The sequence below is a fragment of the Callorhinus ursinus genome, unplaced genomic scaffold (genome assembly GCF_003265705.2).
Source record: "Callorhinus ursinus isolate GAN/ISIS: 27379988/994484 unplaced genomic scaffold, GSC_fseal_2.0 scaffold4, whole genome shotgun sequence".
Lineage (NCBI taxonomy): Eukaryota > Metazoa > Chordata > Mammalia > Carnivora > Otariidae > Callorhinus > Callorhinus ursinus.
In genome coordinates this window covers 116,303,537-116,447,715 of record NW_027397066.1, presented here as the reverse complement: position 1 = coordinate 116,447,715, position 144,179 = coordinate 116,303,537, and the positions used below count along the sequence as shown (strand labels likewise).

The window sequence follows — 144,179 nt, the reverse complement described above, 5'->3', positions numbered from 1 at the left end:
ACGTTGCACAAGGCCAGCGATTAACCCACGGCGGGGTTGGGACCTGTCATCCCAAGGCATCCTTCCTCCCTGACAGTCGTCCCCCCCCCGACCCCCGCTCACCTTGATGCGCTCCCCATCTATCTCCACCGCACGTTCTCGGAAATCCACCCCGATAGTAGCCTCGGTGCGGTCGGGGAAACGGCCGGCGCAGAAGCGGTAGGTCAGGCACGTCTTGCCCACGTTGGAGTCACCGATCACGATTATCTTGAAGATACGCGAGCGAGCCGGAGGCAGAAATACTGAAGCCCCTGACACCGCACCGCTGGACGAGAAGCTTGCCTCAAGAGACGACTCCATCTCCGTTCTCCGGACCCGCCCCAAACTGAGGCGGAGAAAAGGAGACGCGGAAAGATTGAGAGATTACGCCACCTCGAGCGAGCGCGCCCACCCTGCCCGCTCGGCTGCGCAACGTCACAGGAGCCACCGCCCTCCCAGCCCGGCAGCGCGCGTGCGCACCTTTCCGCCCCCGCGTCGCGCAGGTGTGGCGCCCGCCAGCCCGGTCTCGCTGCTCCTCCCACCTAGCCCGCGGCTCCACCCCGCCGTCACTGCTGGCGGCGCCAGTCTACCTGGAAAGGCTTGACGGCCGCGGGGCCCGGCGGGAGGTTGACGGCGGGTGCGGAGGGCTGGCCCACCGAGCGGCCCAGCAGAGCGCCCCAGGCCCGGCACCCAGGCTGGCCCGGCCTCGCCACGTCCAAGGCTCCCGCCCACCGGAGGAAGCCGCGCAATCACTCTGGGGGCGGGGAGAGAAAGACAGCTGAAAGGAAGGAGGTACCACCAGGCACTCTCTCGCGAGAGGGCCGAGGAGCCGCCTTAAACGGGGGCGTGTGCCTGGTGAGGGGCCGTAAGGTGTTCGGAAGGCTGGGATGTAGGGTTCGGCGCCGTTGTGGACGTTGGTGGGGTTTTCCCGGACTTGCAGGTGGAAGCGGGTTCTCTTGGCTTGCAGCCAGGGGCTGCGGAGTCGGCTGTGCCCCCTGCCTCCTCCGGGCCCTCTGGACCCCAGGAGCTGGGACAGCAACGAGGACTGTAGGGGGGTGGGGCGTGAGGCGCCGCCGGAAGGCGCGGGAAGCTGGTGGAGGCGAGCTCCGGGCCTCACGGAGTTCGGCAGCCTTGGTCTTGGCAGGCGCTTGGTTGACAGCAGGTGGGAGGTCGAGGCCGCCTACCGCCGTGGCACGGAGAATTTCCTAGGCGCCCCGTAGGCCATGTGAGGGTATCCGCGGGACTCTGGTGGTGCCCAGGGCTCGTCTGGCTGATGCCTCAGGCCCAAGAAGTAGAGCAGATCACATGTGGGCCACTTAGGGCCATTGAACCGAGAGTTGTTACCAGACGGCCTCTCTTGGGAGAATAAAACCCATTATGCCCTAGTTATGTCTTAATGCCTGGGTGACGATGATGTAGCCGTTCAGTATTCCTGAGCGCACGCAGAAGTTGTCTTGGCGCACTATTTAAGAAAAACATTAATAGACGAGACCACCCAACCTTAAAGAATCTTCTCTGGATTACCGTGAATTCTTCAGATGAAACCTGCCATACATTAACTCACACAAAAGGTCCAAAATGTGCAAACGTTTTGTTGTTTTGCAATAACAAGCCTGCATTCCTTTTTTCTGTTTGAGCAAATGGTTATGCTGCTTGTAAAGTCAAGGGCTGTGGAGAGGAGGACACGGTAGGCTTTAAATAGAGTGAGGGGAACAGTAGAGCACTAAAAATTCTAGGAAAGGAGATAAACTGCTTATTCCATTAGGTAAAATGAAAATGTAGTCAGAAGAAATTAGTAGTAGAACCCGAGGCTGCCCAGAATTAACACGAATTTGCGATAGCCTTAATATACAGTAACTTCTGTTGCTGTAGAAAAACTATACAGCCACTAGTATAGCAAGTTATGTTAGCCAGGGAAAAAAGTTTACTCACCTGGTTGAATGTGTATGCCAATTACACTTACTCCGTATCCTGTTAGAGAAACTAAAACATGGACTGGAAAATTCTGTTTGTGAGATTATTTCTATGAAGATTGATCATCCCAGATACTATTGGAGGGCCTTGGAATATATTCCTCTAATTTACTCTACCTATCCCATTTAAAGAAGCTGAAGATTTAGGACAAAAACCAGTTGAAAAATTCAAAGCTCTGGATAATCAGGTAATTGCAAAGGATGAGTAAAAAAAAGCATTAGCATCCTTGCACCCTAAGACCCTTTCTCTTTTGTATTCTAGCATTTTCAGTTTAGCTCTTACTAAACTGTATCAGAAATTAATTTTCTTGTCTGTTTATCCAAATCCTATTCATATTTCAAAAGTTTCACCTCTGAAGCTTTTCGTGATTACTTCAGTTCAGACTGTTCTTTGCTTTTTGGGGTATTGTTTATTTGGTCTTTGAATACTATCTTCACTGTTTAAGTTTCATAATTATGTGTTGTGTCTTACCAGCCAGATTGTCAGCTCTTGACTACTGACGGAAAGCTGTTTTTCAGCAAATGATGAATAAATTAATGAAGTGAGAAAATTTCTTGCATAAAGTTTGTCAATTTGAACTCTTTACCAATTATACACATTTCAGCACTACTTAAATAGAAGAAATACTATAGACACTTGACACTGTTATGAAGAGTTTTGTATTTTCAGCTTGCAGTTTGAGAGACTGTGTGACTGAAGTATGTCACTCTTCTTAACTGAATAATCCCAGAACCTCCAGGTTTGATACTTGGAGATTCTGCTACTGGGAAGAGTGGATGGGTTATGCAGCCCTGTTTTCTGAGAATTCATTTTGTCCTTAGAATTCTTCACTACTTGCTGTCACTACGGCTTGACCTCAGAGTATCAGCATGTTAACTTTTTCTTAATACTTTGCAACATAGCTGAGAAGAGACTGAATTTGAACTTTTAGCAATACAACTTCAACTGGAACATTATAAATGGTTTAGGGTACTTATTTAGGTTTATAGATTTATAATTTATTTAGATGTATATTTAAAAATACTTTAATAGAAAAAACTGAAGGAATATTAGAAACAAAATAAGGGTAATCTTATGTACAAAGTATAATTACTTATTTTCAGTTTTTTGGGTTTTTTTTGCTGCAGAGATGCCACTTCCCTGTGGCAGAGGCCATTTTTGAACTGATCTTACCATGGAATAGCTCCTAGGCAATTTCACTCATATGTTCAGGACTGAGCACGGAGGACAAAGGAGAGTTCTCTTGCATGCCCAAATAAAGGTTTCTCAATTTCAGCCCTGATATTTTGAGCCAGATAATTCTTTGTTGTGGGAAGCTGACCTGTGCACTGTAGGATGTTTAGCAGCATCCCTGGCTACCACCAAATATATGCCAGTAGTATTCCACTCCTAGTTTGAACAAACCTTCTGTAGACATTACCAGATACCCCTGAGGGGAAAATCTGTGCCCTGTCCCTGCTGTCATTGAAAACCACTGGTCTATATCAGGACTCTTCTCACAATTCTGGTTACCTGTCCATCCCAGGTGATAGTAGGAGTCACCTTTCCCTTAAACAGAGAACTCTTAATTCCCCAGAGAAGTACAGCATTGGTCTTATTGGCCTCCACCAGATTAACATACCACTGTGTTTAATAGTAACCCCAAATATCATAAAAGAGATATTACAGTATAAATAGCAGAGTTTTATTTTGGTACCTAAACAGTAAATTACTGTCATTTTATAAGTTAGCTTACTGAGTTTTAGAATTAAATCCAGAAATATAAAACATCAAAAAAGGAAAGAGCTGGTTCTTTGAAATGATCAATAAAATAAATAAAAATAGCAAAGATTTTTAAATCAGAGAAAAGATGTTAAGAATGAAAAAGGAGTTAAAACTCAGATTCAGAGGGATTTTTATTTTTTTTTAAGTAAGCTCTACACCCAGTGTGGGGCTTGAACTCACGACCCAGAGATCAAGAGTCACACACTCTACTCACTAAGCCAGCCAGACGCCCCCAAAGGGAATTTTATTTTTTTTTTTAAGATTTATTTGAGAGAGGGCACCTGGGTGGCTCAGTCGTTAAGCGTCTGCCTTTGGCTCAGGTCATGATGCCAGCGTCCTGGGATCGAGCCTCGCATCGGGCTCCCTGCTCAGCGGGAAGCCTGCTTCTCCCTCTCCCGCTCCCCCTGCTTGTGTTCCCTCTCCCGCTGTGTCTCTCTCTGTCAAATACATAAATAAAATCTTTAAAAAAAAAAAAAAGATTTATTTGAGAGAGCACGTGTGTGAGCACAAACAAGGGGAGAGGGAGGGACAGAGGGAGAAGCAGATTCCCAGCTGAGCAGGGAGCTCAATATGATCCCAGGACCCTGGGGTCATGACCTGAGCTGAGGACAGATGCTTAACTGACTGAGGCACCCAATATAAGAGAATACTATGTATAACTCCATGTATTCATAAAAATATTTTATTGAGCACCTACCACATGAAAAACAGGCACTGTGTGAGTTGCTAAAGATACTATGGTTAACAAACCCAATTTGTGGAACTTGTTTAACAAATACCAGAGAAAAAGGGGGTTGGCACCTCTAGCCCCTGCATCGTTTGAGCTTCTACTGTGTATCTTACATTATATGTGTTGTAGTATATTATTTGAGGGTAAACTGTGGTAAGTTAAAGATTCATATGGTAAAACTTAGAACAACAGCTACAGTAATAAAACAGAAGCATAGCTAAGCAGCCAACAGAGAAATTAAAATGGAATACTACAAATTAGTCCAAAAGAAGACAAGAGGAAAAAGAAACAAAATGTAGATTGAACAGATAGAATATATCAAAAATTAAATTAATTATAAATGGTCTAAATACTGCAATTAAAAGGAAGGCATACCTCTCTAAATAAAAAATCAAGGCCTAATTATGTCCTAATGCTTACCAAAAAAAAGAAGGCATCATCAACATAAAGACACAGGTTCAAAGTAAAATGATGGAAAAAGGTAAGCAAACAATAAAGCTGGAATATCTACTAATGTCAGACAAAGTAGACTTCAGGAAAAGGAATTTGGCCTATCTTCAGGACAAGATAAAGAGGGACATTTCATTATATAAAAAGGTCAATTCATCAAGAAGAGAGAGCAACAAAGCTTAAAATTACATGAAGTAAAAACTGAAAGAAAAAAAATAGACAAATCCAAAATTATAGCTGAGATTTCAACATCACCTCGGTATCTGATGAACAAGTAGATTTTTTTTTTAAAGATTTTATTTATTTGACAGAGATAGCAAGAGAGGGAACACAAGCAGGGGGAGTGGGAGAGGGAGAAGCAGGCTTCCTGCAAAGCAGGGAGACCTATTCAGGGCTTGATCCCAGGACCCTGGGACCATGACCTGAGCCGAAGGCAGACGCTTAACGACCGAGCCACCCAGGTACCCCGAACAAGTAGATTTTTAAAATCTGTAATGATAAAGAGGACTTTAACAATATTATCAACCCATCTGACCTAATATTCAGAGAAAATTACATCAAACAGTGGCAGAATACACATTTATTTCAAAATGCACATGGAACATTCACCAAGATAAACCACAAACTGGGAGATATTTTTCCTTTTAATTCTCTATTTTTTTAAAGATTTTATTTATTTGATAGAGAGCGAGACAGCAAGAGAGGAAACACAAGCAGGGGGAGTGGGAGAGGGAGAAGCAGGCTTCCTGCGAGCAGGGAGCCTGATGTGGGGCTCGATCCCAGTACCTGGGATCATGACCTGAGCCGAAGGCAGACGCTTAACTGACTGAGCCACCCAGGCGCCCCTTAATTCTCAATTTAAAAACAACTGAAAATTCTATCATTCAAGGTCCAGTCAGGAAATAGAAACCACATAGTAAGTTGGCTGTGTAATGTTTAATATAAACAATTATTAACTATGATGGGATTGCACTAACGAGGGATTAGCTGGTACAAAGTAAAGAAAACTCTAAATATTATAGGGATATCAGATATAAGAAGTAGTTACTACTCCTATGTGGAGATAGACTCCCCACAGCAACCCCCCTACACACACCCTGCCCCCAGCTCCAGGCTGAGATCTAGACCTTGTTACAGAGGGCAAGGCCCTGGCTTAATGACTGGTAAAGAATTTGCCCTGGTACTGTGCCAGTGAAACATGATGGTAATCCACCCTTTGGAACTTGCTGAAAGTCCACCTGTTAGGGTGCCAGAGAAACCTCTTTAGGAGTAGGTACCTTGCAGACGCCACTTTGCTACAAAACAGTCTGAAGGTGGATCTGGGGAAGCCGCTGGGTGCTGGAGAAACTGCCCATACCAGGAGCCTGGTGCTGGGGAAATGCCTTGCACTGCAGGAGCCGGGCACTAGGAAGCCAGCTGCTGGTACCTCAGGAGCCAGGCAAAGGAAAAGTTGTAGGCAGTGCAGGATAGGGGGTGCTAGAGAAGGTATGTGCTGGCAAGTGCCAGCCAAGAAAGCAAGAACTGGGAAGGAAAATTCTTTTCAGCATCCTCTACTGACAGAGCTTAACACTGTGCCAGCTGGCAAAGGACAAATATTTAAAGAGCTTAGTTCTAGTTTTAGGACAAGCAGTGAATCTAGGAGATAGAACAATTCTTAATAAAGGCTTAGAGGAGAAAAATGTGTCATCTCTACAGATGCTAAAAAGTATTTGATACAAAATTTAACATCCATGTCTAATTTAAAAATCCTTGGTAAAGTAGAAATAGAAGGATACTAATAAAGGATATCAACCGTTTTCTTCTAGAAGTATGGCTGGTAAGGTTTTTTGAGGAACCCTGCTGTCAAACAGCTATAATCTGCATGAGACATGCTCTACAGGGCATTATTGGTCCCCAAGAGACTGAGAAAGTCCTAAGGAATCTCCACTACCATCCCATACACACAAACCCTTGGCCCAGGCTGATGAGCAAGCAGACAGGAGGACATGCGTCTACAGCAGGTGCAATCCAGACACAGAACCCTAGACTAGCTGCCAGGTTGAAAAGCCATACATAGGATTTCCCCACCCTCCCATAAAGAACTGAATTAATAGGAAGTCTGTGTTGCTCCCTAGCTACAAGCAGAAACAGAAGCAAAACCTCTCTGGAAGAAAACATCCCCAGTTTAGGTCAAGAGGACTTTAAAAAAATTAAGGTCAAGCAATGAGATCACAATCAAAGAACCCCAACCACCAAGAAGCCAAACTATTATGAGTATCTGTAGGAATAACATTCAGTAGATATATAACTCCCAGGGCCATAGATAATGGAATTGACAGATACAGAGTATAGAATATCTATGTTCCAAGTGTTTCAAAAAAAGTACAAGATGTAGAGATGACTGGGTGGCTCAGTGTGTTAAGCATCTGCCATCGGCTCAGGTCATGATCCCAGGATCCTGGGATCGAGTCCTACATGGGGCTCCCTGCTCAGCGGGGAGCCTGCTTCTCCCTCTGCCAGCTGCTCTCCCTGCTTGTGCTCTCTGACAAATAAATAAAATTGAAAAAAAAAAAGTACAAGATGTAATCACAAAGATGAGCAAGAGACTACCAAGAAAGAACAGGCAGGTTGGGAGGCAGGTGAGTCTTTCTAGACATGGAAAATACAATTATTGGAATGACAAAACTCAGTGGAAATGTTAAAAAATAAATCAGATACAGATGGAGAATAAATGAGAAGATATATGTGAAGAAATTATCTAGAATATACTAGAGAAAGACAAGGAACTAAAAATATGGAAAAGATATTAAAAGATGGAGGCCAGGGGGTACCTGAGTGTCACAGTCAGTTCAAAGTCCAACTCGGTTTTGGCTCAGCTCATGATCTCGGTCGCAAGGTGGACCCCCGTGTCGGTCTCCAGGGTCAGCACAGAGTCTACTTAGGACTCCCTCTTCCTCTCCCTCTGCCCCCCACCTTGCTCACTCTCTCAAATAAACTTTTTTTTCAAGATTTTATTTATTAGAGAGAGCAAGCATGAGCAGCAGGGAGGGACAGAGGAGAGAGGATAAAGCAGACTCCCCACCAAGCAGGGAGCTCGATATGGGGCTTGATCCCAGGACCCCAAGATCATGACCTGAGCCAAGGCAGTTGCTTAATCGACTGAGCTACCCAGGCACCCCTCAAATAAATAATCTTTAAAAACAAAACAAAAAAAAGATGGAGGCTAGGATGAGAGGGTCTATCACATAATTGGAATCAAAGGAGGACAGAATAAAAGAGAAGCAATATTTTTCCTCAACATTTTGCAAAACTTTAAAGTGGAAAAAATTTTACAGCAAATATTCATATCCACCACCGAGATCCTAGAATTAACATTTTATTTCATACGCCATATCATTTATCCATTCTCCTACCCATCCATCAATGCATCATATTTTTTGATGCATTTCAGAGTACATTGCAGGCATCACCCTTAAGATGTTTATCATTAACTAGTGTCCAATATTGTTTTATAGGGTTTTTCCCTTTAGGTAAAATTTATGCACAAATCTTAAATGCATCATTCATTGAGCTTTTACAAGTGCATATACTTGTGTAACATAAACTCCTATCAAAAAATACAACATATGGGGCACCTATAGTTGGCTACTATAGTTTTCAATTCTAAAATAACCATTTGGTTTTCATTATATTTTTCATATCTTTGCTGATAATTTTTTCATTGGTTTCAAAAGTGTTTTTGATTGCTTATGAGAATTTTTAAAAATATTTTATTTATTTATTAGAGAGAGAGCATGAGTTGGGGTGGGGCAGAGGGATAAGCAGACTCCCTGCTGAGTGAGGAGTCCAGTACAGGGGCTTGATGTGGGGCTCAACTTCAGGATCCTGAGATCATGACCTGAGCCAAAGTCAGACAAGCTTAACCAACTGAGCCACCCAGGCGCCCCACTTGTAAGAGAATTTTTATAATAGTCAAGAACTTTGAAGGGCCTGAGGTTTTACCTTACATGCAAATTAATGTTGGGCTGCCCATAGTTTCATAGACAGTGGCAGAAGACTCCTGGGTCAGAAACAAAAAACAACCTATTACCCACAGCAGTAGCAGGAAACAGAGTATCAGCATTTATGCCAGTTTCCTGAGTCCCAGTTTCCACAGAGTGATGCCTTGAGGACAAGGTGATACCTGTGCATGAAGTGAGTTGCATTACAAGAGAGGAACTCTATGGGAAACTCCCCTAATAAGGGGCTAGCAAACCTATCCAACTGTGCCCTGGAGAGATTTTTTTTTTATCCTGGACAGCAAACAAATCTACTTTTCTCCTCAGAGGAAGATATTATCTGGTTTTTCAAGGATGTTTGCTATACAAGCATCCCAGAAAAGATAGTCCAAGAAAAAAGCTGTTAATGCCTTTGCCCAAAAAGACATGTGGAAATACAAGAGATCAATGGAGAATTATCTCCCAACAAATAACTGCTTTAAGGCTTTTCTCACATAATTCCATCATCTCTGTTCCCTCAATGTTGGCATCTTTCTTTTTTTCCCATGTAAATTGAAAATTTCCTGGTTCTTAGTATGCTTAACAATTGTGGATTGTATCCTAGACATTTTGAATATTCTGTTTTGAGACTCTAGGTATTGTTTAAATTTTATTGAGAATGCTGATGTTTTTGTTTTAGCAGGCAATCAACCTGGGTAGGTTTAGAGTAGCCTTCTGTGGGCGGGAAAGGGCATAGTAATATAAGTATCTAGCAAAAAAAAAAACCCAACGTTTATTACATTCCAGGATAATAAACCTACAGATGCCTTTCTCCTCTCTTCTAGAGGAAATTTTCTTGCCTTTCAAGATAATGAGTAATCTCTCCTGAGGGGGGGAATGATCCAGTAACCAGCAGCCTTGATAAAAGCTTAGACTCCTAAATTCAGATTATTCTCCTGTGATGCAACCCACTGCACATACATCTGGCCCTCATTCTGTCACCTGTGGGAACTGAGATGTGAGGAACTGACTGATGGAGATCCTGCTTCTCCCTCTCCCTCTGCTGCTCCCCCCTGCTTGTGTTCTTTCTCTCTCTCTGTCAAATAAATAAATAAAGTCTTAAAAAAAAAAAAGTGCTACGGAGGAAGCCATGTTTTCAGGAGATGGCTAGGTTTTTGGTTAGAGTAAGAAGATAAAGGGAATGTTTAGAAAAACTGTTAAAGATATAGGGCATTTGATTGACCTCAGCACAACAGAAGAATCAAGTAGATTAGAAGAAATGGGAAGTTAGGATAGATTAGAGCAAGGCATTTTTGGGGTTAAGAATCTGTAAATGGACTTGACCTGTAAAAAGAGGCAAATAGGCATATGAGATATGATGTGGTTATTTATAATTTTTTTAAAGGAAGGTCTAATTATAGCTTGAGATTGTTCTTTAAGCAGTTTATAGCCTGTAATTAATCTCTTGAGATTGTTCTCTTAGGCAGTTTATATTGGCAAAGTGGGAAGATACTGAGATCTGAGGGGTATGGATGAGCAGACTTACCAGGAGCACACTGAACTCTGTGCCTCTAAAATCTGGTTGGGATTTTGGCTAAAAGGATCTCTGAAGGTATTATGTAAATCCAGAAATATTGGGAACCCTGGAGGCTCCCTTTATAGACTAAATCTTTGGTGCTGCTGATGGACAATCTTCCAGGGATATGGAAATCTTGCTGTAGGTGAGAAAGGGTGTAATGATATAAATAGCTACCTGAAAAGCCCAAGAAAAGCAACATCATTTTAGGTTTTTTCTCTGACTTGAGCTTCTCAGAGGAGCCTTTTTTGAACACATTATCTGAAATAGTATTTTTCATGGTCACTTTTCATCCCTTACTATGCTTCCCCCAACTTCTTACCACTTATCACCCTGTCATATATTTATCTGTTTAGTATTTCCTCTCAGTAGAGTATAAAGATCTTAAGAACAGACTTTTTTACTGCTTATTTCCAGGACCCAGAACAGTGCCTGGCACACTGTAAACACTCAATAAACATTTACAGAATGAGTGAATGAATAAATTGAAGAATATTAGGACAATTAAATGAGTTCAGTAATGAGGCCAATTACAAAATCAGAAATCCTAAAATTAACAGTATTTCTATATACAGCAAAAGCCATTTGAAAAATGCAGAAAAAGATCATATTTATTAATAACAACAAAAAATATTAAGATATCCAGGAGTAAACTAAATGGAAACTAACATTCAAATTTTACTGACAGAAGAAGTGAATACAGAGAAGCATGCCATGTTGCTGAATGGAAAAGCATATTGTAAGGATGCAGATTCGCCCCAAGTTAATCTATAAATTTAACACAGTATCAGTAGAAATCCCAACTAAAGTTTTAAGGGAAAGGGAAAGGCAAAACTTGACAAAAAGATTTTAAATTTCATCAGGAAAATTAAATGCTGTAGAATAATGAATTAAATTCTGAAGAAAGGTAGTGATTAGGGACCTGCTCTACCAGACAGGAAAACATAGGAAAAGACAAATTGTATCAAAAGCTTTTTTTAAAAAAAAAAAAGCATATATCCTTTAACCCAGACATCCCACTTCTAGAAATCTTTCCCAAGAAATAGATAATATAGCAAAGCTGTTTATCAAAGTAATGTCTGTAATGCCAAAACAACAGAAACAATCCGTGTTCCAGAAGTAGAGGATGGTTCAGACAAATCATGGCTTAAAAAACAAATACCTGTGGGATACAAAGAGCCTTTGAGAATTATGTAGTGTAGAATTACATTAATGACTATGGAAGCTGTTTGCATATATTCCTATGTTAAAGAAAAAGCCGATTATAAAACAGGATATCTAATAGTATCCTCATTTATGTAAAATTTAAAAATAATTTACATATATAGGTGAGGAAATAATCTGGATGGAAGGTTATACATCAAAATGTTAACAGTAGTTCCCTTGAAATAAGAATTAAGGATGATTAAACAATTTTTTGTTTGTTTTTTGAATTTGTACACCAAAAAATTAGTGAAGTTCTCCCCAAAATGGGAGAGCAGTTAAACTCCACTGTTGCCACCTGGTGGCTACCACACAGAGGTTTCTTTCTTTTCTATCACCCGAAGAAATAATGCACACATCATAAAGTTGTAAAGAAACCTGCAGTATCACCTAGTTCCAGCCATCATTTTATAGCTGAGGAATTAAAAGCAAAAATTTGAAGCCACTTGTCTGAAGTCACGCTGCTGATGAAACTTATTAAGAGTAACAAGCATTTGTTGAGCCCTTCTTCTAAGTACTTTACATGGATTATCTCATTGTATTCTCATAGGAACTTATGAGGTAGGTCCTGTTTTTACTCTCATTTATCCCCATGAGGATCCCGAGGCACAGAGAAAGTGAGTGAGTCCCACAGCCAGGGCAGAGCCAGGCATTCTGAGGTCCACTGGAAGCTCCTCTACCCTGGGGTCTCTTCCTTCTGTGCTTTTGGTGACAGCTCTTAGTGTATCCCCAATGTCATGTTCCTCATGGATGAAAAGAAAGTATCAACATTTACTGAGAGGAATATTAGGAAACAAAGTAGCTTGACCCCCAGAACCTTGCAAAGAATCTTGTCCAGATAGGAACAGACTTCCTTTGAATTCTTCCAGGATCCAGATAGTAGAGAATCTTCTGTCAGAGATTTAGGACTATGGATAGGCTCACCTGGGTTCCCCTGTTCCATTTTTATCCATGCTATGCTCCCTGCTTAAGTTTTTGATGACCACAGCTTAGAGTTAACATCACTAGGTCGACTTGTTCATGAACTTTCCCCCTCTCTCTTTTAGCGCTTCCCCTAAATTCTCAGGGGAAACAGTCTCCAGCGCTGCATCTTTGTGCTCAAAACCAAATGGCATAAGTGCTAATAAATGCAAAAATTGTACTTAGTGATCAATCTTTTAGAAGTGAAATTTAAAGTCTAAAATAACTAGGACCATTACCCTCTGAAGCCCTATGAAAACCCAAAAAATCTTTCAGAATTGCTCCTAAAATGAATATATACCTTTGAATTATCATCTAATTAAAGCTGCTTTTTCTCAAGTATCGTCTTACTTGAAAATAAATTAAAATTTAAAATTTGTACAGTATTGTGAAAGTGTTTTATTTTTCTGCTTTATATTTTTAGAGGACAGTGTAAGTGTGAAAAGACCTTAGGTGTTAGACAGTCTGGAGTTAGACATATTAGCTGTCACTCATTAACTATGAGTAAATTATTAAATTTTAAAATTCTTATCTCTAAAATTAAGGATCATAACATCACCAAAGGTGGTAGATATGACATAAAAAACTAGGACATATGGGCATCTAGCAGATATACATTTTCTTCCCTTCTCCTTGCATTATGCACTAATCCAAATGTTCTTCATATACCTGGGTTAGGATTTATTTGAAGCAATCATTTATATCTTAGCCAATGTTCTATTTGAGGTGTTTGAGACTCTTTTTTCTTTGCTATCCCTTTTTCAATCTATCAGTGAGTCCTGTGGGCTTCACTTTCAGAACAGATCCCAAATTCAACTATTTCTTATCCCTCCATAATGACCACCCTGGTCCAAACCATCCTCCTCTCTCATCTGACTAATGCAGCAACTTCCTAACTGGACTCCCTGCTTCCATTCTTCTCCCCACCGTCTCCTCGATGTGTGCAGAAAACGTTATTCTTCCAAAAATTATATCATGTCACTTTTTAAAAAAAAAGTTTATTTTTTTATTTGACAGAGAAGAGACCGAGAAAGCACAAGCAGGGGGAAAGGCAGGCAGAGGGAGAGGGTGAAGCTGACTCCTCATTGAGCAGGGAGCCCGATGCAGGGCTCGATCCCAGGACCCTGAGATCACGACCTGAGCCCAACAAAGGCAGACACTTAACCTACTGAGCCACCCAGGTGCCCTATCATGTCACTTCATTGCTCAAAACCTTACAAGAGATCCTCATCACTCTTAGACTAAAAATCTAAAGTCCTTAGCAAAGGCTACTAGACCTCTGTGATCTGGTTCCTGCCTACCATTCTTGCGCCCTTCTTCCTTATGGTGCTCCAGCTGCACCCTTGCTGTTCTTTGCTGGTGCCAAGCACACTCCTTCCTCAGGGCCCTGTCGTCCCCACTGCCTGGAATGCTCCTCCTAGATCTATCATGCCTCACCTTCTCATTCCTCACCTCAGAGAGGCTGAACCCAGGCACCCTATTTAAACAATACTCCTCCAAAACACTCTCTCCTTATACTCATTTTCCCTCATAGCATTTACCGTACCTCGGCATTGTAAAACACACTCATATATATTTATTCTGTCTTTCTACCTGAAATTAAGTTCTAAGAAAATGAAGACTTAATTCTGTTCTCTGTATTGCTAGCATCTAGAACAATGATTGGCACATGCCAGGCATTCAAAAATATTTGTTGAATGAATACATGAAAAAAACCTTTAACTTCCTGCCATCAAACTAGCACTTCTAGAGCCCTCCTTTCCCCTCTTCTTCCCTTTAGGTAGAAGAGATTATTCTTATTTTTTTCCTGTCTGAATTTGTCTCCTGTATGTTCTGCCTCCTTAATGATCTTGACTTAGCCTTTACTTTCAAATCTCTCTGACTACAGACATTTTTCTTAGCAAGCACAAGTCTCTCCCGTTTTAAATAAAACTCAGAAGAAAAAAAAAAATCCTCTGTATGCATCTCCGGTCAGCTGCCAATCTCTTCTCTCTCCCGCTTTTCAAAAAGAAACACTTTGAAATATATATATATATATATACATATATATATATATATTTTTTTTTTCTTAAAGATCTTATTTGTCAGGGAGAGAGAGCGAGGGAGCACAAGCAGGGGGAGGGGCAGGCAGGGAGAGAAGCAGGCTCCCCACTGAGCAGGGAGCCCGATACGATGTGGGACTCGATCCCAGGACCCTAGGATGATGACCTGAGCCAAAGGCAGACGCTTAACCAACTGAGTCACCCAGGTGTCCCAAAATATTTCTTTACCCTCTTCGCATCGCCCCATCTTTCATTCATTCTAGTTTCTCCAAAAGTCCTTAGAAACAGCTCACTCTTGCTTTGTTTTTTCCCTGAGCTTTTCCAAGACATGCTTCTCTCATTGTTTTTCTCCTACTTCCCTGACTGCTATTCTTCTTGTCCTCCCCTTAAATTCTGTGTATCTCAGGTTCTGATCTGGGTTTTTTTCTTACTCTACACATTCTCCCTTGGCAATCTTTCCCATGTCCATAGCTTCAATTACCACCCAAATCTGCATGCTTAGCCCACATCTCCCTCTGTTGGGCTCACAGTTTACATGACCTAGTGCTTACTTGATCCTCACTTGGATTTCCACAAGTACCTTAAAATAAAGATGTCATCTTCCTTCTCCAAACTTATTTTTCCTCCATTGTTAACTTATTTTAGTGAATGGTACCATCACTCTCAACCAGGTGTTCATGGATTTTATCCTTGGTTTCTCCTTCTCCTTCCCCCACTCCCAGTCCAGCCAGTCATCAGGTTCCATTAATTCTATATTGGATCAAACTGCCCCCCCACACAGAGATGTCCAAGTTCTAATGTGTCTTTACAAGATAGGATCTTTACAGATGTGATTAAATTAAGGATCTCAAGATGAGATCACATGACTGGTATCCTTATATGAGAAAGAAGAGGAGGAAGGAGAGGTAAAAATGAGACCCAAAAGCAGGAGAGAAGGCCTTGTGCAGGCCCCTGAGAAGATCAGAGTCATGTTGTCAAAGGCCAAAGAGCACCAAGGACTGTCAGCTACCAACACCTTGATTTCAGACTTCTGGCCTCCAAAACTGTGAAAGAACAAAATTTCTGTTCTTACCACCAAGTTTGTGGTCATTTGTTATGTAGTCCTAGGAAAATTAATATATCTACCTTCTAAATATCTCTTGAAATCTACCCATGTTTCTCCTTCATCACTGCCCCTATCTAATTTAGGCCACAATTACAACAATCTTCTGCCTTGTCTCCCTGCTGCTAGTCTCGGCCCATCATTCTAAAATGCATGAAATTTACCCTCCTGTTTACCATCTGTGAGTGGTTTACCAATGACTCCGGGATTAAGTCTAAATGCCTGGTATCATGGTTTACAGGACTTCCACTTCGGTTTTTGCTTATTCACATAGCCTTATTTCTCATCTCTTTTCACACTCACCCTCAGTTTTATGCTCTAGGCACAGTAATAATTTCTGATATTTATTGGACACTTACTCTGTTCAGACACAGCTAAATCTCACGAAAACCCTAGAAGACAGGAACAAGCTTCTTTCAGTGTCACAGCCTTTTTTCCTCTTGTTCTGGGGCTTTGCATATGCTGTCCTCTGCCTAAAATAACCTTACTTCCTCTTCACCCATTTTCTGCCCCCTCTCATCTGGCTACTTCACACCTACACTTTAGGTCTCAGCTTATTCAGCATTCCCTCCATGAAGCATTCCTAGATCTTCCTAAATCCGGGTTATGTGTCCCACCCCAATTACTCATAGTTCCATTACACCCTGCACTTCCCCTATCATAAGATGTAATTGTCTTATATTTTTTCTTAGTCCATTTGGGCTACTATAACAAAACATCACAGTCTGGGTGGGTTGTAAACAACAGACATTTATTTCTAACAGTTCTAGCTGAAGTCTGATGTCAGGGTGCGAGCGGTGGGGGAGGACCCTCTTTTGGGTTGCAGACTTCTCATTGAAAACTCACATGGTGGAAAAGGTAAGCAAGCTCTCTCCAGGGCCTGTTTTGTAAGAGCACTAATCCCATTCATGAGGGCTCTACTCTCATGAATAATAACCTCCCAAAGGCCTCTCTCCCAAATTCTATCGCCTTGGGGATTAGGATTGCAACATATGAATGTGGGTGGAACATATTCAGACCATTGCAACTGGCCTGAATCTCACACTATTTTATGTGCCCTATGGACTGAGGCTATATCTATTGCTTACCATTGTAACCCCACCCCTAGAATCAAGCATCCTGCCTGGCACATAAGAGATGCTCAATCAATATATGTTGAAGGGGCGCCTGGGTGACTCTGTTGGTTAAGTTTCTGCCTTCGGCTCAGGTCATGATCCCAGGGTCCTGGGATCGAGTCCCGCATCGGGCTCCCTGCTCAGCGGGAAGCCTGCTTCTTCCTCTCCCACTCCCCCTGCTTATGTTCCCTCTCTCACTGTCTCACTCTCTGTCAAATAAATAAATAAAATCTTCAAAAATATATATATATGTGTTGAACAAATGAAAGAAACTTGAATAAAGGTTGCTAGTAGCATTATGTCTCTAACACCAGCTAGGATAGAAAGAGATGTATCCCCAGACTTGGTTGCCAACTGTTCCCTTCCTCAGAATTGATGCCCTAGGCCTTTGCCTTTGGTCCAGTTCTCAAATATCATTTCATAGGAATTTCCTGAGACCTGTAAGGCCCATTAGTCCTCACTTCCCTATCATACTCAGCATTTCCCCAGTGCAAGACTCTCCAGGTGGCCATCCTCTCCCATTCTGCTCTGCAATCCTCCCAAACCTTTCCTCTTCTTGCTCTTTTTTTCCCTGCGTCCTCTGGAAAGCCTGCGTATTCAAAACAAACTCACCCATTTTCTCATCCTTCCAATAAAATACTCCATCTCCCGTCTTTTACATGGAAAACGGCTTTCCCTTGAGAAGACCACCTTTTCTACTGCCACCTTGGTGGTCCTACTGGATCGATTATTTCTTTCAGAACCCTGGGATATAATTCATCTGGTCCTTGAGGTTTGAATTCAGTTCTGACCATTTCCAAGTATTGGCTATTACATAGAAGAATTAGAGTGGTCTATAAGGACTTGAAAAACAGGGCGCCTGGGTGGCTCAGTTTGTTAAGCGACTGCCTTCGGCTCAGGTCATGATCCTGGAGTCCCGGGATCGAGTCCCGCACTGGGCTCCCTGCTCGGCAGGGAGTCGGCTTCTCCCTCTGACCCTCTTCCCTCTTGTGCTATCTCTCATTCTCTCTCTCTCAAATAAATAAATAAAATCTTAAAAAAAAAAAGAAAAAAAAAAGAAAAACAGCAGTAAAGATGTTTATTTTGGAAAGATCCTGTAACCATGAATTGTTTTATAAATTTCACTGAACCTAACCAATAGCCTCTGAATTTCCCTCACAACTACCAAATTCAAAATGAAAAACAAAACAAGTGGCGCCTGTACCTTGGAGACTACAGAAACACCACATACGCTGCTGATACTGCTCCTTAGCAAACACGGGGTTTCCTCTAGGTTGTAGGATCCATGGCCCATGATATACAGCTACTATAAGTAGGGATGGAGTCTTATCAGTGAAATGTCTGGCCTAAAGCAGTACTCACATATTGATTTAGTTTCTAAAGGCCCACAATATGCTTGACTTTGTGGCAAATTCTAAAAAGTATTAGCTTTTTCTTTTATAACTTATCTAATTTCTAACCTTATGTAGACTTTCCAGCTGTTAAGCTCCAGCAGGAAAGCTCCTATAGTCCAAAATGCAAATTGAAATGATCTTTTTTGAGCACTTTCTGGTCTCTTATTCTGGTTCACTGAGCTATCTTCTGACCTATGACTTGTTTAAAGTGGATTAGTCAGGGGCGCCTGGGGGGCTCAGTCGTTAAGCATCTGCCTTTGGCTCAGGTCATGATCCCAGGACCCTGGGATCGAGCCCCACATCGGGCTCCTTGCTCCACGGGAAGCCTGCTTCTCCCTCTCCCACTACCCCTGCTGGTGTTCCCGCTCTCGCTGTGTCTCTGTCAAATAAATAAAATCTTTAAAAACAAAAACAAAAACAAAAAACAAAGTGATTAGTCACTCTGTATGATGACCTTTCTTGTGGCAAGTTAATACATTTAAGCTGGCAGTCTAATTTATTCAGATGTTTGTGTGAACTAGTCTCCCCAAGCTTTATTACCAGTAGATAAACTTTTTAAAAAGTCCCTGAACCTGTGCTTTAGCCATATATCAGGCCCGACCCTGTTGTCTAACATAATATACTACTAATTGAAGCAATCCATTAGCTGGTCATACACAAATTAACATCAAGTCATAAGGAAATATGATTCTTCTTGGTATCTTACAGGCTGATTTTGATGATGGAAATTATCTACCTTGTGCTAATCAAGTCAAGGGCATATATGAAGTGTTCATAATACATTTCCAGGTGAGATAAAACTCATTCATTTAATAAATATTCAGCAAGCATTTCCTTTGTGCAAGGCCTTATGGTCGGGGTAGTAAAGTATGTAAGAAAGAAAAATACATGGTGCCAGGTGCAAAACCCAGTTTGGTAGCAAAGGTCTCTATAAATAAAAATGCCAAGTACATTGAGAACTAAATACAAATTTGAGCTGTGACAATCAGATGTTCTCATGAGAGTAGTAAGAAAGTAGCTGAATTTCCAAGAAAGGAGCATCACTGTGGCTTAAAATGACGAGGGATGTTTCACAAAGAAAGTGAAAAATATGCTGGGCTTTGGAAAGGAATGAGCATTGCCAGGCTTTCTTTCTTGTTAAGTATTATAATTAGAAACCAAGAATATATGGGCTATCTGAACTTACCTTATACCCCAATTACAATATTATACTTTAGGTGAAAGAGTGACTCCTCTTGAGTAAAATGAGGGAAAACATTACCATTACTGAATAAACACAAATTCTGTTTGTTAGATTTTGCTATTAGAAGTCCTTCATCACTTAGTAAAATTAGTTTCCAGAGAGTGGTGGGAATTGAAGCCAAGGAACAAGTTGAACAAATGGGAGATGAGGACATAGACTCTTTCAAAATGCTTTGGAGGTAAGATGGAAAGGAGAGATAGAGGACAAAAACCAGAGGGAAATAAATGGTAAAAAGAGAGGGGTCATGGTATTTGAGAGATCTGAGCATGACTGCAATTTGAATGAAAAGGAACTTGTAGAGAAGGAAAAAGAAAACTGATGGAGCCAGGTCCCAAAGGAGACAGAAAAGGTGGGCCTTGAAAAAAACACCTTTTCTCAGAAACTAAGGGAATAAGGGAATGGTTATAAATAAATTTATAACTGTGAGAGGTTTTTTGCTAAATGGCCTCATTATTTTTTGTGAAGTAGGAAGTAACAACTGATGTTGTTGTGAAGTAGGAGGGAGTGAAAGGGGGGTTTAAAGAGAATGGAGACAGCTTGAAATAGACCACTGACTAAGACAAAAGCATTAATGGTGGTGTTAACTACCAAACAGAGTTTGGAAATTATGAAAGTATAGTGGTTTTATGATTGTTTCTAGTATCTTAGCTGAATGGCTTATAGGGCCAGGCATACTATAGGACTGATCCAGAATTGTGAGTTGGATAACAGAGGAGAAAGACAAGGAGGAAGGGAGTTGAGGGCATTGATGCCAGGCAGAATATAGCACTGTTCTAGAAATGTGCTTTGGGAGATACCAGGAAAGGAAAAATATAGACGGGGATGAAAAGCACTGGTGAGTGAGCAGGTCATGTGACCAATTAAGAGATCAAGGCCAGGTATGGAAGGAAGTGGGACCAAGAATAAACTGGAAGGCAATATTACAGGAATAGAGCTCTTGATGAGACTCTAGATCAGGCATACTGGGGGTAATATGGATGGGAGAAGGGTATTGAAATCACTCAGAACTATTCTATAACAAAGTAGGGAATATGGCCAAGGGAAATGGGTTGAAGTGGCCTTGGATGATCTGTCAAATACTGGGTATTTGACAGATCATCCACATGAATGTTGAAATCTCCTAGAAAATGATGAGATAAATTGAGATTTGAAGGGTTAACATGATCCAGGTACAAAGACAAGAAAGCCTGGCAATCTCTGATAATCAATACATCTATAACATACAACTCTTGACCACTTTACTACTGGCATCTTATCCACTAGAGTGGTTTCTTTAGCAGGACACTGTATTTCACTTGAGGGATACAGGGATGGTAGTTCTAATTTATGGAATTGGTAAATGATCTTAAACACTTATCTTCACCATCTTAAAGATGCACTTTCTCACTGCAAAAGGAAATCCAAATGCCACCATAACAGGGGCTTATAAAAAAAAAAAAGATATGTTTGAAACATAAAGCTCTGTCAGCATAAAGTATGTTGTATCTATCAAAAGGGACAAACAGATACTGTATAAAAATGCATAGTTTAGAAAATACCCGTATCTCATTTCAACAATTCTTTCTTTTCAGGGAATTCTAAATAACACAAGATTTAACTTCACTAATAGCTCTATGAGCAAAACAGTAAGATCCAGGAACACACCAGACAGTTTTGTTTGCCTTGAAACAAAAAACCTGGGTTCAAGTTCCTGCTCGAACATCGACAGGTCTGTAACCTGAACACCTAACGCAGCGCTCGCACTACCACCAGCTGGGTGCCCTCAGCAAGTCATTTAACATCTCTGAGACATGTATCTTCATCCGTAAAGAAGGGATTATACATACATATAGGTAATTACAAGGGGTAATCATGTTTCAGATATTATGGGAGCCACTTTTCCCCCTGAAAAATTATGTCACATATCCTGGTGATCTTCCCTTCATTTTCTCATTCTTGGTAAATCAGTAAAAATACCAAAGAAAAATTTGGGGCACCTGGATGGCTCAGTTAAGCATCTGACTCTTGATTTCAGCTCAGGTAATGATCTCACGGTTGTGAGACTGAGCCCCATGTCAGGCTCTGCACTGGGCATGGAGCCTGCTTAAGATTCTCTCCCGCTTTCCTTCTGCCTCTCCCCTCTAAAAAAAAAAAAAAAAAGGAAATTCTGTTTCAATTGTAGAGGCATTTTTTATCTACCATTTTTTTTAGTGGGGTATAAAAAGTAAAAGTTTTACTTAATTTTAACAAAGTATCTCGTATAGACCCAAAATTAACAAAGACATCAAAACTTAATTTTGCCACATTTAAGAATATTTTTGAAGAAATAAAAATTAAAGGTACCTATGTGCCTTTCCCTCCTATAGAGAACCTCTGTCCTGAATTTCGTATTTATAATTCCCAAACCTGTTTTTAAACCTTTATTTTTTGTTTTAGAGATTTTATTTTTAAGTAATTTCTATACCCAATGTGAGGCTCGAACTTACAACCCCAAGATCAAGAGTCACATGGTCCAGTGAATGAGCCAGCCAGCACCCCTTTTAAATGAATATATTCATAAACCACACAGTATTGTCTTACATTAATAATGTACATATAAGAAACATAATACGCCATTTAACTTGCCTTTTTTTTTTTTTAAATCACCAAATTCTTGATTCACTTAATGCTGGCTTATTCATTTTAACTGTACAGCATTCCATTAAATGAATATAGCACAACTTACCCATTTTTATGTCACAGACACTTTATTTCCAAATTTCATTATTATAAACAATAGTGTGATGAACATTCTTCCCTGTCTCTCTGGCAAATATGTAGGAATGTTTACAGGGCATCTATATGTGTATGTATATATATCCTAGTGGAATTGCTGTTTCATAGGGGTATGCACACGTTTAATTTTAGTAAATGAATATTGCTAAGTTGCCCTCATAATGATTATATCAATTTATACTCCAGAAGATGGTACCTGAGAGTTCTATGTTGTTTTTCAATATCTTCACCAACATCTGATATTCAGACCTCTAAAATGTTACCACCTTGACTGATGTAAATTATAACCTGATTTTGACCCTGTTGATCCTAATTGTTGAAGAACTTTGATTCCCTGACATTATTATCTTCTACTTCTCCTAACCTTTTGATAATAATTTCTTGGTCTCTTTTGCTAGCTTCTCTTCCTCTACCCACTTCTCTTGGCATTTGCAAGTCATCGTCTTTGTTTATTCCTTTCTGAGCAGTCTTGTCCAGGCTACACTACTCAAAACTAATTCTTCAAAATCTGTAAGTCACCTCTCTTCTAAATTTTAGACCCGTATGCCTGGCTGCCTACTAATCTTATGGGACTTACATGTCCTATAAACACCTAAAATTCATTCTGAAAAGACCTCTCTGTTCCCCTCAATTTCTTCTTCCCAGCTCTCACTGTTTAATGATACTGTCAAAGACAAAGTGTTTCATGCCTAAACCCTGGACATCATTAACTTTTACTTCTCCATGCACTGTCTTCTCCCCTCCATCAAGTCAGCTGATCTAGGTACCACCTTTTTTTTTTTTTAAGATTTTATTTATTTGAGAGACAGAGAGACTGAGAGAACAAGTGGGGGGAGGGGCAGAGGGAGAACAGACTTCCTGCAGAGCAGGGAGCCCGACATGGGACTCCATTCCAGGACCCTGGAATCATGACCTGAGCTGAAAGCAGATGCTTAACCGACTGAGCCACCCAGGCACCTGGTAGGTCCCACCTTCTTAACATCTCTTGTATCTTGCTCTCCTCCCCATACTTACTATTGTTGTCCTTACCACTTTTTGTGAGAGGTTATAGTGATCAGAAGCAAGCACTTTGGAGTTAGACACACCTGGTCTTGAATGCAGATTTTTATCACTTATAAACTGTGTCACCATAAGCAAATTATGATCCTCAAGTTTTCTGTTAAATGGGAACGATACCTATGTCATGTGGTCTCTTCAAGGATTAAATGAGCCAACAAATGCAAAGTGCTCACTACATTGCCCAGCACATAGAAAGAACTCAGTGACAGCTATTCTTCATTAGCTCAACTTGAGTGTTGTGATTAGTTTTGGTGCCTCCAATCTTTCTCCCCGCCCTCATGATCACATTGCTAGAATTCTCTCATGTACCCTTCCCTATTTCTTCAATAACTGTCCTGTTTACACAAAGCCAAATCAAGTCTTTTAGTAAGTCATCTAACACACTTTAATCTGAGCCCTAGCCTCATTTCCTAGATTCTATTCTCACTAGTTTACATAGTCCCTGAATATATGTTTCATGTATCTGTGCCTTTAGGTACATGCTACCTATTATTTAAGAAACTGGTCTTTATCTTTCCAAGCTCTAGTGAATATTCTGTCAAGCTTTCCTAGTCCATCCAAAAAGAAATGAGTACTGACTCTAGGGGTTTATAAACTGCTGCTGCACTCATTTCTTGATTCGTCTGTCTCCTTTACTAGCCTGTAAAAAATGTGAGAGCGGGCGCCTGGGTGGCTCAGTTGGTTAAGCGACTGCCTTCGGCTCAGGTCATGATCCTGGAGTCCCGGGATCGAGTCCCATGTCTGGCTCCCTGCTCAGCAGGTTGTCTGCTTCTCCCTCTGACCCTCCCCCATCTCATGTGCTCTCTCTCTCTCTCTCATTCTCGCTCTCTCAAATAAATAAAATCTTTAAAAAAAAATGTGACAGCAAGGACTATGTCATCTATTCCCAATATGAAGTACAATTCCTGGGGGGTAGTAGGCATTCATTAACTACTGGATAGATAGAAGGAAGGACACTGGGACTGGCCTAATTCCATATCTTCTAAATAACTTTAAACTGCAGCATCAAGAAATCATCAAGTTGGATAACACTAGTGAAAGTTTCCATGAATGTCAAAATGATCATTGAAGGATGGAGGTATTACAGGTGGTTTTCTCTACTGTGAGAAAAAGCAAAACAATGTAAAGTTCTCCCAAGTGTGAAGTAAAATACTAGGGAAAAAACCAAAAAAACTGAGCTGTATCTAGGAAAAGATTATAAACTATTTCCTGAATATGCTGGCCCCATGTACTGCAGTCAACAAATAAGGATAACCAAGTCGAATACTGACAAAACAGAAAAGAACATCCTTTTGCAAATATAAGTATAATGAATGCTTACCATGTGTCAGGCCTTGTGCTAATCACTTTCTACACAGTATCTATGTTACTTAATCCTTCCAACGACTATGAACTAGAAATTCTTATTATCTTCCCTAAGGGACCTGAACCAGGAGTTAAACCTAGTTCTGTCTCACCTAAAAGCTTATGTTCTCAACTACATCACACTATTGTACCAAGCCACAAAGTGGGCATTTAGTCACAAGATGAGAGAAAAGTAACTAACACATAAGGCCAGGCTTCTATGTGAAGAGACGAAAACAATTTAGATTTTCCAGTTTGCAAAGGTGAGGGAAGATCATCCATCTCTATGAACTCAAGAATGGCGACGAACAGTATTAAAACCAGACTCATTTACCAAATCCTTTAACCAGCCAAGAACAAGCTAGGCAGAATTGAGGCTTGTCTATAAAACAATTCCCTTTTTACTAAAGAAAAACACTAGACTGGATAGATTTGGGATATCTACCCAGAATATTATTTCAACAGACCTCACAAAGCAGGTTATGGTTTGATACAGGATTGTGTATTATGTAAATCTCCTTTCCTGGTTCTACACTAACAGGCCAACATTTAGCTTTGAATTCTAAGAATCATGGTTCCTTTCACACCTGAGATCTGTAATAGTAACCCACTTGTTTATATAAAATGCAGTCCTTCAAGGGCAGGTATTTGATTGGGGGTTTGGTATGTATGGATTTCCAGGGAGTACTATCTAGTACCCCTTCTTATTTAAAAGCCTATGCTTTGCTTTGGTACTCATCCACTCAAAAACTCAAGCATCTATCCATGGCAATTATGTTTTATGAGTTGCTTCGATGGAGACAAGTTACCAGGACGTCCAACCAAACTATGAAGTGATTTTTTTTTCTTCGAATGCTAGCATCTCCAGTAGTACAGTAGCAGCATGGTTAACCAGGAAAAAGCATGGACTTTGAAAATAAGCTGGAAGCTCTTGATGGAAAATTCAAACCTAAGTTCTTCCCCTTTAATGTAAGATGGGGGGAAAGTTAATCTTTTCGCACTTACATAGTTGCTTCCTTCTTCAATCTATAGAAAAAACTCAATACTATAAAATATTTTAAATTTCATCACGGACAGTGGGCCTCAACTTTGGATACACCTTAAAATCACTGGGGGTGCAGGGGAAAGGTGATGATGACCCATGCCCGGGCCTGACTCCACATCATTCAAATCAGAATCTCTGCAGGTAGGCCTAGCTATTGAGGGTTGTTTGTTTTTTAAATAGCCCCTGGGATTTTAATAAACAGGGTTAAGTTTATGACATAAAAGGATTCAACTGCCTATCCTAAATAAAGATCAATTGTGGACAACAGCTTCTGGTTGTGATTAATACTGGCTATACGTCATGTGTCTAGAAATAACCATTGCAGACCCTACCCCAGTGTCTCCTTACTTGTAATGACTGAAAGTAGAGATAGTAGGCTATAGATAACCGAGCTTTCTAGGTAGGTGGTTGGTGTGTTACCAATCCCCTCAAACTGTTGGAAAGACGAAAAGCAACTACTGAAATGACAATCTCTGTAGTGACTTAATTCCACTGGCTGTGAAGTTACCTGGGTGGCTGGTTGCTAAAGACATGAAGGATGAGTAGATTCACTGCCAAATTACGCGACAATGAACAGGCAACTGAAAAAGAGGATGGTCCTCCAGTCCTCTGCTTCCTACAAGGCCAGTCACAACCATTCCATTGACAAACTACAGGAAAAAAACACAAAAATTAGATGTGAGAAATGTATTCAACATAAGTAAAATATAATGGATCTGTGGTATTTTGAGGAAATTCCTGAAGACCAACAGAGAGGCACAAGATGATGAATGGGAATACTCTAATCAGATCTAAGCAAATTATGCTAACAGTAAACAATGCTAGCTGAATACGCTTCTGAATACCTCTATTATTGTTATTAATGCATAGTAAATTTATTAAAAGTTAATGAAGGGAAGAATTAGTATTTTGCCTTTCATAGTTCAGAACTTAAAGGAAAGGATCTGGGAGATGTTTATTGTTTACTTCTTTAAATGGCTCCCTTTTCATTTTTAAAGATATCAACCAGCAGTCTGACTACTTGAAGGCAAATAAGTACTTTGAAAGAAAGACTAAAGTGGTAGGTAATTTAATTATTCGTTATTAATGAAGAAACATAGAGTGTTGGAAGAACACTTTAGAAAACCCAGCACCTATCTCAATTGTGATGAAGCATCAAGCAGTAGGCAACAGACCTGATAAACTTGCAGATGAAGTAAACAAGTGGCAAGTTCATAAAAGCCCATTAGGAAACTAGACTGGAAAGATTATAACATAGAATGGTGTGGCTTCTTGTTTGTTAAGACAATGCACAGGAGGCAAACGTAATTATTAGCTGAAAGCAAGCGAGGGGACCCAAATCATATTCCAAAAATCTCTTTGCTCCTATGTTGTTTCTAAATGAGAAGATAATTTGTACTTACTGAGACCAAGTTCATTTAGCAACAGCAGAATCTTTATATACCACAGGAAAATTTTATCACATATTCAAGATTAGTATTTTTCAGTTAAGAATTGTACCACTTGTGTGAAATAGACTGTTAAAATAGACACAAGGCCTAATATAAAAAATATAAGAACTACATTACAGTCTTTGTTAGATTGCCAAATGTCAACTTTACTTTTGCTTTACAGGCCACCTTGAAACAGTCTGTATTGTTTTTGGCATCTAGAACTCTATATATAAAGAGCACTGAACATTAATACTGCAAGCTTAACTGTCATTGACAATTTAGTAAAAGTTCTCATTTAAACAGTACCGATTTTTTCTTCTGGCTACAATTCCAAGATGGTGTCATTTCAAAGGCAACTGGATAATCTGAGACTGGAAACCTTGAAGACCCGCTTTCTACCACCTACTGCTCCCTTTCCTCCTGCCCATCTTTATGTCATCATAGAAGGAGTAGGTCTTGATGGAGGCAGCGGTGTTAACTCAGCTGTATAACCTACAGTACATAAGAGACTCTTCTGCTTTACTGAAATGAGCATTTTCTCCAGAACCTCCTGCACACTACCAATACTTTTAACATCCATCCTGTAGGTTGCATACTAAAAAAGGTTAAAGTGCAATTCAATAAACAATAACCCTTTCCCAAAAATGTTTTATTGCTACAAGGAGTGAGATTTCTTGTCATCAAAATTGGAACAAAACTTAAGGTTTCAGCTCCCTATGGGGCAACACAGCCATTTCATGTGACTTTGTTTTTAATTTAGTTTTGGCAGTGGATTCAACAAAGTTTAGATGATCACTGGATGGCATCAAGAGACTGCCTGTAACTTAAAGTGGGGCATGAGCTAGAACAGTAAGACTACCTTCCATCTGACAGGTCAATCTTTCTTTGATTTCTTAATAAGAGTTATTTCAAAATTTAAGGCTGATAATTACTAAATATATATGTATCTTGTAAGAAAATTTAACACTTCACTTTTTACCTTTTCCCAAACAGATGCTACACATGGCAACTGGAATATTCCTAGAAATTGTGCAGGAGAGAGAATTCCCTGTATTACCACCTACCTGAAACCAGTCCCCACTTTTCTGGCCTCCTCTTAAAATCACAGCTTTCATTTCACAGCTCTAACAGCAACACACCATGGAGTACAAACATCACTGGAAAACCAGGGCCTGATAAAACCCACAGAAAAGCTATTCACTAATATTGGGACTACTTTTAGCCATGCTATTATAGATCACAATTTATTTTTGTGCATAATAAATATAGGAAAATGTTGAAAATGTAGGACTCAACTATCTAATTAAAGCTGAGTAAACTAACCTAGTCAGAATTTATTTTTTAAATGAGAAATGACAAGAGTAGTAAATATAAAGAAAAACAAAAATAGCTTTACTTTCCTATGTTAATACAGGTCAAGGGACCCTTTCTTCTGAAAAGGGTTGATAACACCAGTTCTCAGCAATAAACATAAGGCACTTGTTTAGAATACAACATCACTGCATTTTTTCCCCACTTGTTTTTCTAACCCTGTTTTCCCCCACAGTATCATTTGGAATTAATAGAGTGAATGAGGCAAATGTGAGATGACCCAGTTGATACTACTCAGAGCAAGACAGTACAGTACAATGTTTTAGGGGTGCTGTCTGGACATAAAATGAACCCTGTCAAGGTCCTCTGACACCAGACAATGTATCCACTATCAAGTAAACCTGAAAGAAAATAAAATATTTATTCAATAGTTCCAGTAAAATTGGGTTGGAGTACAATATACATGTTAGGAATTTAGCTCCTCACGGGTGGCATCTGCATCAAGAGTTCTGAGTATTTATGACTTTTCATTCTAAGACAATCTACATCATTTGAACATTATCAAGACAAATATATGAATTCCATTTCAATATACAGTAGAGTTTAAACATACTTCACACATACACCCCCCTATTATATGGCTGGCGCCTCCTCCCAACACCTCAGTAGTGGCAGAGGTAGCACTAGTGTTCTTTCCCAACAATAAGAACTTCAGTTGCCACTCATAGGAGAAGTTGAAAAAAAGTTTGTTTTTTTGCCATCTGTTAAGATGTTCCTGAGACAGGGCCGGTTAAGAAAACAGAACAAAGCACTGGAGTTCAGTTTGTACTTCTCTTTACATCACTAAATCGTTAGACTGGGACACGGAATGCAGGTCACGTACTATGAAAGGTTGAGTTTAGCACAACTGTTCAATCAGTAGAAGGATAAGGTCTCCTGAAAATTCCCTTTAGAATATACGTCCTATAAACTAAAAGTACCACAAAAAAAGGTCAATTTATATATACAATTGATTCACTTTACTTAATTTGCTTAGATCTTGCAAATGCAATGAGAATATTGAGCCTGAGGCCAGTTCTCAGTATACAGGTTTAACAGTTTAAGGCTCATTTTCTCCATCAAAATAGCAGTTTTCAGTTTTTCTTTCAAATGATGAGTTAGGAATTACATTCATAGTACCTGCCACCATCCTAGCCCTCAATGAAATCTTAATGCAGGAACGGCACTACACCTGCATTACGGAGTTCCCCTGACATCGGCACTTGGCCCACCCTGAACGCTCCCATCGGCACTAGCTATACAGCACATTACATTGCCTCTGGCTTGCACCTCTGTTTCCACCTGTGTGTTTTCACAGAAGCCCAACACAGATTAGTTGAAATATTCACACAACTGTTTTTCAAAACAATTTATTGCATCATATTTGGTACCTTATGTTTGACAACAAAAAGGAAATTACATCTGTAACTGCAGGAAAAAGAAGCTGGTCTGTTATTGAAAAAAAAAAAATCTTGGGCCCTTTAAAAATTACAAAGTCTTGGGCTTGCCTGAAACAACTGAGCAAGAAATATATTCTTAGAAATGTAGGGCTTCAAGTATTACAAACCTGTGACACTGTGGAAAAATTCCAGAGGTATCTAAACTGCAGCACTTTTTTTCTGCATATCGTGAACAAGGCCTGCTGAGGTTTTTAACTATTAGTCTCTTGATCAGTCATAGAATGGTAGTCAGGAGTTCTGCTCTTTAACTTCAAGCCATGGTAGATTTTCTTTTTTCACTCTTGGGTGAAAAAATTCATGCGTGCTAATTAGTTGGTGCCACATCACAGTGCATTTGGTTCTTGCATTACAGTTTTAACAAGTTTGGCCAAAAACAATGCTGAAAGGTTTGCATTGCTATTTTAGTTCTTCAAGTTTTAGTTAAAATTGAGATTGTTCCAACTGGTTCCTTCAGTTAAAAACTGTGGTACAAGAACACCAAACTGATCATGTACAGTGAATTTTGGAAACACAACAAGCGTATTGAACACCCTCTAGGTTTCTTATAATTCTGCTTGGTATCTATATGTCCCAGCTTCTACAACATCAAGCATCTGTTGTAGGTTTCTCTGTAAATAGTGATTCACATTGCATACTTCCTATGGTCAGAATCAACCCCGTAACAAAATCAGTCAGATGCTAAAGCCCCAACAACTCTTTGTGCTCAGTGAAAGAATCCAGTGCTAAAACAGCGTTTATGCTGTCTGAGATATAGTAAAATCTCACAAGACAAATTTTAAAGTAATATTTCTGCCACACACCTGCTTTGTTAGCTATAACAGCCTCCAGATTTTATATAAATTAGTTAAAAAACATGGGTGGGTAGGTAGGAATAGAATAAGGTATCTTTTTTTAATCCTCAATTTTAGCAGCTTTTAATTTTTTAAGAAACTGAACCTATATCCTGTAATATGTTAGATATTTTATATATACTTTTTCAGCAGGATAAAAAACGTAAAACACTATTTGAAGGCAAGAACATTTACTCTTCTCATTCTGTGTAAGTTAGAGCAATGCAGCAGGTGCGTGACAAAAATATTATACACTAGATATGGTCCAAAGTCATTCCATTTGCTTGTTTAATGATGTTCAAATTTCATTGGCCAGTTCTTCAGTTTCTGCAGAACTATCTCCATTAACTGTGATCTTCATATCCTCTTCATATCCAGGAGGCATGAAAGCCAAAGCATAAGGGAAAAGCTTATGACAATTTGCTCTATAAACTTCAGCAGCTTCTTTACAGTCTCCTAGGCTACCATCACACAAGGCTTCTAATACCTCCATACATGTCTAAAGAAAGAGAAAAGGTCATGTTATAAGCTGTCAAAAAAGAAGTTTTTACTGTGAATTCATGAGACATTTCATTATCCACAGATTTTCTAAACAAAAGGCAAACGTACGTATTTAAGATACACAAAAGCATTTTACTCCCACATATACATTCCATAAGAATTAGCTTCTTTGGAATTGCAGGGTTTACACAAAAGGATGAATTTATAAACAGGGCCAGGACTAATGCTGGGCAAGCAAAGTGGTAGGGTACTGCATTTAAAGACATACTCACTCTGAGCAAGTGCTCGACCCTAGGTTGCAACCCTGCCTCAGCCCAGGCTGGCCCTGTGTACAAATGTCAAAATTTCTATGGTAATGTCAGTTACTTAAACCTTTTACAGTTTTCTTTTGTTTTTTTTTTTTAAGAGGCTTAGAGACAGTTGGCAATATCAAACATTGCTTTGCACCCTTGTATTCAAATTGTAGGTTTCTCCACTAACTAAGCAGGAAAGGAAGTCTCAAACCAAAGGGCATATATGCAAGAAAAATTTGTTCATAAAAATTGATAACTGTTTCAACCAAACCCCTTGGTATATCTTCTTATATTTTAAAATATTTCATGTTGACTTGCATCTCCCATGTTTTATTTATCTTTTCACTTGGAAAGCATTATGTAGTTTGCAGACATATAATATCCAACACCTTTGCCAGTCTAGAAATGTTCTAATCTAAATGACTTATTAATTAGCAATCAACAAATCAAATGTTTCTTGAAGATATTTCCTTCATTTGCTATTAAAGGAATATATCAAATGCTTATTTTATCTGGCCAATTATCACAGAAAGTAGCACTATGTCCTTTGTTTTTAGTCTAAACTAGAATCTGTATTTTGCAACACACCCATATATCTTTTACTCTACTTAATCTCATGTTACATTGCAAGTTATAAATGAGTGTTTTAATTTGACCCCTGGCATATACATCTTCAATATGTCAGAATCTTCACTGAGGGGGCGCCTGTGGTGCAGTAAGTTAAGTGACTGACTCTTGGTTTCAGCTCTGGTGGTGATCTCAGGGTGGTGATATGCAGCCCTGCATGGGGCTCAGTACAAGTCTGCTAAAGAGTCTCTTCTTCCTCTGCCCCTCCCCAGCCCTCCTGCATGCACACATGTACACTCTCTCAGTAAATAAATAAATCTTAAAAAAAAAAAAACTTCATGGAGACCACTGTTTGCTCAGAAGTGCACAGATATGGGGGCGCCTACGTGGCTCAGTTGGATGGGCATCCAACTCTTGATTTTGGCTCGGTTCAGGATCTCGGGGTGGTGAGATTGAGCTGCCCTGTGTGAGGAGTCTGCTTGGGATTCTCCCTCCCCCACTCAGCATGCACGCCCTCTCTCTCACTCTATCTAAAATAAGTATTTTTTTAAAAATGCAGAGATATGAACTGAAATCTAAAATTAACTGTGGAATATATATATGATTTTACTAAAACATATTTCTAGAAAAAAATATAAGTAATAGATGTGGAACTAGTTCTTGAATGCCAAGTAGCCTGCTGTGTATGTGTGCACGCATAGACAATCATAAATAAATTCAAGATAAGGTTAGTTTCTGATATGGATTCATAACTGTTTGGTAACCAGTATCCATAAATAAGAAAAAACAATTATTTGGTGAAAATTATTCTCTTGTTTAAAGAAAAACAAAGTAGTCAGGTACTCTTAATAGAGAATTAATAATCTTAATATGAGAAACTCTTTACCTGGAGGTTTCTGTTAGTGAGGGATTCATCAAGTGTTGTTGCCAACTCTATAGCTCGCTTCTGACTAGAAGGATCTAAATAATATACCATTTTGGCAGCTAAAGGAGAAGAAAAAAGGAAATTTGTTTTTATTTAAAAGTAAAACCAGCATCTTATCCTCTATCCATTCAAATATAAATGTAACATATATGGCACTTTATTAGAAAAATGCGAACAGCCATTTGAAACACTTTAAAAAAATAAAAAACCCTGAGAGGATAGACCAAAAATAGCCTAACTAGGATTAAAGTAAAAAAAACTATGAAGAGGGCGCCTGGGTGGCTCAGTTGGTTAAGCGACTGCCTTTGGCTCAGGTCATGATCCTGGAGTCCCTGGATCGAGTCCCGCATCAGGCTCCCTGCTCAGCAGGGAGTCTGCTTCTCCCTCTGACCCTCCCCCCCTCTCATGTGCTTTCTCTCTCTCTCATTCTCTCTCTCAAATAAAATCTTTAAAAAAAAAAACTATGAAGAAATAAAATATTCTAATAATAGTTGTCTTTGTGTAGTGGGACCATGGATAGTTTTCTTCTTTCTAAAATGAACATAATTTGGGGCTGAGGGGAATACTCCACTAAATGTGGTTGGGGTGAGGATGTGGGAGGAGTGAGATACCCAACCTTGATGGTATGAGCCAAAAAGCTGAATTCAGAATTCCACAAAGGCATACAAAGCTGCTGGGCTTCTTAGCCAGGTATTCTAAAAGCATCCTACTAAAGCACTACCCACATGGTCCCATTAAGTCCAGACTTTGGACTACTAGCACAGACCCCTGCCTGTGAAATGGTTTCTGGCGCTTTGCACTGTTCAGTTTAATATCTTACATAAGCATGAGAAATAGAAGATGATGGTCACATCCAAATGAATTTTAAGAGCACGTTGAAGGGAGAAAGAAAAAAAATAGAAAGCTCCTCCCTCCTTCATTATATGTAATATACACCTAAATGCAGTATACTTGCTTTGTTGTAAAGACTATGCTGCACCAGGAAACTACTGACCTTGTTTCACAGTAATAATTTTGTCTAAGAAATTTAAAAATTTATAGGAAGCATATTTAAGCTGCCTATTTTTGTAAGACCAAAATGTGAGATGATCACAATGCCTCTTCCGTGTGAGAAATGTGTAACCTTGTCACTGATACATTAAGATAAAAACTGAAATTGTTTTAGAAGGCTAAGATAAAAAGAAAATAACGTGATTACCTGATAATCTGTGTGGCAATGAATCAGAATTCCTTTTCAGAAAAGTTTCATTAAAATTCTTTGGATTTGTTGCTCCAAAAAGACGATTCATTTCTTGTTTTAATACTGTTCTAACTGTATCAGGTAAATCTTTACTTTCACACACTGCTGAATAAATTAAAAACAAACTCAATTAGTAGATACTCTGACATAGTTTGCAGAAGTTAAAAAAATTATCTACTTGAAGAGTCCAATGAAATAAAGTAATTATATGTAAAAACTAGATGAACCTACTTATAATTCAACATTTAAAGAGCTTATTATATAAATGTAAAGAATATGTGTCAGCAGAATAATCTAATGATTTTCTACCGCATTCAAAGACAATAAATGATGCATTTTCAGGAAAAAAAAAACAAAACAGAAAGCGAAACAGATAATGAAAGATGTAATTCTGTAGCCTTCTAAGCCCCTAGGGGCTGCCCCCCTCAACTTTAAATCAAGTCTGTAAACTAGGGGCTTTGATGACACCTACCTGATAAATACTGTCACAGTAATTATGCAGTGCTGAAGAAAACAGAATTTTCCTCATCTCCATCTTCTATACCCAAGTAAGGCATTACAAAATTTATCAATTTTAAAAGAAAACATGATTGACTTCATTGACCTTTATTTACAGGGGCTATGTAAACTGAGTTATCACTATATAGTAAATTCCAAAGGACCACCGAAGTATTTTCCTATAAGGAATACATGCTAGTAATCATATTCCCAGAGCTTAGGATTTAGAGATGGAAAAGCTGACCCCCTCAAGCTCTCTGAATGAATTTTAGTATTTTTTTTTCCATTATTATTTTGGTATAGAGAGACAGTCTGAAGCTTTGAGCCAGACAGACCTGGGTATGGATCTAGGCTTGGACAAGTCACAACCTCTCTGAACTTACTTCTTGATCTGTAAAATTGAGGAAATACCCAACCTAAAATGATCACAGTAAGGAAAAGTTATATATAAAAGAGCTAATAATATAATTTGATAAATTGTTAATTATGGTTAGGAACCATGGTGGTCACTTTCAAATGCTGTACTGATGAATATGTATCCTATATATATATAACTCATTATGTGAAGGAAAAATTGCATAGAACACTAACCCTAACTTTGTGCTATGCATTCTGGTATTTTCTACTCTATTCTATTTCTACTTTACATTTTCAAATGGTAGTAATGACTCACTAAACTGCCTTCATTATCCCCCTAATGGATCACTACCCTAAGTTTAAAAAACACTGAACTCTTGAGTAGTAAACACCCATATGAAATATTCTACACATAATTATTATGTACCTGAATAAATGATTGATATGCCCTTTGTTGGTTAAATAACATTTCCTCTATCATTCTATAGAACTGAGTGGTCCAATTAAATGAGGGGTTTTTTTTCTCCAATTAAATGAGTTATTAAAGAATTTAGCTTAGGGGCGCCTAGGTGGCTCAGTCATTAAGCGTCTGCCTTCGGCTCAGGTCATGATCCCAGGGTCCTGGGATCGAGCCCCACATCGGGCTCCCTGCTCGGGGGGGAAGCCTGCTTCTCCCTCTCCCGCTGCTTGTGTTCCTGCTCTCGCTCTCTTTGTCTCTGTCAAATAAATAAATAAAATCTTTAAAAAAAACAAAAGAATTTAGTTTAACCTCCATTACAGCTGTACTTTCAACTTGGCTTTTGCAATTTATTAGTATTTGTTTTTCAGGGGAGGCAGGATTGCAGAGAGAACTGAAAGAAAAGTTGGTAAAATAGATTATAGTCAATTACAATGAATATTATGTCAAAACCACAGGTTTTCTATAAAGTATGTTATTTCCAAGAGCCTTGTTGGTTTCCATGAAGTGCTTTCCGGACACTATATGTAGATGGGAAAGTAACTGTATAGTTACATTAGAGTTGGTTATAGGTGGAAGCTAAGCTTTTCATGTTTTTTATTACCTTTATTAAATTTGTTTTCCTCAGACTAAAACAATCTCCCCAGAAAAATCAAAGCTGCTTTAAAAAAAAAAAAAAAAAGCCCACACAATTAAAAACAAATACACACACACACACACACACACACACACACACACACACACTCTCTCTCTCTCTCTCTCTCTCTCTCTCTCTCTCTCAGGATATATAAAGAGGAAATATTTATGTAACTCCTAACTTTCACTAATAGCTATTTCCAAAAACATTTCCTCACTAAATTATAAAATGTTAGAGGCTGATTCTGTTTGCTCCCCTACATTATGTAGATTGGAACTGTAATTTCTAGGAAGATACTAATTACAACAACAACAAAAAATCTGCTGCAGTGTAACTTAGGATGCTGTATGGAATTCTACAGAATGCAATTTTACCTGTGTCTTTAAGGAACGGAGCAACCTCAAATGTCACAGGTCTATTAGATAAGCTTTTATTGCTAAAGACTAGTGGGCTGTGGGATCAATCTAAAAATCCTCTGAAAGTGATTAAAACTAACAAATACTGAAGTCTCAGGAAAATAAAAAATCCCAGATTATTTATCTTCCTTGCTATCTTCTGACACAATAATGTCTTGTGATTCATGGAAAAGTAATAGTTGATTGAGGGAAGGGTAATAAAACCTTCTCTAAGAGGCTTTTGATTTGAGTCTTTTGACATCTTAAAATTAATGTTTGGTTCATGCTATTAGCTTACTGCAGGTTAAATTAGTAATCATCAGTGGTTTAAAAGTTGCATTGAAAAGGGGCTGATTCTTGGGGCGCCTGGGTGGCTCAGTCGTTAAGTGTCTGCCTTCGGCTCAGGTCATGATCCCGGGGTCCTGGGATCAAGCCCCACATCGGGCTCCCTGCTCAGCGGGAAGCCTGCTTCTCCCTCTCCCACTCCCCCTGCTTGTGTTCCCTTTCTCTCTGTGTCTCTCTCTGTCAAATAAATGGATAAAATCTTTAAAAAAAAAAAAAAAAGAAAAGAAAAGAAAAGAGAAGGGGCTGATTCTTAGCAAAAAGAATTTCCCTTATTCCTAGGCTCGCTGGCATTTTCGTTAATAATTTGGGTAGAAAATGCTCATATTTTGTGTGAGATAAAGACTACTCACTACTAGGTTAGAACCCAACCTACTAAGTGATTACCACTCAAAACAGTGAAGTAGGTAAATGAGAGTATTAATGAAGTTTTTAGGAGAGAAATGCATAAGTACAGAAGAAAAATAATCTGCAGATAAAAGAAAGGAGTTTGTACAAATGAGAGAGGAAAAGACAAAAGATTCATTGCAGAACAAGATGACCAGTGATTTTTAAAAGCATTGTAAGTGAATAATAAAACTGAATACCTAAGCTCCTGTCTTTTACTTAGCACCGAGCAGAAATGTAGTTTAAATTGCTCTAAGTCCTACAACTTAAAAAAAAGAGAGAGAGAGAGAGAGAAAGAGAATAACTTGAAAATCATCTTCATAATTAAAAGGGGGAGAGGAAGATGACCTATCTGGTAAATTACTTTATGTAGCAGATACTAATTACATTGGTAGTATAACAACATTCTGAAGATTTGGAGGGTACTCATAACCAGACTAAAATGAATGTATTTATTTAGAGAAGTTTCTATTATTAATAAAATAGGTGTCGGCGCTCCTTTTTATCCCCATACTTCCCAGAAAGGTGTTACTGTGGGAATTTCTTTGTAAAGAAGGAGTTAGTACAATATAACTTGACATAACAAATGTGTTCTTGAAAAATTACTTCAGGGGCGTCTGGGTGGCTCAGTCGTTAAGCGCCTGCCTTCAGCTCAGGTCATGGTCCCAGGGTCCTGGGATCGAGCCCCGCATCAGGCTCCCTGCTCGGCGGGAAGCCTGCTTCTCCCTCTCCCACTCCCCCTGCTTGTGTTCCCTCCCTCTCTTGCTGTCTCTGTCAAATGAACAAATAAAAATCTTAAAAAAAAAGAAAAAGAAAAATTACTTCAAAGTTAATTTTTTTAAAGTACCAAATATATTAGTTAAAGGAACCCTGTGGGGTATATCAAAGATGCCCTAACTCTGTGCTTCTGTAGTTTCACAAATAGTTTTATACAGTACACACCTGTTCTTAACAAAGGTAATTAGCAGTCTACCCAACTTCTTGAAGGCTTTTTAAAGAGACCGTGCATCTTTATCACTCCAAATTATCACTTTACTTTACTGCCTAAATTTAGTCAAAATAAGAATTACTTTGTAATTCCTGATAATGCTGTCAGCTAACCATCTGGAGCAATGTGCAAAGCTAACAGGGACACTAAATAATTCTACCTTTACATCAGGACCATCCTGCCTTTGTTCTTCTGAAGTCCATGAGCATTTTAATTCCTGAAACAACCGTTCCAAGGAAACAGTTGTATGTTCATCAATCCACACACATACTATAAGCAAATATATTTAGATATGCCACTTTTAATTCCTATTTCAAAGGGAAGTCTCCAAATCCACAGGATTTGTATGTATTATTTTACTACCTTTTAGGAAAGAGTTGATTATACAAAATAAAGTGCATATTTTAATTTTGAAAACAGCTTAAGTGCACTCCATCCTAACCAAGAATGGATTTAAGACCATTACTCCTGGCCTTCATTTTCTGACTCATGATTTCAAAAAAAATTTAATACATAAAGATGAGAAAGAAAATTAAAAAATTAAAAATTAATTTTAAAAAATTAAAAAATTTTTCTCTAAACATAGCAATTCTTTCTTCTATTTTTTATAAGGTGGTTATTTCTTTCATAATTTAAGACACTGAAAAACATCTCTATGATTCAGTATAACAGGAATCTTTTTTTGACAAGCATAAATATAATTTAAATAAGGTTTTACTTTTTCTTAGAAGTCAAAACAATGTTCTTAATCAGGACAATTTAGCATTTTTCAAAAGAATGATTGGGATGCCTGTTTTAATCGCTTTATTTAGATATGTATGGATTCATATGTGGCTGAGTATTCAGCAATGAGATAGGTAATTTAACATTATCTGCAGATTGTTCTATTAAAGATTCAATTTCCCCTCTCCGAAGAGTCACTTAAAAATCAAAAACATCACCACCACTTGACTACAGGAGTACTTTAGATTTAAAGTCTTGTAGTAGAAAGAACAATATGAAAACCTGAGCTATCATTCCTGCTTCATACTAATTATTTGTGTTACCCTAAATAAGTCATTTAACTTTTTAAGGTCCTAGATTTCTCAATTATAAAATGAAAAATAATTAGCATAAAATTCCACCTTTTACACTCTAAAATTCTGTAGTTCTACTTCACATTAAAAGTAATATATGAAAAAAAAAGTAATATATGGATCTTAGTATGAAAATATTTGAAAAGTAGTGATTGCCTTAAAGTTCTTTTAAATCTGTATTTAGTAACAAAACTTTTATGACTCCAACAATTCTGAAGACAGATAAATAAGGAGATAGTCAATTTCAGAGATTTTTCAATTTTAGAAGAATTTATTAAAAAGCTTTACACAATGAGTATGATTCAAAATTTCAATGTACATGTAACTTTTTAGAAACAGAAACAAAGGTGATTCTCAAATATTTGGACTGAACAATTCTGTATCAAAATAAAGTAACATTTCTAGCCTTAAAATAAAGACCTTCATCACAAAGAAAAGAATCCTGCTTTTCCCCTTAGCTAATTTAAAATTTAACAGCTTTAAAATGATTTGAGTTTATGAGAAACTTATATAGACCACTTATACAGTCACTATCAACTACTGTAATCAAACACTTAAGTAATGTAAAACAAAAAAACATACCAGTACTAAAGAGTCGAATCATACACTCATGAAGCCAGGGATGACTAGAATCAATAGCAAATGCCCTCTTTACTGATTGTAGCATCAAAAGAAACTTTTCTATAAAAAGAAAAAGATATATTTTGATCATTTAATAAACTGAGGTGCCCTCTTGGAGGACTAATTTAAGAGAATTACAAATAAAGAAACTAATTTAGAGTCAATCATATCTGAACTACAACATGAGTGAAGCAAATGACTTCCTCAGATTAGCACATTAGCTAATATTTTCCACACAACATTCCTTAAGAAAAAATGTTTTTAAGAAAAAAACATATGAAGTACAAAAAATTTAGATATCATTCAACAATATCTGAACTAATGCCATATAAACAAAATTTGAAGCCATTTAATTTCTTAACCTCCTTTAATAAAAATAAAGGGATTTTCTGCACTACTTATACAACTTCATTGTTTATACTTCAAACCTAGATCCTTTCTTGGATTTTGAGACATTCATGTGAAATGGTTTCCCTCCTACTTGAGTGTCCTCTCCTAATCAATCACCTGGCTCCTCTACCTCCTCAAAAGGTACAATATTCACCAAGGTTATGTTTTCAGTGATTTCTAGTATCTTTCTATATTATCCTCACACTCACACCCCCATGTTTCCCATGCTTCAATAGTTGAATGGAAATGTCACCTGATTAAGTCCCATATAAAACCACCTCTTTGTTAAGACTTCCCTAATTTGGTACCATTCTCCAAATTACAAAATTCAAAACTCCAGGCTCCTCTGACATTTCTTTTTCCCTTACTCCAACACTCAGAAAGCTAAAAATACTGCCATACTCTTTGTTACTACCCATTTCACACGACTACAGTGAATTCCAAATGCTGAAGAGCCCTTGAGAGGTTAGAACACAGCCAAGAAGCCAATTGTAAGGAATTTAGATTGCCCTTCCCCACTTTAAGCAGAACAGCTTTTTTATACTTCAGGATTTCATTTAGGAATATTTGTTGTATTGGGGCACCTGGGTGGCTCAGTCGGTTAAGTGTCTTGACTCTTGATTTTGGCTCAGGTCATGATCATTGGGCTCCACTTGTGGAGCCTGCTTAAGATTCTCTCTCCCTCACTCCCCCCAGCCCCTGCAACTGCTCCCATGCTCTCTCTAAATAAAAAGAAAGAAAAAGAAAAAGAAAAAGAAAAGAAAAGAAAAGAAAAGAAAAGAAAGAAAGAAAGAAAGAAAGAAAGAAAGAAAGAAAGAAAGAAAAAGGAAGGAAGGAAGGAAGGAAGGAAGAAAGAAAAAGGGGAGTTGTATTAACTTTTCTTCAAAAGATATTACTGGACTATTTATTAAACTTCTTTTCCAAATTATAACACAATCATTTTGGAAAACAGAAATATAATGCAAACCATTGTAATCACTCAAATCCATCAAGAGACCATCAGTTATTTTTTGATCTATTTCTTCCTGGCCCTTTTGCTATCTTATATACCCATGTAAATATCTTAATAAAAATTAAAATTAAACTATAGTTTTTGTGTCCTATTTCCAAGCAATGCTATATAGCAACCTTTACCTGACATTATTAATTACTTTGCATAAACATGATTTTTTAATGGATACTCTATAGAGGTACCATTTTATTCAATCTCTTTTAGAACAGTTACACTGCTTGGAGCAACAACCTTCTGTCAGATCTTACTAACCAATTTCTCTTCCCTTCAATATGCATATCACCTTAATGATACACCTCCCCCCCCCCAATAAACCACCTGAATTACAGCAATTCAATACCACAAAATCTTAGTATCTATATGTAGTCTAGGCATTCTAAACAAGACAACCAAGACCTTCCATTATCTTTTACCTGACTCTGGCAATATAGACAACCTCAACATTATTTATGCATACTTGTGTATTCTTAATGCATCCTCTTCTTTTCTATGCAACTTTTCTTTTAGAAATATGATCCACCTTTCAAGATACACCTTAAGCACCACACCTTCTAACAATAGCTAATAATAACCAACATTTATTCAATGCTCTCTTTGTATATCAGGCACTAATCAAACCTCTCTTATCATTAATTTTATTCACACCGGTACATGGTAACTACTATATTTGACCTTAATCTTAGTTATGTATGTATATCTATGTTGATTTTAATGTCCTAGGAGAGATAATAGTATCATTACACCTCCCCACAATATCTTGTACATGTAGCAGGTATTTCTGTGAGAAGCTGCATTGGGAAAAAATCCTACAGTGGTGAGACTATTGGATTTGGGTGACTACATCTAAGAAATACAGTGATCAATTTTATCAGGCCACTATACCCTAATTGCCTACCTTTCCTAAAGTAAATCTCAAAGGCAAAAAGATGCGTTTCTATCTTGTTCTTCACCAAGTTCTTCAACGGTGTTAAAAATTTAATAGCTTCTTCCAGTGGAGTTTCAACCTAACAAAAATAAAAGATATTATACAAGTGGAAGCAAGATTGGGGGGGGGGATGTGATCTTATTCTATTAAAAACACTTCACTTTCTGGTTTTTTTTTTTTCTTTTTGGTAAAAATCACTTACCCATTACCCAGAAATACTGTCATATTTTAACCTCCCATAATCTAAAGGAAGGGGATTTTGAACTCTACAACTCTTCACTGGTTTTTAACCATAGATATTACATTATCTCTGGATAGAAACTATCCAACAAGTGAAGAGAAAGATAAAACAGAACCAGGGAAAGACAGTGACAGGTCAGATAGCCAAGGGGTAGGGCGGGGAGAGGACAGAGAGGTTAAACAGGATGAAGAGGGGTTAAGAAAGATAGAGAATGTTTTTTAAGTTCAAAGTGAAGTATAATCAAGTTATTAAAAAAAAGCAGTACAATATCCATTCTATCTTGCTTTGTTCTAATACAAATTCTATAATATCCATATTTATTCCAATGCCATGGCATTTAAGAAGATTTATATTTATTGAACTGTCTCTACCACCCTTTATTAATTATATAGATGTGATATTAATTACATACTTGTAATAATTGCTGGGCAGGTATAATATTTACTACGTAACTGTTACCGTTACATTCCTAGACTGAGTACCTAGACAAAATTCTTCTCTGTAGACTGGGATGGGGGTGGAGAGCAATACCATATTTATCAGAAGGCACTGAACATCCATGCCTGTATTTGCCTTGTCTCATCACAGAGGTAGTAACAACTTACCCTTGATGGAATTTGGATTTGCACAGCTGTACAACATACCTCTGCTAATAGGGTAACTGTGGTTTTACCAACACAGATTCTGGCTAAGGAAATTATTTCACAGCATTAAAAAACAAAACAAAACACCTTAAGCAAAAAAGTGATGTTTAGGAGTTTTACCTTATACTAGCATGTAAAGCAGCTGGCATTATTCTGAAGAACACACGCTCTAAACAAGAAATCAATATACAGCACTGTCACTCTACTAGCTGTAGATACCAAGAGACAGAGGGGAGAGAGGGGCCCTCCTAAGGATGCCTTTCTCACACATTTGTAAATATTTTGCTTCTTATTCCCACGATTCTATGTCCTATTGAGTTGGGATTTGTGGTATACAGGGGAGAAATGTCTACTAGGGAAAGTAAAGAACTGGAAACTGAAATTGTAATGAAGCTGTATCAAGTTTCTCAAGACTCAAAGCAGACTGAAATGAGGATCGCTGTATTGACCAGGGTAATTTACTACCAGGGAGATAAGGCTGCTGTCACAAAATGGAAACAAGGAATATAGGGAAGCTAAGGAAATACAAGCATTATACTTACTGAAATCAAGTATTTAAACTTGGAAAAAGAAAAGAGAAATTCTGCCTGCAACTCTAATAAATGAGAACCTATGCCTCCACAAAAAATCTGGATCTGTTGTCCCCACATGTTTCTGTGTGTCTTGCACAGGTAAGATTTTTGTCAGGCTAAATCTAAGTGTTTAAACATATGTACATAACCACAATAAAGCTAACTACATTCTATATTCATACATACATAATGAAGTATAGAGTTATATATACAAAAGCATATCAACAGGGATGAGTTCTAAAATCAGTGCTTAAGATAAGAAAAAAAAGGAAAAAAGTATCAAGGGGTGCCTGGGTGGCTCAGTTGTTGAGCGTCTGCCTTCAGCTCGGGTCACGATCCCAGGTTCCTGGGATTGAGCCCCACATCGGGCTCCCTGCTCAGCAGGAAGCCTGCTTCTCCCTCTCCCACTCCACCTGCTTGTATTCCCTCTCTGGCTGTCTCTCTCTCTCTGTGTCAAATAAATAAAATCTTAAAAAAAAAAAAAAAGAAAGAAAGAAAAGTATCATTAAAACTACCCTTGAAAAATCCCTAAAGTTGTAAAGACAGACATATAGAAATGAATATATTTATCACTGCTTTGCATTCTGTGCATGAAAACCATATTAAGTACCAAAATGAGAATCACTGTAGCAAAATGTTCACCCTGGGAGAGGCACACAGGAACTGACATGGACTAAACAAATGGTAGTCATACTTCCTGGGTCTCATACTCAGTTGGGGTCCTGTGTTCAATGAGTGGAGTACTGATGAAACTGCCAGAATTATGCATACTCATTTCTGTCTCTCAAAAAAAAAAAAAAATTACATCTAGTCATGAAGATTTGAATTTACTTAAGTTTAAAGAGATGTAGAATGGGACTGCATTGTGTTGATGGGCAACATGAGATTTGCAAGAGCGGTTTTGATCATATGCAATTTTTAAATTTATAAACCAATGTGAAGTCTAATCCGTATTACAATATGTTGTACAGGAATATATCTCCCTATACTCCCAGAATAGCAACAGAAAGTTTAAAACTATTAAATCCTATACAGACAGAATACTAAGAACACATTGATAAGGAGGAACGTACATGTGCACAGAAGGAGAAAAATAATCCAGCTGAGATGAATACTACACCTCCTGAAGGCAAGAAGGAACATAGGATGGGTGGTACATGAGGAAACTCATAAATACCAACTACTGCCTCATGATAAGTTGGAGAAACAAAGACTTCAGGTTTGTACTCAGTTAACTGAATATTAAACTCACTAAACCTCTTATTTTCCTTTTTTCTTTAACTGGAATTACTGCTAACTTAATAATGCTTTTATTTTATATTACATATATAAAATCCTCAACTGGTGACACTAAATATATCATTTATAACATTAAGAATGATAAAATGTAAGATCATAAAAAATCAGAATCTAGAGACTGTAAATCCAGATTTGGCAGGCAGCTTTTAAAAGAGCCTATAATGCCATACTTTATTACGATGGCTTGGTGTAATCTAGTGCTGCCACCACACTGGGGATACAAGTAAGTGTGGATGCTATTAGAAGGGGGCATCCTGGGGCACCTGGGTGGCTCAGTCGTTAAGCGTCTGCCTTCGGCTCAGGTCATGATCCCAGGGTCCTGGGATCGAGCCCCGCATCGGGCTCCCTGCCCAGCAAGAGGCCTGCTTCTCCCTCTCCCACTCCCCCTGCTTGTGCTCTCCCTCTCTCGCTGTGTCTCTCTGTCAAATAAATAAATAAATAAAAATCTTTAAAAAAAAAAAAAAAAAAAAAAAGAAGGGGGCACCCTGGAGGCAGTTATCCTAGGAAGAGAAGTGTGTTATGTGCCTAACAGGTAAGAATAGTATATATTAAACAGCAGCCTATGAAAGTGGGTACCTTCCACTGGGCTCTTTCCAAATAAAGCACTTTCTGTAGGCATTGTTTTCTTCTGAGACTCTATAAACCTCTAGCTATAAATAATTAAACTATAACTTGACATCTGGCCCAAAAGCAGCTATGATAAGCTGGATACAAGGAACACCCAATAGTCTATAAGGAGGCCTGGTGTAAGAATTCTGCTCTGTGGGGGTAAGTAACCTTTATTAGACAGTGACTAATCCAAATAGATCCTCTAAGAAGTATAATGGATGATATAAAGTGTTACAAAGAAAAAAGCCATTAAGAAAAGTCATGGGCTATAGAGAAGGCATGTAGAAAGAATGGTGGTGGCAGACAGTCAGTGACAGTGGTAAAAGTGGTATTAATAAAGAAAACTGAAGCATAAGATGGACGGCCCTTAAAGCCGATATTATCCCTGAATAACTTTGCAATTCTCCATGAGGCCTAAAAGGCAATTTTCTGTGCCTCCTCACTATTCTGTATATTCTTCCAATAGACTCCCAACAATAAAAAGGTAGTATCTTTGTCCTAGAAGTTATACAATTATTTGTGAAAGGATGTCAATATAACCTTTGAAATCCAAGCTAGATTTCTCTATGGTTCTTAGCAATACTGCTATGAGGTATTATTGTCCATCTGCCCTGATATAATCCTAAAACTATTTTCCAACTCTAATTATTAGGTACTATAATTTTTCTTAGTTATAAGGCAGTTGATTTTTACTTTTTAGTTACCAGTGAGGCTAATACTGAACTCTAGTGCTTACTATATTTATTGCTTTAACATAATAAAACATGCAATTATTTTCACATGGAGTAGCTGAACACCAAGGGCCAGAAATGCATAGGTATGTTATTAATCAAAATGGTTCATCTGACAATGAATACCTTGGTTTCAGCTTAATGGTTAAAAATGGCAGATATGATTTTTGGCTTGGGGGAAAATATTTAGCGACTTTTAAAGAGATTAGGTTCAAATAGCAAAGTCCAATAAAGAAATACTGTAAACTGACACATGGGTGAAAGATATACATATACACTTACTTTTCAATAAGCTCAATTTAGTCTATAAAAAGGTGCATGTTACCACTTACAACAGATGCTACATTCTTTGCACATATAGTTCCTTTATTCCTAACATCCCTACCTAGTAGGGATTTCTTCCTAGTCCCTTTTTATACATGAGAAAACCAGCAGAGAGGTTAGACAAAGTGTCCAAGATACACAGTGAAGTAGAAGAGTTGTTGATATGTGGACCCAGATCAGAATGACTCAAAAGCCAAAACTTTCCACTATACCATACTAGATTACTCTGGATCAGGATCATTGTTCCAAGTTTTAAATGAAATATGATCAAGAAAGAAAGAGAGAGAGAGAGCAAGAAAGAGAAAGAAAGAAAATAGACTAAAAATTAAAATCTATAATCAAATTGGGTAAATAAGACAGTATAAAATGACAATAGCTGGTCATGAAATTTCACTCATTTGCGCTCAACACTATTATTAAGTACCTTGGCCAGTTTCTCAGGGATAAGTTCTTCTTTTGGCCCTCCAATTTCCTCATCATCATCATCCTTTTTCTTTTTCTGATTTCTCTGCTGCTTTTCTTTTTCTGCATTTTTTTTCTCTTCTTCTATCTGGGCTTTCTTTTGAGCTCTTCTTTGTTTATTACGTAGCTTCTTTAGCTCTTTGTCAGACATGTTTGCTGTAGGCAATATGTGTTAATTAATTAAAAGTATATCAATCAGGTTAGTAAAATCACTAACATTCTCATTAAAACTCCCATAAAAAATATTACATGTTATACATGTTCATGTGCCTATGTGTACCTAGCCATTTAATGGTTCCACATTCGATAGAGAACACTGTGATCTCTTCAAAAAAATGTTTTGAAACCAGGTGGAGACCTGGTGCCGCAACCACAGCAAAACATAAAAGCATACAAATTCCTCCAGCAATATTATACTTGCAGTTCTAGAAATATAACAAGCTGTCTCATATTTCTCGCATATTTATATGGCCTTAGACTATGCTTTTTCTTAGTTATGCCTCTCTAACCTTGTCAGTTATTCATTCTCTACTCAGTGCTGCCACTATGACATGTATTTTACTTGTCACAATACTTCGTTTATACATGTGGATCTCTTTTAGACTGTGAACGCCCTGGTGGAAGAGACCCTGTCTTACTTCTAATTTTTGTATTCTCAGGGCCTAGCAGAATATACAGAAAACACTCAAAAATTTGTTGATGGAATAATAAATAACTATATGGTAAATTAAAAGTTTGACACTGAAAATTAACAATAGCTTTTGTGGTATAAACTATGGAATGTCTCAAAAGAAAGACTGGAAATCACAAATGAGATAATAAAGTAAAAAATCTATATTGTTTAGTCTTCAAGCAATAAATCTGAAAGTTACATGTGCAACTGGTATTTATTTGGGCAATACTTATTGTAGTGAGAAATGAAAAAAGTCATTCTAAAATATACCATATCACAGTGTGATTTTCAAATATGCCCATAAACTCCTTCCTTCAAAAGGTAGAGCCTATTTCCCCTCCCCTTAATTGTGGGCTATACTTAACTCACTTCCAATGGATGGAATATGCTAGAAATCAAAGTGTATGACATCCAAGATCAGAACATAAAACCATGGTGGATTCCTGCTTGCTTTCTCTTGGGCCACTCAAAAGAAATCAACTGCCATGTTGTGAAGATACACAAACATGGAAAGACCCAAGTAGCCAAGAAGAGGGCTACAGCCATGAGAGTAAGCCATCTTGGATTCTCCAACTCAAACCAACCCTTCAGAAGCCTTTGGCTGCCATGTTCACTTCAATCTCCTGAGGGCACCCACATCTTTCAAAATCATACAGCTAAGCTAAGTGACTTCTGAATTCCTGGCCCACAGTAACTCTAATAATAATGTTTGTTACCTAAAGCTATGTTTAAGCAATCTGTTACGCAGCAACAGATAACCAAGGCAGATTTTGGTATCTGGAAGTGGGGTGCTGCTGCAATAAAAATGTAGGACTGACTTTGGTTCGAGTATGGCAAAAGGCGGAAAAACCTGGAAAAAAGCATTAGTGGAAGCTCAAAGGATCCTAAACTATTTAATAGAGATTGGATTTCTAAGAGGCTGCAAGTGACACATGTTATAGTCATGTAGAGGCAGAAAGTTTAATAACATGTATTTAATAACATCATAAAATATATCAAATGAACTAAGTGATTAGCTAAAGGGATTTCCAAGCTAAAAAAAGAGGGGGTAGTTAAGGTAACACCTGATTCCTCTTGCAGACTGTAATAAAAATGCAGAAGAAACAAATGTAACAAGGACTTGACACTTTTTGAAAATTCTCAGCCTCTTCAAAAATGGCTGCTGACCAAAGGTCAAATTTAGAGAACTGCCAAGAAAATATGTCAACAGAGAAAGCAGAGTTTGGCTTTAAAATCCTTTAAAACTCAGAACTCAGAAAGATGGTACTTCAGCAGTTACTGGTTACCCAGAAGGCTCTTTTCTCTTAAAAATTTTAAGGGTATGATTCACTGATCCTTTCAAACAACAGAGCTTCTAAGAAACTCAAGGGTGCTGTCCTCTCAGCAAAAGCTCAAGGCAGACATAGATATTTGTGCATGTGGCTTCCAATAAGATTCACAAAAGATCCATAGGTTTTAAGAGAATTCTATGGGCAGAAACAGAGCAAATTTGGACTGAAAGGAACAGAGATAGTACAATAGAACCCCCAAATTTTGGCAGACTGGAAAACTACTCAGGTGCAAACAAATGCTAACTTTTTAAAAATTAATTAATTTTTTTAGTAATCACTACACCCAATATAGGGCTTGAACACACACCCCAAGATCAAGAGTTGCAAGCTCTTCCAAATGAGCTGGCTGGGCACCCCACAAATGTTAACTTTTAAGAACAAGGAAAGAAGATGCAGAAGGTGGAGCTAAGAAACCACAGCATAGAACCAGGAACCATTAGAGAATTAGTCCTACATCATGAGTCCTAATCAAAGAACTGCTACCCTATGCCCAACTGGACTTGAGAACTGACATAACCAGTAACTCCTGTGTGTCTCCCATTTCCCCTTCACCACCCCCTTTTGATCAAGAATATTCCTCTGCAATCAATTTATATTGAACATGTACTTGGCACAGGATTTCTTTAAGATTTATTTATTTGAAAGAGACAAGAGAGAGAATGAGAGAGAGAATGAGCAGGGAGAGCGGCAGAGGGAGAAGCAGATTCCCCACTGAGCAGGGAGCGATGCAGGGCTCCATCCCAGGATGCTGGGATCATGGCCTGAGCCCACGGGAGATGCTTAACAGACTGAGCCACCCAGGTGCCCCTGGCACAGGATTTCATACCAAGAACTATACTTGAAGAGCAATACTAGCTATACTAAAGAACCATATTCAAGAAATCTCATTAGCACCAGCACCTCATACACATACAACATTCTGGACTTTGAGCTAATGCTGTAATGGAATGAGACTTTTGAAGGCCTTGGAAGGGACAAGTGTATTTTGCATGTAAGGATAATATAAATAGGGTGCCTGGGTGGCTCAGTCGGTTAAGCATCTGCCTTTGGCTCAGGTCATGATCCTGGAGTCCTGGGATCGAGCCCTGCATCACTCTCCGCTCAGTGGGGAGCCTGCTTCTCCCTCTTCTCCCTGCTCCTGCTCTCTCGCTATCTGTCTCTCTCTCTCTCCCTCTCTCTCCAATAAATAAATAAAATCTTTTTTAAAAATATTTTATTTATTTATCTGAGAGACAGAATGAGATAGAGAGAGTACATGAGAGGGGGTAGGGTCAGAGGGAGAAGCAGACTCCCTGTTCAGCAGGGAGCCCGATGCGGGACTCAATCCCGGGACTCCAGGATCATGACCTGAGCCGAAGGCAGTCGCTTAACCAACTGAGCCAGCCAGGTACCCTAAATAAATAAAATCTTAAAAAAAAAAAAAAAGAATAATGTAAATAATGTGTCCAGAATGCAGAATATGGCAGTTAAAAATATGACTACAAATTGTTTGATTCTTCTCCCACTCAAATATCGGTTAGACTTGGTGACTCACTTTTACCAAAGAGAACATGTAGGAGGTGATGGGGTGTTATGTTAAGAGAATAAAACATTAAAAGTGTTGTGGCTTCTTCCTTGCTCTCATGGCTAGCTACTATGCCTTGAGGAACTGAAGAAACCCTCTAGAGAGAATAACATATTAAGGCCACCTGCCAAAAGCCATGTGAGTGAGTCATCTGGGAAATGATCTTCTAGCCCTAGTTAAGCTTTCAGATGATTGTAGCCCCAATCAACATTTTTTTTTAAAGATTTTATTTATTTGAAAGAGAGAAAGAGAGCCCACAAGCAGGGGCAGTGGGAGAGGGAAAGGGAGAAGCGGGCTCTCTACTGAGCAGGGAGCCTGATGTGGGGCTCGATCCCAGGACCCTGATGTCATGACCTGAGCTGAGCCAAAGGGGCAGATGTTTATCCAACTGAGCCAGCCAGGTATCCCCCCAGCGCACCCCCCCAACAACCCTCAGCCAACAACTTTATAACTTTATAAGAGAGCCTGAGCTGGAACAACCTAGATGCTTCTAAATTCCTGAACTATGGAAATAGCTGTTTTAAGCTGCTAAATTTAGGGAAATTTATTACGTGTCAATATAAAACAACCTTCAAAAACAAATACACGCCGGTTTCTCTTTTTCCTAGTAAAGAAGCCCTTACTACTAAAAAAGAAATTTCAAACAAGGACCAAAAATTACATTCTGGAAGTATAAGACATTTATAAATGAATAACCACAAAAATTCTGGCCTTTTAATGACTTGTAAAATAACTGCTACCACTTGCTTCCTTACTACATACCAGATACCATGCATACATTATTTTACTTAATATCCTCAATAATCTCATTGATTAGAGTGTAATATTATTTTATATAGAGAGTATAATATTATTATATGTATGAGAAAACTGAGGTTTCAGAGGAAAAATATTAACTCAAGAGTAATAACAAAAGGCAGAACAAGGATTTAAATCCACTTCACTGACTCCAGAATCTGGGCTCTTTCTTTCCACTATGCTACACGAGGAGTCAATAATCTTTTTTTATAATGGGCCAGATACTAAATATTTTCATCTCTGTAAGCATGGGTCTCTGGTGCAACTAAACTCAGCTACTGTAGCACAAAATTCACCATAAATAATACATAAACGAATAGGCTATGTCCCAATAAAACTTCATTTATCAAATCAAACTGCAGTACGGATCTGGCCCACTGGCTATTTTGTGATCTTATTCTATATTATCTCCTACTGCCTTGAAAGGACTCACCCAGTTCATAATAATAGAGTTGCCTTACAAAAAGAGAGAAAGGAATAACCACATCAGAAGTTAATACAGAAATTAAGAATTCAAATCCTGTTTCACTTAATGTAGCACTATTTATCTGGATAAGCACGGTCTCAACTTTACATGAATTACCTTTTACTTATGTGAACATAATAGAGATCAGAATTTTTCGCTTAGAAGGAGCCAGAGAATTCTACTATGCTAGAATATTGTACTATATTAAAAATAAAAAATTGGTGTGTATATGTATGTGTACGCATGCATATATGTGTATACACAGCAAATAACACCTAAACCTAGACTACTCTATACAGCCAAATCAACATTCACATAAAAAGGCAAAATAAATCTGGCCACATTAGTAAGACTCTTTTAAGTTTACTGAAAAGATAGGGGCGCCTGGGTGGCTCAGTCGTTCAATATCTGCCTTAGGTTCAGGTCATGATCCCAGGGTCCTGGGATGGAGCCCTGCATCGGGCTCCTTGCTCCACGGGAAGCCCGCTACTCCTTCTCCCACTCCCCCTGCTTTGTGTTCCCTCTCTCACTGTGTCTCTGTCAAATAAATGAATAAAATCTTAAAAAAAAAAATTTACTGAAAAGATAAAAACCTAAGAAGCAAAAAATAACTTCTCAACCAAATAAAGGGTAACTACCAGATATTTACTACAAATAGTAAGCTTTATGGTGGACCATTAGAAACATTATGTCTAAAGATAAAAAAGGCAGCAAGTATACTACTGTTTCCATTAATTAGCAGTTTTAGCAACCTTCACCAATGCAATAAGATAAAAAAGAGGTATAAATACTGAAAGAAAACAAACTACCAATGTTTACAGATTAATGTAACAGCTTACATAGATAATTTTTTTTAAATTTTATTTATTTATTCATGAGAGACAGAGAGAGGGGGAGAGGGAGAGGGGGAGAGAGAGAGAGGCAGAGGGAGAAGCAGGCTCCCAAGGAGCAGGGAGCCCGATGCGGGACTCGATCCCAGGACTGTGGGATCATGACCTGAGCCGAAGGCAGACGCTTAACCATCTGAGCCACCCAGGCACCCCACAGACAATTTTTTAAAAATCAGCTGAAAAAACTACTAAACCTAATATCAGAGTTCAATAAGGATACCAACTTGACAAAACAAAAACTATGATAATATTCATTTAGAATACTGTAATGGAAAAAAAAGACATGTAGAGATGATGCTAGTAGTAAATTCACCAAAGCTATATTACACACTAAAACAGAAATAGGAGATACAATGCATTCTAGTACGCAAAGATTCAATATTATTTAAGATATCCCCACCCCAAATGGTAATCTGTATCTCAAATGCAATTTAAATTAAAAACTCCAAAAGAGGGGCACCTGGGTGGCTCAGTCGGTTAAGTGACTGCCTTCGGCTCAGGTCATGATCCCAGGGTCCTGGGATCTAGCCCCACATTGGGCTCCCTGCTCAGCAGAGAGCATGCCTCTCCATCTCCCACTCCCCCTGCTTGTGTTCCTGCTCTTGCTCTCTCTCTCTCTGTCAAATAAATAAATAAAAATCTTAAAAAAAACAAAACAAAACTCCAAAAGAAACTTTCTGACAAGGTAATTCTACAGTTCAAATATAAAAGCAAGTTCATATAAAAGCAAGAAAATTCTAAAGACAGAGTATTAGATTTTAAGAAGAGACAAAGAGATCATAAAAACAGAAACCTGTATACTAATGTTAATACCACAGTTTAAGGTCTTTACGGGAATTTTTGATGTATGTGGGAACCAGACATCATACCCACAACCCACTACATTGTATTTCACAGTTAAGTTCATGATAAAGGTGGCATTTTATTTTTTTATTTTTAAAGATTTTAAGATTTTAAAGATTTTAACTCACAACCCAGAGATCAAGAGTGGCATGCTCCACAGACTGAGCCAGGCAGGCGCCCCTTTTGAAATCAGTGGGGAATATGACAACATATCAAAAATACTGTTGAGGAGTCAGCCATCTATCTGGGGGTAATAAGCTACATTCTACTTCACATCATTATATAACAATTAACTCCAGATGAGGGGTGCCTGGGTGGTACAGTCAGATGAGCATCCAACTCTTGGTTTTGGCTGGGGTCATGGTCTCGGGGTCATGGGATGGAGCCCTGTGTTTGCTAGAGATTCTCACTCACCCTCTCTCTCTACCCTTCCCCCCACCCTCTCAAAATAAATAAATAAATCTTTAAAAAATTAACTCCAGATGACTGTAAACATAACAGAATATTGTAAGCGGGGGGATCGAAAGGGGAGACGAACCATGAGAGACTATGGACTCTGAGAAACAAACGGAGGGTTCTAGAGGGGAGGTGGTGGGGGGATGGGTTAGCCTGGTGACGGGTATTAAAGAGGGCACGTACTGCATGGAGCACTAGGTGTTATATGCAAACAATGAATCATGAACACATCAAAAACTATGATGTAATGTATGCTGATTAGCATAACATAAAAAATATTGTAAGGAAACAGAGAAGATAAGTATCTTCTAAAATAAATATATTTTAAATTCTGAAGTAAAAAAGCCTTTCTATGCAAGTCTTAGAGGCCACAAAAGACTATAGAAATTTTATCTCATATAAATTAATAATACTTTTCCATAATAAAATACATCTACCATAAAGACCAAAGTAAAACAGGAAGAAAATTTCTGTAATACATAAACAATTGGATTAAAGTCCTGAACATGCAGAGAACTTCTACAAACCAAGTTGAAAAATAAAATGAGAAAAAGACATGAACAGGCAATTTATACAAGAAAGCCAAAGGCCACATGAAAACATACACAGATGTTCCATTCTTAAAGATCTAGGAATTAGGGGCACCTGGGTGGCTCAGTCAGTTAAGTGTCTGCCTTCAGCTCAGGTCATGATTCCAGGGTCCTGGGATCGAGTCCCCATAATGGGCTCCCTGCTCGGCAGGGAGTCTGCTTCTCCTTCTACCCTTCTTCCTGCTTGTGCACGCTCTCTAATAAATAAAATCTTAAAAAAAAAAAAAATCTAGGAATTATAGGGGCACCTGGGTGGTGCAGCCAGTTGAGTGTCTGACTCTTGATTTCAGCTTGGGTCATGATCTTGTGGTTGTGAGATCGAGCCCTGAGTCAGGCTCTACGCTCGGCACAAAGTCTGCTTGGGACTTTCTCTCCCTCTGCCCCACCCCCCAGATGTACATGCACACACGCATTCTCTCTTTCTCTAAAAATAAATAAATAAATTTCTAAATAATCTGGGAATTATAAATCAGATATTTTCCCCAAAATAATGAAAATGTAAAAGATGGATAATTTTTTATGTTAGCAATAAAGGAAAAGATAAGCTCAATACTGTGGCAATAAAAATTGATGAACCTTTTAAGGAAGGCAATTTGACACTATTTCAAATTTTTATACTCTTTAACCCAGGAATTTCCACTTCTAACAATCCACGCTAAATAAACAAGTACAAAATGATATACAAGGACATTTACTATAGCACTGTAATGGTGAGGGGAAAAAACCCACATAGGTTCCTACATAGCTTTTAAAATGACTGATGATTGTATTAAGTTATGTCCAGATATGGAGCAACACTATGAAAAAACAAGTCTAAGTTGCAGAATACTGGAAATAATATCACTCATTTATGGGGCTAGAAAAATAAAACAAATGTAAACCAAACAACCTCAAAGAACTGCCCTGATATGTGTGTGTGGAGTTTACGTACACATATAACTGAAATATGTAATTGTGTACAAAGGCAACTGAACCTTTTCTAGAGATAGCAATAACCTTTGAAAGAAGATTATCTATGGGTATGGAGACTAGTGAAAGGGGATTTTCACATTTGCCAGTGTATTTCTGAATTGTTTTAACTTTGTATAGAGTTAATTGTCTATTATTTGAATAATCTGAAGAAGAGGAGAAAGGCAGGAGGAGTGAAGAGAAAGATAAAAGAAGCCACAGGATCATCAAAAACTAATGATGTAATGTATGGTGATTAACATAATAAAAAAATAAAATAAAAAAAAAAGAAGCCACAGGATCACAGCTCTCAGCTTCAACTGTAATTGTTTTGTAGATTCTTACTGGCATTTTCTTTCTAGTTAAAGCAACAACACGTAGAGCATCAAATGAAATCTATACAAGGGTTTCAATGTGTGATTTTAAATTTTAATAAAAATTAACAAAAGGATCCAAAGGTCTTTATCAGGAAGAAGGCTACAGAAAACCACCAACCATAACTTTTCAGAAGAGGAATAAGCTTAGGACTGAATAATAAAATCTGACACACTTTTTCCGCCACCTCATGTAACATTTTTGCCATGAACAACTCACAAAATATTTGGATGTATATTTATATCCTTCTACATGCCTGTATCATTTTTATTCTGAGAACCTTTCCCTAGGGAAGACTATACATTCTGGCATCATGATATAAAAATAACACTTTAAAAACTGGCCAAATGATAAATTATTAGGCAATCTTATTAGTTTAATTCCAAACTGGCTTTTAATGTTCAAGCAATTTTCACCTTTCAGTAGGTTAATTATAAATAACTATTACAAAGAAGAATAGAGTAACTAGATATACTGACAGCCAACACTAATGTAGAGTGCCGACACTAATGATAGTTAGCAATTTACAGTACTGAATAAACCAGATTTTAAATGTTAAACTCATGAGATTCAACTTCTTAAAAGCTAATGATCAGTTACAAATTAAATTCTTGCTTAACTTTACAAAGTATAAACAGTATTTTTCTTTTATTGCTTAGGGAAATCCACAAAATGTCCATCATCATTTTCTAAGCTTGTATAACATCTTCCCACAAAGTGCTCACTAAAAAAGCTCAAGAAAAATCTACGCTACACAAAAATACAAAGACACATATACACACCATAGCAAATAATAAGAAATCTTTGAATATCATACCTGTATCAGCTTCATGTTCTTTATTCTCATCTGTAAGGGGGTTGTCATGAAGTTTCAAATAAATCTCTATAGCAATTCTTGCTGCTTTAAAGTAAAATGGATGCTGTCGAAGTACATCTTCTAGTTTTAGTAAGTCCACATATGATCTAAGGGTAATCTTCCTCATACAGTATGTATGAAAGTCAAACTGGTCATCAGTGATTTCTATAAAATGCTGACAGAATTATTTTTTTTATTATACTGAGGTATGACAATGTCAAAGAAAACTACAGAATTCAAACTCTCGGAATTACTTGTTTTCCTATGCATGAAAATATTAGCAAAATAAAAAGATATTAAAAATTACAACCACCCCATATAAATACTTTGCACAACAAATAAGCAAATATAATTGGTATCCCCTAGCACGGTATATGGCATACACCAAGCACTGAATTATTTGGTGAATGAAAAGGAAACACATGATTTGAAATATATGTATTTATTCCTTCCTTAAATCATACTTAAAGCTAGCATGACAAATCAAACATAATTTATTAATATACATAATGATGTAGTACATTTACACATTAAACATTCAGTTTTTATATTTAGAATGGACCTGCAAAGACTATATGTAGTATTTGGTAATTTTTCTAAAAATACAAATTTGAGTCCTACACAATGTTATGCTGGCTAGAGAAATACTGTAAAAAGGACTCAAAGCTTGTATCTTAGGACTATCAAGGGTATACATCACCAATCAACCCCTTAACAAAACAGCTTTCTAGGATAACTTAATGAGCTTTGTATTACTGAAGATGGAGCAGCAATTTGAAACATTCAACATCAATAAAAACATAGCCAAGCTACAAACTTTCTATCAAGTTTTTCACATGAAGAGTAGACAATGGGCAAGTCTGCTGAAAATGTAGTCTATAACATTTCCATCAAAAAACTGAAAAAACGTGAGAACTGATATTTAGAAATCACTCAGTGTGATTTATAAAGAAAAAACTATAGTTGTCCAAAACCTTCAATATATTACAATAAAATGAGAAACTCATATATATATATGGTACTTACTCTCTCAATCTCATGACATTTCTTAAGTGCTTCACCAAATTTATTCATTGCCTTATAAGCCTGGGCACATTCTGTCTGGAACCACATGCACTGCATTTCATTCAAATTCTCTACCGCTGATGTTCCTTCCTATATGAAAAATTATATGCATTCAAGACCATTTCTTACCAAATACACCATTTCACCATAGCATTTAAGAAGGAAAATATGGTCAACTGATTTGAATTTTTTCAAAATAACTTTCTTTTTAACTGTTTTCAGAGTAAGAGGGAACTGTTATTATGTGTAAGAAATTGGAATTATATTTCTGATCACTGAAAAAAAATGTACCTTTGTAAATAATCAAAAGATCTACATAACTGGGGTTGGAAAATAACATAAGAAAGAGAACATTAGCACACAGCGGGTAGTCAATTAACATTAGTTCCTTTCACCCTTAAAAATTCATCTGAATATACATCAATATAAATCAGAGTTAAATAACCCACTGTACAACCAACTAAAAAGAAAATTATGTTTTATACTAATATTGATTTCAGTTTCTTTCTCCTAAGGTAATTTAATTAAAATCCTATTTTGATACTAAAAATACTAGAAAGAAATTTTGAAAAATAAGCAAGATATACAAGTATAAACTATTCATAAGAACACTAGCTGTACAAACCCTTGTAAACTTTGAGCACATTTCTTCAGCCTCTTTTATCAGATTGGCTTTTAGCATGTACTTTGCACACTTGGAATTGATAAATCTGTCTGCTGTGTCCAAGGCCTGGGCCTCATCCATCCACCTCGCAGCTTCTCTAATATTTCCAGCATGCTTATAGAAAAGCAAAATAAACCGGTCAGTATGCTAATTTTACTATGCAGGTAATTAGTTATCTACTGATAAGTAACTAAAACACAAATGAAAAAAAAGGTATTCTTCTGACTGATCTTAAGACCCTAATCAATGTAGATGCATACATTTTGATACTTTTCTGGCCATGTAGAATACAAGCTCTCTGACAGTAAAGACTTGTTTTAATAATATTGTTTACTGTTACACCTCACTGCCTTTATCAGTGTCTGGCACATAATGAATACTCAAAAACAATGGTTGAATTTTAAGAATAAATAATTAATATATTTAAGTCAGAACAACAGAAAGTTCATAAAAGGCATCATGGCTGAATATCAGGGAAATTCTGTTAACATACAACAATGCCTATTTTAAAAAATTATTCATCAACACTGAAAAGTTAAAAAAAAAAAGGCAAAGGTATTAGCCAAATTTCTAACCTAAAGCAACTAGGGAAACATTACTGCCTATTACTGGACATTCCACAATGTGTTTTAATTTACATTACTAGTCCATTTGTCAAAGCCACAAAACAAATGAGCATAACCTGGCCTTGAAAAGTGCTTTTAAAATAATACTTAATTTCATTATTTTTGGTAAATAAATTTTAAGTTTATAATCTCTTCCTTAAGAGCTATTATTACTAATTTGTATTTGTATTAAGAAAAAGAAGAGTCAACTTTAAGATGATGCTAAAACATATGACTGGAGATTCTCAAGTAAGACCAAGTTAAGAAGACAAGTAAAATAGTAAAATCTTCAGTTTCATTTCATTAAGATTACCAGATACTGATCATGGTCATACTCAAGTGTTAACAGAAACAAACGTCACAGCAAATTACTTTAGAGTATCTATACTGTTACTACTTAAAATCAAGAAAATAACCAGAAATGTGTGAATGTATAAAAATATGTAATATGAATAACCACATTTCTGAATAACCATATGCATGTATGTATATCTTTGTGTATACAGAGATATAAATGAGTAAATTATGACCATGACAAATCTAAAAGTAATCAGACTGAGAAATGTTCTATACTTATTCCAGGTTTTACGAGTCATCAAATATATCATTTTTATTACAGCTTTTAGAATCTACAAATTACAGAAAAAAGTTTTTATAAGACTCATTACCTTATAAAAAAAGCGGGAGGGAAGATTTTTACCTTATAGATTTTAGCTTTCACAAGAAAGAGTTCTATCAATGTAGGTGTACTTTCAATAGCGGTATTTATGTATTCCAGAGCAATTGATGGCTGTCCAATTTTGTCATAATGTTGTGCCAAGTAGTACTGGACCCAAAGTAATGTGGTTGGTGGTTCCTCTTTTCCATCATCTTTAAAAAGTGGGGGAGGTGGGTGGGAGAGGAAATAAACCAAGATTAGTCATTACATAATTAAGAGAGTACCCACCTCCAAATGGCTTTATCTTTATTAATAAGGAAAAGTAGTTTGAACCATTTATTTATGTATCTAGCTATAAAACCATCCTTAAATTCATAAGATCTTTGGAAGGGACCATGTTGTCTGTTCTGTATCATTACAGCCCCTAACACATTACCTTGAGTTTAGTAAGAACTTTATATAATAAATATGGCAGATAAATGAGATCAAAGATATAAAAAATTACCCAAAAAAAGAAACTGAAAGGAATGGGGGGGGCAGGGATGAGGGAGACAAGTTGTGCTAGTACTATGAAAGTGTTAAGATCAGGATATTATTTATGAGGGGCGAAAAAGGTATCAGAAGAAATTTTGATTTTCCATTAATGTGAGGTTTAAAAAAAAAAAAGGCCTGACTGCTTAATTGGGTTTCTAGCTAATGTACTGAACTATACATAAATATACTTGTGATGTGGTTGAGTTTTGGGTGATTATATTAACATATTCTAACATTATGCTGATATGCAATGATGTGTAATTTAGGCTGAGTAAAAACTATACCCAAAAAATGAGATTAAGTAAAAATGCTTACTCTACATTTTAGTTCATAATTTTTATATACTCACAAGAAAATGTGTAAGTTAAATATACAACCCACACATTATAAAATACTTTTTAAATACCAATATCTAAAATCTAAGAACTGTTATTTGCTTTCAAAGAAAGCAATAGATTGCTTATTTTTATCCTAGTAAAAGCAGGATGGCTCAGTGGACAAACAATAGGAGTGGAACTCACCAACTCCCGATCTGATAGATCTGCAACTAAAGTGCTGCATATTCTTGGGCATGTCATTGAACCTCTTCCACATTTGTAAAATATGTAGGAAAATGCTGATAATCAAAGGAACATCATGATGATTAACCAATGAAACCATGGTAACGCCTTCTAAAAAGTATTATTAAAATTAATCTGAGACCTAGAAACAATAACCCAAAAGCAATGAGCACCCCAGGTCCCATACTGGGGTTTCCCACTGTAAGAACCAGGGCTCCTTTGGAAAAACAATTGATTCCAGGTCTGCTATGGGCAGTGTACCAGATGAGCTGGAATATCTTGTCATACCAAACTGCAAAAAAGCTATCAACTACTACACCATGGTATGTGAAGGCTGGAGCCATTTGAAACTGCAATGATTTAAAACATCAAGTATGTTTAAACCCATGAATTCATAATACCTTTAAAATGTGCCCTGGCACCTCTGAAGGATGCTACTGAGTGAATTCATTATTTTGAAAACTGGTAAAGAACAACAACAACAAAAAGTAGGAGAAACAGAGGACAGAAACAGCATTTATCTTGCTTTTCCTATATAAAAACCAAAATACTGGATAAACAGGTAACAGATGGAAGGCAAATTTCTCTTGTAAGATAACAGAAGATGAAAAAAAAAAGATAACAGAAGATGAATGATAGACTATCACCAGTTTGTAATTCCTGACAGTTGCTAACACACAAAACAAACACTAAATGCCTCCTGATGGAAGAATATACTACCACCCTCCACCCATGAAATAACCACCTTGCTCACCCCCTATATTTAAAACGAAACAAACCAAAAAAAGTGAATCTCATTAATCCTCTACTCAGACCTGTCCATTAGAAGTTTCTGCAAGGATGGAAATGTTCTGTATTTGCCCTGGCAAATATGGTAGTAGCAACTGGCTTTACACAGTTACTGAGCAGCACCTGAAATGTGGCTACTGCAACTGAGGAACTGAATTTTTAATTTTATTTAATTTAAAAAATTTTAATAGTCACATGTGGCTAATAGCTATTATACTAGACAGCACAGCTCTACATCCAACTACCAATTTATAACAAATTCAGAGGACAGAGGGATAACATGTTAAGCAACACCATAAGAGTCTATTCAGCAAAATGTGGACTGTAGAAAAACTTAAGAAAAAAACCCAATTTTTTAATCAAATAAATTGCAGGAAAAAGAGCAAATAGAAAACCTATAGATTTTTTATGAGAGGTGAGCCATATCAAACTCGAAGTACAGATTTCATATGAATCCTCAAACAACTTCAAAGCCAGGGAAGAAAAAAAAAATGACATTTCTAAGATAACTGGAAATGTAAGCATGGACTTTTTTCTTTGATCTTAACAAAGTATTAATGTTCAGGTGTGGTGATGATACTTTGGTTATGATCGTTAGAATACTGAAATAGTCATGGATAAAATGATGTGATGTTTGGGATTTGCTTCAGAATAACATGCGAAAAGAGGGAAGTAGGTAAGAATATATGAAATATGTTTTCCCATGAGTTAAAAATTATTGAAACTGGATGATGGGTAAATGATGGAGGATCATTGTATGATTAGATCTAGTTTTGTAAATGTTTTAAATTTTACATTTTTTTCCAGTAAAATGATTCTCTTAACCACATATTTTCACACAATGTGCAAATTAATGCATCTCCATCTTAAAAAAAGTTTAAATATGCTAAGCTTACTGTCTAAATAATGAATACTGACCTTCTGATTAATAATTTCATAATATATTAAAAATTTCAAAATGTTTTTAAAACATAAAACTTGAGCACTTACCATTAGGGTTAAATAACCGGCAGCTTTTTAAAGAGGTTTCATAACCTACTACTAATTCTTCTATGATTGCCACCTAGAGTACAAACACACAAGCACACTTTAATAAAATACATATACATGCAGTTACCATTCTTGTACAAAACATGTTATTTACTATTTTAAAGGGCTACATCAACATTCCAAAACACACGCATGCACACACACACTCACGTACACACCCTCTTATAAAACCTCTTAACCTATGGATAAAAACTTAAAAGTAAACCATGTATTTTTGAAGGTATTAAGATATAACTTTCAGGGTGCCTGGGTGGCTCAGTTCGTTAAGTGCCTGACTCCTGATTTTGGTTCAGGTCATGATCTCAGGGTCCTGGGATTGAGCCCCACGTCAGGCTCTGCGCTCAGCGGCAAGTGTGTTTGTCCCTCTCCCTCTGCCCCTCCCCCTGCTCGTGCTCTCCCTCTCTCTCAAATAAATAAAGTCTTAAAAAAAAAAAGATATAAATTTCTAAAAACTTACTGGCCACTCCCTTCCCTGCTAGCATCAAGCTGAGCTAGAAATCAGGAAAAGGTTGGATTAAAAAAGGTAATACTGTAGGTAATATTGTGGATGACTCTTATCTTGGTTCATTTTTATCTCAATTCACATAAGTAACACCCACAATTAACATCTGCCCTTTAGGAATCAAGAATTAAAAACTACGTGAAAAGAGAAATTCCAAAAGTACATAAGAGCATCAACTCTCAATTTTAGAATCCGAGTGAAAGCATTAGTAAAACTGAAACAGGAACGTGGGTGGGTTTCTGAAATCCAGGATAGTGAGTGGATGTCCAGGTTCTGGTTTCTCCTGAGTCATGACTATACCACTTGCTCCTGGCTTTGTAAGAGATCTGTGAATACTTTTAATTTATTAATTCCCTTCTTCACTTAATCCATCTATAATGGATTTGTTACTATAGAAGCTCTCCTAAATGACCTCGACTTCACCAATTCAACAGATTAACACCAGCTCTCTCCATTACCTCAGAAAATTGTGAGGACTGAATGGTCACAGCTAGGTTATTCTGGTGCGCCCATGTTCTTCTGCTCCCACAAGTTGAGCTACATGCTTACTAAGTTTTGTTTTCCCAAACCTGTTTGAATCAGTTGCATTTATTATCATCATTACAGAATTTAATTCAATACTATGCAAACTTAATGAGAACAAAAGAAAAAACTGTTTTAAGTTGAATATCGTGGAAAGACTCAAGGATAAATCAGATACTTCTAACAAATTCAGGTTTCAATAATACAACCATAAAGGGGGAAATCATTAATATATAGGCTTCTATAATCAAGACGCTATAATCAAGCGTTCCCACACTTTTGATACTGAAAACAACAGACCACATTTTATGAATGTGATTTATGCAATTAAAAAAAAGAGTGAACGTCATCAATAAAGCCCATACCTTGGGCCTCTCAACAAAAGACTGGAAAATAAGCACACCTTCTGTGCTTAAAGTGTTTAGCATGTTTAATTAGTCCCATCTTTCTGATTCTTCACTGTAACTGATTTATTTTTATCCAACCAACATGCCTTGATGTCACTGTACTTGCAAGCAAAATAATCAAAATTAAAACACCCTCTTAATAAGCAATTTGAGCATTATTATACATAGCTAAAAGAGTAAGTTAACTTACTAGGACAGCAAACAAACTGCTGACAGAATTTTTTTTTCTACCAAATAAGAAAGATTACTAAGCTAAACCTTAGTTTAAAATATCACTTCTGACTTTCACCATGAACAAGGATTAGAGAAAATACTGAAGAAATCACTACTTTACCAACTTTTCACACCTACACTGACTCAAAGTAAACGGCAGAAATAAAAGAGAAAATAAGGAAATAATAAGTTACTTGATTAAAAAGAGAAAAGGATGAAAAGTAAGAGGTACAGAAGCATTTAAACCGCAAGACAGGAAAACAGCAGATTCACAAAATGTGTACTATGTACACAGATAATCAAGAATCAACGATTCCAAATACTGAGCGGAGAAATGATAGTGGGGAAAAAGTGGTATTTGGCTTTACCTTTTCTTTATCTTTGTATAATGACCTCAAAGTATTGAAGACTGGTGGACAACCCTTGCTGAAATTCATCCTTAGAAACTTATCCAAACATTCTTTAAACTTCTCACCTTGGAAGAAAAAAATTCTGTTGATTTGCATTTACCCAGACAACTCTAAAATGCATACTTTAATATTAATATGCATACTCATATACCTAAAACCAAGAAAACAAACTGTAAACCCTACATCATTTTCATTCCTTTGCAATTACTCTCACCAGATAAAAAGTTCAATGGCAGTCTTCTTGGCACCAGTCCCCTGGGATATTTAGTCCAGGCCTCCTCATAAATTTTTAGTCGTTCTAACATATTAGCTGCAAACAAACAAAATAATTTTTATATATAATTATAACTTGTATGTGTTTTCTAGCAAATTATAAATTTCTCCAAGTATATATAAATTCTTATTAAGCAGAAAAGCTGAAGGTGAAAAGAAAATTTATAAATCTAACCACCTAAACATACCAACAATCATTTTACAATATTTTTCTAATATTTTCATATTTTAAATACCTATAATCATCTAAAATACATAATTTTCTTTATCCTTTCTGCTTTAGGTACCTTTCAGAATCTAAGGACTCAGTTAACTTTAGTTCTAAGAAAAGCTTGGTTATTATGTTTCCTTTGCTTCTCTACTATTCTCTTCAGCCTATCCTTTATTTTAGAGCTTTTGGATCTATCCCCTAATCTTCCATTTCTCCATATTTCTTTTATATTTTCTTTTACTCTCAGCTGAGAGCTCTCCTCAGTTCAATCTTCCAGTTCACTAACTTCTCAGTTGTGGACCCTCTTCCATTCAATCTATTAAGATTTTTGTGTCAATAAATAGGCTTTTCGGGGTGCCTGGGTGGCTAGGATGGTTAAGCGTCTGTCTTCACCTTGGGTCATGGTCCCAGGGTCCTGGGATCAAGCCCCAAATCGGGCTCCTAGCTCAGCGGGGAGCCTGCTTCTCCCTCTCCCTCTGCCTCTCCCCCTACTGATGCTCTCTCTCTCTCTGTATCTCTTTGCCTCAAATGAATAAATAAAATCTTTAAAAAAAAAAATAAGTAGGCTTTTCATTTCCTAGATTCCTAATTGGTACTTTCTCATAACTTTTCATATTTCATGACTGCAATTTCCTTTTTTCATCTTAGATTCCTCCATTTACTCCCTTTTGCTGTACTAATGATTACCATTCCTGTGATAGTGTTCCATAGTAGTAAAATATTCTTTGTTACAAGGTTTCTCTTGTATATATCAACATATCAGTAATGGCTCACTACCGGTCTTGAGGGAGACAGCCTCAAATCAGATCACCTTGGCTAAGGACCCTATCTGTAAATGACGTTTCTGGGTCTGTCCTCACAAGTGGGTTCCATTCATGGGAGAGGGTGAAGGAGAGTTGTGGGCAGAGTCTCTGGACCCAAGTTCATTTGACTGATGGAAATTGAGTCCCTCTTCCCACAAAGGAAGCAGTACTGTTCTTTCAGCTTGGCTACATTCATGTGCCCTTGGCAGGCCATGCTGCTGTGGCCACAGAAGTTAAGCTTGCTTCTTTCCTTTAGGGAGACATCTCTGTAAGTAAGGAGACATTTCTGTCAGTAGGAATTTCCCTTTCCATTTTTTATGCTGCCATGCCATTTGTGAATTTTTAAGTTGTTTCTGAAATTCTTCTTTCAACTATTTCTATAAATGTGTAGAAGAGAGGTTTCAGAAAATGCTCAATCTGTCATATTAAATGGAAGTTTAAAACTGTACTTATGTATTCAGATTTTGGAACCAATTCTTAACCATTTTTCTAGTTATGCTTTTTCAATGAGTTAATAAAATATTTATCCATAAAGGGAGCAATTAAAAACTTAAAACATCTTAAACAATACTACCTGGTTTGAGTGCCTTTTCCAGGCCTTTGTAATAGGCCCAGTTTTCAGGATTTCTCTCTTGTAATCCTCTATAAACGTCAGCTGCATCTTCCAAACGACCTAACTGCAACAGAAGTTCCCCTGATGAAAAACAAATTTAATTAACTAAATATCTTCTGATTATCTCTTTAAAACTTTTCCTTAAACTTCCTCTTAAAACCTCTTCAATGTTGGGAAGTGGATTTGGTATCCTCCGGAATTCCCAATACCCTTCAACAAGACTACCATGTAATTGTCTCTTTTTTTTGAAGTTCTTATGTAGAAATGCCATCCTCTCCACATCCTCAATTATTCAGGTATTGTCTAACTCCAGGCTATTCCCCAAATTCTCTAAACACAGTCACCAAGCCGCCATCTACTGCTTAATTATGCCTAACACAGATAATTTCATGTCTGAATTACTGATCCAATCCAACACTCTAACCTTATGATCTCCAAATCAATTATAAAAGGATTCAGCTATAGCAGCTCACAGTCATGGCCACATTCAAACCTGCTTTTTCTAGCTCTTCCAACTACTAAATAGGGCACCTATCTTGCCTTAAGCTTAACTGTCTTGTTTAGCTTATTCTTGTCTCACTAATCCTAACCTTCAATCTTACAGAAAAACCATTCCCTTTTCTTCAGACCCTGCAGTAACTCATAGACTCACTGCTGGTTTTCTCTGGGCTGCATAGCCAATCTCATCCCTAAATGACATTAACAGCCCCAAATATCAAAATCAGTCTCAAAACCTAAGGCTCCCTTATTTACCAATTTTAAGACCTGGATCATCCCAAATGTTTGCTTGTTACACACCTTCTCACAAAAGGAAGCAGGTCATTAGCTGAACAGACAGAGACACCGGTTTCACTAGAAATCTATGAGCTCCAAAATCAAATGAGCCTCAAACACTGCTCAGGTACACTTTTCCTTATCCTTAACAGGCTTCCATCCACCAAAGGTATTATCTTCAAACCATGCTTGACTTCACCCCTGCACCCTCTGCTCTCATCAGACAATAAAAATGAACATTTACCGAGTGTTCACTGTTTGCCAGTGACTTTTAAATGTTTCACATGCATTAAGTAATTCAACTCTCAAAACTCTATTATTTTCATCATTTTAAAGCAGAGAGAACTTAAGTAAACTTGCTGAGGGACTTTCAGATAGTTAATTGTTGGAATCAGGATTTGAATCCAAGTAATTTGGCTAAAAAAGCCCATATTCTTAACGTCTATTTCAGTGGCTCTCAGCCAAAGGCACTTTTGCCAATATCAGGAGACATTTTTTGGTTATCACAATAAGTGATGGGGTAGTGCTACTCGTATTCTGACAGGCAGACACTAGGGTATGCTGTTAAGTGCTCTACAACATATGGGAAACTTCCATCCCCAACATCTCAGTCCCAAAACAGTGCCAAGGTTGACAAACCTGCTCTATACTAATCAAAAGCCTACGTCACTGAGAACAAAAAATCCTGCAACTTTTCTCCCCTACATTACACCCATCCAACATTTCCTTTCCTTAATTCTCTCCCACCTTGTCTTTGTAGAAGGAACTGGTGGTATAAGAATTAACAATGAAACTTTCTGCTTAACTATACCCACTCACCCACTCCAGAAGTTTGCAAATTATTCAGACCACTAACAATGCCTTTATTACTAGAATTTCCAAAGATTAATGTTCTACTCTCGGTTCCTTTCTATTCTCTTTATATATCCGGTCCCCATCACCTGACTCACTAAGTAGCAATACTTTTTGGAATGAACTGATGGCTGTTTCCTATTTCACTGAGAAAATGGAAGCAATTAGAAGAGAACTCCCAAATATCCACTACATCTATATATCTATTTGCCTATATATTCTACCCTCTCTTGCTACTATGAACTATTCATACTGTTATCTATTATCTAAAGCTGATCTTTCAACTTATCCACTAGATCACATCTTCCCTATTGTATTAAATATTCTGTCTCTACTGGATCATTCTCCAGTGAGCATAAGCACATACTGTAAAAAACCTTTTGATTCTGTATTCCATTTCATCTAGCACCACCCCACTTACCTGTTTCCCTAGACAACAAACCTCCTTTTGAGTCATCCATGCATGCTCTTTAATTCCTTGACTTCCAATGTCATTTAATTCTAGCTGGTTTGTTTGGGGTTTTACCACCCTCCTTCCAAATTTTCAGAAGATGCTTTTGTTAAGGTCACCAATGACTTCCAAATTCCTAAAATCCACTGATCAACTCTGAATCCTCACCTAACTTGACCTGTCATTCTTTCTCACTAATACAGTTATCAAAAGGATCAAATGAAATAATGTACTTAAGAGTATTTTGAAAACTATCATGTAGTTTGATAAAGAAACCAAGGTCCAAGCCTTGTGACTGGTCATACAGCTAGTTATAGTAGCCAATGAAGGAACCCGAACTAGTTTTTTCCAATCTTGTGATCTTTCTATAAAGTCAGAAATCCCCTCCCTTTATAATAGATTGTTAAGGGATGATCAACTCAAATGAAAGACGGCTGTTCTGGATCTATAGTTCACAAGTGAGCTCCAGCAGAGGTAGAGACTTCCATTTTTTTTCTTGCATTATCCTCTGCGGAAAGCGCATCTGGCAAATAATGGTTATATCCACTATGCAAGCTCAAGTATCGCACTTTTTTAGTGTTCAACTTCAACAAGAGCCAAAGGAATCTGAAACCAGCAAACATCAGTTCCCTGGACTAAGCCAGGCAAAGAGACATTTCAGATGGTAATTCTTAGAAAAATACTTCTATTTTCAGTTACTTTGTTATTCTTCTTTCATTTTCTATAATCAGTTCCTCAACTTTTAAAACTGAGACTCCTTTTTCTTGGCCTTCTAATAAATGGCAACACCGGAGATCTTTAGGGATCTACCCCTCTTATCACAATCCACACACATAAAGCCAAATCTCTGGTTTCAATTCATATTCTATGTCCAGAAAGACATCCAGATAAACTAGAAAGACCTCATAATTGCCTCATATATACTTCAGTAAAGACTGATTATCAATAAATATTACTGTCAATAACACATTCAGTTTTGCTAATAAGCTGTTCCTAAGACATTTATTCCTGTCTTATAAAATTAAGCAATTACCTCCTGTGTCTTGATTAAACCCTATTAATATCTTCAAGCCAAAGACATTTAAAGAAAAAAATCCTGAGTCACTTCATTTAATGATTTTATTTTTTGCAAATATTCTTTCTTATATTAATATCCATTGTTGAAATGTATATTTTCCGACATTACAAATTATTCAGTGTGTATGAGCAAGAAATAGATTTTCTATCACCAAAATGCTGAATTATATGCAAGTATCAGCAGCAACTAGATTTTTTAGTCTTGCTCTCTGTCATAACTAATTACTAGAATAAATGAAATCCTTTAAAAAAAAAAAAATACCTTCGGGGCACCTGGGCAGCTCAGTTAAGTGTCCAACTCTTGGTTTGGCTCAGGTCATGATCCCAGGGTCCTGGCTAGGGCCCCACGTCAGGCTCCCTGCTCAGCGGGAAGTAGGCTTCTCCCTCTGCCCCTCCCCCACACTTGTGCATGCACAGGCTCTCTCTCAAATAAATAAATAAAATCTTAAAATAAATAAATAAAAATAAAAAATTTTTTAAAATACCTTTGGTTTCTTCTACAGCAAGTTTATCACAAATCTGCTTTTCATAGGTACAAAGATGTTCCAGGGCTTCTCTATAGAGACCTGCTTCCCGAAGAACTTGGTTCTGATATAAAAGGAGTTCACTATATTCATAATCCACTTTATCAGGGGATGTCTATATATGGATATAAGGAACACTAACAGTAAGAATTTTGTTTTCGTAATGGAAAACTGCTTATACACTCAAAATACATACAAGAAATCAAAGGATAATAACTGATAAAATTCATTTTCTAAAAATTCTTAAATATCTGTCTACACAGCAACTAAATAAAAAAAATGACAATATTAACTTATAACTCACTGAATAAAGTAAGAATCCCTAAGTCCTTAATATAAAAAGTAAATGGGGGAGAAAGGAAAGCTCTTACTTAACAGAATGTCAAATAATAAATCTAGAAAAAATAAGAGTTAGAGAATCACCACTTTGCAACTATCATAGAACAGTTGATTCAGGCAAGAATCATAATCGATGAATGTTAAAACTAGTGGTAAGTTTGATGAAGAACAGGCAAGAAAATCTCAAACTGTTTACTAAATACAAAGAGGAAAAAGTAACAATTTTTTAGTAAAGAAACCTGGCAGACACCACCTTAACCAAGTAATTAAATGGAACAGACAGACCTTATGCTTCTCAATGTGATGAACTGAGAAGGGCTAAACATAACTCCTGTAGTTTCCTGCCAAAAATTCTTAACTATATCTAATAATGAAGAAACAGCAAAGAAATCCAAATTGATGGACATTCTACAAAGCACTTACTGTACTCTTCAAAAATTTCAATGTCATGAAATACAAAGTCTTCAAAACTTCCAGATTAAATCAGACTGGAAAGAATTGATAACTAAATACAAAGTATGTTTCCAGTAATGGGGGGAAAAATCTTAGAAATGATATAAATAGGACAATTAATACATTTTGAATATGGACTGTGGATTAGATAATAACAGTCTATCAATGTTAAATTTCCTAATTTTTTGATAATCTACACCATACTGTGTATAGAGTTAATAACTATAGAGTTATTCTTAGGAAGTATCACAATGACAGATTTAGGAGTAGAAGATCATGGTATCTGCATTACTCTCAAATGTTTCAGGAAAAAAATTTAAAAAGATAAGCAGATAATAGAAATTGTAAAGTAAATGTGTCAAGTATTAATAATCAGTTAATGTGACTGAACTCCTATCTGGAGTTCTTTGTACTATTCTTGCAACTTTTCTTGAAGTTTGAAACTATTTCAAAATAAAGAGTTTGCAAGTCTATTTACACTTCATTTTTATCATTATACTTAGAATTAGACCCAGTTTACTAGGTCTGGCTTCTGGCTGTTACCTGTTGTGTTTTCCTAAATTCTTCTAAAATCTTTGCTGCCATTTCATAATCTTCTAATAAGTGGTAAGCAATAGCATAACCAATCCATGATGCTCTCTGTGCAGGGCGAAGCTGAAGTAATTGATACCTCGTTTCCTTTAAAGGGGAAAAAAAACACATTTTTTTTTCTTAGGTTTACAGTGAAAGCAAATGCTCCTAAAAAGATCATATTAATTTACCCAACAATGCTGAGCAATTTGCAACACAATCCTGGGAATAATAACAGAAAACAGCTTCAGACATCCATATTGTGTAGCTTTATAGGAGCAAAACAATATTTGGTAAGAAGTACAATGAAGCCTCCAAGATAATCTTGTAACTGTTTTAAAACTTAAGACCAGACTGCTTTATTACTTCCTGAACTACTTAAAAAAAAGAGAGAGAGAGACAGGATGGAGAAGAGTACAGAAGAAAAACTTTTTTAAAAATACAGAGCCCAACTACTGAGTTAAGATCTATAGAAAACAACTGAGCAGGTACTACACATGGCTATACAGATCTAAATTAATAGACTGATTTAAGGGTTAAAATACAGACACAAAGAATAGTCTCAATGGAGGTAAAAAGAAGAAACAAACAGGCTTTCCAGAAAAATGTGAGAACTAAATGTTGTATTTACATGTTAATAGCAGACAAAGGCATTGCCTATTTGAGGAACATCAATGTTAATTTTCACTGAATTAACTCCATTCTACACAGTAATCCAATTCTGCCTCAGAGTAAAATAACTTATTTTAAAAATCTGATTAGTCCAGTCATAATATACACAATCACTACTAGGAAGAGATGAATAAGATTAAATTAAATTGTTTAAGAACGGAAAATTTTGTTTTCAGTAAGTACTCAAAAAAGTTTTAAATATTTTAATACTACTTTCCCCTTAGAATAAAACAATTGGCTATTTTACTTACCCTGTAACCCTCAAGATCTCTCATTTGAATCTGCAGTAAAGAAAGGTCCCTTAAGATTTGAAGATTGTCTTTATCCCATTTTAACGCATTCCTATAACACTTAATGGCTTCATCATATTTCTTGTCTGACCTCTGGAGAAGGCCATAAACATGCCAACCTAAAGGATTTAGTTAAGGACACAACCTACAAGTCAAGAAATAATATTCCAATAATATTCCTCAAGAAACTCAGAAAACTCCAGCTATTTATAAAATTCTAAGCTTTTTAAAAAAGGGAGAGAATATATAGATAGAAGTTTAACACGCTGGAAAACAACACAGCTTTTTGAGCCAAAGAAAATATGTCTCACCTGTCTTATTAGCTGTGACCTTGGTAAGTTACTTAGTCTTATGTTTCCTCAATTACAAAATGTAAATAGAAAGTCTATACAGCATAGTTTCATAACTAAACGGAAAAGACTCATACAAAATAAATGCTCAATAAATGTTATGAATTATCTATTTACTGAGAGCAAGCGTGCATGCGCATGAGTGGGGATGGGGAGGGTGTGCAGTACATAGAGGGAGAGGGAGAATCCCAAGCAGGCTCTGCATCACTGATCTGGATCTCAGGACCCTGAGATCATGCATGACCTGAGCTAAAATCAAGAGTCGGATGCATAACCGACTGAGCCACCCAGGTGCCCCTGGAATTATCTTTACTTTTAAAAGAAAAAAGAGGGAATGGGTATATACATGACATAATTATTTTACATCATGTACTTTTCTTTAGCTAACAAGATCCTTAGTATAGAATGCTTAGTGCAGTACAAAGTTCCTAAAAGTCAACATAGAAGATAAAAACCACATATAAGATAAAAATTCACTTAGCAAATAATTATTAAAATATCTTAATAATCAGGGTGTAGGTGACCAAAATGGACTATTTCCCGCATTCAAAAAATTTGAGGTCTAGTAAGGGCAGAGATAAGTAAACTATAGTTGGTTGTAAAAGATGCTATAAAGGGGGGAATATGTAAATAATCCCACTCCCCTAATACAGGTCGTTTTCACTTTAGATCTTGATTACTGCACAGTCACCCATCCTCCTACCTTCAGTCTCTCTGCTTTTATGCTCTCCAGAGTAACCTTTCTTAAAAACAAACAAACAAACAAACAAACAAAAAACCCCACAAAATCAAAAGAAAATAATTCACTTCCCTTTCAGAAACTTGTAGTGTTTCTCTCTCAGATCAGATTTAAACTTTTCAATCTACCAACTTTTATGCCAGGGATCCTCAACAGAGTCAGTTAAATACATAATGTCCAGGATGGCACATGTAACTGAAAATACATATTTAATACCATAAATTTTATTTGAAAAATCCTTGCTTTCATACTATAAATGACAAAGTAAAGCTTAACACAATGTTCTCATTTGGCTGGTATATGTTTTTAAAAGCCTAAGACACACTACCCTTTATAATCTGGCCCCCATTACCTTTATTTCAGGATGTCATCACCTCTCGAGCACTGCTATCTTTTAACTGCCTCTAAACTTCACCTCCTAAAAATCTACACTTTAGGGGTTTAACACTTCTAAAAATTTAAAGAAACATATCCATCAAGAGGAACACAAATAAATTTAAGTAAATACATACAGAATACTACCCAATCATTAAAAATGATGAAAAAGTATCTACAACAGTCTTACTAATTAGTCCTTTTTACCGTAGAATTTCTGCTTACTCCCAACTCATTTCTGCTTTACTGGATTAGTGATAATTTTTGAACAAGCTGTAATGCTTTATGTAATACTCAAACATGTTTCTGTATATGCTTCCAGTAAGTACCTTCCTTCACCAGACTGTAAATTCCTCGACAGCAAAATCCCTAACTTTTCTTCATCTGTAGTGTGCCAGAGGTCTGGTAAACACCTCAAATTCTAAGTGTCTCAGCACTAAAAACTGTATCAGCTCACAAAATAGGTAAAGAAATATTTGTTAAAAAAGAGCAACCCACAATTTTTTCTCTATCTTCCTTCAGACATTTGTACTTGTTCCTAACTTCACACTTAAAATTTATCTGGTATAGTACCTTGGCATTATCAGAAACTATGTTAAACATCTAATATATTTCATCATTAAATCCTCACACCACAGTGAGATGGATACGGTTATCCTCATTTTATATACTAGGAAACTAAGTCCTAAGATCCCAAAAAGATGAGGTGAAATTCAAACCTAAGGGAAGCATACTCCAAAGCCTGTGCCCTTCATCAGTATACTATTTGTCTACTATTCCTATTGTATATTTTTTTCTAAATTTGTAATGATGATAAAATTTGCAGGGTGCTTCTTTATTTGTAATTATGGAAGAGCTTTCATAAATATAGTACCCCCCTATCTGTGGGGGATAGGTTTCAAGACTCCCAAAAACTGCCTGAAACAACCAACAGTACTGAAACCTATGTATAACTATGTTTTTTTCCTATACACACATACCTATGATAAGGTTTAATTTACAAAATAGGCATGGTAAGAGATTAACAACAATAACTAATAACAAAATAGAACTATAATACACTGTAATAAAAAGTAATGTGAACATGGTCTTTCTTTCTCTTAAATATACTGTACTCACCCTCTTCCTTGTGATGTGAGATGATAAAATGCCTACGTGATGAGATGAAGTGAGGTGAATGAAGCAGGCATTGTGACGTAGTGTAATACCACTACTGACCTGACAACGCGTCAGAAGGATCATGTGCTTCCAAACCGCAGTTGACCTCGGGTAACTGAAACTGCAGAAAGTGAAACTGCGGATAAGGTGGGACTAATGTACTTTAAAAGGAAAGTCCAATTTATCTGAACAGAAGAAATGTCAGAACAGGGTAGGTACATAAAAATGTTCATGAAGACAGCTGTTAATTCAATTTAATTTGGAATTACACAGTAAGAGGAATCTAAGACTTCTGACTCCCAAATTGCTGTCTTAGCTTAAGACACCCCAATCCAATCCTTAAATGCATCTCAAAAAGGATACACACATGACTCTTCAAGTCATTTCTCAAACCTCTACGAACCAATTCATAAGCTTCTTCCTTTTTCCCCAAACAGTTCAATGTTAATCCTTTCATAGCCAGGGTTTCTGTTTTTAAAAAAAGAGAGAGAAAGAAAAGGAAGAAAAAAGAAAGTAATTAAACATTAAAAATAATCAACAAAGAAGTAATCAGAATCTCAAAAACAAATGTTACATTACCCTAAGAACTTAAACTTTCAAGATTATCTGGAAAACATTCGGACTTCTACAGAATTAAAATATTTTAAAATTTGACAAACCAAGGAAACACACATTTCTATAGTCTAGGCATCCCCAGATTTTTTTTTTAAATAAAAAGATACAAAGATGCATGATTATCTGGTAATTCATGTGCTAACAAGATACAATGACTCTATTACTGTTTTTCAAGGGAATTCCATGGAGTCATCTCATATAATCAATCACTCCTTTAAAGTACAGAAAACTTTACCTTAAAACAGACTTTATTTCTGTGAACTCAAGTTATATTAAGATTAAATTCACTGTTCAATGGTTAAACCACCCACATAAATTGTCTAACATTTCTGACTTTCATAAATTTTTAAATGATTCTTTGGGATTACTACCAAACACACAACAAAGAAACGTCAGGCACCTGTCATTTACAATCAAAAGATTAACAGAGTTCAGAGAAATACTAAATTCTCAGATTAGGAAAAGAAAAAAGAGTTCTAATTTTATAACGTGCATGTTACGAAGCATACAAAGATTTTATTTATTTATTCGATAGAAGCACAGTGAGAGAGGGAACACAAGCAGGGGGAGCGGGAGAGGGAGAAGCAGGCTTCCCGCGGAGCAGGGAGCCCGATGTGGGGCTCGATCCCAGGACCCCGGGATCATGACCTGAGCCGAAGGCAGACGCTTAATGACTGAGCCACCCAGGCGCCCTGTCTATTCATACAAGTTTTACCAAACATCTTAAAGTACCTTAATTAACGAAACTCTGTACTGCCAGTGAGTCTAAGACAAACCATCATTTTATGTACTGTTAAAATACTTTCAATTAAATTACGGCACTTCATACAACATACCATCCACCTAACAAAAATTATTTCTTAACAAGGAAGAAAAAGAGATAAATTTAGGTGGTTTTATTCCCCCTGCTTTCCACCTTCAATTTTATTATAGTAAAAAATACACAGGAATAAAGAGAGCCGATACAGAACTATTACTCTCTCCCTTTTCTTCGATACTAAGAGATTATCAAATTAATTACTGAAGAGCCATTTTTCCTAACTGTACAAATCAGACTTGCGAAAACTTAGTTTTCCTATGCGTCTTCACAAGTTTAGCTACACACTCTCCTCTTACCCTACCAACATCTCACTGTCCAATCTTCTACCCTCACATAGGCAAAAGCTATGTAAATTTTCAGAACGTCACAATATACAAATCATGTCTTAAACATGACTGTCCTAAAAAACTAAGATACAATGCTGAATAAAAAGATGCTAGCTCATAAGCTAAGGACCAAATGGACACTTTCTAAATAAGCTTAATGTAAGAAAATCAAATTTCTCCAGCTCAACAAAAGTTCTAAAGCAAATTTTTCTAATATCTTAAATGAGCTTATTTATTAAATCTAAACATACCTGTCCCTACTATTTCCTCTGCCTTTCCTACAGCATTAATCTGCAAAGCAGGAATAAACCAGAAATCAAGTAGAAGGGGTTACAGTTTTCTTAATATTAAATTCAAACTACAGTATTAAAACATCTTCACACAAGAGTCAAAGAAGGTCTATTCTCTCTGAAAAATAGGGCAGCTGAGAGTAACAGAATCCAAATAAGTGAAGTCAAACAAGTTAGCAAAGCTTTATTTACTTACACTTACAAGTATGTTATTTACACTTACCTCCATGCTCTGCAAATTTGGGATTAGAGAGGATTTGTTTACAGAATTTCAATCCATTTCGATACTGTTTATGTTCGTAACATCTCTGTCAAAACAAAAAAGAAAAAACAGAATTTAGGAAGAAATGCAATTTTAAATTCAATACTAAAATTCTGATTACTAAATACACAGAATGATCAAATGTTATTTCCATATTCTCCTAAATCCCACTAAAATTCCAGTAAAAAAAAAAAAATACAGAAGATTCAAATACAGAAAGTAAAAGCAAGACAGACAGAATATAGGTTAGGAAAAATAAGAAATCATCAGCTCACTCCAAAATGTCCAGCAAGTGTTATAGAAAATGAAAACTGAAAGAAAATAAAGGTATGGAAATTGTATTTTAAAATAATATTTTCTTCTTACTGAAGAAAAGAAGTCTCTCAAGCCACATGGATGAACAAGTGGCATGCAAAATAATGAAAAAGAAAAAAAAGACCTATACCATGGCACATCATGATGAAATTTCAAAGCCTTGAAAATAAAGAAAAGCTCCAGAGGGGGGGGGGGAAGTCACATAAAAAGGATCTGTAATCAGATTATCACTGAAATTTTATTCCAAAATAATAATGGAATACGGCTAAAAACTAGAAAACATCTATACATAGCCTTCGAAATTCAGAGTGAAATCAAGTTTTGACCTAGAATGCTACACCCAGCCAAATTATCAATCAAGTTGTGAAAATGACACTCACAGGCTTCTAAGAAAGCTAAAATTTTATCTCTATGCATTCTTCCTTATGAAGCCATTAAAAGGAATCAAACAAAACAAGACAATATGGCACTTGGTAAATAAATCTAACACAGAAAAAAGAACTAGAGAACAACCACTCCAAATTAAAAAAGGAAGCCAAAGACCATCATGGAATAGGTTTCCAGTAAGGGCAAAATGAAACTAATATATTTCAGAATATGGAAATTATTATTTATAAGCAAATGATAAAAAATCAGACACATCTGGGGAAAATGAGCAATAGGTCTACAGAAAACCAACTGCATGAGCAAGTATTAACTCAGGAGAAATAAAGGCTTATATAAGAAAGTATGGTCTTAGTGTAATATTTAGCTTAACAGTGAACAATACATGCATAATTATAAAAATGTAAATATTCAGTGCCAGTTTATCAAAATGTTGTGATACAACTATGACAGGGTAATGAGGAAAAGGAAAGTGGACGAATGTGTGAATGATGTTCTAAGTCCTTCTTTTCCATAACCAGAAGTCAACAAATGTTTTCTAAAAGTCATGTACCAAGTACAGTGGTATATTACTAAACAACAAGAAAGTAAATACCAAAAGAGTATGGCTAAGAGAGTGCTTGATTCTGAAGTGGGAAGGTGAAAGGGTGAGGGGGTAGGGGAGAAGGGGACATATTTTTTTTTTATCATGTTTTAGTGCTTTTGACTTTCAGGTATCAATGTGTGGTTTCACTAATAACAATTATTTTTTTAATTATTATTATTATTTTTTAAGTAGGCTCCATGCCCAGCGTGGACCCCAATGCAGGGCTTGAACTCACCCCACTGAGATTAAGACCTGAGCCAAAATCAAGAGTCAGATGCCTAACCGACTGAGGCACCCAAGTGCCCCAATAATTATTTTTTAAATCATTCTATTTGTTACAGGAAAAAGCCTGCATCTAAAAGATACAATAATCTATGCCAGAATTCACTGTCATAAATTTAAGCAAATTTTACTTACAACTATCATCAAAATCTGGGAGACTTAATGCAAATGATGACAAAATCACAGCAGGAAAAAATGTAGAAACAAAACAATGAAAATGTAAAATTTTACATTTGGCATCAAAGAAATCAACTGCTTAAGCTCAATGCTAGAGCAACTACAGAATTGTTCTATAACAACTACGTACTCATCTTCTCTATTTTGCTGTTTCTCCTCTCAAACTTAATATATCCAAAACACAACTGAATTTTTCCCCCAGAATCTGTTCTGTACCAAGTCTTCATCATCTCAGTAGATGCTCTTCCCTCAACTCACCCAACCAGATGTGAAGAAAAAAAAAAACAAAAACAAACAAACCTCATTTATCTTTGGTGTTTTCTTTCACTCATACTTCCATCCTCTAGTAGGTACCATTAGTCCCAATTTCTCTACAATAGCTTCCTAATTTCCTGCCCCCCTCCCCATAATCAACTATACACTCAACAGGCAGAGTTATCTGGGGATAAGAGGGAAGGGAAAGCAGAAGCAGTAACTCAGGGCTATCATTAATCATATGTAGTCAAAGAAACATAACAAAATAATTAAATTTCATGTTCCTATTTACTCAACAGAAAGCCTAACTACAGTGTGTTTTTCTTATAGTAATTAGGTATAGCTATGATGTAAACACTAGTTCAAAGGGACACTCCTGATGTGTCAATGTTTTCCAGGAACTATATACATACAAAGAACAGTTTAAGGGCATTATTCTTAAAATCCTCAATTAGCTTTCTGAAAACTTTTTTTTTTTTTAATTTTATCTAAGTAGGTTTCATGCTCAGTATGGAGCCCAACATGGGGCTTGAGATCAAGAGCTGATAAGAGTGGGATGCTTAACTGACTGAGCCACCCAGGTGTACCTCTGAAAATTTATTTCTGTAAAAATACACTAAGGGAACTTCCACTTTTGGCCATGATGGAATACGTGAGGTTGAACTTGCCCTTCTACTTACTATAAACAACAAAAATGGACAAAACATGAAATAACTCTTGTCAGGCATTGTACAATAGGCAGCACAGGGTTGTGAACCATGCGGGGGGGGGGGGGGGGGGATGACAGGCTTAGAAATGCCCCTGCTTTATAGATCATAGTACAAGGGAGAAGGATCCCAAGCAGAGCACAATAGTCCACACAGAGTTGAAGAGACAAAGACTGAATGAAGTTTAATGAGGCCAACCAAATGATAAAGCAAATGCTGATGGAACTTTCAGAGAAAGAAATTTAAAAATCTGCAGGGGGTCCAAATGCATTGGTTGCTGAAAACTATGAGTGCTAAGTCTTGAATATGTAGAGGGAAACTTCATGAGGTCAAACAAAGAATGACCAGGAAGCAGTAGGTTCAAGAATTTTCAGGGTTCACATGGTACTGAGAATTCCAAATAGCCAGAATGGAGTCTTCAATGAACACCCAAAGAATTCAGTAAATACTGCAAAAAGGTCTGCTGAGCAGAAGACAAAAACTAGCCCTAGAGTAAGTGTACTCTAGACCCACCCTAAACAAAGCCCTAGGCTGATATACAAGTACCTTCACTGTCTGCTATTAACAAAGTCCGACACTCTTTAAAGACAGATAAGTCATATAAAACAATGTAAAATTCATAAATACCCAACATCCAATAAAATATTATTATATAAGCTAAGCAAGAAAACATGATCCATAACCAGGAGAAATAAGAAATGATGAAATAATAAGGTCAAAATATCAAGACAACTAAATGCTCAAGAGTTTAAGGAAAATATAAACATGTGAAAAGAGAAACAAAACATATAAAAAAACAACCAAATAGTGCTTCTAGAGGTGAAAAATATAATATATACAGTGAAAATGTCATCAAATTAAAGGTATTGACACCGTGGAAGAAAAAATCAGTGAAATGGAAGACACAGCAATAGAAACTACCCAAACTGAAGTACAGAGAAAAAAGACAGAAAAAATCAACTAGCAGAGTCCCCATGCATCTGTTGCTAAAAATTGTTGAGTACTAAGTCTTAAATATGTAAGGTGAAACTTCATGAGGCCAAACAATGACCCTTCTGAACAAAAGAAAAATTCTAAAAGCATCACAAAGCTAAATGAAAAAGGTAAAACAATAAAGCTTCCCAATAAAAATTTTAAATATCTTCATTATATGTTAGGTTGACAAGCTCCCTTATCCCTTCAACAGGAAAGTTTAAATGTTTAAGATGTTTTAATAAAAGGTAAGTCAGGGGCATGTGGGTGGCTCAGTTGGTTAAGCGTTTGCCTTCGGCTCAAGTCATGATCCCAGGGTCCTGGAATTAAGCCCCGCATAGGGCTCCCTGCTCAGTGGGGAAGTCAGCCTCTGCCTCTCCACCTGCTCAATCTCTCTCTCAAATAAATAAATAAAATCTTGAAAAAAAAAAAAAGGGGCAAGCCAGAGAAGACATATGCAATGCCCAACAAAGATCCTATATCTATATATAAAATATAAAGAACTCCTATAAGTCAATATCAAAAAGACAGTTCATTAAAAGATTGTGCAAGGAGGAGTGCATGGGTGGCTCAGTCAGTTAAGCATCTAACTCTTGATTTCAGCTCAAATCATGATCTCAACGTCCTGGGATCAAGCCCCAAATCAGGCTCTCTGCTCAGCAGGGAGTCTGCTTCTCCCTTTCCCTCTGTGCACTTTCTCTTGCAAATAAATAAATAAAATCTTTAAAAAAAATTTAAAAAATAATTGGGGGTCTTGAAAAAATGCATCTGAAAGAGGTTATACTAACAGCCCATAAACATTAGAGGTGCTTAATTACATCAAAATAAACAAAAATAAAAACATATCTTCACCAAAAGACGGGAAAAATGTGAACATTTATTAAAAGCTGAGAGTACAAAAAAATACATGAAAGCAACAAAAAAATACCTAAAATTAATAACCTACCTGAACTAATGGTTCAGTAGTAGGTCAGCAAAAACTTAGTATCTTTTAATTTATTTTGGATTAAAAATTGCTTTTATACCTAAGGCTTAAATTTACCAAAGCCAATACAATAAATATGGTACAAAAGGAGTGTAGTTCTTCTCTGCTCAAGTAAACAAACCACATAAAATGTGATCACTATGTCATAATCCTAGCATTATATTTGTAGGTAATTTTTACATACTAGTAACATTATGAATGGAAAAATTTACTTAAAGGAATTAGTCAAACAGTGAAGAGCTACCTATGGAATCAAATAGCTCTGGTCTTAAAAACTGACTTCAGACAATAAACTAGTTATGTAGTCTTAAATACTTTGCTGAGTATCAGAAAGAGTCCTTAAGTCCTGGAGATAACTTGCCAGGAAAAAACATGTAAAACAGTACTAACAGCTAATACTTATTGAGCATTTACTGAATGCCAGGTACTGTGCTAAATACTTTACAGGGAATACTCATTTAATCTCACAATGGTATGAAGTAAGCACTCTTTTTATCCTCATTTTAGATGAGATTATTTGAGGTCCAGGGAGATTATAAAATTTGGCCAATGTCACACAGCTACTAGGTGATGGAAAAAAAAGATTTAAACCAGACAATCTGGATTCAGAGCCATTACACCTAGCCATTACAACTACCTTTCTACTACAGTTGAGTAGTGTAGCACGGAAAAAAAAAATAGGAAGAAAAAAGTCTGTTTAAAAAAGAAAACCTCTAACACAAAAGATATAATGCCACTGTAGAAAGCAGAAAAAAAGAAAAAGAAAGAAAGAAAGAGAGAGAGAGAGGGAGGGAGGAAGGGAAGGAGGGAGGAAGGAAGGGGAAGAGGAAGGGAAGGGGAGGGGAGGGAGGGAGGGAGGGAGGAAGGAAGGAAATTAAGCTATATCCCATTACAGAGGCAAATGCTATTAACATTCTGATTTGTTAATAAGGTTTTAATCCAAAAACTACAGAAGTCTACTGTCCCATAGTATACATGTGAACCTGTATAAATATAATTGATAACAAGCATATAAAAATCATAGATGTTTATATTCTTACTTGACATGCACAATGTGACTTTATTTTGTATAGTTGAACTTAAAATACTCAGGATTCCAGTTGTTTTTTTCTTGGTCTTACTGGAAATACCTTACATTGTTTACAGCACCACATTTTTCAAAGGGATTGCACACTAACATCTCATTTAATCTTCATGATACTCCTGTAAACTAAGAATAAAAGGTTCAATCCTTATTGTACAGTAAGATTAAGAAAACAAGCAATTTACCTAGTTACTGGCAAAATTTAGACTACATCCTAGGCCCTCTGAAGCTGAGAGCTCTTTCCATTATATATAGAAATTTTATAAATTTTATTATCATAAATGTTATTAAAGGCTATAGTTTTTGTTGGGGGGGGAGGAACCTGGGTAGCTCAGTCGGTTAAATGTCTGACTCCTGATTTCAGCTCAGGTCATGATCTCAAGGTCCTGACAGAATCGAGCCCCACACTGGGCTCTGTGCTGGGCATGGAGCCTGCTTAAGATTCCCTCTCTCCCTTTTTCCCCCACCCCCAACCCCCACTCACGCTCCCTCTCTTTAAAAAAAAAAAAAAACAGCCTATAGTTTTGGGGTGCCTGCTGGCTCCATCAGTAGAGCATTCGACTCTCTCAATCTCAGGGTCGTGAGTTCAAGTACCACATTGGGAATGGAGCCTACTTAAAAAATAAATAAAAATTTAAAAAGCTGGGGCACCTGGGTGGGGTCCTGGGATTGAGCCCTGCACCAGGCTCCCTGCTCAGCAGGGTAATCTGCTTCTCCCTCTGCCTCTCCTGCTCCCCCTGCTTGTGCTCACTCTTTCTGTCAAATAAATAAATAAAATCTTTTTAAAAAATTTAAAAAGCCTATAACCTTTTAACAGATCTTCTAATCAAATTCAAACATTATCTCACCTTGTTTTTATTTTTTAAAGATGTATTTATTTTAGACAGAGAGAAGTGCATGGGGGGTGGGGGCAAGAGGCAGAGGAAGAGGGAAAATCTCAAGCAGACTCCCCTCTTGAGCACAGAGCCCAACTTGGGGCTTGTTCTCAGGACCCTGAGATCATGACCTGAACTGAAACCAACAGTCAGAGGCTTAACCGACTAAGCCACGCAGGGGCCCCTCACCTTGTTTCTTTTCTTACTTATTATTATAATCAAATAAATGGGCAATAAAAGTTTCAAAAGGTGAGAAAAATGAACACACAGAATAATTAACTAATTGGATAATTCCCCCACATAATTGAGTTTACCAAATGAAAATTAAACAACAAACTCCACTTTCTTTAAATGTGATAACAGTATACTACCTAGCTTTTTATTTTATCACACATTTCAGACCAATAATTAAGTTTCAATTCCTAATGATTATGTTCTCAATTAATAAAATCTGGCAGTCTTCCATATTAAAATTACACTCATTGTCATTAAACCAATTATCTCCTGTCAATGTGATCTGTAAAAATAATTCAAAATGGCATACATACTCCTCAAAAAACTGCTAAGAATTCATTTCTTCATACTCAAGAATCAGTATGTATTTAAGGAAATGGATCCCAATCATTTTCTCCTAAATGCACTACTTCTACAACAGGTCACTCATTACAAATGAAGAGTAGTATTCCTAGTTTAATAGAAAAGATAACAACAAATATAAAATATATAAAAATTCTTTTTTTGAACCATTCAAAAAGATGTACAAAATGAAAAAAATAGATTTGCTTATTTTTCAAATCCCATGTAACACTAACACTAAAGTTAATTCTACAGAACTATATAAAAGGAAGGCATCATGACAAGATTCTTAATGCCTTAACCAATCCCATAGGCTGAAAGTTAAGTTTTTAAGGAACTTTTACTTAGGAAAAGATGCAAAAATACTATATACAGTATACTTTGAAGAAAAGTTTTATATTCATTTAAAACAGGTTTTCTAAAACATCATGATAGACATTAAGCTCTCTACAGTGGAATCATCCATAAATAAAACTACAAGTCTACAGGGGCGCCTGTGTGGCTCACTCAGTTCAGCATCTGACTCTTGATCTCAGCTCAGGTCTTGATCCCAGGATTGTGAGTTCAAGCCCAGCATGACGACTGTTTAAAAAAAGAAGTAGTCTACAATCCTATCTCTAAAACTCTTGTATTTGGGAGTTCTTAAAATTTCAAAACTATAAGGGTTTCCCTTGGTATGGAATGAATGCCACAGTGCTCTATATGTTCTCTTGCCCATAACATGGGTATATGTTAATTCAAAATTAGACATAACAGTTTCAAAAATACTAGAACATTGTAGACTATTATCTTCCAGTAGGAGTTAAATTTTAAAATACTAACACTATGCTCTAGAAAGGGTAAAGCATGGGGCACTGCGGTGGCACAGCTGATTAAGCCTCTGACTCTTGGTTTGACTCAGATGGTGGTCTCAGGGTTGTGCGATAGAGCCCCACATTGGGCTCCACAGTGAGCATGGAGTCTGCTTGATATTCTCGCTCCCTCTCCCTCTGCCCCTCCTGCTTGTGCTCACTCTCTCTCTAAAAATAAATAGATCTTAAAAAAAAGTAAAGAAAAATAGGATATAATTAGAATAGAATAAATTGTCCTAATATATAAAAAACCCCATTGTGCTAAATACACTCTGAGACTCCTGCTTCCAAATGTATAGGAATAACTAACACAAATAATACTTCTGGGCGGAAAAAAAGAAAAAGAAAAAAAGATGAAACTTCTGCCAAGCATAAAACTAGTTAGGAATATGAAATAATTATTTTCAGATGTTGGATGACAGCCAACACAAGACTGTGATCTCAGAAGGGAATCAAGGTAAATCCCAAGAAAATCCTTTTTTCTGCCTAGAGGCATTTTCCAGACTACAGAATGGGGGGGGGGGGGGGCACAGACAAAAGATGGCAGTCTCACTGATCTAAGCAGATAATCTGAGTTAGAAAGTGCTCCCATAGCTAGAGTTTATGGGGCAGGGTATCAGAGAAAACTGTACAAAGATGAAGCTTTGGAAATCTGCCCAGGAATCTTTAGTCAAACACACTTTAAGATTTTATTTATTTATTTGAGAGCCTGGAAGAGAGAGCCGCTGCGTGTGCGGGCAAGCAGAGGAGGGGAGAGGTAGAGAATCTCAAGTGACTCTGCACTGAGCGTGGAGTCTACATGGGGCTCGATCTCACAACCCTGAGATCATGACCTGAGTCAAAATCAGGAGTTGGATGCTTAACTGCTGAGCCACCCAGGCACCCCTGAATCTTTTGTCAAATATTAAGCTGAGCGGGTTCACTGAAAGATTCTACAGAAGCTAGGAAAAAACAACTATCAACTAGCATGAGCAGAACAACTATTGGTGCTCATTCATACATGGATGGGAGGAGACATCTGAGTTCCTAACATCCAGTTAGAGACTTCACTGAATACTCCCAAGATTCAGACCCAGAAAGCCAACATTTTAGGAATAAGGCTAATCTAGACCCACTTTTATTAAAGCCTTAAAACAAGCACTGGAGAGAAGCTGATGCACAAGCAAATTAACAGTCTGTCAAAACAAAACTCTATTAAGAAAGCCAATGGGATCCAGATGTTCAATGTCCTAGTGTCTATATTACCCAGTATTATGAAAAAACAAAAATTATTAGAAAGGTGAAAAAACAAAAATTGTGACCCATGACATACAGGGGAAAAAAAAATCAACAGAAATTCAAAAATGATGATGATGGAAGTAGCAAAGACTTCAGAACAGTTAACTATTACATAATATTAAAGGACTAAAAGGAAAACATGGACCCAATCAGAAAACAAACAGAAAATCTCAAAAGAAAAATGGAAATTTGGTGGTGAGGGGGAGGGACCTGGCTAGCCTTAGTCAATAGAGCATGTAACTCGATCTTAGGGTCATGAGTTCAAGCCCCACATTGGGGGGGGGCGGAGAGAAAGAACGAAAAGAACAGAAGGAAGGAAGGAAGGAAGGAAGGAAGGAAGGAAGGAAAGAAGGAAGGAAGGAAAGAAGGAAGGAAAAAGAAAGAAAGAAAGAAAGACAGACAGACAAAGAAAGAAGAAAGAAAGAAAGAAAGAAAGAAAGAAAGAAAGAAAGAAAGAAAGAAAGAAAAAGAAAGAAAGAAAAAGAAAGGGAAAGAAAGAAAGAGAAAAAAGAAAAAAGGGGTGCCTGGCTCAGCCTGTGGAACATGTAACTTGATCTTGGGGTTGAAGGTTTAAGCCCCATGTTGGGTATAGAGATTACCTAAAAATAAAATTTTTAAAAAGTATGTATTTAAAACACAGGAAAAATGGAAACTTAAAAATACAGACATTGTAGAATAAAAAATACCAAAAAGTGAAAAGTTAATCATATAGATTTAAAATATAGATACTGCAGTGAATTTGAAGCCAGTGCAGTGAACATAAAACCAATGAGACAGGGCGTCTGGGTGGCTCAGTTGGTTAAGCGACTGCCTTTGGCTCAGGTCATGATCCTGGAGTCCCTGGATCGAGTCCCGCATCGGGCTCCCTGCTTGGCAGGGAGTCTGCTTCTCCCGCTGACCCTCCCCCCATCTCATGTGCTTTGTCTCTCATTCTCTCTCTCTCTCAAATAAATAAAATCTTAAAAAAACAAAACAAAACAAAAAAATGAGACAACATAAAGTGGCTGCAATGAACGTGAAAACGTATCAGAAATGATCCAAAATGGAAGCCGCAACAGGAAAATGAAGAGGGTAGCAGGGAAAGAAAACAGAGAAACTCAATGACCTGTAACAAGTAGTCTAATAGTGGAACACATACATGTAACAGGAGCATCAAAAGGAAATAAAGACTGAAGTGGGATAAATACAAAAAACTGCAAATGGTGGGGAGCCTGGGTGGCTCAGTCAGTAAAGCGTCTGCCTTCAGCTTAGGTCATGATCTCAGAGTCCTGGGACTGAGCCCCTCATCGGGCTCCCTGATCAGCGGGAAGCCTGCTTCTCCCTCTCCCGCTCCCCCTGCTTCTGTGCTCACTCACTTGCTGTGTCAAATAAAGAAATAAATCTTAAAAAAAAAAAAATGCAAATTTGATGAAAACTCTAAATCCACAGATCCAAGAATCTCAACAAATCCCAAGCAGGATAAACCGAAAAAAGATGGGAAAAGAGAGGCACATCACAATCCAATTGCTGAAAAGTAACAACACAAGAGAAAATTATGGAACTAGTTAGAAAAAAGCCTGTATTATAAAAGGTCTCCAATTATGCCAGCTTCTACCTTAAGAAATTAGAAAACTAAGAGCAAATTAAACTCCCAAGTAAGCAGCAAGGAAACAAAAAAGGTTAAGAACAAAATCAATGTAATAGAAAAAAAAACTGTGGAAATCACTGAAACCAAAAGCTAGCTCTTTTGAGACCAATGTATTTGATAAGCTCTAGCCAGAAACAGGCATAATCACGAAAGTGCAGAGTACGGTAAAATAACTAGAACCCCAGCTTTCTAGCCAGAGGATGAAAAGAGAAGACTCAGTGAAACAGAAAGTACCAAGAATATCACAAAGAAGGAGGAACTAGAGAAAGCACCCCCATAGTTACTTATGGCTCACCCCTAAACTGCACATGCTTGGATGTGATCCTATTCACGACACTGAAGACTGAGAAATGAAGTAACAGATACGCTGTCCAGGACTCAGACTAGTTCCTGGGTGGCACAGCAACAGGATTTTAAAACTGACTACAAAGATTTTAAAAACTGAACTGATACTAGAACCACAGCCCAAAGAAAAGAGTTGAGACTTGCAGCTTGAACCTAACCAGATTTGCTAAAACAAAATTAACATTCTCCATAGGATCTCAATAAGACCCAGATTCTGAGAAGCTGATATTTAAAATGTCCAGGATAAAATCCAAATTATATGGCATGTGAAGAAACAGGAAAAATCTCAACTTGCAAGGAAAAAGACAATTTACAGATGCCAATGTGGAGATGAGAGAGATTTAAGACTTTAAATTAGCTATTATAAAAATACCAGAGGAAGCAATTACTAAACACTTTGTAACACTTTTTTTGGGAAGATAAGGAAACTCATCATATGGGCTCAATACCATAATGGAGTTAACAGGAAAGAATCAGTGTACTGGTAAATCGATAAAATTTATCCAATCTGAAGAACAGAGAGAGAGATTTTTAAAAAAATGAACATAACCTTAGGCACTTGTGCCAGAGGAATCCCAAAAGAGGGGATCCTCTGGGATCCTCCAGCATAGTTCATCAGCACAATGTCCTGAGGTGAGGCACTACGGTACCATGAGATCATAGCAAATGAAACTCACGATGTTAAGTAACAGAACTTTTGTCATAATATTGAAAATTATTCCATTGTTCTTCCTAGAAAAATGATCTCTAATTTGACTAATATGAAGGAGGCTGGGGCACCTGGGTGGCTCAGTTGGTTAAGTGTCCGACTCTATTTCAGCTTGGGTCATGATCTCAGGATTGTGGGATCGAGCCCTGCGTCGGGCTCCATGCTGGACATGGAGCCTGCCTGCGTTTTGCTCTCTCTCCTTGTGCATATATAATGAAATGAATATGAAGGCAGTCAAGACATCTCCAAAACAGGTGGCTGTTTATATAAATAGAACAGAATAGCTGGGGGTGCCCGGGTGGCTCAGGCAGTTGGGCGACTGACTCTTAGTTTTGGATCAGGTGATGGTCTCATTGTGGGATTGAGCCCCCACCTGGGGCTTGGTGCTCAGTGGGGAGTCGGCTTGAAGATGCTCTCCCTTTGCCCCTCCCCCCGCCCGCACAAGTACTCTCTAAAATAAATCTTTAAAAAGTAAATAGAGTAAACAGAATAGCTGGACAAGCTGTGAAAAGCCCAGATAAACTACATAAGGTTATCTATTGCCCAGAAAGAAAGTTCATCATCTTTTTCTGAATTCTTGGTACAGAAAAAAACAGTTCCCTAAGAAGTAGGAACTATGACAGGGCAAATAAAGAAACTAGGCAAAAACTGTACACACAATTTAGATTTGGCATTAAAATTACATGATTTTCTTTAGTATTATATATATCCCTCCATTGCTTTCCCTCAGCTAATGCCAGGAAACATTTCATTCTTTGAAACTAATTAAAAAGAAAGCAGCTTCAAATCAAGCTAAATGATAAAAGCCAAACTTGGCTTTAAAAGTCAACCATGTTGAAACGATGCCTGGGATTTCTTCAAAATAGTCTAGGGGGTAGAGGTCACAGATGAAAAAGAATGAACTAAAAGTTGGTAACTGTCGAAATTAGGAGATAGGTTCATTATATTATTTTCACGTTTGAAAATTTTCACCGTTAAAAAGTTAAAAACTTAGGTATGCCAAAATCAAATCAAGTAAGATTTATTCACTTACCAGAAGCCTGACTGGCACTTAGTGCTAAGTGTATTGGAGCCACTTTAGTGGTTCTACTTCCATAGAGCAGAAAGATATAGAGAAAGAGCACATAAAGCCTTCGGAGCCAGAAATTAGAGCTGTAGCCATTTAACATTTCAGTTCATCAATAATTAAATAAAAATTAAAATTCTTAAGGGGCACCTGGGTGGCTCAGTCGTTAAGTGTCTGCCTTCGGCTCAGGTCATGGTCCCAGGGTCGTGGGATCGAGCCCCGCATCGGGCTCCCTGCTCCGCGGGAAGCCTGCTTCTCCCTCTCCCACTCCCCCTGCTTGTGTTCCCTCTCTCCCTGTGTGTCTCTCTGTTTAAAAAAAAAAAAAAAAAAGAAAAAGAAAAAGCATCTGACCCCTGATTTCAGCTTATTGGGTCATGTTCTCAGGGTTATGAGATCAAGCCCACATTGGGCTCATGCTGGGCATGAAGCCTGCTTAAGATTCTCTCTCTCCCTCCCCCCACCCCTCCCCCCTTTTTCCCGTTAAAAAAAAAAAATTCTTCAGTAAAGCCCCTCAGTCACACTACCCATATCCCAGCTGTTCAACAGCCACATGTGAACAGTAGCTAATGTCCTGGAAACTCAGATGTAGAACGCTTCCATCATCATGAAAAATTCTATTGGACAACAATGGTCTAGAGTTCAAATCTTAGCAACCACTTAATAAACAGTTTTGTATCACTGGCCTAACTATAGCCTCAACTGTATCATCAACCACCATGCAGGGTTTAGGTGAGAACTGAATGCAAACATATATAAAGAACCTGAATAAGCACTCAATAAAAATGTTTAAATAGGGGCACCTGGCTGGCTCAGTCAGTGGAGCATGTGACTCTTGAGCTCCCGGTTGTGAGTTCCAGCCTCACGATGGTGGTAGAGTTTACTTAAAAAAAAAAAAAAAAAAAATTTAAGTTTAAATAAAGCACTATGTTATCAGTTACAGCTTACAATATTTAGACCTAACCCAGCTTGACTCAATGCAGAGAAAGTGAAAGAGGAAACTAAATTAAATTATACAATCAAGGGGAACAAAGGGTCTGAGATGATGGAAATGTTCTACATTTTGAGGGCATAGGTTTCATGGGTATATGCAATTGTCAAAATGAATAGAACAGTACCCTCAAGACAACTAATAAAATAGTACACTCAAGTCCTGTGCATTTTACTGTATATTATACTTTAATTTTTGAGAAAAATTTTTTATTTTATTTTTTTAAAGATTTATTTATTTGAGAGAGAAAATATGAGAGATAGAGAGCACGAGAGGGAAGAGGGTCAAGAGGGAGAAGTAGACTCCCTGCTGAGCAGGGAGCCCAATGTGGGACTCGATCCCGAGACTCCAGGATCATGACCTGAGCCGAAGGCAGTCGCTTAACCAACTGAGCCACCCAGGCGCCCTAAAGAAAACACAGAGGGACACCTGGATGGCTCAGCATGAAGCCTGCTTCTCCCTCTGCCTGCTGCTCCCCGTTTGCGCTCTCTGTCAAATAAATAAAATCTAAAGAGAAAACACAGAGGGACGCCTGTATGGCACAGTCGGTTAGGCATCCAACTCTTGGTTTCAGCTCAGGTTGTGATCTCAGGGACATGAGATGGAGTCCCAAGTCGGGCTCTGCGCTCAGCCAAGAGTCGGCTTCAGACTCTCCCTCCTTCCCCTTCTGCCCCTCCCTGCTGCAGCACTCTCTCTCCAAAATAAATAAATAAATCTTTAAAAAACAAAATGAACATAGGATCTCTACCTTTATCCTCCCTTTCCCAAAATTATTTTAGTTGGAACTTCCATTTGCAGTATGTTGTCCTTTTCATATCATACAATTTCTGGCAAACTACAACAACCATGAACACAAATCGTAAGGATGACTTTTCTCCTCCTAGTTTTATACCATTTTTTTTTAACATTTCTCTTCTACAATAAAAAAACAAAACTAAGATCCACTGAGATAAGACTTAACAAGTCAAAGCTATTTTATAGTCTCTAGTCGGAAGAGACCTTAAACATCATCTGGTGAAAGTGGTCACACAGCTCGTGTGTTGCCAGTTCACTCTGTTACAGATATACTGAGCCAAACTCTTATCTCACTCTAACTTCTGTTTACTGATTTTAGCTAAGACTTCAGTCTTCTCTTTCAAGCTAACCATCTTTGTTCTTCAACTGTTCCTTATTAGAAAGTTTTAAGTCCTTTAACAACCTGGGCCACTCTCTGAGGTTGATATAGTATTGTTTCCATATTTGTATAACTTTTCGAAACTAGTAAAATTTCAAAAACAATGAATCATTTAAATGAGGTTGCTAAATTTTATTTTTTCTAAATAAACCATTTTCTTAAAAAATGTCATTAATATTTCACAAAACAAAAGACATTTCAGTATTTTTTTTAAGATTTTATTTATTTGAGAGAGAGAGAATGAGAGATAGCACGAGAGGGAAGAGGGTCAGAGGGAGAAGCAGACTCCCCGCGGAGCAGGGAGCCCGATGTGGGACTCGATCCCGGGACTCCAGGATCATGACCTGAGCCGAAAGCAGTCGCTTAACCAACTGAGCCACCCAGGCACCCCGCATTTCAGTATTTTAAAAAGTAACAAATACACAGTATCAGAATAAAACAAAAAAAGGTCTGTGGGAATTTTACACCAATATTCCTGTGGCATATCAGCCTGAGGGAATCACCGGTCTCTATCTCTCTCAGTTTTGGACCCAGAAGTTAAAATTAGATATGGTCTTACTAGCAGCAAAATTCAATGTGACAATCACCATCTGCTTTCTGGATACTACACCACTGTTAATGCACTGTAAAATGTGTTTTAATTTTTTTTTTTCCAGCATTAAACTATGTCACTTGAGAAAAAAGTTGAAGATTTCAGATTCTGGTAATATGAACAGAAGTCTGCTAAAGAAATGCTGTTAGCTATGAACTCTAATGCTAGGGATAAGACAAATTTCAGTAAAACTCATAGCTATATACACATTTGATAGTCAATTATATACTAGAACTTTGTAATTATTTCAATAATAAATACTCCCAGAAGAGTTTGAAAAGAAACAATGGAGTGGCCATGAGGACACAGAAACAGAAGTATAACCAATTACTCAATTTATATATATAAAACCTGAACTGCTATTTAAAAAAAACACCATTATTGTCAAGCATAGCACATAAAACCAAAAATAAATTCTTTATAGCATAATGGCTGCCCTCTAATTTCTAAACACTCCACAAATCCTCACAAAAACCATACAGGCCAAGACAGAGAGCAAATAAAATCACCCAAAGCCAGCTTTATAAGAAGGTAAGTAAAAAATTCCAACTTACATATATGTGCATAAACACCCAAGATCAGAAGCTCCAATGGGAACTGTCCAAAAGAGCAATACAACAGGGTCAAAGTGGTGACTGAATACATGTAATATTAACTAGGATTCACTCAGAAGAAGGCCCCATCCTGAAAGGAAGTACTTAGAGACACGACAGATGAGAATAATGGCTATTAAGAAGAAGAGGCTTAAAAAGTCTGTGAAGACCATTTCTTCAACAAATGGTGTTGGGAAAACTGGACAGCAACATGCACAGGAATGAAATTGGACCACTTTCTTACACCATACACAAAAAATTCAAAATGGATTAAAGACCTAAACGTGAGACATGAAACCAGAAAAATACTAGGAGAACACAGGCTATAGTTTCTTTGACATTAGCAGTAGCAACTTCTAGATAGGTCTCCCTCCGGAGGCAAGGAAGACAAAAGCAAAAATAAACTATTAGGGCTATATCAAAATAAAAAGCTTCTGCAGAGTGATTGAAACAATCAACAAACAAAAAGGCAACCTATTGAATGGAAGAAGATATTTACAAATGACATACCAATAAAGGGTTACTATCCAAAATATATAATTTGCAAACTCAACACCCAAAACATGAATAATCCAATTAAAAAATGGACAGAAGACACGAAAAGACACTTCTCCAAAGAAGACATACAGATGGCCCACACACACATGAAAAGATGCTCAACATCACTTATCATCAGGGAAGGGCAAACCAAAACTACAATGAGATATCACCACCTCACACCTGTACAAATGGCTAAACTCAACAACACAACAAACAGGTGTTGGCGAGGATGTGGGGAAAGGGAAACCCTTTTGCACTTACGGTGGGAATGCAAACTGGTAGCCACCGTAGAAAACAATATGGAGATTCCCCAAAAAGTTAAAAATAGGGGTGCCTGGATGGCTCAGTCGGTTGGTTAAACGTCTGCCTTCAGCTCAGGTCATGATCCCAGGGTCCTAGGACTGAGCTCCAAATCAGGCTCCCTGCTAAGTGGGGAGTCTGCTTCTCCCTCTCCATGCCCCCCCCAACTCGTGTTCTCTCATGCATGCTTTTTCTCTCAAATAAAATCTTAAAAAAAAAAAAAAGTTAAAAATTGGGGTGCCTGGGTGGCTCAGTTGGTTAAGCATCTGACTCCTGATCTCAGCTCAGGTCTTGATCTCAGGGGTGTGAGTTCAAGCCCCATGCTGGGCTCCATGTGTAGCCCACTTAAAAAAAAAGTTAAAAATAGGGGCACCTGGCTGGCTCAGTTGGTAGAGCATGCAACTCTTGATCTCAGGGTTGTGGGTTCAAGTCCCATGTTGGAATTACTTTAAAAAGAGAGATTACTTAAAAATAAAATCTTTTATTTTATTTTTAAGATTTTATATGTTTACTTGAGAAAGAGAGCGAGAGAGAGCATGAGCGGGGGGAGGGGCAGGGGGCGGGGGGCAGGGGCAGAGCGAGAGGGAGAAGCAGACTCCCCGCTGAGCAGGGAGCCTGATGTCAGGGCTCAATTCCAGGACCCTGGGATCACGACCTGAGCCGAAGGCAGATGCTTAACCAACTGAGCCACCCAGGCGCCCCTTAAAAATAAAATCTTAAAAAATTAAAAATAGAACTACCTTACAATCCAACAATTACACTACTAGACATTTACCCAAAGAATAGAAAAATACTAATTCAAAGGGATACATGCACCCCAATGTTTACAGCATTATCAACAATAGCCAAATTATGTAAAGAGCCCAAAGGTCCACTGAATGATGAATGGATAAACAAGATGTGGTATATATATATACAATGGGATATTACTCAGCCATAAAAAAGAATGACATCTTGCCACTTGCAATGACATGGATGGAGGAAGAGAGTATTACACTAAGTGAAATAAGACAAAGACAAATACCATATGATTTCACTCGCATGTGGAATTTAGAAACAAATGAGCAAAGGGGAAAAGGGGGGGGCAAACCAAGAAATGATTCCTAACTGTAGAAAACAAACTGATGGTTACCAGAGGGGAGGTGGGTGAGGGATGGGTGAAATAGGTGATGGAGATTAAGGAGTGCACTTGTGATGAGCACAGGGTGATGTATGGAAGTGTTGAATCGCTATACTGTACACCTGAAACTAATATTATGCTATATGTTAACTGGAATTTAAATAAAAACTTAAAAAACAAAAAAGACCAAAGATAGCAGTTTTAGCAAGGCATAGCATTCAGGGAGAAGGAGGCACCTTAGAAGGAATTGACACTTGAAGGCCTAATAGAGAAAGAAGCCACTGAAGATAAACACTCTACTAAAATAATGATAGAACAATTGGAAAGGGGTGGAAGAGATAATAATTATTTAAAAACAGGGGCACCTGGGTGGCTCAGTCAGTTAAGCAGCTGCCTTCGGCTCGGATCCTGATCCCAGGATCCTGATCTCAGGGTCCTGGGATCGAGCCCCACATCCGGCTCCAGCCTACTTCTCCCTCTCCCTCTGCCTGCCTCTCTGCCTACTTGTGCTCTCTCTCTGTCAAATAAATAAATAAAATCTTTAAAAAAAAAATAAAAATAAAAAAATAAAAACAGTTCACTGTAGCAACAAAAGAGGGTTCTCTCTTGAACTAAGAGGTTGAGGAAGCCACACTTCAATCTAAAAATAAAACTGTCTAGGGGCGTGTGAGTGGCTCAATTGGTTAAGCGTCTGCCTTCAGCTCAGGTCATGATGCCAGGGTCCTGGGATCGAGCCCCCGTCAGGCTCCCTGCTCAGCGGGGAGTCTGGTTCTACCTCTCCCTCTCCCCCTGGTCCTTCTCTCTCTAATAAAAACAATCTTTAAAATAAATAAAAAATAAAACTGTCCATAGTGTTAGTCTACTAAAATCCATCACAACCTGAACAGAAAAAAGAACCCAGCATCTATACCAAGCTACTTATATGGAATAAAAACAAGTAAAAAACCTTGTGGCAGATGAAAACACACCCAAAAAGCCTAGCGATAAAAAAGAAACACGTAACACAATTCCATCACAAATTAAAAATAATTAAATAATGCTGTATGACTTACAGTGAGGTATGTCAGTTATTTCTTTTATTTTATTTTATTTATTTATTTGAGAGAGAGAGAATGAGAGATAGAGAGCACGAGAGGGAAGAGGGTCAGAGGGAGAAGCAGACTCCCTGCTGAGCAGGGAGCCCGATGCGGGACTCGATCCCAGGACTCCAGGATCATGACCTGAGCCGAAAGCAGTTGCTTAACCAACTGAGCCACCCAGGCGCCCTCAGTTATTTCTTAATATTTAACTGGAAAAAAATAATTATATACCAGATGAAGATATAAAAGAATACCTCAAATCAGATGTTCAAAATTTTAAATAATGGACAAACAATAGGAAAATATAAAACAGCTAGAGACTGAACTAAAGAAACAAGAGAAATACAACTGCATCTCAGAAATGAAGACTAAACTTCAAGAGATATGATCAAAGGAAAATAGGAATACTTCTCAAGTGAAAAAGAAACAAAGGTGAAAAGAATCAAAAGATAACTGAAAGATAAAAAGAGGCAAAGGAAATCCAACAGGCAAAGATCATCGAAGAATAAAATAGAGGAGAATAAACTATAATTCTTTTTTATATATTTTTTAAAAATATTTTATTTATTTGACAGAGAGAGACACAGCAAGAGAGGGAACACAAGCAGGGGGAGAGGGAGAGGGAGAAGCAGGCTTCCCGCCAAGCAGGGAGCCCGATGCGGGGCTCGATCCCAGGACACTGAAATCATGACTAGAGCCGAAGGCAGATGCTTAACGACTGAGCCACCCAGGCACCCCAATAAACTGTAATTCTTGAATTTAAAACAAACTTCACTCTACAACCTGAAACCATGTACCAGGGAAAATTTATCCAGAACAGTCGACACAGAGACATAATCCTAGTAAAATGATTCAATTCTACAGATAAAGGAAAAGCCCCCAGAGCTCCAAAATGAAAGACCAAATCATCCACGAAGAAAATCATGGGTGGTATCAGCAAAGTACAAGCAAGAGAACAGGAGGGCAATATTTTCAAAAAACTTAAGATATACATCAAACATTTTACATTCAGCCAAACTGTCCTTCAAATATCAAGGCTATAGAAAAACACTTTAACCATGTATGAACTTAAGAGATTTCCATAAGCACTGCTGAGGAATCTCTAGGGGACAATGAGCTTCATCCAACCAAGGGATGATTGGGAAAACTTCAGCTAGAGGTCTGCTTGTAAATATAAACTATATTTAATTTTAGAACTATATCTAAAACAAAGGTATTGATGAGGGTGAAAGAATAGTACATAAAATCACATACTCTCAACCAAGTAAAAATAACTTTAAAATGTAAAAGGAAAAGAGACATAGGAAAAAATGTAAAGCAGAATAAGCTCATTCATTGCCTCACACATAGATAAATGAGATTCAGTGAATTTAATTTACAGCTAACAAATAGCAAAACTCTAAAGAAAAAAAAAGAGGACTAAGGGAACTTTTCAAAGGTAAAAATATAAATTTGACTAGATATAAACCTTCCTAAATACCAAAAAAATATACAAAATAAAATAAAAATATCAAACAGAATATAAGACACATGATAAGGATAACAAAACAAAATGAGATCAATGAAAAAACTAAAGTTCTTAATAGACTACACCTACAACAAAACAAGCACTAATTCACATGCTTTACCATTTGCCAGGCACTTTCATACATAATCTTACATGACCAGTGAGGCGTGTCAAAAAAGTACGTTTTATCTGTTTTTACTCAGATTTGCAAACTGAGTCTTAACAAGAGTAAGGAGTAAAACACAGCAGAGCTAAAATTCAATCCCAGATTCTTTCTATTGTTCTTTCCACACCAGGCTCCCTCCACTCAACACTGAAATTACTTCAAAACACAAACTGAAAAAATATGTACTATTTTGTATCCTGTTTTTAAAATACTGTCTTCCCACAAAAAATCTTTAAGATGAATTGGCCTAGCAGCACCTGGGTGACTCAGTCAGTTAAGCGTCTGCCTTGGGCTCAGGTCACGATCCCGGGGTCCTGGGACTGGGTCCCACATGGGGCTCCTTGCTCAGCAGGGAGCCTGCTTCCCCCCCATACTGCTGCTACCCCTGCTTATATTCTCTCTGTCAAATAAATAAATAAAATCTTAAAAAAAAAAAAAAGGTGAATTGGCCTGAAACTTTTGATAGTCTGGAACAAAGCTTCTCTTTAACAAGGAAAACACTGAAATAAATTTAAGTCTTCATAGTGGCAGTGGCAACTAAGATGGCAAACAAAAAATGTGACACTATCTCAGGTCCTAATGCAAGAAGATCTAGCTTAGTAATCCAAATAATCACATGCCAGAGTGAAGAAGAGTTACCCAAACCTAGGCTGTGTGATCACTACAACACAAAGTTAGGTAATATACAATCAGTTCCACTATAATGCTTGTTTGGAAAACACATGTTTGTTCCAACATCACTGACATATTAAGGAGTATTTTGAACACACCAAATTTCAAATTTCACGATTGTTTCTGTGGGATTTTGCCCACCAGAAGTACTAGGTGAACAAAGAAAACTGCACTGAGCTGAAACAAACCACACAGGCATGTAGAGGACAGACATACACCTCAAACATCTACCAGCTACATCAGTTCTGGCTGTGTTATGAGCCACGCCCATCCCAATCTGGTATTACGACTTTCCCTCAGATTTTAGATAACTTTCCTTCCATTACTTCAAAACAATTCACAAGCTGCAATCCTCTGACACTCACGTCCACAAACAAACTTCTGGTCTTTTCCATGATAAAGTGCAGTATTAATTCTATAGTATTTATGTATTTGTTAACCATTTAACATATGTAAAAATTATGCTATCATTTTAATTTGGTTCTTACCTTTGCTTTTTTCACTAATGAAAAAAAATTTTTTAAGCTTTTATTTATTTATTTGAGAGGGAGAAGAAGAGAACTCCCCGCTGAACAGGAAGCCCAATGCGGGGCTCGATCCTCGTCTCCAGGATCATGACCTGAGCCAAAGGCAGACGCTTAACTGACTGAGCCAGGTGCCCCTCTCTAATGAAATTTTTGAGTGTTGTGCCTAACCCCATTTTTTCCATAAGCCCTGTGGTTTTTATTGCATGATTTTGCATAGTGCAGTGACTTTTAGGAACCCATTTGTCCTGAAACAACACAACTAACTGTATATAAAGCAATCAGAAATCTACTCTTAACAATAAGTATGGGCTATACTTATTACAATTTCCTTAAAGGACAGATGCAAGTTTTACATCAACTAATGTGTAAGGAAAGCCTAGCATAAAATGTGGCTCAAAATATATACTCAGTAAGTGCCAGTTTACTTCATTTCCCCTCTTCTTAAAGATTCTGATTCAGTTCCAAAGCACTGATAATCAAAGATGATCTGTAATCTCCAATGAGATCTCTCTGAAAAATAAAGAGTACCATATTAACTGGAAGCCATTATTATAAGGAGAAAAATAATTTTTTTAACTGGAACAACCATGTGTGGAACTAACCAACCTTAAGGGTTTTTTTTTCTAGGTCTATACTTTCAAAAGCAAACTTTCATTTCTCCTTTTATATACAAGATATGGAGACAGAACTCTTACAGATAACACACGGGAATATTTAAGTAATCTCCTACATAATAAAATCAAATGGAATCTTTAAGATTTAAAATATCACTGGCTAGAGGTGCCTGGCTGGCTCAGTGGGTAAAGCATGCAACCCTTAATCTTGGGGTCGTGGGTTCAAGCCCCATGTTGGGCCTAGGACTTACTTAAAGAAAAAAGAAAAAAAACATTGGCTTGAAGTAAGATTATAATTTCCCCAGCAGGCTTTGACAGAAATTTCAAATTATCTCAACTGAAAATGTGTTCCTATTATACTAACCAAAGAAAATTTCAATGGAATAGAACATATCAGGCAACAAAAACATTAACCTCTCCATTATTTATTTCCATACTGCAATTTTTATTTTACTTTTAAATAGTCAAAAAGATTGCTTTATTAAATTAACATTTTAAAGAATTATTTTAATTCCAAATTAGTAGTGAACAATATAATTCCTATTTTACCTAAGGGGGAAAAACCATATGCAACAAGTTAAACTAGTTTTTTAAAAGTTAAAACTTCAACACAAGTTTGTACAACATGCATTATAAAACAGCTTAGATGTTAGGTATACGGCTGATATTCCAGGGAAATTCCCAAAACTCAAGAATACAATCACAGCATAAAATTCCCTCCTCTCCAAACCCTAATATTTATATTAAGAACCATCACTCTTTTTATACCTCTTCACTTGCTCTTCTCACTATCAGCACTGACAACTGACATTCTTTTCAAAACTATTTTTCACTAAGAATCTTAAGTTTTCCTCTCTTCAGTAGGGCTACTACCTATAATCAGACAGCAAAGTTGTATTTATATGTGAATACTGATGGCTGGCTAGGCTCAATGATTAGTTATGTGGCTTGCTCTGCCACACCAGCTTCCCAGCATACCTTTCCAATTCCAAAAATTCAACTTGATCTTTACATTTTCTGTAAAACACTCACAAAGCAACTCTAATCTACAAAATTTTCCCTTCCTGTTTTATAATATATGCACTGGTCCTCACCCCCAAATCTGTATTGGAGTCAGTGGTAGAGCTTTATGAACTACAGATGACTGAGCCTTACTATCTGATTCAGCAGGCTCCTCACGACAAACATCCCCATTTAATCCAGATGCCATTTTTTCCTCCAGTGCTAAAACAACCAAAACAGAAACAATAAAATTTCCTCTTATTATGCTTCTGTGACTGGAGAAAGGCCATGTAAACAAACTAATACTATGATTCATTTGTAAATGAAACTTCTAAGGTCTTACCGGGTAATACAGGTTCTGCCTGATTATCCTACCATTACCTCATGTAACAATGTACTCTATAATGCCAAGGCCCAGTAACTCCCTTTTTCAAAAATCTTTATACAAGAACATAATCCAAAGAGCTTTCTCTCTTGTCACTCTTTATACACTCATTTTATGCAACAAGTACTCATTCAGTGTCTATTATGGTACATTATTCTAACCAATGGGAGTATAGTAATTAACAGAAAGAAGGCCCTATCATCATAAAACCTACATTTTAATTATAGAAGACATGATAAATTACTTGCACATATATATCATATGGTAATAAAGTGATATAGAAAGAAATAAATTAAGGAAGAAAATAAGATTGAGCTGAGGAGGACTTCTGGTTAAGGAAGGCCTCTATATAACATTTAGAGAACATCTGAAGAGAATTCTAAGAGAAGAAATGTGCCAGGCAGGTATCTGATGGGGGAGAAAATTCTGAACAGTCCTTTGCATATGATCCCTTATATAACCTGGCTTTTTATGTTCAAAACCACTTTTATGAACAAAGAAGATATATTTGAATCAATGCTCTGTGAGAACTGCATTGTCAGAAGCATAAATATTAAAGGAAATAATGCACACTAAACAAAGAGATCCCTTAAGGTAAAGCAGGTTGGCCAGTAGTTCTCCAGTCCTCCAGCCATAGAGGGCACCATTCCTGCCTCTGTGGTAACTGTCTTTTAACCAGTGCTTCAAAGTAATAATTGGGATAGCAATTCTATTATCATCAAATAACTTAGTTTGTATTATCCCCAATAATGACCCAGGACTGTAAGCCTTTAAAATACCCACAGAACCGAACTTTAATTCAATTCCTGTTAAGTTTTGTATGCTTTTCTGAACATATATGTTGTATCCTACTATTAAAAACTAAACTGTGGTCAATCTTCTTTTTTTTTTTAAACCAAAGTACTCTATTCTCCAAATAATCTGCACAAACAAGTACTTGAACCTACTCTCAACCCAAAAGAATCACTTTTGAAACATTTCAGGTTTCTAACACAATAAACAATTTAAAAAATACATGCTTTGGGGGCACCTGGGTGGTGCAGTTAGACCACCAATTTCAGCTCAAGTCACGATCTCAGGGTCTTGGGATCGAGCCCTGTGTCTGGCTCCATGCTGGGCGTGGAGCCTGATTAAGTAAGATTCTCTCAAAAAAAAAAAAATATATATATATGTATACACACACACATATGTACACACACATATGCTTTGTCAATTTAAGTAAAAACGTATCTTTGTTCATTCATACTACATCCCATTCCAGAAAGGAATTACAGCAGAAGTATAAAAGAAAACAAACAAAACAGTGAATTCACCACATTATCAAAAGGTTTTTTTCTCCTAAGATTTTTACCGACTTTTAAAAAAAAGTATTTTGTGTATTTTATAATATAGTATATTTACAACATAGCAAATTTGCATTTCCTTTTCTAGTACACTTTCAGGAAGAAATTTATTCTAGCTTCAAGATTTGATTACCTACAGTGTACAAAAGAAAAGGACTTTAGGGGCACCTGGGTGGCTCAGTCAGTTCTTTTGCCTTCAGCTCAGGTCCTGATCCCAGGGTCTTGGCACTGAGCCCCACATCTGGCTCCCTGTTCAGCCTGCTTCTCCCTCTCCTTCTGCCCCTCTCCCTCTACTCATGTTTTCACTTGCTCCACCCTCTCTAATAAATAAAAATTAAAAAAAGAAAAGAAAAAAGAAAAAGGACTTCACAACAGGTAAAACTTTGTTTCCATTTATTTTTTCTTTGTTACATTCTGAACACGTGCAGGGCAGACAAAAGCATATTAAAACCAATTTCAAGGTTACTGTCCACATTCAGTTGCAAACTAGAATTGTCACATAGAAATTTAAGTCAAAAGACCTTCCATGTACATATGGAAATTTACTTAACAATTCCTAATCTTAATTTCATCTGCAACTAAATCCAACCTAAGTATCATTAACTATAAAAAGATCACTTTTTTCCAAATGCAATAAATCAAATGAAATAAATTACCTACAATGTGTAGGTACCCACAATACATCTTATTCACCTACAATTATTACATCTTTACCTAACTCCTTCTCCCTACAACCTCCCCCCCACCCCACTAAAGAGATTAAACACTAGGCAGGTATGGTATAAATGCCCTGAACTAACAAACAAACTGATTCTTGAATCTAAAACTAAGCTGTTAACCTTAATCTCAGTGTTTCCTTAATAAAAATGTCCCCACCTTGGGAAGTTTTAAGAATAAAGAAGGATCCACAAGGGGCACTGTCCAAAACGGCAACCGCATACCACCACAAGTGGCTATTTGAATTTAAACTTAATTTAAAAATTGAGTTCCTCAGTTGCACTAGCCATACTTGAGGTGTACAAAAGTCACACGTGACTAACAACCATCATATTCGACAGAGCAGATACAGGGCATTTCCCTCATTGCAGAAAATTCTATTGTGCAGGACAAATGGTAAGTTTTCAGTAAGTCACAAACAGTATCACCATGCTATACTAACTTCCCTTACCACTTTTCTAGGAAAGAGAAATTCTGTCCTCTAGACTTTTAACTAACAACATAAATCATTCAGGCAAAAGTCCAAAACTAGAGTAATGGTGTAAAATATTTTAAGCACTCCCAACAGCTCACATTACCACCTGAGAAGCAGGGCGGAGCAGCCACGGTCACCGCCCTGGCACTACTTAACTGCAGTGCATGAGGGGCTCTCCAACTTGTCCAAGTGGGCTAAAATCTAAAAAGGTGTGAACCTCGTTCCACTCCAGCAACTCATTTTTCCTACCTTAACCTAGATCCTAAAAAAGTGGTGTAAAGATCTGGTAATGTCCTCAAACTATTTCAATAAACAAATAGCATCAAAAGTAGGCAAAGGCACAATTTTCTAATGACCTAGTTTTCCAAATTGCTAAAATAGTGTATAATTACAACAAAAATCCCACAAAAAACCCACTTCTGGTAAACACACATAACTCTTCTTTAAACTAAACTCCTACATAATATATGTTACATTAAATTCATCCCCTGCCCTTTCTCTAGACAAATTATAGACAAGAAACATTCTGGAGACATTTTGACCAACTTAAAACAGTTCTTTGATCAGAAAACAGTTAAGTAATACATGAAAAAAGGGCCCAATATGCAACAAAATTGAATTTTACTATTTTTTTTAAAGATTTTATTTAATTTCACAGAGACACAGTGAGAGAGGGATCACAAGCAGGTGGGAGTGGGAGAGGGAGAAGAAGGCTCCCTGCCAAGCAAGGAGCCAGATGCGGGGCTCGATCCCAGGACCCTGGGATCATGACCTGAGCTGAAGGGCAGACGCTTAACCGACTGAGCCACCCAGGCACCCCCAAAACTGAATTTTAGATATCAACTAAACTAGAACAAGCCAGGCAAATCCACTACAGAAACTTTCTGGGTTTCCTCTGAAAAATAAAGGCAAAAACATATTCCATTACTTTGAAATTGAGGTTTCAAATATTTTAAAAATACAAACTAACTTCATTTCCTAAAGGAATTTACTACAAACAAGTATGGTACAACTAACAAAGTAGCAGCTCAAAAAGTGAATACTCCTGGAATGATTTCACAGTTACCAACCCAGCAACACTTGGTTACAGGCATTAAAGTATGCCCAACTTTTCGCTGGGGGGCTTAAATCAAAAGAGCTAACATACCATAAAAACTGAGGAAGCAGAAGGAATTTTTAAAAAGCAAATACTAACTATACTTTTGGTTAGCACAGTTTTCTTCGTTGCTAATGTAATAGGACAACAAGAACATTCTATCCCCTTCTCTTTAGTAATTTTCACATTTCTTCTGCATATACCGTATTACAATAAACCCTTTAGCACTTCAATTTTAGCAATGAACGTAAAGGTTCTGCCCCACTATCACAACCAGGAAAAAAATGTGTAAAATGATTAATCAAAAAATGTTAGTCTATGAATGGTTAAACTGTGGTACATCCCTATCACAGAATTCCACTCAACAATAAAAAAGAAACTAGTATTGATACCCAACAACTTGGATGAATCTCAAGGAAATTATACTGCATTAAAACAAGACAATCCTAAAAAGTTATATGCTGTATGATTCTTTCCAGTAAACATTCATGAAATGACAAAATTATAGAAATAGAAAACAGAACAGTAGTGGCTGCCAGAGTTTGGGGGTGGAGGAGATGGAAAGCAGGTGGGCGGGTGTGGTTCTAAAAGGGCAACAGAAGGATCCTTGTGCTGATGGAACCATTCTGCACACTGACTGTAGTGGGGGTTACGTAATTACAATTGCGATAACACTGCACAGAACTAAATACACACACAAATTAGTACAAGTAAACTGGAGAAATATGAATAAGATTGATAAAGTGTATCAATGTTATGATATTGAACTACAGTTTTGCAAGTTGTTAGCCCTGGGAAACTGGGTAAAGGGTACAAGGGATCTCTGTATTATTCCTTAAAACTACATGGGAATATGGGAGCCTGGGTGGCTCAGTTGGTTAAGCGACTGCCTTCGGCCCAGGTCATGATCCTGGAGTCCCGGGATCGAGTCCCGCATCGGGCTTCCTGCTCAGCAGGGGGTCTGCTTCTCCCTCTGACCCTCTTCCCTCTCGTGCTTTCTATCTCTCATTCTCTCTCTCTCTCAAATAAATAAATAAAATCTTAAAAAAAAAAAAACTACATGGGAATCTACAGTTATCTCAAAATAAAAAGTTTGATTTTTTAAAAACTGCGACCCTAACAACTGGGATAATTTGAATATGAACTAGATATTCCACAGTATTAGGGAATGACTGTTAACAGTATTATAGCTATACAGGACAATATCCTTCTTCTCAGGAAATGCTTGCTGGTGCATTTATGGATGAAATATTATGTCTGCAACTTACTCTTATGTGTATGGGAAGAGAGAGAAAGCAAATCTGGCAAAATGTTACATACTAAATTAAGGTAAAGGGTTTATGAGTACTCCTTGTATTCTTCTATCAACTTTTCTACTTGAATTTTTTTCAAAAAAAGTTAAGGAGTAAGATTTAAGACACATTTTTGTTCTAAAACTATGTTTCAGTTGAACTTTACACACCAGTTAGTCTTTTAAAAGATTTAAAAGTAGGAGTGCCTGGGTGGCTCAGTCGGTTGGGCACCTGCCTTCAGCTCAGGTCATGATCCTGGGGTCCTGGGATCCAGCCTCGCCCCCGGGTCCCTGCTCAGCGGGAACCTGCTTCTCCCTCTCCCTCTGCCTCTGCCTCCCACTCCCTGATTGTGCGCACGCTCTGTCAGATAAATAAAATCTTTTAAAATAAATAAATAAAAGATTTAAAAGCAAATAAATCTTCTATTTAAAAAAAACCCACGTGATAGTCCCATCTATACTCGTTATTCTTAAAACAAAACAGCAACAAGGATTTCAAAAGAAAAGAGTTACGCGGTATTGGATGTGACTTTCCGATAAGTTTTTCAACATAAATTGACTAAATCTGTAAGGCATATGGATATCTTTGTAAAATCAAAGTTAGTTCAACGTGGATTACTCTTTCCTATTTCTAGAAGACTGGATCCCCAAAATTGTTCTACTTTTCAAATAAGTGAAGCAAATTAAAATTGTAAGGGAAAACAGCTAACACTTTCATGCATACACTCCGAATTTTAAGTTTTAAGTTTGGCAAGCAGTTAATTCTTTCATAAAGAAATGTCTGGATAAAGAGGCAACCCACACACTAAATGCCAAAACAAAAATGTGCCACGATGTATTAATCACAGCGCCAAGGCCACAAGATGTATTTTACCACGTAAACCGTCCCTCCAAACATCACTATATTTTATAGTATTTAAAAAAAAAAGCAAACTGCACACTTTTGAAATGTAGGAAATAAGTGAGTTTGAGCTAGCGTCAATAAGATCCATCTCAAAAGTTCTTAAGTTGTCTTTGCTGCTAAATTTTTGCATCAGAGTTCATACGCTTCAGTCTCTGAGAAAATCCGTGTCTAGAACGTCTCAACCAGAAACTCTATAAACTTTTCACTTCCAACCGGACCGCCCCCTCGCAGTGGGCCCCACCTCCCGAGTAGGGTATGGGGTGGGGCTGTTTCCCGCTCGGAAACTAAGAAATAAATGTCCTTTCCCTACTCCATCCAGAAACGAGGGAATAAGAGAGGCCGAGAATCTGCAGACTCGAGTATGAAACTAACTACAAGGAGATAGTCGTTTAGTAAGCTTCCTTTCCTCTTCCGAACCCATTCCTTCCCTCCTTCCAGGTCATTCCGTGACCCCGGGCCGGGCGGGGACAGGTGAATATCAAGAGAGGAAGAGGGAGGGACGGACGATGGAGAGAGAGCCGCGCTTGGGCAATGAATGAGCTGTACCGCATCCGCACCACCTGTTCCTTCCAAGGGTGCCACCCCGACCTGCCGGCAGTGTTCCCGCACCACCCCGGCCGCGACTCCTGCCCGTGTTGCCAGCTTCCCTGCTAAAAAGCCGGGCCTGTCCTCTCCACTCGGGGCGGATGAAAACCCGCAGTCCAGAAGCTAGGAAAACGGGGCCTACTCCGGAACCACGGCCTCCGAAGCGTGGAGACAGGAGGAGGAAGCCCGTGGCCCGGGGCGCGCGGGGTGATGTGGGAACCATAGGGAGGGGACGAGGGGGTGCATTCTGCTTGACTAGGAGTACGAAGGCGGGGTTCCTGGCGGAGGTGGCCCGGTGCCCGCCGGGCCGAGGTTAGGGGTGACAGGCCCGTGTACCGGCTAAATCCTCCCCACTGCTTGTCCAGAGTCTCACACTTACCAAGATCCGCTTGAAAAGAGCGTTCTCCTTGGGCGGGAGGCTCACGGCCGGCATCGTTCCGGCTCCTCCCGCTGCTCCCGCCACCGCCCGGCTCGGTCAGTCTGTTTGTCCGACCGCCGCCGCCGCCGCCGTCCCCTGGCTGCTTCAGCCTTGATTGCCCCGATCCACCGCCGCCACCACGCCTCGAGTGTCACCGCGTCGCCCAACCCCGACACCCCCTTCCCCTCGTTGTCTTTTTTCCTTTCTCACTTAACGCTGCCGCCGCCTCCCCCCTCACGGGTCTCCGTCGGCGGTTCACGTGGTAACTGAACAGACCGACAGAGGCAGCCAAAATGGCGGACGCGGAGAGCTTTCCCACCCGGGTCACACCTCCTAGCACGCAGGCGCGATGACCTCCTTTCCCCACCTCCTCTGTCCTAGAGCTTGCTGGGAAACCAGGAGGCCCGCGGGTGGGCGGAGGCCGCGAGGGTCGCGGCAGGCCCCGCCCATCCCTCGGTAGCGGAGCGTCTTGGAGGCCCGAGGGGAGAGCTAGGGGGGAGTCGCTAAGTGCGGTTCCGGCTGTCGCCAACTCAGAAATAGCCTTTAAGCTTTTTGCTGCCAAAGTGGCCTTTGATTCATTGGGTAGATTCTCCCAGCCTGTATGATCATACTTAGAGCCTGAAGTCCTAAAGTGCAGGTGTTCAAGAAGTTCTGCGTTTGATCGTGAAGTGCCTAATTAAGCAGCAGAGGCGTAAGGGAAATGAAGGCTTCACCCCAGGCGGGACTTGTAAACCAATACGGAAAGGAGAGGCTTAACGGAGTCTGAAAACCGTGAAAGAGTTTGACCAGTTAAATGGGCTGGCTGGAGTATCGGTGATTTAGTTTATTACTTAAGGTGAGCCTGGAAAGAGCCAGATCCTAAATGCCGTATTTGCACTGCCAAAGGAGCATCTGAAAGTTAAAATGTGTTTTATTTCATTGTTGAGTCCATACAATGAAGGGTTCACGACTGTTTGAGTCATCTTGGAGTAGAGTTCAGGGACTTTGACTCCCCTGGAGCTGGGTAAAAGCTAGTGCTTAATATTGTGAGTGTTAAACTCCCCATCACCAGAAATCCTCAAATCTTAAACACCGGAGTATCGGGCAAGGATACTAGAGAACTGCTGCAGTAGGCAATATCAAACTAGATCCCGAAGAGGACCTTTTCCACATATGTGTATATGTATAAGTAATTTCATGAGCAGTTGACAGTAAAGGGGCGCCTGTCTGGCTCAGTCAGTAGAGCATGTGACTCTTGATATCAGAGTGGTGAGTTTGAGCCCCAATTTAGGCAGGAGCCTACTTAAAAAAAATTTTTTTTTTTAGTTAACAGTAAAACTATTTTAAAGCTGGCGTTCCATTGATGATCTCCAATTTTTCCCTCGTGTGAGCCATTTTTACGCTTGATTATTTTTGATGATCTCTCTCCAGATGCTAAATTCCATCCATAGCATTCTTTGCATCATGAATCATTGTATTATATGTGCATTAACTTTGCTCTTTTAAATGTATTTACCCAGATCTTTTACTGTTCAGCTTGCACTTCTTTAATCCTCCCTAGAAGGTGTAAGGTGAGTGAGATGTTTCCCATTGCAAAAATCTGGGACTAATGCTTGGGTTTTCCAGCTGCTATCTCAAATGTCCTCTTCTTTTGCCTGGATCATCAGTAAAGTTTTGTGAATCAGATCCTGCAATTCCTTCAAATTCTGTTATCTTTGTTCAAAAATTTCATGGAAAAAAGTTGTATCTACAGGAAACCTGTATCTACAGATGTTTGAGTTTTGGAATAAGGCCAGTTTTTTAACCTTAAAAAAAAAAAACTAAGAACAAACATAGAATTCATAAAAACAGTTGTCATTCAATGATAACGTTTGAACTTCACTGCCCCCAAGAGGTCTTTCTTTCAACCATCTCAGCTATTAAGAGGTAAAAAAGTTAATCTAACTTACAGTGATAATTTTAGCTTCACTACCAACTTTGGTTTCCAAATCTCTGTTCATATCCAGAAGTTCCTACAGCAGTATTATTTGCTAATGTTTTCTAAATTTCTCCTTTAAATAATATAATATTTTCCTCTTGAGGGAAGAAAATTTCTGATGTTTGAAACAAACAGTAGTCCCCACCAAAGGCTGAGTCCCTGAATAGATGAGACAACAATATAGTTTGGCAAATGTTACCTTCTTTTTGGCTGGTAACAAATAAATTTTTAAGACTCAGTGAATACTAGTTTGCATTGACATTTATCTGAGTCATTTCCTAGTTAAAATGCACCAATAGATAACAATTGGACCATACAGTCCATGACTTGATAGCCTGAACACAATAATAAAATACCTGCTCTCATAGATCAACAGTTTGACAGATCCTATTTAACCTGTATGCTGTGAATGACAGCTATGCAGGAAATTAACATATCCAAGGCTGGATGATGACAGACGATGAGGATGGTGGTGGTGATGATGATGATGATGATGGTTATTTCATTCATCGTACCCTAAGTATTTGCATATCACTATTGCCAAAGTGCCTCTTCACAAAAAAATTAACCATAAATAAATATATAAATAAATAACCTCCAAACTTTAATCCTACAAAAGGGATATGTAGAGTGAAAATTCTCCATCTCCATATATGTAAGATGTTCTCTATTGACACTTTTATGCCTTAATCATTAAGTATTTAAATTTTATAGAAATACAACATAAGGGGCGCCTGGGTGGCTCAGTTGTTAAGCGTCTGCCTTCGGCTCAGGTCGTGATCCCAGGGTCCTGGGATCGAGCCCCACATCAGGCTCCCTGCTCAGCGGGAAGCCTGCTTCTCCCTCTCCCACTCGCCCTGCTTGTGTTCCTTTTCTCGCTGTGTCTCTCTGTGTCAAATAAATAAAATCTTAAAAAAAAATACAACATAAAACAAGTCTATATATTTGTCACCCAGATTTAACAAATGTTAACATTTTGTGATTGCTTCTGATTGTTTTTTAAATAAAAATTTGCATATACTTGAGGCACCTGGGTAGCTCAGTCAGTCAAGCCTCTCCCTTCAGCGTGGGTCCTGGGATCAAGCCCAACATGAGCCCTGCATCGGCTCCCTGCTCAGCAGGGAGTCTGCTTCTCCCTCTCCCTCTACCCCTCCTCACTGCTCATTCTGTCTCTCTCCCTCAAATAAATAAATAAAATCGTTTTTAAAAATTTGCAGATATGGGGCGCCTGGATGGCTCAGTCGGTGAAGCATCTGCCTTCAGCTCAGGTCATAATCTGGAAGTCCTGGGATTGAGCCCTGCATTGGGCTCCCCACTCAGCGGGAAGCCTGCTTCTCCCTCTGCCTCTCCCCCTGCTCATCCTCTGTCTCTCCCTCTGAAATAAATAAAACCTTTTAAAAAATAAATAAAAATTTTTTTAAAATTTGCCAATATATCAGGAACTGCATCCCTCTTCAGATCCTGAATTTGACGTATGATATTTTCATGCATCGTAAATCAATAAACATATATGTAGTGATCTTATATTTTATACTGTTTTCAACTTTTGCTCTTCTTTAACCCTCCCTAGGAATGAGAAGTGTGAGCTGAGTAAGATGTTGCCTAGTGGAAAAGTCTGGGACTAGAACTGTGGTTTTCTAGGTGCTAACTCAAATCCTCTCTCCTTTTGCCTGGGTCATAAAGAAAGTTTTAGCATTCAAATTCTGGAAGTGGTTAAATGAATGTCATGTAGCAACTTCTACCAAAATATCATAGCTATCAGCTCCTCGCTGGAATTGCTTCAACAAGATGGAGTTTCACCTACAGCTGCCTACTCTAAGTGTAGGGTTCCATCAACTCTAACATGCTGAGAGGAATGTGCTTATATTTCATCACTTTCCTAAAATATACACTAGTAAAAGGATACAGGGACCAAAAGTACAAAGCAACCTTTTTCCAACAGCAGTACTGAAATTAGTAATTTACTAACTGGCTCTGTATGCTCTGACTAAATATGGCTTCTGTTTCAACTTGTTGGATACTAGCAAAAGCTGTGTCAGGACAAGCTTCCAAGGGATGATGTAGAAAGAATATTCAACTGTCAGGTTGCTGAATGGACAAGAAGTTGAGAACCAACAACTGACTCAGCATATTAGTTGGGTGGTTTGCTTACTTGAGCATGAGTCTAGGAGGCTCAAACTAGGTTACAAATTATAATGTGACTCACAGTTTAGCAATCCAGGTAGCCGTCAGTTGCATGTAAAAATGAACCAGAAAGTATAGTACATTATTTTACTCTTTGGTCAATTTTTGGTCAATTTTTTTTCCAGTAATATTGCTAAAAAAATATAAAAGTGGACACTTAGTTAGTAGAGCATGCTACTCTTGATCATGGAGTGGTGAGTTCAAGACCCACATTGTGCATAGAGCTTAAAAAAAAATTTTTTTTAAAAAAGAAAATATAGGGATGCCTGGGTGGCTCAGTCGGTTAAGCATCTGCCTCCGGCTCAGGTCATGCTCCCGGGGTCCTGGGATCGAGTCCCACTCTAGGCTCCCTGTTCAGCGGGGAGTCTGCTTCTCCCTCTCCCTACTGCTCCCCCTGCTCCTGCTCTCTCTCTCTCTCTCTGACAAATAAATAAAATCTTCAAGAAAAAGAAAATATAGAGGGAGAAAAGATTTGCTAACATTGTGCTTTTAAAATGATCCTAAATGGCATTAAGTTTAAAGAATTAAATTATTAAAATTCATTATTTCTTTTACTTATATACATATGTTTACATGATCTTTAGACATCAGATTGAATTGAGAAGTGAATGCACAAAATCTGGCTCAATTATGAAAGATAAAACCTATTGTCAGTACAATGTCTTTGGTAGACCGGCAAAAACAAGTTGTTTGCAACTACCAGACACTTTCTAAGCTTCCCAAGGACCATATAGAATAGGTTTTATGTTATAGCTATAAAACTGAGGTGTAGAGAGATTAAGTAATTTGCCTAAAAATCAAAAGCTAAAAAATGGTCTACAGGAATGGCGTTTTAAACTTGACTCTTTGAACCCTGTTCTACAGCTCATGGCCTCAGGGGACTGTCCAAGTCTGTTAGGTGGGCTAATGAGGATCACTAGATCTGGGGTCAGAAGACCTTAGTCTGAATCTCACCTTCCCCAGCTGTGGGATCCTGAGCCCGAGCTGATATATGGTATGTCACCTTGGATGAGTAAATTGCCCTTGAGCTTCATCTGTAACCTGAGGATAATAAGGTATACCAGGCAGTGGTTGTGAAGATGAAATGAGATGATACATGTAAACCATATGATGGATGCATAATGTACAGTGTCTGGAACACAGAATTCAAAGTGCTAGTTGTTACTCAACACAGCACTCCTTTTTCAGTTTTCTGGCTCATGTAGCAAGATTTTAGTAAATCTCAGGGGCTCCTGCGTGGCTCAGTCATTAAGCGTCTGCCTGCGGCTCAGGTCATGATCCCAGGGTGCTGGGATCCAGCCCCGCACTGGGCTCCCTGCTCTGCGGGAAAGCCTGCTTCTCCTTCTCCCACTACCCCTCTTGAGTATCCCTGGGGCAGGGGCCTGAGATTCTCATGGGACAGCGAAATGGATAAACTACCCTTTACCCCCTTTTAATCATTTCCTCCCAAACCCCTTTTTACAAAGGGATGCTGAGACCAGGAGAGCTAGAGTACCAGGCAATAACCACGATTCTCGAGTTAACAACTCTACTTAGTAGCGCGGCTGCGTAGCTAGCGTATCCCGCACTTCGTTCCGCCAGGGGGCGCTCGGGTGAGCGCCGACTCCAGGGGAGATGGGGTTGCGGAAAGGCGGAGCCCTGCCTGGCAAGATGGCGCTGCCCGCGTTGTTACGCCCGTTCTCCAAGCTGCTGGCCCCTGCCAGGCTCCCAAGCGGCTGTGAGTGTCCCTCTCCGCTCAGGCCCACCCGACCTTACTGTCTGCCACTCCCAGGGTGAACCCAGCCCGCGGGGGCAGGGGGCGTCTGGGCCCGGGCTCGTCCTGCAGTGACCTTCGCCGGCCTGCGTCCCAGATCCCAGCCCTGACTCTAGGCTCCCCATCACCGCCGCCGACCCTCCTCTTAGTGCCGACAACTCTTGGTCTCTACGAATGGACTCTGGGTTCCCCCCCACCAACCCGCCGCAGGTTGGGTCCTGCAGACCCTCTCGGTGCCGCTTCCCGCCAACTCGAGGGTTATCTGAGGCTCGGCAAAAGCCGGTTTACGAGGCTTTGAGGGCGTCTTGGAGGACAGGGGCCACTCGGTCTGGCTGTGCCGGTGGCTCAGGGCGAGTTAACATGACCTTTCTGAACCTCTGTTTCCGAGGCTGTTTAAGCGGGGGAGAGAGGGGTTGAAGAGAGAATTAAATGCAATAGTACACACATAAATGTTAGGTTTTTCAGTACAAGGCGATACGTTATCGATTTACACTGTCCCCTTTCAGCTTCAGCGCGATCAAAGTTCTACATTCGGGAGCCGCCACATGACAGACCTGAGTGGCTGAAAGTTGGACTGACCTTGGGCACCTCCGCCTTCTTGTGGATCTATGTGAGTTTTTTACTACCTTGATGTCGTGCGACCCCAACACAGTGGGGAGGAGAAATGTCAGTGTGAGATTGTTGCTGAGCTTATCTCCCATCCAGTTGGATATTTATGTAATTGAAAAGTATAACGGAAATCCCAAAGACTAAAAAGAAGTATTAAAGATTTCAGCAGCATCGAGAAAGTATGATGAGGCTGAAACTTACCTCATTCATTGTTAATGAGCATGGTTTTGTGATGAATGGCAATTTTACTATTAATTGTCCTTTACTTGCTAATGAGGATGGAGGCTGGTTGGGTTTTATGAGGACACTTTTTTTTTCCAGATGCCAGAGGGACAAATCATCAGTGGACAAGCTATACAAATTAAGTCCCACTAGACTTCCAAAACATAAGATTTTAATCAATGTTTGCATAAATACATTGTTGGAAATTATACTTAGTGCGTAGCAGCCTTTTTGTTTTGTCTTTGCAGTATGCCAAATGCTTTACGTGTAAAAACTCATTTAATCTTTTCAACAACACTGTGTAGTAGGTACTATTATTGTTGACTTCTTATAAAGAAAACGCTTGGGGAAATTAGTTTGCTAAACCCACTTCTCCCTGACTTCAGCATTACACTATAGACCATTGTGAAATACTGCCTCTCTGTAGATAAATTTTCGTGAAGTTGACTAAAAGTCTGTGTGCTATATTAGTATTTAAAATTTTTTCTTTTGTCTCTAATAGGTTAGGAGCTTTCTCCACTGCCTCCCACCTCCAATTCTTAGATCTCTTATTTTGGATTTTCTCATTAAAATGGCTGTTGATGGGGCACCTGGGTGGCTTAGTCATTAAACATCTGCCTTTGGCTCTGGTCATGATCCCGGAGTCCTGGGATCTAGCCCCGCAGGGAGCCTGCTTCTCCCCCTTCCTCTGCCTGCCACTTCCCCTGCTTGTGCTCTCTCTCTGTCAAAGAAATAAAATCTTAAAAAAAAAAAAAAGTCTTGTTGATAAGGAGTAAGAGATGTTGGAAGTCATTTACAACATAACAACAGTAACTAATCCTTTTTAAAATAATATTTGTCATAATGAAGTTTTAATTTAAAGTTTGCCCAAAAAAAGCTTGATTGCTGCTGAGAACTCTTACTGAAATTGGATCTTTGATTGCAGCAAATGTCACCCCATATCAACCATTGTTTTGGTTGCATATTCTGTCAGACAGTGGTTCTAAGAAAGTGTCTATCTCCCATGACATCTAATTAATACACATATAGTTGGGGGATGGGATTGGTCACTCACAGTATCAAACTTCTAAGGTTAGAAGTATGCCACACCCAGCAACCAGCCTGGACCTCATTTAATACTCAGTTCTGGTTGGTTGTGTTGGTTTAGCTCCTCTATGGTAAGTTATTCTATTACATTAATTATCCACTGAATGAAATAATTTATTTGGCAGAAGTTGAATTTAAAATCGTAAGGGGGCGCCTGGGTGGCTCAGTCCTTAAGCGTCTGCCTTGGGCGCAGGTCATGATTTCAGGGTCCTGGGATCGAGCGCCACATCGGGCCCCCTGCTCAGTGGGGAGTCTGCTTCTCCCTCTGCCTGCCACTCCCCCTGCTTGTGGTGCTCTCTCTCTCTGACAAATGAATAAATAAAATCTTAAAAAAAAAAAACAAAACCCAACTTTCTTTAAAAAAAAGGAAAAGAAGGAAACCTGGGTAGCGCAGTCAGTTAAGCATCTGCCTTCAGCTCAAGTCATGATCCCAGGGTCCTGGGATTGAGTCCCACTTTGGGCTCCTTGCTCAGCAGGGATCCTGCTTCTCCCTCTGCCTGCCACTCCCCCTGCTTGTGCTCTCTCTCTCTCTCTCTCTCTCTCTGACAAATAAAATCTTAAAAAAAAAAAAAAAAAGAAAAAGAAAAGCAAGCCAGGTCCCAGTGCCCCCATGCCCTCCCACACCCCTAGAATCGTTGTAATTCTTTTACAATTTACCATTCTTATTCCTCTTGTATACCTCTTATATACGAAATATAAGTATCATTGGTTAGCCTCTTTAAGTTGCCAGGAAGATTACATTTCTAATTTTAATTGTTACCTACTTCTAGCTCATCAAACAACATAATGAAGATGTTTTAGAGTATAAAAGAAGAAATGGGTTGGAATAAACTTGAAATACTAATATGGTAAGTATGCAGTTTTATAGGATTAATTAATTATGCAAGTTAATTTGACCTCTTTCTAAATAATGTATTTTGGTTGGTTTTTTTAATTGGGTTTATATTTTTTTTAAGTTTATTTATTTTTTTGAGTAGTCTCTACACCCAGCGTCAGGCTCGAACTCACAACCCTCAGATCAAGTTGCATGCTCCTCCAGCTGAGCCAGCCAGGCGCCTCTATTTAGTTTGTACTTTTTAGCACTGATATTCCTGCCTGTGATAAATTTATGAATTTTAATACCTTAGCTGAAGCATCTCTCAGCATAATCATTTTTTAGCATCATTTGTAATCATTATACTTTGTGTTCAAAGAAAGTTGTGTTTAAGAATGAAACCAAAATTGGGATGCCTGGGTGGCTCAGTCAGTTAAGCGTCTACCTTCGGCTCAGGTCATGATCCTAGGGTCCTGGGATCGAGTCCCATCGGGTTCCTTGCGCAGTGGGGAGCCTGCTTCTCACTCTGCCTGTCATTCCCCCGCTCGTGTGCGTGCATGCGCGTGCACTCTCACCGTCTCTTTTTCTCTCTGACAAATAAATAAAATCTTTAAAAAAACAAAAAAGAATGGAACCAAAATCATATCATTTTTGTAAATCTAATAGTACTCTACACAGTGACTTCATGACACTGAAGACAGGTTGGTGTATGTATTTCTTAGTATCTGTTATATACGACACCTGAGTGTAAATTCCATGAGAACAAAAACCCTATTTTATTAATCATACTGTACTCAGCAAACTGCCCAGTGCCTGGGCCTACCGGTAATTTAATATTTGTAGAATGGATGAAGGTATAAGGGCAGTAGATTGGTAAATCTTTTACTGTATGACCATTTCACTATGATTGTCACTTCAACTAACACCCAGTTGGACAATTCCTAGTAAAATCCAGCTGTGAACAAAACACTATACTCTGCATGCTCTGTGATTTAAAAGAATGAGTTTATTTTATATGTCAATATATATATGTAAATACGTATATTTCTGAAAATCCTTTTAAAGAAATTCTATATTAGTCCTTTTGTAAAATGAAAAATCACTCTTATAAATCTCAGCTTTCATGAATTAGGTTGATTAAAGTAGGTAGCATATCTGCTTGATAATAGTAATCACTAGCATATGATTGTTTTTAATATTTAACAACTCTCAAACTCAGCTCTTTAGGGTTTGATTATCTAAATTTTTCATTTCTTTTTTCATATTAATATCACCTTGCTGTCACTACTTTAGTCAGCTAATCAAGAGATAAACATTAAATAAGATATGCTTTTGCTACTCTCTTATAGGTCACATAAAATATTTTTTGCTAAAACTTAAATAAATGAAGGGTTGATACTCTTTATGGATTTGTTTTCTAAACTTTCCCAGATGCCCAGAAATTATTCAGAATGGTCTAATTTTAATATTATTTCTGCTAGTTAATACTATAGTTTTTTTTTTCTTCTTCATTATAGGTATGCTCCATATAGTGATTATACTAGTTCCTTTGGATTCACCAATCTGTTGAGTTGTAAACGTGAGAGAAAAAGTTATATGTGCATGTATGTCAAATCAGCGTTTGTGTTTTGCATCATTAAATGAAAAAATAAAAATATTTCTGTATTCTTCAAATTATATATGTTGTGGTTATGTAGTGAATGTCAGTTCTAAAGTATATTATTAGAAGTATTTTGATGTAGAAAGTACCATCTGATAACAGGGTCAATGGTAATTAAGGACACATTGGTAAGAAAACTTGTTAAGGAGATGAATTAAAAATCACCGCTGAAGGGTTTACTCCTTATGTCAACTTTTTTTCCCCTTGTATCAACTTTAATTTCTATTCCAAATATTCTTGAGTGTGTCAGGGTGATAGAACTACTTTATTACTCAAAATACTAAAGAACCCGGGGCGCCTGGGTGGCTCAGTCGTTAAGCGTCTGCCTTCGGCTCAGGTCATGATCCCAGGGTCCTGGGATTGAGCCCCGCATTGGGCTCCCTGCTCAACGGGAAGCCTGCTTCTCCCTCTCCCACTCTCCCTGCTTGTGTTCCCTCTCTCACTGTGTTTCTCTCTGTCAAATAAATAAATAAAATCTTAAAAAAAAAAATACTAAAGAACCCAAATACTGTTTTCTTCTAGAGAAGCCATTCTGGTAAATCAGAAAGGAAAGGTGAATCCTTTTATTACTAGAGCTTGTTCTGACTCCATTTCCTTGAATTTGAATGATTGCCATTTGGATGACTTTTCTACTCACCAGTTATGGCACCAGTTTGTTGTTCCTTTTTGTAATATGACTTAGCAAACTCCTAAGAAAAGGGGGAAGAGGAGAGAGGGTTCATAGACACAAAATAAAATACACTTCATTTATCCCTCATCAAAATCCTTTCTTGTGGGTGGGGGGGGGAGGCTTTCTTGTGTATCAGTTAAAATTTATTTATGTGCCACTTCATTCACTTGTGATTTAAACAGTGTACCACACATTTGAAAATTCATTATTTAAGTCTGCATTCTGACATTAAGTGGAAAGATTTACTGCGTTGTGATTGGTTTTGTGTGTGTCTGGGGCTGTGGCCAACACTTATTCTGGGAGATTCATGGCCTAATATCTTTGGAAGTCACTTCTGAACATAAATTCAGAATTAACATTATTTCAGATTAATTATTTAATGCAAATTCAGTTAAAAGCCAGATATAATACTATGAACTTTTGTTAATTTGGAGCTCTAGCTGGTAGAGCTGGAAAGGACCTTAGGGGTTATACAGACCAATCTCATTAATTATACAAACGCAAAAACCGGAGGTGAACTTTTTCGCAACGGGTTTGCCGCCAGAACACAGGTGTCGTGAAAACCACCGTTCAACCTAAACCAAAATGGGAAAGGAAGACTCACATCAACATTGTCGTCATTGGACACGTAGATTTGGGCAAGTCTACCACTACTGGTCATCTGATCTACAAATGTGGTGGGATCGACAAAAGACCTATCGAAAAGTTTGAGAAGGAGGCTGCTGAGATGGGAAAGGGCTCCTTCAAGTATGCCTGGGTCTTGGATAAACTGAAAGCTGAACGTGAACGTGGTATCACCATTGATATCTCCCTGTGGAAATTCGAGACCAGCAAGTATTACGTGACCATCATTGATGCCCCAGGACACAGAGACTTTGTCAAAAACATGATTACAGGCACATCTCAGGCTGACTGTGCTGGCCTGATTGTTGCTGCTGGTGTTGGTGAATTTGAAGCCTGTATCCCCAAGAATGGGCCGACCCGTGAGCATGCCCTTCTGGCTTACACACTGGGTGTAAAACAACTAATTGTTGGTGTTAACAAGATGGATTCCACTGAGCCACCCTACAGCCAGAAGAGATATGAGGAAATCGTTAAGGAAGTCAGCACCTACATTAAGAAAATTGGCTACAACCCTGACACAGTAGCATTTGTGCCAATTTCTGGTTGGAACGGTGACAACATGCTGGAGCCAAGTGCTAACATGCCTTGGTTCAGGGGATGGAAAGTCACCCGTAAAGATGGGAATGCCAGTGGAACCACACTGCTTGAAGCTCTGGATTGCATCCTGCCACCAACTCGTCCAACTGACAAGCCCTTGCATCTGCCTCTCCAGGACGTCTACAAAACTGGTGGTATTGGTACAGTCTCTGTGGGCCGAGTCGAGACTGGTGTTCTTAAACCTGGGATGGTGGTCACCTTTGCTCCAGTCAATGTTACAACTGAAGTAAAGTCTGTTGAAATGCACCATGAAGCTTTGAGTGAGGCTCTTCCTGGGGACAATGTGGGCTTCAATGTCAAGAACGTATCTGTCAAAGACGTTCGTCGTGGCAGTGTGGCTGGTGACAGCAAAAATGACCCACCAATGGAAGCAGCGGGCTTCACGGCTCAGGTGATTATCCTGAACAATCCAGGCCAAATCAGTGCTGGATTGTCACACGGCTCACATTGCTTGCAAGTTTGCTGAGCTGAAGGAGAAAATAGATCGTCGATCTGGAAAAAAGCTGGAAGATGGTCCCAAGTTCTTGAAATCTGGTGATGCTGCCATTGTTGATATGGTTCCTGGCAAGCCTATGTGTGTTGAGAGCTTCTCTGACTATCCTCCTCTGGGCCGTTTTGCTGTTCGTGACATGAGACAGACGGTTGCTGTGGGGGTCATCAAAGCAGTGGACAAGAAGGCAGCTGGAGCTGGCAAGGTCACCAAGTCTGCCCAGAAAGCTCAGAAGGCTAAATGAATATTATCCCCAATACCTGCCACCCCAGTCTTAATCAGGGGTGGAAGAACGGTCTCAGAACTGTTTGTGTCAATTGGCCATTTAAGTTTAATAGTAAAAGACTGGTTAATGGTAACAATGCATCATAAAACCTTCAGAAGGAAAGGAGAATGTTTTGCGGACCATGTTTTTGTGTGTGTGTGTGTGTGGCAGTTTTAAGTTATTAGGTTTTTTTTATTTTTTTTAAGATTTTATTTATTTATCAGAGAGAGAGAGACAGAGGCAGGCAGAGGGAGAAGCAGGCTCCTTGCTCAGCAAGGAGCCCGATGTGGGACTCCATCCCAGGACCCTGGGATCATGACCTGAGCCGAAGGCAGACGCTTAACCGACTGAGCCACCCAGGCGTCCCTAAGTTATTAGTTTTTAAAATCAGTACTTTTTAATGGAAACAACTTGACCCAAAATCTGTCACAGAATTTTGAGACCCATTAAAACAAAAGTTTAATGAGAAACCTGTGTCTTCTTTTGGTCAACACTGTAACCTTTTGTATAGTACTATTCAGGTAAAAGTAGGTGTTGCACAGACCCTATTTCTAATGTTAAAATATGCTGAAACTTAAATTTGGGTTAACATTTTTTTCATGGGTGGGAACTTGAGCATTTTCACCTTTTCTAAGGGAAAGAAACTCTAATAGTAAAAAGCTATGGGGAAAAGGGGTCTGTTGGTGCAACACAGAACAGTTAGCAAAGAGTAACACCACAAGATAGTTACAAAACAGGTTAAATTCTGTAATACCAAAGTCATTATGTTGCATATAAAACTTGTATTATATCACATGCAGTAAACTTGTTATATTGTCACAAAAAAAAAACCAAAACGGGAGGTGAAGAGTTATTTGCCCAACAGCACTGTGGTAGATGTGATAGATTCGGAAGATGACTACTGCCTACTCTTTGGAATCTGTGATATGTTAGATTAAATGGCCAAGGGGGATTAAGATTACAGATGGAATTAAGTTTGCTGATCACTAAATTTGACACTTAAAGGGGGAGATTATCCTGGATTATTTGGTTGGGCCCAGTGAAATCACAAGGGTCCTTATAAGTGGAAGGGGGAGGCAGAAGAGTGTGTCAGTGATGTGATGTGAAAAAGACTCAGCTGGCCATTGCTAGCTTTGAAGGTGGAAAGGGGCCAAGAGCCAAGGAACGTAAAAGTCAAATAAATTCTCCCTTGGAGCCTCCCGAAAGGAACACAGTCCTGCTGACACCTTAATTTTAGCCCAGTGAGAACTGTGATGGCTTTCTCACCTAAAACAAAAACAAAAAAAACTTTTTAAGATAATAAATTTGTGTTGTTTTAAAACACTTTGTTGTAGCAGCCGTGGGGAACTAATGTCCTCACATGGTAAAACAAGAAGTCAGGTATCAACTCCCAAATCAAGGCACATTCCACTAAAAGAAACATTTAAAAATACACCTGCCAAAAGGGAATAGAAAACTCTAAGACACTTGAAATTCCAGAAACTGGCAACCTCAGTTGGAAATAAATTATAAACAGTGTCAACTGTATGTCAGGCCCTGCAAACATAGCTACCCTGTGTGGACTTGCATCTTGACTATGCCTGTATGACTCCAGGGGGAGCCATTCCTGAAGACCCGGCTGTCCAAAAGAACTTTTCTGTATTGATGGAAATGTTTTGTCTGCTATCCACTAGCCCCATGTGGATATTGAGCATTTGGAATGTGATTAATGTGACTGCATTTTGAATATTTCATTTTCATTAATTTGAATAGCCACATGAGGCTGGTGGCTGCTTTATTGGATAGCACAGATGTAAATTATTCTTCGAGTAACCTAGAGTTGTGCATATAGCGGCACTGGTGGAAATGCTTTCTAAGTTAAATACTGAAATCTAACTCAAACTGTGTGAAGCTAAAAAAAAAAAAAAAAGGTTATGAGGATGCAGAGTGACCCACAGACACCAAAAACAGGAATGCGCCTGGGCCCAGTAATAAGGGGTCTGGAACTCAAATGTTACCAAGACTCTTGCTCTTAGCCCTGCTGTTTTCTTTACCCAATTTTCTTTTCTAACCTAATTCATATTGTAATAGGCCACTGTCAGTAGTTACTAGATTTACATCTTAGTTGAAGAGTGTAGTTGGGCCAAACAAGAATCATTCTGATTCTAAATTCCCAAGAGGAATTGTGGTCAAATTATGGTTTCTTTAGTAATAATGTAAGAGAGTTTCCATAAAAAGGAAGATGCAGACAAAATCCTTTGTCAAATACAGTCAAGATTTTTATCAGATCAAAATCAGGGGCGCTTGGGTGGCTCAGTGTTTAAGCATTTGCCTTCAGCTCAGGTCATGATCCCAGGGTCCTGGGATTGAGTGGCGCATCAGGCTCCCTGCTCAGCGGGAAGCCTGCTTCTCCCTCTCCCACTCCCCCTGCTTGTGTTCCTTCTCTCGCTGTCTCTCTCTCTCTGTCAGTTAAATAAATCTTTAAGAAAGGTAGTCATTTAGTCATTATTCATTTTTAAGTAAGCTCTACCTCCAATGTGGGGCTTGAACTCACAACCCTGAGATCAAGAGTTGCATGCTCTTCCAACAGAGCCAGCTAGGTGCCCCTAAATTATTTTAAGTTGCCATGGAAAAAACAGGCTATATAAACTCAGTGGCAAGTATAGGAAGTAATAGGTTGAATTGTGTCCCCCCAAAAGATATGTTGTAGTCCTAACCCTCAGTACCTCAGAATGTGACCTTATTTGGAAATACGGTGGTTGCAGATATAATTAGTTAAGATGAGCTCATACAGGCCTAGAGTGGATCCTTAATCTAATATGACTGGTATATTTATGAGAAGAGACACAGACACACAGAGAGGTGACCGCCATGTAATGATAGAGGCAGAGATTGATCGGAGTGATGCATCCACAAGCCAAGGATTACCAACAAACTCAGAAGCTAGGAAGGGCAAGGAAGGATTCTCCCCTACAGGTTTCAGAGCGGGTGTGGCCCAGCTGACACCTTGATTTCAGACTTTGAGTGCCCCAAACTGAGAATCTATTTCTGTTGTCCTAAGCCATCCAAATTTGTACAGATTATACCCTAAAAATTTAGTGTTAAGAAAAACAAAGCTGTGAGGCGCCTGGATGGTTCAGTCGGTTAAGCGTCCCACTCTTAATTTCAGCTCAGGTCATGATCTCAGGGTCCTGGGATCCAGCCTTGCTACGGGCTCCCTGCTCAGTGGGGGTTCTGCTGCTCCCTCTGCCTCTGCTCCTTTCCCCACTTGTGTCCTCTCTCTCTCTCTCTCAAATAAGTAAATAAAATCTTAAAAAAGAAAGAAAAAAGAAAAGCTTTTTCTAACTTTTGGTGGAGCCCAGGAAATCACTCAGTCTTTGAAAATTGCTTTTAATTTATAGCACTGAAGCCTTGAGTAAGTATGATTAATATTGCCAATAGAGGACCCTTACAATATGTTTTCAAGACTAATATCTTCTTTGTCAGCAATCACAATTAGGTGGGAGTCCATCTTAGGTAAGCCAAATTGTCCCTGACCCTTGATTCTTGTTTTCCCAACCAGACCAAGAAAAATGTCAAGGACATGCTCAAGGGCAGTATTATAAACAACGTGACCAACAGCTGGGAAATTATTGTCTGAGCTTCTCAGTCTTCTATAGCAAAGACCTATGCTAAAATTCTCTTGCGTTTGGGAGAAACAGCTTGTGACAGAGTGAATTTGACAACTCATGGACATGTCTTCTCATGTTCTCATGGGAGGTGTTTCATCAAGATGTGAAGAGTTGGCCATCAAAATGGAAAGCCACATATTCTACAGAAGCAGTAGAGTGGGTAGAAAATGCCCTCTGATCCAAGAGGCCTTGAGCTTGGGGCGCCTGGCTGGCTCAGTCGGTGGAGCATGAGGCTCTTGATTTCAGGGTTGTGAGTTCGAGCCCCACGCTGGGCACAGAGCTTATGTGAAAAAAAAAAAAGAAGAAGAAATGAGAGGCATCAAGCTTTTAACTAAGATGAATAGGACCTGGAGAGTGGCACTATTTAACTCACGGTTCTTACCTCTCCCAGTTGGTATGGCCACATCCAGCCTAGAGGACATGATAGGCTCCCCACTAGATCATACCATCTGACAAGAGAGTGGAACACAATGGATCCCGGCACATGTGTGTTGAAAGGCTGCAGAATATGGTAAAAGGAGCCTTGAGCTCCAGCTTGGGCTGGAAGTCAGAATCTAGCATTGCCTCCTCCAACTAGAGGAGCACATTTCATACCTAATGTGCTTTAGAGCTCACACCCAACTCTATAAATAAAGGAATTGTCCACATTTTACTCAGACCAGTAAAATAGACCAGGTATCTGGCTCCCAAACTCCTACTTTTTTTTTTAGATTATTTATTTATTTATTTGAGAGACAGAGCACAAACAGGGAGAGCAGCAGAGGGAGAGGGAGAAGCAGGCTCCCCGCTGAGCAAGGAGCCAATTCAGGGCTGGATCCCAGGACCCCGGGATCATGACCTGAGGCAAAGGCAGAATCCTAACCGACTGAGCCCCCCAGGCACCCCCCAAACTCATACTCTTTTTTTTTTTTAAGATTTTATTTATTTATTTAACAGAGACCACAAGCAGGGGAAGCGGCAGGCAGAGTGAGAAGCAGCAGGCAGAGGGAGAAGCAGGCTTCAGGGAGCCCAATGTGGGGCTTGATCCCAAAACTCTGGGATCTTGACCCCAGCTGAAGGCAGACGCTTAACCAACTGAGCCACCCAGGCGTCCCAACCAAACTCATATTCTTTTTTTCTTTTTTAAAGATTTTGTCAGAGAGAGAGAGCACAAGTAGGGGGAGCGGCAGGCAGAGAGAGAAACAGGCTCCTTGCTGAGCAGGGAGCCCAATGCAGGGCTGGATCCCAGGACCCTGGGATCATGAGCTGAGCTGGAGGCAGACGCTTAACGACTGAGCCACCCAGGCATCTCCCAACCAAACTGATATTCTTAACTATAGTACTGTACTACCTCAGTTCTTCTCATATGTGATATAGGGATAATTAGCATTATCCAATATCCCTTGGGATGTTGAGAGGATGAAGTACAAAAATAGATGAGACAATACTTTGGGAAAAGCTTTTAAAGGCCTATACATGTGTGTTATTCTTGCATCATATAAACCAATCAGTTTGCATTGTTAAAACTAGTTTGGTTTTAACCAAAGGCCTTAGATCATATTTATTATTAATACCTGATCAGAGATTTCTTTTGATCATTGGCCCCATTGATGGTGGGCTTGGTAGCTACCTCTGAGAAATGATGTTGGTTCCATGTCTCATCTACCCGCAACTATTAACATCTGTGTGATAGCAGAAATTTCATCTTATTCATTGGAGATTGCCTTGGAACAGTGCCTAACATAATAGATACTCGATAAATATTTGTGAAGTAAATCAGAACTAATCTCCAGCATCCAGCATGGTCCCTAGCATCTTGTAAGCCTTTTGACAGATATGTAACAGTTTAACTGACCGAGATTGGGTGGCTACTATGAAACCTGGAAGTGATCTGGAAGAACTCAGTCTATATCCAGAACGAGAATAGAACTGGATTCTGAAAAGGAGCCTAGAACAGTGTCCTAAGAGCCACCATCATTTACAAATATTTACTTGAAAAGAATCCTATTTAGGGGAGCTTCTAACACATTGAATAACAGTATAATGCATGCATTAATTCATTTAAATGCATTTACCGCCTTTGACTACTTCTTCTCCCTGGCAAGTAAAAATTCATCCCCAAGTACACCAGTGAACAAATGAGACATAGTGGAAGGCAGATTTGGTTTGATTTGTCCGTTGGTCCTAGCTGCTAGCAGTTCATTAAACATTCTACACCCCAGGGAGATAGCTAATCTCTAGTTGCCAGAGGATGTATACTTGATGCTGGTCAAGGTAGTAACTGCACTAACCTGCATTTTGCTACTTTCAGGAGTACCAACCTCTTGGTGGAGACCTAGCCCCTTCTTGCAGTGCTTGGAAACCTAAATTTGATTGCTCATTAACTACAGATTACCTACTTGCTCTTATTCAAGTGTTTAATCACTAGAGATAGCTAGCTACTCTGAATATCAAAAAACCAGTTGTGGGGTGCCTGGGTGGCTCAGTCAGTTAAGCGTCTGCCTTTGGCCCAGGTCATGATTCCAGGGTCCTGGGATCGAGCCCCACATCAGGCTCCCTGCTCGGCAAGAAGCCCTGCTACTCCCTCTCCCTCTGCCTCTCCCCCTACTTGTGCTCTCTCTCTGTGTCAAATAAATAGATAAAATCTTAAAAAAAAAAAAACAAAAAACCAAACCAGTTGTCTTTGGGAGGGAAAAGCAGACTCCCCGCTAAGCAGAGGGCTCCATGTGGGGCTTAATTCCAGGACCCTGAGACCATGACCTGAGCCAAAGGCAGACACTTAATGGACTGAGCCACCCAGGTGCCTCTCAAAAAACGACTTCTGACCATTGACTTTGTATTCTTCAAGTGAGAGTATGTTAAATATTACTAGAATTGGGCGCAGAAGTAGACTCTCTGAGCGGTGTTTATTCACATAACAAATGTGTGAATGTGCCTGTAACATGCCAAGAGAACTTGAAACTAGAAGAACTATGATCATGTTCTTTATTTTTTAATTCATGACCATCAGTCCCTGGACATTCCTCCCTACCACCAAGCCATTTGCTAACGGTAATAATTACTGTCTTCCTCAGAGGGTTGAAATGAGAATCAAAGGAGATAATCTATGTGCAAGTGCTTTATAAACTATCAAGTGCCAAACACATATGAGGGATTATAATAGGAGGAAACGTGCCTTCCAAAATTAATCATTTAGAAAATGCTATGTTACTGGTTTCCATGTTCAAATTATGACAAATTCTTGTAGCCACAATGAAGCAAGGAATTGAAATCTGGGGGAAGAAACTAATAATTCAGCATTTTTAGTTCATGTGGGAATACTAATTCTACAACCCATACAGGAATATGCAGCATTTTAGGAGTTTATATTTAAAGTTTTTGTAACAGTGAATTGCCTAGAGATTCAACTATTCCTGGGGATTTTCTTATGATTCTGAACATCACCCAGTGCTCTGCTCCTCTCCTCATTCAACCTCCAGGAAACTTCCAGCTATCCTTTCCACTCTTAGGAAAACTAACGGGGAGTGTGACTTAAAATGGGTTCAGATTGCATCGGCATGATAAACCATGTCTATCTTATTCACGATGCGAATCCCTAAACATTTCCAGCCTATTCGGTGGAGTTCAACACAGTGGAACAGTACGAGGCAGGCAGGTGATGGTGATTTCTCGGTTCCCGATCCCTTTTCGGAGAAGGCGCCATCAGCTAGCTTCTCGGATCCCGGAGAAAGCAAGAAAGTCTGGAGGTTGGGTTGGGGGAGGAAGAAGCGGGCGACCAAACCCCTCCCCACCTCCCGGGAACACACGGGCGGGGCTGGTCGGGGGTCGGCGCTCCTCCCCGGGGCGGGGCTCGCGGCGGCTCCCTGCGTCCCGCAGCGCGCCCTGGGCTGCCGAGCGGGCTTGCGCGGCGGGCGGCGGGCGGCGGGCAGTGGGCGCGATGTATCTCCGCAGGGCGGTCTCCAAGACGCTGGCGCTGCCTCTGAGGGCGCCCTTCGGCCCCGCGCCGCTCCGGAAGGACGGTGAGTGCCGCGCCGGCCCGGGCGTCCAAGCCTGAAGAGGACAGGCGCCAGCGCGCGGATTTGCCGGCGCCCGGGTAGCCGCCGGCACCCTGGGGGCCAAACCCGGCCCGAGCTGCAGAAGCCTGGGATTGAGGATAGGGGGAGAAATGAAGGAAAGTCGCGGGGAAGACGCCCCGAAGTTCTTGAAGACTTAGGAAGTAGGGAACTTTTCCAGCGCGGCTTCCTGGGTTCGAATCTTGATCTTGGGCAAGTGATTTCACCTGCTTCCTCATCTCTAAAATGGGGACAGTAATGGTTGTGAGTTTTAAATGAGTTAATATGCAGTTAAAAGCGCTTAGAAAAGTGCCTGGCTAACGTCCGCGTAGCTTAAAGTCCTTCTATTAGTATTGGTACCTGTGCGCTCTCCAACTTCGCGAGGAAGCAGAGGAACGAGTGGCACGATGGAGCTAGGCAGGGCGCGGGAGGGATTGCGGGCCCATTAAATGTTGGGTAAATACTCCTGAGTAAATAAACTCAAGGCTTGTCCGGGGCTCGGCAGCCAGAGCTCCGTGAGCCTTCGAATCGCTTTCCCTGGGTCTGCGCAGAAACCTGGAGCTATCCCAAGCTGTTCGGCTCAGCCGTCCCAGTATCTGTCACCTTTAGATTTGGGGATGCAGGGGAAGAGGTATAGTATTCAGAAATTTCCTAAAGGGGAAGTTGCAGTGCAAGCTGGAAGCTTCTTAACTAAAATTGGAGAAACGGGAAAGCGCCCACTCTAGCGCCTGGAACTTTGTCGGGGCTTAATAAGTGTGAGCATGCGTGTTTTTCCTCCCTGCGGCCAGCGGCCCCCGGGCCCGCTTTGCGCTCCCGCGCAGTTCGGCGGCAGCCCGCACCTTCCTAGACCTCCTCCGTCTCCCGTCTTTTCCGTCCCGCTTAGCCCAGCGGCTCTTAGACAACCTCTTGCGAAGTTCTTAGTTCTCCCTGCACTTCGCCTCACTTTCTAAGGCTTGTGAGGTACTTTAGCCCAGAGCGTGCATTCAAGCCGTGAGAGACACTCTCCTGCGGAAAAGTCCATGGGCCATTTTTTTTTCACTTTGATTAGCCCTGTGGTGGTGATGGTGGTGGTGGGAGGGAAGGAAGGTCTGTCCCGCTAGCTTTGTTTTTCTCTTAAAATGCTGGTAGGAAGTAGTTGCCTCACAAGTAACAGAATAAGGCATTTTTTCGTTTTCCTTGATCTTTATACTGAGTGAGAGCAGTTTTTTTCACTGACTAAATAGAAGCCATTAATTTTAAACATCTGAAGATAACGAGGCCGTTGTGATTGGGGGTGGGGAGGGGAGAAAGATGAGCCCCCTGACCGTGGCCTTCTGCGTTATCGCCCGCAGGCCCCACGGTCTTCAGGCACAAACACACACGCCTTTTGTAGCGACGCGTTTCAGATAATTTCTTCCCCAACTTGGGCTAAGGGAAGAGTAGGTTAAAAATTCTAAATCGGCAGTTAGCAATACTGGCTGTAGCAACAATTTTCATCTAATTACTTTTTTCGTAGCACTGATTCGTTTATGTATTTTAAGAACTATTACTGACTGGGAATCTGGTTTCAGTCATGGACATTAATTGACCTTTTTTATTGGTACTTTCTGTTTTGATGAAAAATAAAACTTTCAGTTTTATTGAAGGGTAAAATTTTAGCTGCGCCTCATCAAATTGTCTTCTCTGGCTTTTGCTTTTAAAAATGTAACTTTTTAATGAGTAATTGGGTTTGTAATAGATCATTGGAAGGAACGCACAAAGACAAAATAGAAGTCACCTGTAATCCTACCACTCAGGGAATACCCCCATTTACGTTTTAGTATATATAATGTTCCAGACCTTTTGTTCCTCTTGCATTTTATTCTTATGCACATTGCTTCCACAAACTGAGATAGTTCTGTATAGATTATTCTATAACTTTGCATTTAGTATATTGTAAATATTTTCTCACGTAAATAATATTCTCCTGCAAAACTTCTATTTCACATTGTATGGATATGCTCAAATTCAATTAATCTTTATTAAATATTTCCCATTTCATTGCTCTTTTAAATAACTGCATAATTGTATTTGTGTTTAAGTCTTACATCTCTGATGATTTTCTTTATTCCTTCCTATTTAAAATAATCTTTTTGATATTTATGTCTGGTTGACAACTACAGAAGCTACATATTCCCTGTTTCGTAACAGATGTATTTTCAAACCAACAAAAGCCCCACTACAGGTCAAAGCCATACCCTCTTACCATAGCCTCTTTGGGTACATTTGTGGGGAAAAAATATTTTTTTCCAAGAGATGGTCATTTATATCCAAACTAAAAACAGATACAGGAAATCTTCCCAGTATTGCTACTACAAAGATTTGTAATCAGTGCAAATGTCTTAAGATTTGCCCTCTGCAAATCAAAATTTCTTAGTCCTTGCATCCATCCTCTGTGTCAGACCACATCCAATTACTTGGCACTTTTCCAGCTCTTCTGCTTTTGCACATGCTGTGCCTTCTGCCTCCGGTTCAGTTTTCTCTTCCCTTATTTATCTGACAATCTCCTCTACTTTCCTTCAAAACCCAGGTCATGTCTCTCCAGTTGTGACAGGTCCCTTGAGCCAACTAGCTGAGGTTTTTCACTGAATTTTCTTGCTGTTATTGCAACTTCTACTTGCTTCTGTACCAGCATTTGTCACACTGCATTGCAGTTATTTGTCTACAATTATTTGTCTGTACCTTTGTTCCCTCCTTCTACATGGTGAGCTACTTGAGGCTAGGGACCTTGTATGTCTTGTTCACAGTTCTATCCTTAATGATTCTAACAAGGCCAAACACAGAGTAGGTGCTCAACATTTATTTATTCATTCAACAAATGTCTCTACTTTTTTATCTTTAAAATAAAGAATTTGAGCTATGTGAACTTTAAGCTCTTTCTAGCTGTGAGTCTATTATAAAAAATTTCAATTCCAGGGCATATGGTTTTATATATTTAGATGTAATAATACAGTACACTTACCTATTTCTATTAGTTTGTACAGAATTGTACTTCCATTTCAAACATGACCATGTTGTAATATTTTGTCTTAAACAAGCTTGTATCTGCCCATCTTTAAAGGCTTTTGTTAGAAAAATTAAGATTTCTGCCTACATAGACATTTGTATTATAGATTTATCAAAATGTGTTGGATTTCAGCATGTTTTATTTAACATGTAAGTTTTAAGTACAAATATATTTAATTCAATTTTTGGAAAAATAATCTTTTCCCCTGAATCCTGTGGTGGAGTACATACAGCAAATGGATTTCTTTTGTGTTTCGTTTGACTGTCAAAATTGTTCAGTGCTTTTGTCATTGCTCCTTACCCACGCCCGCACTCTTTCCAAGAAAAGCATGATGCTAACTAAGCACGAAGGTGACAGGTTTCATAAGTACTTTCAAATGAGATTGGGAAAATGTCAAATGGAATTATTATCCTACCTTGTGATACTGTATTCCCTTAAGCTAAAATCACTTGTTGTTAATAGATTCTAAGTTCACCGAAGGGGAAAATTTTTTTAAGATATAATTATTTTAAATAGTTTTGCTTAATATCATGAAACTGTGTTTCAACTTGTTTTCCTAGCATCTCTTCGCTGGATGTCGTCTAACAAATTGCCTGGATCATCTGGATCAAATATGATCTATTATCTGGTTGTAGGTGTCACAGTCAGTGCTGGTGGATATTATGTAAGTGTTTAAGTAACCATAATGTTTAGGAATTCATATATTTTACAACCTATGGTAAAACTCAAAGCATTGTCAAGGTCAGGACATGGGATTAATTAAATATACAAGATTATGAAGATTTTTTTTTAGGTGTGAAATCAACATTTCTTACACAACATACACTGCCAAGTACGGGTGACTTCTAGTAAAAATGATGTCATTAGGGGCGCCTGGGTGGCTCACTTGGTTTAGTGACTGCCTTCGGCTCAGGTCATGATCCTGGAGTCCCGGGAGTTCCCTGTTCTGCGGGGAGTCTGCTTCTCCCTCTGACCCTTCCCCTTCTTGTGCGCTCCCGCTCTCTCTCTCTCATTCTCTCTCTCAAATGAATAAAATCTTTTTAAAAACTGATGTTATTATAAATACTAATAATAGTTGACATTCCAGTGTTTCTCATATGACAGACTCACGGCTCATTTAATAATTACAGTAATTCTATAAGTAGGTACTATTATTAACATTTAACAAGAACTGTTTTGAAAGATTAACTTAAATTAATAGACTGTTTATTTTTTAAAGATTCAATTTGTTTATTTGACAGAGAGAGACACAGCCAGAGAGGGAACACAAGCAGGGCGAGTGGGAGAGGGAGAAGCAGGCTTCCTACTGAACAGGGAGCCCGATGTGGGGCTCGATCCCAGGACCTGGGATCATGACCTGAGCCGAAGGCAGACGCTTAACCGACTGAGCAACCATGCGCCCAATAGGCTATGTTTTTAGAGCATTTTAGGTTTACAGAAAAATCTGCAGAAAGTACAGAGTTCTCATACCTCCTCTCAACACTCCCTCCATCAACGGTCTCACATTAGTGTGGCACATTTGTTACAACTGGTGAGTCAATATCAATACATTATAACTAAAGTCCATAGTGTACATTAGGGCTCACTCATGGTGTTGTACATTTTATAGGTTTGGACAAATATATAATGATATATCCATTATAGTAACAAACAGAATAGTTTCAGTGCCCTAAAAATTCCCTGTGTTCCACCTAGTCATTCTTTTCCTCCCTGAATCTTTTTACTGTCTCCATAGTTTTTATTAGTTTTATATATCTTTATATACCTTCATTATTTTAAAAAGGTAATATATTAAAAAAAAAACTCAAAATAGACATATGCAAAATTAAAAGAATGTTTTACCCACTCCTCCTAGGTAATCACTATAAAATGAAGCTTTTGATATTATGATTTTGGAGCTAAAATGAGATATTTTTGCATTAAATAAGTAATAATAAGGCTATCAAATCATTCCCCATTTTTTTAAAGATTTTATTTATTTTTTATTAGAGAGTGAGCGAGAGAGAAACAGCATGAGAGGGGAGAGGGTCAGAGGGAGAAGCAGGCTCCTCGCTGAGCCGGGAGCCCGATGCAGGACTAGATCCTAGGACTCCGGGATCATGACCTGAGCGAAGGCAGTCGCCAAACCAACTGGGCCCCCCAGGCTCCCCGAATCATTCCCCATTTTGTCATAAACTTTCTAAATCAAAATTTAATCTTCAGTGTGAGTAAAAGTAAAATAAATATAAATTCTTTGGAAACCCTAAGAGTACACAAGAGTCACTACATTTTGGTTTGACCCTACAGAAATATGCATAATGGGACTTTTAGGCATAACTAGGAGCAGTTTGTATGTAGACGGTCAAACCAAAATAACTTATTCTAATCTTCAGAATTTTGAAAGCCTCAAGAAATCAGGAAACTTCAAATAGGTCACTTATATTATTGTCCTCCACTGATCTATCAGCTTTTACTCATACCCAGATTCCTTTCTTTCTACCATCTTTCTACTGCTTAATGTTGAATTCACTGCCCAGGGCTACTATTGTTGGATATAGGCCCTTGGAGAAACAAGAGATTGGGCTGGGCCATGTGATTATGTGGGGAGCTGGAAGATGGAATTTCATCTGGAACTCACTATACCCATAATTATGTTTATTAGTGCCAGACATGAACCTCTCCAGCTCGCTAAATCTTTCTTTGCAAAAGCAATCATAAACTGGACGGTTATAAACTGGCTTCTCATTCGAGCCCTTTCTGGCCTTTTTCTCTCACAGGGGAGTGGAAGTTGGACAAGGCAATGAGCTCCAAGTCCCTTTCCACCTCTAAGAATGTGTGGTTTTACTCTTGAATGTTGGAAGCCTTAATTCCCAAGAATCTTAGGCTCTTGTCAGGAGGAAATACAGAATGTGAGGCACTTGAAAACCTGTATTCTAGTCCCCCCTCCCCTTCTCCCATACTTTTAAATAAGTTCTCTACTAGATTTATCTGAATTGAATCCACAGATGCTCACTAGCCAGTTTTTCATTTCCAAGTAAAATCTTCTACTACGAGGGCCTCGTAGAATCTGAGAGAGGCCCAGGTCACGTCAGTTTTTTGAGGGTCTGAGGTATTTGTGGGATATTTTAAACGCTTACATGTAATAAGTAATATCATTCAGAAATAACTTCCAAAGTCTAGATTCGAGGCTTTCCAAAGGCCTCTTCTGACAGGTCTTTTTTCTACTGTGTTTGACCTCATTAGATTTGGAAAAGCTAGATTCTCTCGGCCACACATGAGTATGAATTATTCTAATATCATCATCTCTTCAATCCTACCTAAACTAGTCTTTTTTCCCACCTTGTGTTTTAGCCCCTTGAACAAAAAAAAAAAAAAGTAATGTTCCTTGGGATGTCGCTGCTGGGATGGCCATTTCAGGAATGTGAACCTCTGCACAAGCTCAGCTTTCGTGTACTGAGAGTGGAGGGTGTCGACCCAGCATAGTGGTTTAAGCTATCAGGAGCTCCCACCCTACTAGGAAAGTAGTCCCTGCTCTTATTCAGAAGTGGTAACTGTCATTCCTGCTGATCCTGTTTGTTCTGCAGGTTTCAAACCCAGATGATTCAAGTCTGAATTCACCAAACTCTGCGGGATTTGTTAGGGCCACTTCAGTATCCTCTCCACCCCTGAGGTTATAGATTTTCTGTGTTCACAGTCTAATTTTAACATTCTATAAAATGGTTTGTAATTTGCAAAGTATAATTTTTAATAAGATGCTTGGTTTTTGATAATTAAAAATTTAGAGAATACTATATATAAATATACAAATTTTAAAAATCTGTAATCCTGTTACTAAGTGATAAATCCCTAACAACATTTTTTTTAAGCTGAGATAATATAAACAATATTATCTAACTAGGGAGATTTTCATTTTTAAAAGATCATTGGCTAAAAACACAGGCCAGAGATGAGTACTTGAATATGAAATGAAAGGAAGCCTGCACATCAGATCTGTGATTGAGATAGCTTTATTCCTGATTCTGTTCCTGAAATAACCGATGGTCAGGTCACAGTGCTGCTTTTAAGGAATAACTCTAGCTTACATAGGAATCTTCTTTAGGGTCTACAAATATGCCATTTTGAAAGATTTTTTCCAAACTTTTTATTATGAGATGACTGAGTTTCACATGCAGTTATAAGAGCTAATACAGAGAGATCTCATATAGTCTTCACCTCATTTCCTCCAGTGATTAACATCTTTTATAGGGATAATCCAGTATCACAACCAGGAAACGAACATTGATAAAATCCATTGTCCTTATTCAGATTTCACCACATTTACTTGCACTTTTGTGTGTGTGTGTGTGTGTGTGTGTGTGTGTGTGTGTGTGTGTATTTAGTTCTGGGCAGTTCTGTCATGTGTAGATTCATGTATTCACCACCACTGTCAAGATACAGGATCCCTTGTGTAGCCCTTTATAATTGCACTCAGTCTCGTTTGCCACTCTCCTCACTTCTTCCCAGCCCTGGCAACCAGGAATCTGTTCTCTAGTTCTGTAACTTTCCATTTCAAGAATGTTACATAAATGGAATTATAAGGTATATAATATTTTGAGACTGGCTTTTTTCACCCAGCATAATTACGTGGAGATTCATCCAAATGGTTATACCTGTATTGATAGTTTGTTCCTTTTTAATCCTGAGTAGCATTCTATGTTATGGATGTAGCACAGTTTGCTTAACCATTCATCTGTTGTAAGACCCCCAGCCTGATTCCAGCTTTTGGCTATTACAAATAAAGCAACCATGAACATTTGTGTACAGGATTTTGTGTGCACATAAGTTCCCATTTCCCTGGGATAAATGCCAGAGGATATCTGCAAATGCCTGTCAGAATATTTTGAGTCTAGCATAATTTGTTTTTCTTCTTTGTCTTCATCTTTGTATCTACTGTGTGTTTTCTGTTATCTTTGACTCCTGTTAGAGCATTAGTTTCTTTTCTTTTTAAAGTGTTCCACTTAATAGCAAAAGTTTCCAAAGGGGAAACAAAAGAGTAGGTGGGGTACATTGGTTTCTCTTCTTTGAATTGTATATACCTTTGAACTTGGCATGATGAATTTTAGAGCTCAAGAAATAAACTTAAGCACACATTTACTTTCAGACTTACAAGACAGTCACATCAGAGCAAGCCAAACACACGGAACATATAACAAATTTGAAAGAAAAAACCAAAACAGAGTTACATCCACTTCAAGGTAAAGTGAATTTATTATTTTTTTCTCTTAAGACATTGATTTCCATGATCTTAGTCTAGCAATGAACACTATTTGCTTTTGGCTTCTTTACTAACTTGACAGAATGGCTCTGGGCAGGAGTTCATTCAGAAAGGGAAAGCCCAACCAAAACCTAAAGAATATTGTTATATGTTTTGGATGAGTGCATTAGATAAATGAAACGTTTTACATTTGTATTGCTGACCAGTGGCTTTGAATTCTTTGTGTGGTAATATTACTTTTCCCCTACTCAGGCTTCCATTCAGGCAAGCATAATTTTAGTATCTGTCTCTCTCAGCAGCTTCACCTCTCATTTCCCTCATTATTTTTTTTTAAATCATAAAACTAATTTTTGTTTCAGTTTTGGCTAAGATCGCCAGTGTGTCTTTGCCCAAAGTACAGTTGACATTAGTACAATCAGTCATGTTTATTAAGTCCCTCAGTTGATCTGATTGATAAAATGGCAACTCCTAGAACAGAAACTTTACATTTTCACCCTAATACGTATTTCTTGCCTTGAACTGCTTGCTTTAAATACTTTTTTCCATCTCAATTATAATGCCATTATTATCAATTACTATGATCACTATTTAGGGACAGATAATAGCTACTTATGAACCAATTTTAACCTTTTAGTCATGACAACAGTAAGAAATGGAATATCTTCAATAAACATTACTGAATATAATCATGAGAAGGCTGACTGTAATAATAATGAAATATAGCATTTCTAATATATATATATATACACACACACACACACACATACACAGAGAGAGAGAGAGAGAGGGAGAAAGAGAAAGAGAGGGGACAGCAGAGGGAGAGAGAGAATCCCAAGTGGACTCCCCACTAAGCCTGGAGCTTGCCGAGGGGCTCTATCTCACAACCCTGAGATCATGACCTGAGCCGAAATCAAGAGTCAGGTGCTTAACCTACTGAGTCACACAGGTGCCCCGCACTTTTGGTTTTAAATCCCTTATCATACACATGATTTTAATCAATCCTCACAATAGCTCTTTGAAGCAGATATTATCGATATCCCCATTTTACAGATGATAAAACTGAGGTTGAGAGAATATTTGTGATTGCTCAGTCATCAACTAGTAAGTTGGCTGCTCTTCCAGGCTATTTCACATGAAAGGTTGGCTGTTTATTTTCATGTTCTTTGTATTTAAATCAATAATATTTGTAATTTTTTAAAAAGATTTTATTTATTTATTTTGACAGAGAGACAGCAAGAGAGGGAACACAAGCAGGGGGAGTGGGAGATGGAGAAGCAGGCTTCCCACCGAGCAGGGAGCCCGATGCGAGGCTCGATCCCTGGGATCATGACCTGAGCCGAAGGCAGACGCTTACCGACTGAGCCACCCAGGCACCCCTGTAATTTTTTTCCTAAGTTTAACAGGTTCAAAAAGGCTTATGAAAAAGCAGATCCCCATTTTCCCTCCCCAAAGGCAATCAGTAATACCAGCTTCTTTGTATCCTCCTAGAGAGCCTTACAAATAAAAACTATCTAGGTATGTCCTACCTCCTTTGGTCCTAGCACAAATAGTACCATACGGTATACATTGCTCTTTTCCTTGCTTTTTTTCACTTAACAGGCTACCTTGAAGACCATTTCATATCAGTCCTTATAGCTTTGTCTCGTTTTTACAAATGACTGCGCAGACTTCCACTGTATTCCCATGCTCTTTAAATTAACCCTTTGCTTAATGGACTAAATCTTAAAGGTAAAAAAGAGAAGGTGGCGGGAGCTGAGAAAGCAAGTTCAGAAGTGTGTGAAGTATCTTTCGTGGAAGTTCCGGAGGTAGATGCGGAATATAGTCCAGATGCTACAGTTGCAGCCAGAGAGGAGGCTTCAGCCTGTCCTGGGGATACGGAGGCCGCTCCGGCAGAGACCGACGCGGTCAGTACTGAAGCGGGGCCAGAGGCGACCGCCGCAGCGCTGGGCGCAACCGCACAAGGCAGCGCTGAAATGCCCTCGGAGGCTCAGAATGCAGCTTTGGATGAAACTGTTGCCGGAAATGATGATAAAGGGACTACAGAGAAGGAAAGTTCTGGTGAAAGTGCTGAACGAGAAGAAAAGAATCGCCCCGTTGAATCAGAATCCTCTGCTGGGGTTGATTTACAGGAGGAAGCCAGCGTTGGTTCCGACGCCGCCCTGGCTCAAGGCTAATCTCCCGCTGATGGACACTTGAGCAAAAAAAATGCCATCGAGTGTCCGATAGGTGCTTTCGTAGTTTCAGTCATCGTAGTTTTAGAATAGGCTTCTTTGCTAGAAAACTTGAATGTGCCTTGAAGATTTTTGGTATCTACTGATAGATTTGGGGATTGAGAGACTTGAGATTTTACGTGTCTGAATAGTTTCCTGCTCTCTGAGATCCGAATACGACATTGCAGTAAAAAACTTACCGAGTTCCATCTTTGCATTTAAGTTTCATATCATAGGAAGTGAGCTATCTCTACAATCTGCATTCACTTTAATTTTTGCTATACCTGATTCTTTATGTTAATCTAGGTTCTTGAGTTTTGATTTGAACTCATTAAAATAAAATTGGAAAATCTTTAGTGCTTCTGTTTTTATTCACTAATATTTATATGTATAAATAATCTATAATAAAGATCATGTATAATAAAATATATGTTATAGTATCGATTGTAGATTAATATACAGCATCGCGTGAACAATCAAAGAAAACATCTATGGACAACTCTGCATATAGCAATGTACATTACATCTCTGTTCTCCTGTCTATATTGCATGGGGGACTGTGCCAACATCTTTAATTTCAGTTTATTTCAGTTCAAATAATGTTTAGTGAGAATTTATACTTAGTACCAGGAATCAATTCATTCATTCATTCATTCATTCATTCATGTATTCAGCAAATACTAAGTGAGCACCTATAACCTACAAGGCACTGTTTTAAGTGTTGAGGTTTAAAAAAAAAAAAAGACAAAAATTCCTACCCTTCCCAGCTATATTCTAGAATATGATCAAAAGAAACAAGCTACATAAGAAAACTATATAGTATGCTAGATACTATATAGGCATTTAAAAAGAAAAGTAATGAAAGGGAAGGGATTCATAAGTGTTGGTTAGGGGTGAAAGGTGTAATTTTAGATGGGATGGCCAGAGACAGCCTTACTAAGAAGATGTCTAGTAAGTAAAAACCTGAAGGATGTACAAGGGACCCTAGTCATGAAGACGTGGGGGGATAGGCGAAGAAGAATCATTCCAGATGAGGGCACTGAGCAGTGCAAAGGATCTGAAACATGAACATCCTATAGAATTTGGGGAATTGTAAGGTGGTCAAGTGGCTAAAGTGGAGTGAAAAGGAGAGAGAGTAGTTGGAGATGATTTCAGAAAAAATGCAATGGTTCTGCAGAGATGGGCTGTATCAGGCAGGGTCTTGTACGATTTGCGCTATTACTTGGAGTAAGTTGGGGTGTTGTAGTGGATGCTTCTGATGCTCTGCCTAGATCCCCTTACCTGGGCCATTTACTCCCAGCTTCTGTGAGTGGTACACACACACACACACACCCATCCTCACCCCAGACAGCTCACAACCAGTGACTGACTGCCACAATGGTACAGAAGGTGGGGCCAAGTCTGTGCGACAACTCATGCTCCGGAGCTCCCTGGGGGGCTCAGGTTGAAGCTGTTTCCAACCTAGATTACAACTTAGCTTTTCTCTCCTGTCCTATCCTGCTTTCCTCCCTACTATTCTCCCAACAACACCTCTTTAAAGATCACTTGCCCCCAAATCCCTGCTCTGTTTTTAGGGAACTCGACCTAAGATAATTGGTAATGGATGTGGTCCTTGAACGCAGACACTAAGAATAGGATTCTGGAATTGTGTCACTCCAGTTCAAAGGTAACAAGGACCTCATCACTGGTGGTAGGTGGAAGATTGCTAGTTCCTGGCATTCTGTGGCGATGTGATTGCTGAGATTTTCACCTATGGTAAACTAGGGTGGAATATACAGGCATACCTCAGAGATATTGTGGGTTTGGTTCCAGACCACTGCAATAAAGTGGGTATTGCAATAAAGCAAGTCAAATGGATTTTTTGGTTTTTCAGTGCATATAAAAGTTATGTCTAGGGGCGCCTGGGTGGGTCAGTTGATTAAGAGTCTGACTTTTGATTTCAGCTCAGACAGTGATCTCAGGGTTATGACATCAAGCTGCCTTAGTTGGTAGAGCATGTGACTCTTGTTCTCGGAGTAGTGAGTTCAAGCCCCATGCTGGGTGTGAAGCCTACTTAAAAAAAGTTTTGTTTGCTAAAAAAAAATGCTAATCATCATCCGAGCTTTCAGTAAGTAGTAATCACTGATCACAGATCACCATAACGAATCTAATAATAATGAAAAAGTTTAAAATATTGTGAGAATTACCAATATGTGACACAGACACACAAAAATGAGCAAATGCTGTTGGAAAAAAATTGTGGCAGGTGCCTGGGTGGCTCGATGGGTTAGGCATCTACCTTCAGCTCAGGTCATGATCCGAGGGTCCCGGGATTGAGGTCTACATCGAGCTCCCTGCTCAGCAGGGAGTCTGCCTAGCCCTCTCCTTCTGCCCCTCCCCCTCCCCCCAGCTCATGTGCTCACTCTCCCTCTTTCTCCAACAAATAAATAAAATCTTAAAAAGAAAAAAATGGTGGTGATAGACTTGATCCATGCAGGGTTGCCAACAAACCTTCAGTTTGTGAAAAATGTAATATCCATGAAGCACAATAAAATGAGGTATGCCTTTAGGTGGAAGGTAATATACTGTTGGCTTAATGCCTCTGGAATTTGAGAAGTACAAAGAAACCTGAACTATATGGACTTAATCATTGCAGAACAATGTTTAACTCTGAGATAAGGATGGTACCTTGGGTTTGTTCTGAATTTGTCTCAGCGTCAACTCCGCATTAGACTCATAAGCCTAAGGCCTATGGCACAATTAAGGGATGCTGTTTTACCAAACATTCTGTAAGATAAAGCAGAAACACTACTCAGTACCACATTTATGACTTCAACATCCACACAAAAACACATTCTTCACCACTGTTTTGCCTGGGATGGTTTCTGCTGCAAATAACAGAAACCAACTCAAAATGGGTTAAACAACAAAGACAGTTAACTATTACCTAACTAGGTATCCAGAGGTTGAGCTGCTCCAAGGCTGGTTTATTCTGTGGTTCAGTCATCAAGAACCAGGTTGTTTCTATTATTCTACTCTACTATCAAGAACGTTTGGCTTTATCCTTGGTAGGCTTTCCTCATATTCACAGGATGAATCACCTCAATTCTAAATATTTTATTCAGATACAATAATGTCCACCAGAAGTCTTTCAAAAAGAAGAATTTCCTCATCTTAAAAAAATTTTTAAATACATTTTTTTCTTTTTAACATTTTATTGTGGAAAATTTCAAACAAAAGTAGTGAGAACAGTATAAGGGGAATCTTCACGTGCCCTACATCCCAATTACCAATTATCAAGTCTTGGCAAATCCTGTATTTTTAGTCCCACCCACTTATCTTCCACTACCACCGCTGCCCGTATGTAAAATAACAATGATAACAATTCTTTATATTACTAATTATCCAGTCAGTGGTCAAATTTCTTCAACTGCCTCAAAAGGGTTTTCCCTCCTCCAGTTTGTTCTTTGTTTTTAAAAGTCCACAAATAGCAGTTGGTCAATATTTGCTTAAGTTCCTTTTTTTTAAGATTGTATTTATTTATTTATTTATTTTAGAAAGAGAAAGAGCCTGAGTGAGGGTAGTGAGGCGCAGAAAGGGAGGGAGGGGGAGGGGAAAAAAAATCTCTAGCAGACTCCACGCTGAGCCCAGAGTTTGTCACGGGGCTCAATCCCATGACCCTGAGATCATGAACTGAGCCAAAACCAAGTCAGACACTTAACTGACTGAGCCACCCAGGTGCCCCAATATCAAATTGCTTTTTTTTAATTGTATTTATTTATTTGAGAGAGAGAGAGAGAGAGAGCAAGAGCAAGGAGGAGTGGCAGAGAGAGAGGGAGAAGCAGACTCCCCCCTGGGCCCGACTTGAGACTTGGGATCATGACCTGAGCTGAAGGCAGCCGCTTAACCAACTGAGCCACCCAGGCGTCCCCAAATTTCTTAATAACAATATAAACTACTTACTTGGTTCTAAAGTCAAATCTATGGAACAAGATATATGCAGAGAAGTCTACCTTTTTATTTCTTCCGTTCCCCTATAAACTATAAAACTTTGTGG

The 144,179-nt window shown here is 38.4% G+C and overlaps 4 protein-coding genes across 11 annotated transcripts in view; 2 read left to right on the top strand and 2 right to left on the bottom strand.

Annotated features, from left to right (window-relative positions):
- RAB33B (RAB33B, member RAS oncogene family) overlaps positions 1 to 777 on the bottom strand; it is a 15,077-nt gene extending 14,300 nt beyond the window's left edge. The window contains exons 1-2 of one of the 2 annotated variants that reach the window (XM_025874216.2): positions 609 to 777; positions 103 to 364 (exon numbers count right to left, since the gene is read on the bottom strand). In XM_025874216.2, the coding sequence (XP_025730001.1) occupies positions 103 to 339 (237 nt within the window). In that variant the 5' untranslated portion in view covers positions 340 to 364; positions 609 to 777. The remainder of the gene's footprint in view (positions 1 to 102; positions 365 to 608) is intronic. The other variant, XM_073892277.1, reaches the window with a different exon arrangement.
- Positions 778 to 28,869: 28,092 nt separating this feature from the next.
- On the bottom strand, positions 28,870 to 109,300 carry NAA15 (N-alpha-acetyltransferase 15, NatA auxiliary subunit). 5 transcript variants are annotated; one of them, XM_073892275.1, is made up of 21 exons: positions 109,025 to 109,300; positions 91,776 to 91,855; positions 77,863 to 77,947; positions 75,952 to 76,056; positions 72,928 to 73,085; positions 71,978 to 72,112; positions 70,604 to 70,757; positions 66,926 to 67,045; positions 65,279 to 65,374; positions 65,023 to 65,129; positions 62,951 to 63,023; positions 60,120 to 60,289; positions 58,776 to 58,928; positions 58,112 to 58,240; positions 57,047 to 57,260; positions 47,258 to 47,451; positions 42,384 to 42,492; positions 40,048 to 40,146; positions 34,287 to 34,433; positions 33,050 to 33,147; positions 28,870 to 31,301 (listed from the first exon to the last, which is right to left on the bottom strand). In XM_073892275.1, the coding sequence occupies exons 4-21, from the start codon at positions 76,043 to 76,045 to the stop codon at positions 31,101 to 31,103; spliced, it is 2,451 nt and encodes an 816-aa protein (XP_073748376.1). In that variant the 5' UTR covers positions 76,046 to 76,056; positions 77,863 to 77,947; positions 91,776 to 91,855; positions 109,025 to 109,300; the 3' UTR covers positions 28,870 to 31,100. The 5 variants fall into 5 exon arrangements, with proteins under 5 accessions (XP_073748376.1, XP_025730000.1, XP_025729998.1 ...); XM_025874215.2 differs by lacking the exon at positions 91,776 to 91,855 and adding an exon at positions 83,605 to 83,774; XM_025874213.2 differs by lacking the exon at positions 91,776 to 91,855.
- Positions 109,301 to 114,807: 5,507 nt separating this feature from the next.
- On the top strand, positions 114,808 to 119,365 carry NDUFC1 (NADH:ubiquinone oxidoreductase subunit C1). Of its 3 annotated transcripts, none has more exons than XM_025874210.2 (4): positions 114,808 to 114,921; positions 115,464 to 115,567; positions 117,645 to 117,722; positions 119,206 to 119,365. In XM_025874210.2, exons 1-3 carry the CDS (start codon positions 114,819 to 114,821, stop codon positions 117,702 to 117,704), a joined length of 267 nt encoding a protein of 88 aa, XP_025729995.1. In that variant the 5' UTR covers positions 114,808 to 114,818; the 3' UTR covers positions 117,705 to 117,722; positions 119,206 to 119,365. The 3 variants fall into 3 exon arrangements, with proteins under 3 accessions (XP_025729995.1, XP_025729996.2, XP_073748379.1); XM_025874211.2 differs by lacking the exon at positions 119,206 to 119,365 and adding an exon at positions 117,849 to 119,192; XM_073892278.1 differs by lacking the exons at positions 117,645 to 117,722; positions 119,206 to 119,365 and adding an exon at positions 116,291 to 116,538.
- A 10,133-nt stretch (positions 119,366 to 129,498) lies between these two features.
- MGARP (mitochondria localized glutamic acid rich protein) lies at positions 129,499 to 140,499 on the top strand. The gene is made up of 4 exons (XM_025873987.2): positions 129,499 to 129,642; positions 133,261 to 133,364; positions 137,820 to 137,913; positions 139,662 to 140,499. Exons 1-4 carry the CDS (start codon positions 129,561 to 129,563, stop codon positions 140,105 to 140,107), a joined length of 726 nt encoding a protein of 241 aa, XP_025729772.1. The 5' UTR covers positions 129,499 to 129,560; the 3' UTR covers positions 140,108 to 140,499.
- Positions 140,500 to 144,179: the final 3,680 nt, after the last annotated feature.

What these genes read in the sequence shown, in the direction of transcription:
- NAA15 (XM_025874213.2), bottom strand. Translation starts at nt 109,078, where the DNA reads ATGCCGGCCGTGAGCCTCCCGCCCAAGGAGAACGCTCTTTTCAAGCGG. An exon ending in GCCATTGAACTTTTTATCTG is followed by an intron (nt 65,130 to 65,278) that starts GTGAGAGTAATT and finishes TTTTCTTCCAAG; the next exon opens with GTGAGAAGTTTAAAGAATGT. An exon ending in ATTGCCACACAGATTATCAG is followed by an intron (nt 33,148 to 34,286) that starts GTAATCACGTTA and finishes CTTCTCCTTTAG; the next exon opens with CTGCCAAAATGGTATATTAT.
- NDUFC1 (XM_073892278.1), top strand. Translation starts at nt 114,819, where the DNA reads ATGGGGTTGCGGAAAGGCGGAGCCCTGCCTGGCAAGATGGCGCTGCCC. An exon ending in TGCCAGGCTCCCAAGCGGCT is followed by an intron (nt 114,922 to 115,463) that starts GTGAGTGTCCCT and finishes GTCCCCTTTCAG; the next exon opens with CTTCAGCGCGATCAAAGTTC. An exon ending in CCGCCTTCTTGTGGATCTAT is followed by an intron (nt 115,568 to 116,290) that starts GTGAGTTTTTTA and finishes TGTCTCTAATAG; the next exon opens with GTTAGGAGCTTTCTCCACTG.
- MGARP (XM_025873987.2), top strand. Translation starts at nt 129,561, where the DNA reads ATGTATCTCCGCAGGGCGGTCTCCAAGACGCTGGCGCTGCCTCTGAGG. An exon ending in CGCGCCGCTCCGGAAGGACG is followed by an intron (nt 129,643 to 133,260) that starts GTGAGTGCCGCG and finishes TTGTTTTCCTAG; the next exon opens with CATCTCTTCGCTGGATGTCG. An exon ending in AGAGTTACATCCACTTCAAG is followed by an intron (nt 137,914 to 139,661) that starts GTAAAGTGAATT and finishes TAAATCTTAAAG; the next exon opens with GTAAAAAAGAGAAGGTGGCG.